The sequence below is a fragment of the Rhipicephalus microplus genome, chromosome 1, assembly GCF_043290135.1.
Source record: "Rhipicephalus microplus isolate Deutch F79 chromosome 1, USDA_Rmic, whole genome shotgun sequence".
NCBI classification, from domain to species: domain Eukaryota; kingdom Metazoa; phylum Arthropoda; class Arachnida; order Ixodida; family Ixodidae; genus Rhipicephalus; species Rhipicephalus microplus.
In genome coordinates, this window is record NC_134700.1 from 198,982,220 (window position 1) to 199,126,398 (window position 144,179).

General features: G+C 46.1%; 5 protein-coding genes across 5 annotated transcripts in view; 4 read left to right on the forward strand and 1 right to left on the reverse strand.

Annotated features, from left to right (window-relative positions):
• The first annotated feature begins 20,291 nt into the window (after positions 1-20,291).
• LOC142766679 (uncharacterized) lies at positions 20,292-27,904 on the forward strand. Its single transcript, XM_075868013.1, has 6 exons — positions 20,292-20,557; positions 22,538-22,670; positions 23,889-23,985; positions 25,723-25,939; positions 26,910-27,046; positions 27,479-27,904. The coding sequence occupies exons 1-6, from the start codon at positions 20,509-20,511 to the stop codon at positions 27,902-27,904; spliced, it is 1,059 nt and encodes a 352-aa protein (XP_075724128.1). The 5' UTR covers positions 20,292-20,508.
• A 2,724-nt stretch (positions 27,905-30,628) lies between these two features.
• On the forward strand, positions 30,629-68,874 carry LOC142803780 (uncharacterized). Its single transcript, XM_075889786.1, has 17 exons — positions 30,629-30,799; positions 30,924-31,017; positions 31,320-31,444; positions 32,025-32,153; positions 32,384-32,481; positions 33,623-33,683; positions 35,349-35,591; positions 38,054-38,216; positions 39,620-39,750; positions 42,435-42,746; positions 45,815-46,084; positions 48,881-48,961; positions 51,044-51,249; positions 62,304-62,468; positions 63,319-63,567; positions 64,902-65,093; positions 68,502-68,874. Exons 1-17 carry the CDS (start codon positions 30,629-30,631, stop codon positions 68,758-68,760), a joined length of 2,949 nt encoding a protein of 982 aa, XP_075745901.1. The 3' UTR covers positions 68,761-68,874.
• Positions 68,875-73,500: 4,626 nt separating this feature from the next.
• cert (ceramide transfer protein) lies at positions 73,501-116,407 on the forward strand. The gene is made up of 12 exons (XM_075889791.1): positions 73,501-73,876; positions 77,960-78,076; positions 82,803-82,992; positions 84,776-84,877; positions 88,381-88,562; positions 92,735-92,833; positions 94,459-94,548; positions 96,199-96,273; positions 98,097-98,322; positions 102,555-102,757; positions 103,600-103,726; positions 115,977-116,407. The coding sequence occupies exons 1-12, from the start codon at positions 73,649-73,651 to the stop codon at positions 116,102-116,104; spliced, it is 1,767 nt and encodes a 588-aa protein (XP_075745906.1). The 5' UTR covers positions 73,501-73,648; the 3' UTR covers positions 116,105-116,407.
• Positions 116,408-124,760: 8,353 nt separating this feature from the next.
• On the reverse strand, positions 124,761-132,871 carry LOC119159695 (uncharacterized). The gene is made up of 5 exons (XM_075889802.1): positions 132,333-132,871; positions 130,083-130,142; positions 129,054-129,545; positions 126,329-126,526; positions 124,761-124,894 (listed from the first exon to the last, which is right to left on the reverse strand). Exons 1-5 carry the CDS (start codon positions 132,708-132,710, stop codon positions 124,808-124,810), a joined length of 1,215 nt encoding a protein of 404 aa, XP_075745917.1. The 5' UTR covers positions 132,711-132,871; the 3' UTR covers positions 124,761-124,807.
• Positions 132,872-133,233: 362 nt separating this feature from the next.
• ATP8B (ATPase phospholipid transporting 8B) overlaps positions 133,234-144,179 on the forward strand; it is a 158,209-nt gene continuing 147,263 nt past the window's right edge. The window contains exon 1 of the mRNA XM_037412526.2: positions 133,234-133,543. The gene's annotated coding sequence lies outside the window, so the exon portion shown is untranslated. The remainder of the gene's footprint in view (positions 133,544-144,179) is intronic.

A 144,179-nucleotide genomic window follows, 5' to 3' on the forward strand; every position in this document is an offset into this window, starting at 1 on the left:
CTTGTCGGAGCTTCTCTGGTGTTCGAAACTTCTTCGACCAATTACGCAATCTACTGAGCCTTTGCTCAGCGTCTTCCATATAGCGCGCCCTTCACTTGTTATTGCACAACCATCCGGCACTCGAACAGTGGCCTAGACAGGTGGCGGCACATTGTGCCCATGCCCACTCGCCCGATTTTTTTTTCCAGCAATTGCACACAGAGTACGAAAATTAGGGGACTCTAAAGCTTCGCATTTAAGAGTTCAATGTTATAGGGATATCTTGCTCCTAGTACGTACTTCAAACACATTATTGCATAAAACTTTTTAAACTTGCCATACACCCAGTACATACCTTAAGAGAATAGGAACAGTAGTCTTTGTGCCTTTTGTGGGGAGTGACCGGCACGAAGCCATTATGGTAATCGCATCTTTTCTGTCACCCTCTGGCGTGGGCGCGGCCAGCAACTACGTCCCTGTAGTTCCTTAAGACCGAAATAAAGCTTGTTGACTGACTGGCTGTCGCCCGCTGGAAATGGGCGCTTGTACCACGCAATTTTACTGCAATATTTCAAATTGCATTGTGAGGCATGTATACAAAACGAGTGTGTTTGTAAAGCATTAGAGCTACTTTCTATTTCCAAGCAGCGCAAATCCATTTCCCTTCATTCACAAGCAGACACGTGGCCTTTTGATAGAACATCCTCTTGCTATACGCAAACGACCCGGGTTCGATTCCCACTCGAACTCAAACGACAGTGGTTCGATCCCAACTCTGAATTATGATTATTTTATCATTTATTTCATTCGCATTGTTCTAGATTTTTCGGTCACGCATAAGATGACATTTTTTTTGCTCCCAACCAATGACACCGACACCGGAGTTTTTGTGGAACTAGCTCTTTAACGCTATCGCGTTAAAATGACACTTGACCGCATCTGCCTGCCTTCTTTCCATCCGCGGTGCATCCCGCCTCGAGGTCTGCCTACGCCTATATACCACCCAATCAACCGGCGCCGCTTCGCAGAAGCTTGCTTGTCCTTTTACAAGTGGCTCGCACCCGCTACGAAAGATTGGCCATTTTCACCGCTGGTTGAAATAAGAAAGAAGTGTAACGTTTAGATGCCGGAAAATTGATTATTCGACTGTCTCAATATTGTCACGGGGTCGTGACGTGTCCGAAGACAGGAGACTTCGTGTCGGGATTTAACTGTTTATTTGGGCGAACCTGTGCCCGGTAAACAAAGTCCAATTACAGCTGCAGTCTCGCACAGATAGCAGTCTCGGACTGATAGCGGCGAACGGAGCGTCGGCCTTCGATCAACAACTGACAAGTGGCGAAGTGCGTCGGCATTTATACTCTTGCCGTCGAATGTTCTAGCGTTATCGCTGGCGGTGGCGTAGGTTCCAGAACAATCTGTACCGTTCGTGCAGTGGGCGTGATCTTATCGAAATGATCTACTACAGTCCGGAACCTTCTCGAAAACTGCAGGCGCGGTTTGCGCTGAGAATCGTGTGGTGTTTTGGGACGATAACAAAAAAAATGTCAGCATATCCACGGAGTGAATGATGGAGAGTGGGGCGAAACATTCGTCCGTCCATGCGTCCGTCTGTGTGACCGTCCATGCGTCTGTTTGTGCGCCCGTCCCTGCGTTCTTTCATGCATCTGCCCCTGCGTCCGTTCATGCGTCTATCCATGCATCTGTTTGTGTGTCCGTTCGTTCATCTATTCAACACTCCAAGTCCCACCATCTCGCATCTTTTTATCATATATTCCCCATATAGAAGCACCGCCATCCAGCGGACATTCCAAGGACTAAACGAGAGGTGGCACACGCACACTTTCTTACGGCCTGCGCTTTGGGTCCACTTCCCACCTTTAACCACCTCGAGTTCATAATATATTCTAGTTCACTGTATTCATGGCACTGCGACCAAACGCTCGCTAAACCTTTCGAAAACCAAGGAGGTTACGCCCAGCGAGTATAACGTAGCAACCTTTCCCTGTCAGATAGGGCTCAATTTACATGCCAATGGCTGCTAATGAGAAATGAGAGACAGGAGAATTCGGCTTTTACTTTCTTACGGCTTGCGCTTCGTATCTACTTCTCATTTTTAACCACCTTGAGTTCATTCATGGTATATACAAGTTCATTGTATTCATGGCACTGCAGCTCAACGCTCGCTAAACCTTTCTAAAGCTAAGGAGGTTACACCCAGCGAGTATAATGTAGCATCCCTTTCTTGTCCGATAGTGCTCAATGTACATGCCAATGGCTGCTAATGGGGATCGCAGCGTGCGCGTTGACTAAAAGCCGAATGCTCATGTCTCTCATTCCCCATTAGCAGCCATTGGCATGTACATTGAGCACTATTTTTTATTGTTAAACAACGCACAGAAGTAATCTCTCACTGGCACCACCTTGGAGGTCAAGTGTTATACCTATTTCGGGTATGTGCCACTGGTGGTTACATACGAGGGACGCCCAAGCCACGCCATATGGAGTTTCACTCCTAAAACTTGGGAAATGGAACGTGGCAATATTATATAAGTACTCCTCGAAGGATGACATGAGCATTGCATAAAATCTGCGGCGCCAGAAGATCGTCATCGTCTTCTTTTCCACCACGGCCGTGGTTTCACGCTTTCGCAAAAGCGCAACTTGCCAACAAAGACAGCAACGTCTCAACACATGGTTGAGAGATCACGTGAGATGTTTGTTTTAGTTTTGTGTCGTCCCTGCGCCCTTCGTTCAACGCCGCGTTTCTATGAGACATCATAAGGCTTTTGCCATCGTAAATCTGGGAAGCCTTCCTGAAACAAAAAAACAAAAGTCTGCAAACAATGTTGTGGTAATTAACATTGCGCGTGTGCTGCTGGTATTGTGCGACCAAATGACCGGGCTATAGATTACGAGATCTCCTGAGAAAGACTGGTTCAAGTCAACATCTGCCGTAGGTGACATTTGCAGACTGACGGCTACATACCCATGAAAACATCTTGAAAATAAAAACCGCTATACAGAAGGCCGAGGGCACGCAAACCAACAAAATATATGGTTGCGGGTTTATACATGTCCAAATCATTCGGCGTGCACACTAAGATCTTACAATCGTGACGCAATAAAACTCACCGTTTCGTGTCCTCGCTCAGAAGCGCAACTTATAAGTAACAACCACGTACTGCATTAGGAGACGCAGTTATGCAAGCTATAAGTATACCATTGTCGCAGCGCTAAGTGTCGGTGAAAAGGCCATGTGACAATTGCCTGACTGCGAAACTGGTAAGGCAACAATATTTAAATCCTCAGTTTGCGCAAGCTCCAACGAGTAAGGAAAGTGAAATGCATTCATGCCGCCATGTCATGCACGTTTCTTTTTTTTTTTGTGGTGCGTGATAAAAGCCGTGGAGGCTCACACGATGGCTGATGCGTCGGGACGTGAAACTTACCAATTTAGCACTGCTGAGACACGACGAATCTCGTACTGCTTATCCTATTGCACATATATCTGCTTATACTATTGCGCGTATAGAGGCCTGCTCCTAATCGTATACACGTTAGTTTCGTACTGTTGGTGTGCCACGCAGCGTATCATTGCTTGTAGGGCCACCAATATGAAAGAGAAAAGCTGTAGTCCATGGTTGTTCTTCTACACTGCCCGCCATCCTATACAAAGTCGTGCCGTTTGTCGACTAACTAGGCAACTTTTATTAGCATCACTTTATCGGTTTTGCCAGCAGAGCTCGAGTAATGATGTCGTGGTGCGCACAGAGAGATAGAGAATAGGCAGTGGAGTTTCTGGCCGGTCGACAGATCTCGAACAGAAAGGGAATAGCGCTGTTCGAAAGTGGCACACGCATCGTTTTACGTTAAAATCCGGTGACGTCCTGCATAATTCTGTTAGCAGCATACTTGAGAAAGCTTGTGGTGGTATGAAAAAGCTCTAAATTCTTTATTCAAGATCCTGTAACACTATGGAAGGTAGCAGTGACAAATTATCGCAGAAACAATGAAAACTTACTCAGCATGAAATTTATTAACTGTTTGGACAAAGATGTTTTATACATCATTTTTATAGTGCTTATAGTCTACTTATTATAAATTCATAATGGTCATATCTGTGTACACGATATTACGATAATTGATTTATTTGAGGCATTTATCGCATTCTTTTGTAGGGAAGGTCCATATCATGTGTAAAAAATTAGGAAAGATCCACATGCCAATATCATAGTCCTTGAACTTATGCAACAGCAAGATGTTGTATACCCGTTTCTAATGAGTGTGCGTTTGTTCGCTATTGAAAACCGCTACTAATTCACATGCTGTTTGTATGCACTAGCCTTAGTGTTCATTACTTCTACAATTTTCACTCTTTGGTAACTTCAGGGTGTTTCCGGCCAATGTTCTTCTGCACTGGCATACTCGGCTTTTGCTTCAAGTCGAATGAACTTACCTCACCGGGGAGGGTAAGACAGCTCGGAACTTAATTGATGCATAAACGTACCCACTCGTCTCAAAAAATTTTCCGGCGCACCGTTTGTCCCTGTTCACCGCCGTGGCCCAGCGGTTGCGGCGATGAGCTTCTGACCTGAAAGGCGAGATGGTTTCATAACAGTGGTGGCAAAAGGTTTGAGGCCAGTGTACTGTTAGTTGTGGTGCATGTTGAAGAACGCGAGGTTGTGAAAGTTATCCGGAGCCTCCTACTAGGGCGCCACTGACAGCCTGAGTCGCGTTGGAACGTTATGTACCGTGAACTAACCTACGTTTTGTGTGAAATAAAGAAAGAAAAGAAAAGAAAGAAAGAAAGAAAGAAAGAAAGAAAGAAAGAAAGAAAGAAAGAAAGAAAGAAAGAAAGAAAGAAAGAAAGAAAGAAAGAAAGAAAGAAAGAAAATGGCAGCATATCCACGGAGTGAATGATGGAGAGTGGGGCGAAGAATTCGTCCGTCCATTCGTTCTTGCTTCCGTCCGTCCATGCGTCCGTCAGTGTGACCGTCCATGCGTCCATAAGACCGTCCATGCGTGCGTCTGTTCGTGCGTCCGTCCCTGCGTTCGTTCATGCAGCCGCCCCTGCATCCGTTCATGCATGCGTCCATCCATGCATCTGTCTATATGTGTCCGTTCGTCCATCTATTCAACACTCCAAGTACTACCATCTCGCAAATTTTCATCATATATTCCCCATATAGAAGCACCGCCATCCAGCGGACATTCCAAAAACTAAACGAGAGGTGGCACATGCACACTTCCGTACGGCTTACGCTTCGGATCCACTTCCCACCTTTAACCACCTCGAGTTCATGGTATATACTAGTTCACTGTATTCATGGCACTGCGGCCGAACGCTCGCTAAACCTTTCGAAAACCAAGGAGGTTACGCCCAGCGAGTATAACGTAGCAAACTTTTTCAGTCAGATAGTGCTCAATGTACATGCCAATGGCTGCTAATGGGAAATGAGAGGCGGAGAATTCGGCTTTTACTTTCTTACGGATTGCGCTTCGTATCTACTTATACTTCGTATCTACTATATACAAATTCATTGTATTCATGGCACTGCGGCTCAACGGGGAGAGACGCAGGGGGCGCCGACCAGTGCGGACGCGAGAAGATCGGCTCCCGTTTCTGTTAATGTTTCCATGCGTGCGTCTGTTCGTGCGTCCGTCCCTGCGTTCGTTCATGCAGCCGCCCCTGCATCCGTTCATGCATGCGTCCATCCATGCATCTGTCTATATGTGTCCGTTCGTCCATCTATTCAACACTCCAAGTACTACCATCTCGCATATTTTCATCATATATTCCCCATATAGAAGCACCGCCATCCAGCGGACATTCCAAAAACTAAACGAGAGGTGGCACATGCACACTTCCGTACGGCTTACGCTTCGGATCCACTTCCCACCTTTAACCACCTCGAGTTCATGGTATATACTAGTTCACTGTATTCATGGCACTGCGGCCGAACGCTCGCTAAACCTTTCGAAAACCAAGGAGGTTACGCCCAGCGAGTATAACGTAGCAACCTTTCCCTGTCAGATAGGGCTCAATTTACATGCCAATGGCTGCTAATGGGAAATGAGAGGCGGAGAATTCGGCTTTTACTTTCTTACGGATTGCGCTTCGTATCTACTTATACTTCGTATCTACTATATACAGATTCATTGTATTCATGGCACTGCGGCTCAACGGGGAGAGACGCAGGGGGCGCCGACCAGTGCGGACGCGAGAAGATCGGCTCCCGTTTCTGTTAATGTTTTCGTTGGGATTTTTGTGCTGCCTGTGCTCGAGCTGCGTTTCATTCGACGCAGTTTCTTCTGTGGATCACGTCGATACCAGACTTTTTTCGGTGAGTGGTCCTTTTGCAGAATTATTGAAACTTTTCTTGTGGCACGCGCCGCGGCTCGGCTAACCCTACCGGGCTAAGCCTAGCGTCGACGGCGAGAGACGGGAGAAAAGGGGCAACATGCCCGAAGTAGCGATGGTGGAAGGAGAGGAAATCTCTCACGAAGAAGCCAATCACCCGGGTTGGACGACAGCGCAGGGCAGGAACAAGAAAGCTCGTGTAGAAACGCCAGTTTCCGCGGGCAACGCATCACATGTGGGCTCGAAGGGAGGCCGCCGCACGGCAGCCCCGCAAGGTGCAACGAAGCGCCTCGCAGCTGCATCGAGGCTCCCCCGGCTGCCGAGGGACCACATACGAATTATCGTCAGGCCGAGGGATGGACTTGACGTCAGAAAAGTAAGCCAAATTAGGCTCGCACAGGCTATTGCCATGGCGGCTGCTCTTGCCCCGGCAGAGACGGAAGGGGACATCGTTTGCCCAAACATCGCCCAGAACATTCTCGTAGTCTCCACATCGGAGCAGAAGAACGCAAACGCCTACGCCGCGATCCAACAGATTCGGATAAGCGAAGGAATGTACCATGTGGCGGCATATGTTGCGGCCCCCGATAACACCTGTAAAGGAGTCATACGAGGAGTGGACACTGACATCAGCGAGGCCCAGCTCCAAACGATGATTGTCAACCAGCGAAATCCGAAGGCCCTAGAAGCCAAAAGGATCAAGAACACCACCACTGTGGTAGTGCTTTTCGACGGCATGAAGGTACCAAACTATGTCATATGCGGCGTCAGCATGCTGCGCTGCACGCTCTACAAGCGCCAAACCGACGTGTGCTACGCGTGTGGAGGACTTGGTCACAGGGCCGATGTTTGCCCCAACCCCAACAAGAGGGTGTGCAGGGGCTGTGGGCTCGTGTCTCCACCCGACGATCACCAGTGCTCGCCGAAATGTGCCCTTTGCGGAGGCCCACATCCGACGGCGGACAGAACGTGCAAAGAACGCTTTCAAGTTCCCTACGTCGTGCGACGGAGAAGACGACGGCGCCGAAAGCGCGTCAAAAAGCCTCAGCAACAGCTGGCCGAAGAGGACCGGTCAAGGGATTCCAGCGTGGCAAGTGCTCCCAGGCAGGGGCGTTCCGTCACGCCGGCTGGCCGCCGGCGCGACCGCTCCAGGGGCCGCGCTCGCACCAAAGGGCGCTCTTGCTCCCGGGCACGATTCCAGGAAGTACCTACCTGGGCGATCGAGCCAAGCTGAAGCCAGCGGCGCCGCCACCAGAGGTAACGCGGGTACCATTGCCAGAGCATAGGGAAGACCCCAGGGTAGCTAAGTTAATCCAAGAGAATGCTTGCCTTAAGGCAGAGATTCAACAGCTGAGGGCTGACCTTGAGTCGTTCCGCAAACATTACTCCTCGCAGGGTGAGAGACAACAGATTCCCGCACCAGGGGACGTGCAGGCGCGCTCGGGGAAACGTAGGGCCTCACCCCCCCAAGGGGAGTGGGATGCTATGGAGACAGAATCCAACAGCAAGGCTCTGGAAAGCATGCAGCAATCGATTAAACAATTGGCTGATAGCATGACTACCCTACTGAAAAGGGTATCGTCTCTTGAAGGTACACAGGCAGCGCTAGCTACGGGTAGCTCGCCTCCGATAGGCCCGAACAGGGCACAGTCGCCTGCAGGCGCGGTAACAGTAAACCCGACAGGAGATTGGCTGTCTCAAAACAGTAATTATGGCGGACAACACTAATGAACTGGTCGTGTGGCAGTGGAACTGTGCCAGTTTCAAAAGGCGCAGGGCTCCACTGCTGCACTTTATTGCTTCTCAGGCGGTCAAACCGCACGTAATTATGTTACAGGAAACTCTCGGTGATGCGCTAACTTTCCCGGGCTATCGAGTCGTCTCGGTGCGCGAGCAAGGGAAGCGCGGTTTGGCAACCTTGGTTGCAAAAAAGTGCTCCTTTCAAGAACACAAACTACAGCTTGGCAACAGCAAGGCTGAGGTCATTATCCTCGAAATAATCCCCAACAGCTGGCTCAAGAACAGCGTATTCCTCCTGAATGTGTACAGCTCGCCATCGGACAAGCGGCAGGCGTTCGCTTCGATCATAGCAAAAGCGGTGGCTCTGGCCAGGGGGGCCCCCATCGTGGTATCGGGAGACTTTAATGCTCCGCACGACGCTTGGGGATACGCCAGGCAGTCCCCCAAAGGCAACAACCTCCTAAAGGCCGCATCTAGCTGTTATCTTGAATTGATTACGGACCCGCAATACCCGACAAGAATTGGCACATCGGTGGTCCGAGACACAACTCCAGACTTGGCGTTCGTCAAGAACGTCGCCGGAGCAGGGTGGCAAAATTTGCAAGAGAATCTAGGTAGCGACCACTTCATAGTGGCTATTACCCTAGCAGTCAATGCAGCTCCCCCCAGGGAGTTTAAAGTAACGGACTGGGATGCCTTTCGTAAATTGCGGAAGGAGGACCAGGATGAATACGACAGCTTAGACAGCCTCTTTGCAAGGCTCAAGGAGGATGCTAATGCTGCGACCAAGGTTGTCAAAACGAACCTGAGGGTTGATCGGATGGATGCACGCCTCGCGCATCTCTTAGAGGCTAAGAATTCCATCCTGTCCCGGTGGAGGACGCAAAGGCTCAATCGCCGACTTCGAAAGAAAATTGCGCAACTTAATCACGAAATCGAAACCTACTCTATTGAGCTCTCCAAACAGCAGTGGAATGAAGTATGTTCTTCAGTTGACAGACAGATGAGAGTGGGGGCCAAATGGAACCTCCTCAAACAATTACTTGATGAGTCGCAGTCGAAGGGAAATCAGCGATTGGCTATTGACAGAATCGTTCACAACCAAAAAGCGAAGGGAGTGTCCGAAAAGGCCCTCCTGAAGAGGTTAGCGGACAGCTATCTTCCGCTGGGCCCTTCCGGCGATGCGGACTATCCACATTACAGGGGTGGAATGGTGGCGGAGCTGGACGCACCTTTCACTGAACCAGAAATCTGTAAGGTCCTCCACGAGCTCAACGGACGCTCTGCACCGGGCCTGGATGGAATCTCAAATAAGCTCTTACGTAACTTGGATGGCAAATCCATCGAGAAGCTTACCGAGGAAGTCAACAGGATCTGGGAGACGGGGCACGTCCCCGAATCCTGGAAGACAGCTTCGGTAGCGCTTATCCCAAAGCCAGGCAAACCTCTGGCTTTGGAGAACATGCGACCCATCTCGCTTACGTCCTGCGTAGGCAAGGTGGCCGAACATGCGATTCACCATCGGATATCCGAGTACATAGAAAGCAGAGAGCTATTTCCACACAATATGGTAGGATTCAGATCTGGACTATCCACACAGGACGTGATGCTCCTTATCAAAAGACAAATAATTGACAACAACACCAGGGATACTAGAGGCATACTAGCTCTAGACCTAGCCAAAGCTTTTGATAATATCTCGCACAAGTTTGTGCTTGAGGCAATTTCGGTTATGGGTCTAGGGCAACGGTTCCACGCATACGTTAGGTCTTTTCTCAGGGATCGCAGGGCTACCATTAGGATCGGTCAAATCCAATCCACGGAATTTACCTTGGGAGCGAGAGGCACCCCACAGGGGGCAGTTATCTCTCCTCTACTCTTCAATATTACCATGAAGGGCCTCTCGGAGCGACTCGCTACGGTGCGCGGGGTTAACCATGCTCTCTACGCGGACGATATCACCATGTGGTGCATGGGAGGGTCCGACGCCGGGGTAGAGCAGGCGCTCCAAGAGGCATTAGACATCACGGAGAACTTTCTAGTCGGTTCGGGCCTGAGCCTGTCATCGGCAAAGTCTGAGTTACTACTATACAGACCCACCCGACAAGGACTGAGGAACCTCACTTCTTTAGAACAGATTTCCATAGCTTTATACACACGGGATGGGCAGAAAATACCCAGGGTGGACTCCATCAGGGTCCTCGGACTCCTACTAGAGTCTAAGGGGGGCAACTCACGAACTATAGCCCGCATCACCTCCAAGACGGAGAACATGCTTAGGCTCATACTCAGGGTCTCGAACCGCAGGGGCGGGCTGAGCGAGAGCAATCTCCTTCGGCTCTATCATGCATTTCTCATGAGCCACATTAATTATGTTGCTTCGGCGTTGCGCTGGTCCAAAAGAGAAGAGGCAAGAATTGATACACTAATGCGCAAAAGCATAAAGAGAGTTCTAGGCTTGCCTATCCACACTAGCACCGAGAAGCTCCTACAATTGGGCATGCATAACTCCCTCTCGGAGGTGATCGAAGCCCAGCAGATGGCTCAGGTCGTGCGACTATCGTCCTCGAGGGCTGGTAGGCGCATCCTGGAATCCATAGGCTGCGGTCCTACGGCGACTAACCAGCGTAATGTAACACTGCCACCCTCGATCAGAGGCACGTTTTCGGTAGCTCCACTTCCAAGAAATGTCCACCCTCAATACAATGTAGGGCGCCGCATAGCTCGGGCCCGTTCCTTATTAAAATCAGTTGCAAACAGACCGCATCTCGCGTCCTTTGTCGATGCAGCCCAGTACGGGCGTTCCGATCGCTTCGCAGTGGTCTCGGTCGATCATAGTGGCACACTCCTATGCTCTGCCTCGGTTAGAAAGGTGTCGGCAATGGTGGCTGAGCAAATCGCCATCGCCATAGCAATGAAGGACCCATCGCGTCCTAATGTCTTTACAGATTCGCGTTCCGCAGCTAGGGCTTTCGCCTCGGGCTCGATCTCGCGTGAGGCAGCGGCCATCCTCGGCTGTGAGGGGGCTGCCGGGTTTCACACCATAACATGGTTCCCGGCCCACATGGGGGCCAACGTACATCCTGATGTCCCCAACGCCAATGAGTTTGCCCATGACCGTGCGCGAGGTATCGCTCACCGCGGCGGTCCCGGCGGATTCGCAGGCGGGGACGCCGGAAGATACAGGGACTCGCTACTCACTTTCCACGAGATCATGACTCATTATCATCTATCTCGGAGGACTTTTCCACTTCCTCATCCTAAACTTACGCGACCGCAATCATCGGCCTACAGGATGCTCCAAACGGGGTCTTTCCCTTCGCGTGGCAGGTTCAGCCATTTTTCGCCCAACATCGAGCCGCATTGTCCGGACTGCGGTGAGGCGTATTGCTCATTACCTCATATGCTCTGGCAATGTCCTGCGTTACGTGACGCAGAGTTCAACAAAGAAGAGGACTGGGAGGAAGCCCTTAACAGCGGCGACCTCTTGGTTCAACTTCGGGCTGTCCAGAGGGCCTGCGAGAGGGCGGAGGGCCACGGTCTTCCAGTTCCTACATGGGAGCGGCCCGCGACTGCTACGGATTCCCCCTAAACGGGGTCGTTACAACGCAGTTCCTCAGGACCTGAATAAAGTTCTTTGTCTGTCTGTCTGCGGCTCAACGCTCGCTAAACCTTTCTAAAGCTAAGGAGGTTACACCCAGCGAGTATAACGTAGTAACCCTTTCTTGTCAGATAGGGCTCAATTTACATGCCAATGGCTGCTAATGAGAAATGAGAGACAGGAGAATTCGGCTTTTACTTTCTTACGGCTTGCGCTTCGTATCTACTTCTCATTTTTAACCACCTTGAGTTCATTCATGGTATATACAAGTTCATTGGATTCATGGCACTGCGGCTCAACGCTCGCTAAACCTTTCTAAAGCTAAGGAGGTTACACCCAGCTGGTATAACGTAGCAACCCTTTCTTGTCATATAGTGCTCAATGTACATGCCAATGGCTGCTAATGGTGATCTCAGCCTGCGCGTTAACTAAAAGCCGAATGTTCCTGTCTCTCATTCCCCATTAGCAGCCATTGACATGTACATTGAGTGCCATTTTTTATTGTTCAACAACGCACAGAAGAAGTCTCTCGCTGGCACCACCTTGGAGGTCAAAATGTTATACTTGTTACATACCACGAGAGACGAACGGGTGCCGCTATAAGGAGCTTCGCCTCTAAAAGAAAGAAAAAAAGAAGAGGAAAGGAGGTACTATCAGGATACATGCACACCTGACCATTACGCGCTTACAAGCGTTGAACTAACCCGGTCGAATTTAAAAAAACAGGATAAATGCCCACGCCACTTTGCTGACCTGCGACGCGTAGGGCCACTATGCGAGGATCCTCTTTTCCGACAACGGACACCCATCTACTTTGATTGACGTACTACGAAGAACGTAGCGTTCGTTGACAAAGTAATCACGAAAACGCTGCATAGATAATCTACCGTTTTCTTGTTGTTGTGAGAGTCACATCAATAGGTGTCCACCCTTCTTCGGTTAAATGGTGTGCTTCAGTAAAAGCTATTCCGAAGCATAGGCGGCACAGTAAAAGTTCTTCATGGCAGCAGTGGTGTCATCTAATTTGCAGCTTCCTCGATGGGTCTAGTTTACGTAGGTGGCCCCTCCACACGCTGGGACCACTTAATCAAGTCTGCGACATTGCCAGTAAAACTAGTGAAGGCTCTTCGCAGCGTCAGTTTACCTCAGTTCTTCACCACGGTTTTGGGTAAGAGTGTGCTCCAATTCGGAAATTCGAAATAGCGAATCAAATAGCCGAACAGTCTGTACTCGAATTGGATAGTGCATATTCGAAATGTTTTTCGAATACTTTCCGAATAATCAGCACCGACTTGAAAACCCTGAATGAACAACACGTTAAAGAGCAAAAGATCTTTTTTTCGTCTTCTTAATTAGTGTATTGCCAAGGTGCATGCAAATCAAGTTTTTACGGGACTATCGAAGCTTTTCTCATCCCCGGATGAAGTGATTTTAGCTTTAGACTCCAATGTCGTCAACGCGAATGTGCCCTCAATCCACCGTCGTCATCATGAGATTAATGATGTCTATTCATAAAATGTTGTTTAACGTCTCTACGTCAATATTATTTTAAAACTCGTGAAAAAGCAACACCTCGATTATATTAACGTAACTGCTGTATTTAACCTACAGTGAATAAATTGGCGCTGTTTTGACTAAGATGCGCAAGGCCGGGTCACGGAAGAGCTGCTTGGCTCTGCCAGTCTTCACGTGATCATAGAGGGTGGTGGCACACTTTGGGCAGGGTATAACCTATTCGTGCCGCTACGTCGGTACAAGCACCTGGATATGTCGACGGCGCCTACTGCTGTTTACAAACAAGAAATATTTCTATACAATTCATGGCGGCGAACTCCTCCGCGCGTTGCAGCTTGTTTTGCTAACCTTCTGTAACTATCGCTTGGCCGGTGACAGAGCGCGTGCTATAGTTCACGATGACGATCATTCTCTGTCTACGACACGCGGAAGGCGCCGACCATGACAGCTCTGCTGTGAAGATATTTCGTATTCTATACGTGTAGTCGTTACGGTGTACTACATGAGCTTACCTCAGTTTACATAACAGAGGTATGTTTTACTTGTTCACTGTAACGACGATATCAGCTTGTTAAGGTTAGATAAGAAGGGGCAGAATTTGAGGCATGCCTTGAAAAATGCTTGTCTTGCAGTTCGAAAACTATTAGGATAGTATCCCATACATATTCGCATTCGATTTAGTATGATCACTATTCGACTTGTATCGATTCCTTTCAAAATTTTAGTGTTCGCAAAGCAATAGTATTGGGGCTTATCTGAGCGTCCTCGTAGGCGTACCGGGCAGAGAATTCAACGACAGGATGCGAGATACAATTTATTGATGATCCGGGTGCATATGATAATCAATCTGCTCAGAAGGGTGCCCTGTGCTCTCTATACTACCGGCCTGACCACATGCAGGCGTTGGAGCGCGTCAGCGTGTGACCTTTTGTCGACGCGCCCTCTCGCTATGAAGAGAGTGGGCACACAGCTTCGCGTAGCCACATACCCGCTCTCCAATAGTCGGGTATATTGTACCTATAATCGTCGAACATTTTTTTTCTAACCGCACAAAGTTGGGTGTCGTCTATCTCGAACACTAAAGGCCCTCCTATATAAGGGGAGTATACTCGTCTCTCGAAATCGTTGGCTGCTTGTTCTAAACACGCCCACAGCGATTATACGGATCCAATAAACGAAAAAGCGGTGTCTATATCGTAGGTTAAACTTTATTCAGGTTCTGAATATCAACCCTAAGGTGGACGCAGGCAGCTCCCATGTTCGATCATTAATGTCTAACCTTACCGACGCATCGTGGGAGTTTTGGATAGCCTGTACTTGGTCTTAAATAACTCCACTAAGAAGGACTCCAGCCACCAGTTTCTTTCCTTGTCGCAGTCTGTGAAAGCCACAGGACACTTCCAAAGCATAGTGTGCCCAGCAATGATGCATTACACTTTTCACAATCGATTTGGACCTCTTTGTCTGCATATATGTTAATAGTAATGTTTTGATTCGAGTGAGTTCTTGTCTCTAACAATCAACGGTCATTGTTACACGCATATAAAAATGGCCATTGTTACACGCACAGGGTCTGCTTCTTTATGGCATGGTTTGAGCATGCGCCTAAAACCGAATCCAGACTAGGCGATGCGCAAGGTGTCCGATTACGCTATCGCGTTCTACTCTTGATTGCAGAACTCAAGCGTCCTCCAGGTATTTACGTCTCATAATTATGATATTATTATGAGGGACGCCGTACAGTGGGAACACCTGGGATTCCTTAACGCGCCCATAAGCACACGAGCCTCTGGCATTTCACCTACAGCTGGATGCGGCTACCGCGGCCGGGATTCGAAACCGTGACCTTTGGGTCAACCCCTTTCATTGCAGCGAAATGTAATGATTGGTAACGATATAAGCGCAGGCAGTACCAAAGCGTTTCTCGAGGCGGAGAAGATGGCGCACAGGATCCACCCCAAGTAAAATTCCAACTGTGCGTTCGGCCATGCCCCGCCGCGGTGGTCTAGTGGCTAAGGTACTCGGCTGCTGACCCACTGGTCGCGGGATCGAATCCCGCCTGCGACGGCTGCATTTCCGATGGAGGCGGGAATGCTCGAGGCCCGACTGCCCCGATTTGAGTGCACGTTAAAGAACCCCGGCAGGCCAAAATTTCTGCAGCCCTCCACGTCTCTCATAATCATATGGTGGTTTATGGGCGTCAAACCCCATATATCAAATCAAATCAATCAGCATTCGGCCACAATCGCCATACATTTATTAGGTAATGAACTCGTCAACTAAACGTGTGAGCCACCATTTGCTTATCGGCTTGTTCTCACGGGCTTGACACAGGAGGTGCAACGAGAAGTGCTTGAGTCGCTCTTTTTCTTGCCATGATGATGCTTTGCGCGCTCCTTCGGCAGTGGTACCAGAGTGTCGCACATGGCGCAGCTTCAGGCTATGGACTGAAGGAGCCGCTAACACAGGACGAGTGTTTTCACAACCAGTTATCGAAGTCGCAGGGGAGGCGCTCGGTACCAATAATGAAGAACACCATCAAAGCGGCTTTAATGACCAGCATCATCATGATACTCCCGCCGCCAATGAAGATGAGCCCAGCTGGCCCACTGTGTCTCCGAATCAGCTGGAGGAGAGCATAGTGGCGGTTCCACGAGTGTTCCATAACTGAGAACGAGTTGACGCTCATTGGTGTAGCAGACGCTTCCGGTCGCCCGCATGAGGACCACCAGCGAATCGCATCGCATATAGTGCTTGTCCTTTATTGTACGTTGCAAAGAAAGCAGTCAACGTCACTGCGAAGCCAAGCCCTGAGCCGACCCCGGCTTTCTCTAATCCGAGACGCGTGACAAACGGTAAAGTAGCAATACACGCAACGGCAGAAAATGCAAAGCTCAGGCTGGCCACGACGTCTCCTGTCTGAATGCTATCCTCTACGGCGAACGTGTCGTAACCGAAGCTCACAGCTGTCGCAATTGAACAGAGCAAGACCGCGCGAGTATTCAGTTAAACGCTAATGAGATCGTTGCTGTCAGCCGCGTCCCATTGACGTGCCCGGAGGTCTGCAATCTGACGCGCCATAAGCTCTTGGCAAGCTTCCACCTTGAACTTGTTCATTTGGGCAGCACGCAAAGCGGCTCGCTCGGCCTCCTTGACATTGCTGGTCGCCAAAAGCCAGTTTGGTTATTTGCTAATGGTTTAGTAAAGCACCAGAAACAGACACATTAGAATCATGAGTATCAGCTGCATGACAATCTACCTTGTCCTGGCGAGGACAAAACACAGCATTGACATCACGACGACGTATGCCGGAAACTTCTGCGTCGTCGGCACATCGGCAACAAATGCAAGCGCAGGCGGAACCAAAGCTCTTGTCGAGGTGGAGAAGACGGCACGCACAATATTGAAGAGCTGCAAGTCGTTCGAAATGGCACAGGCTACTGCTGATATGAGGACCACGGGAATGATGATGAAGAGCGCCGTCCGACGACCGATTCTGTCCGCATACGATAGGTATACGGCTAACAGGATTATGCTGCCAGCCGCGTACACAGCCCTCGCAAAGTCGATGAGCCAGTGCCGGTCGCACACCGAGCCCCAGGCATGGCCGCCTGGATCGGGCGCGCACGGTGGTATTCTAGGCGGCCGTGCCCCAGGTGCTGACGATGTTGTCCCCGTATTGTGCGGAATCGTACTCCCACAACGAACATTGTACGACGAATGCCTCGGCACCTCTACCTGGCGGGTCGCGAATCGTGCAGTGGCTGTACTCGCCATTCTTGTCCACTGGTATGCAAAAGTGCTTCCACTCGTCGATGCCAAGGTTCGCGAAGAAATCAGGCCATCTGCACCAGTGGTTCATGACAGCAGCCGTGAGAAGGAAAATTTTGCAGTGGAGGAAGTGGTTCCCAATGACGATGGCTGCGCCTAATATGTGCAGCAGCTGGAAGCCATATCACAGAAGGTCATACCTTCGCCGTACGGAAGCTGCGTCTCCCACGGCCCCGGCGACTCTGCAGATCTTGTGGCTACTGCCATTTCAATCATCATAGTTAGCGTAAATGCGCTGTTTGCTGTCAATGGTTGGTGTGGTACTGGAGAAATGGGTTAACCCTCCAAGGGGGGTCGGCCACGAATCATGCGGCAGTAGATAGACGGATGGATAAAAAAACTTTAAAGCTTTATTAATGTCCTTCGGAAGAACTTCTAGCACGTATCTCCTACATCTTAACGCAAAGATCAAGTGTCTCTGCTGGGTGCCATTGCATATGGCTCTTCTTCAAGCTTTGGGTTACTAATAGCAAACTCGCACTTGGAGAGCATGCTGCCTTCACCGCCCCTGGAGAGCCCTTATGTACCCGCTTCCGTGGCGGGTGCACGGAGGCTTCCTCCGCGTAAAGCTTTGTACCGCCAAAGCACGTGTTCTCAGTTGGCTGCATCCGCGCAGAATGAGCATGCTGTATCCGTGGGTGAAAATTCGGGGGCATGGTCTGCTTATATTTTCGTGGGATGTAAAGTACTGCCTCCACCCCAGGTAAAAGTATTTCGCATTTCGTTACGCGTGTTGGGAGGGTCCGTTTCAACAAAACGAAAATATTAGTGGGATAAGTTTGGTTACTGCAGGAAACATAGAAAGGTTATATTCTTTTAAGAAATAGGCGTCAAATCGAAATATCAAAATAAAATAATAAAAAATAAAAGATACATTAGAATGACGGTCTCTTTTATTCGTTTATAGACTTAAACATGGTATCGCATGTGTGCCTGTCGCAGTGACCTGATGCCGATGCCCCCACGGAAAGTGTTGCGAACACTGAATTCTGAGTACGAAGTTTTTGAACAGGAGTTTTCAGGAATACTTGGCTTTGATTTTAACATCTTTGCTTTTTTGTGGAGAAATGCTCAACGCTTGCTGCTCGATTACAGTCATGACACTGAAGGTGCGGGATCTGACAGTGGTAATCACCAACACGCTCTTGGAGTGAACGAACACGGCAGACGCGCTCGGAAAAAACAAACAACACATATTTATTTAACCACTTTTTGATCAACAATATCGTCAGCTAAATTATTATAAACTCAACTGTGATCCACACGATAAACAACCTTACACATAATTGCACAACACTCAACAACATAACAAACGCAAGGCGGCATCACCAGCGCCTGAATCACTGCAGTGGCCCCCGGCAGATGGCCCGCGGTGCCATGCACTGGGGCACACCGCGAGAGCCAACCGTTCGCGCCAAATGCCACCGGAAAAAGAGACCAGCTTATTTCTTGCACGCCGCCACCAAAGCGTGCCGCCAGGCGTCGCCGCCAGCACTATCGTTTTCTAACCATGATGTTGATTGTGGTGATCAACGCTCGCGAACTCAACGCCACCTACCGCGTAATAATGGTGACCCCTGAAAACGGCTTCGGCGCGAGACACGTGCTCCACGCGGCGCAAACAACGTTACAGGGGATGTCAGCTTCCTTTTCTCACAAAGGGAAGCGCTGAAACCAGACCTGCACAAATAAAAACGTATTTCGAACTGCAGACGCTTTTGAAGAAGAAGAAGAAGAAGAAGAAGAAGAAGAAGAAGAAGAAGAAGAAGAAGAAGAAGAAGAAGAAGAAGAAGAAGAAGAAGAAGAAGAAGAAGAAGAAGAAGAAGAAGAAGAAGAAGAAGAAGAAGAAGAAGAAGAAGAAGAAGAAGAAGAAGAAGAAGAAGAAGAAGAAGAAGAAGAAGAACCACTTTGCGGGAGATTGGCCAAGGAATGATTATATTTAGACAGTGGATCACATATTACTTTTAAATGTAATGAATTTTAAAATGGCAAAAGGAAATCAAATTTTACTAATTGAGAGATTTGCAATCAAAACCGCCTTATTTGAATAAGAATCTATGTACAGCAGAACAGATATTCCGATGACAATGACCCAATGAGGAGGCCCAAAGACAGAATATTAAGAATAATGAAATACAATCTAATTCGATTAAAAGCTGTTTTAAGAATGTTTTTCCTCAGTGACTTGAAGCGACTACTCGATAAAAAATAATGTTCGATTGTTTCAACCTTGTCACAGAATGAGCAAAGAGGGGAGGAGCCAGACATGTAGTAATTTAGTTTTGGAACTATACAGCGTAATTTCGTAAAAATAACTTTTTCTTAGCGTGTTGAACAAAACCTCCCCTCGCCAAGGGAACAAAAGGTGGCGATATTCGTTTAGGTGAGTGACTAACGTTTTACCAAAGTCTTCAATTCAATATTTTTTAGTATCTTCTTCTTTATCTTGTTGTCCTATTCAAAGAACGTGCGCACCAGCTAGAAACCACATGCGAGGGTTGATTCTTTGCCAATGAATTAGTGATACGCCAAAGTTTCAAATATTCTTCCACGTGTGCTATATCAATCTGAGAAAACAAAAAAAGGAACTTGAATGTGGGATGATCATAATGCTAAAATAACTTTATTTTAGTCTGGGAGCCCCAAAATTTACAGAGTTACAAGCTGAAAGCTACAAAACTGAAAAAGGTCGCCTACTGGTCTTTTTCTTTCTTCTCTCCTTAAAAGAAGAGGTAGAGAGGTTATGGCCCATCCTTGTGTGCGCTTTTGCACGAGCATCCAGGCATCGTAAAGAACCATTCTTGGATACTAACCACCGTATTCACAAACGCTCTTTAACTCGACTTTCGCCCTTCACTTGACAGAGTTGAGCACTGCGCCACCTCTAGGCTGAAAATGATGCTGCGCTGCTCGAGGATTGCATCACCTTATGGCTGATATGCAGTTACTTGCCGTGCCTAGGGAGGGCGCTTCCATCGGCTTTCTCAAGTGAAGGTGAAGCGTTGAGTGAAGGGACGTTCTAGAATACGGGGGTAAGATACCTCACTTACTTCTCAAGTAGCTGGCAAGAGGTCCGGTACAACTTCTAATAAGCAAGTCTTGTGGTGTCTAAAGACTTACTTTGGAACAAATACAACTGAGAACTATGAGTATTTTTATCATACTGCTACCTTTCGGTAAAATGAATTTAGTGTTGTGACGACGCTCCCAATGTTTTTCCTTTGCCTGGCGGATCGCCCTAGAGTTCGGTATTCTCGATTTTTCTTAATATTCGCAATGTTCATGGCAATGGAGATGACTCGCACCTCTTCCCATTTCAAGCCGAAAAATTCAGGGCCTACATTGTCCGTCTCGCGGGCGCATGCCAGGGAGCAAGAGGAAGACGAAGACAGGCGTGTTGTGATGGCCGCCCAGCGGGTTGAATGGACCGCAGCCCGACGGGAATGAAGCCCGGCCGTCGGGTCCAGTTGTGGGAAATATGAAGCTTCACTTGCTCTGCTGCTTACTACTCGTGCTGTGCCGAGCGGGTAAGCCTCACCTTCACGCGTTTCCCGCATGCATTCCGCTTCTAGCTGTTGTGGTGGCCTTGGTCCCCGTGGTGTTTCTACGGGTCTTGTGAAGGGTACTTGCGGATAGAGGCTTTGCATTTGGTGTCAGAATTTTACAGACCACTAGGTTTGATGTCTCTAAGCTTACCGGCAATGCGTTACTATTTTTGGTTGTTCTGCAGAGTACACGTTGTTTGCGCATTTTAGAATAAAGCGGAAAACTAAAGTCAGGGCTGCCCGCGGAAGCAGCGAACCGATTCATCTTTTTCTTGAGACTCGAGGTCTCTGAATTAGAAACGCTGGGAGCTTCTCTTACGCACGTGCACACAGCGAAAAAGTTTCGCTTGTTTGTCTAGTCGTGGGGTCATGTTTGTACGATCCTCTTGAGTGTTCTTGGTCTGCTTATTAAGAGCTGCAGACTTATGTAGAGTCAATCTATGGCCACTCTTCAATGTCACCTCAGACAAAGGGCTTAAATGGACAGCAGTATTTTGCATTTTTGCATTGGCTCGCACCGAGCTTAAAATCATTACTTCTGCTGCGAGCAGCACAATTGCCCTGACCATAAAAGATTAATCATGTTCAAAAAATACGATGCCGTCTGCGTTGTTTTTCTATTATTTTTACTGCACCTATCACAGGACGGTTGCTTAAACCCACTAGCAATGCATTCGGCCACGAGTACTCATTAATAGACGTGTCCAATTAGCACCCGGTAGTTTAGATTCGTAATATCTTACGTGTGTAACATCATTTCTGGGCCATCGTATTGCAGTCTCCATTGGACCTTTCGGCAATGATTCCACATTTCTTTCAGCTAATGAGGGAATGTGAGAAATGATCATCGAACATGAATGGTGCTTTTTTTGTAGCTACCAAAGTATTGTGTGTAACAAATCTGTTTATAGCAGCTATTTACTATACACACGGCTCGCAACCTTTGCGTGAAGGTACTGCATGAACGAAACGATTGAGCATGCAGATAAAGAAATAAATAGTGAGGATTACGTCGTGCAGTCAGTATTGGCTGTCCGACCTAGCACGTTTCTTGTGAAACACTGTAGTAGCTGACGAAGCTTCATTATTTTAAAAAATGGCCCATGTTTGGCTGCACTGCCCAAGCTTTAGTTCAGAATGGGAACACTACAACCTACCTCGTAATCTGACTTTTGCGGCCGTGTGTTGGGACAATGTATTACGCCATAGTCATGTTGAGTAATACTTTCCCCTAAATTTCTCTTGTTCTTCGAGTAAAGAACATTCCTCGTACTGTACGTGCCCTCGCAGTCAGCAAAAGCCAGAAACAGCGCCCACCTCACGAGGACAGACAAGGAAACGTGAAGCACAAGTTTTATTATCCGGACACTGCGGGTTACTGGTTACTTCTCCGTCTTTGCTCAGCGTGTGTGCTTATAAGGCATCGCCGCTTTTGTGGCATCTTTTGTTCTTCAGATACCAAGTATATCTACCGTAATGGTGGAATGAAACTTCAGCTGTCCGTAACTCTTTCCATCCGAGACGAATCTTCCCAGCTAAGCAACAGAGTGATGCACGCATTGTGCCAGGAAGGGCCAGCAGCCAGTAGTGCAGTTTTATTATCGGAATAACAGTGATTACTACAAAGACCCTGTCACCGATTTCGGCCACCGTTCTACAGTTCAGCAAGCACTTGACGGCGCGCTGGGACGATGTTGTGACATTCCCCCGTGGGCAACCCAAGGCCGGGTCACGCGTAACGCTGGCGGACGCTCAATAAAGTGGTACCCATTCATTCATTCCTTCGTCATCTGCTGTCCTTCGTGTTCCCTCGTCTGTCCTCGTGAACGGCGTGCTATATCTGCCTTGCCATGACCGACCAACCTACTCGATGTGTGTCCGTGCAATCAGAGAGACTAGCTACAGGCTAGCGCAAGTAGATCTTCTTAAGTACTGTCCGCTTCATTCTGCGCCCTGTCGCAGGCTGCGCGACAGAAGGGACCTCCAACCTCTTCTCTGGCCCCGAGGTGCGCTTCCTGGTGCTTGACGATGTGCCCCAATCCAGAGCACCGCAAATGCTCGAGCAGAGGATTCATCCTGGAAGAAGGCGTGGCTCGTAAGTGTATACACTCTCTGTTCTTCTTTGTATACACTACTTTGCGGATAGGTTTCGGTGCCGCATTGTTGGGCGGCAACCCTGCCGTTTTATATTGTTAACGTGTGCGTACGTACGCGCAAGCGCATGAAAACGGTTCAGTTGGTGCAATGGACATTTCGTTAGCTTATCAGTTTACATGACAACGTGCATAAGAAAACATTCATGTAACAGCCCAACGTAGCGGCTGCCATGTCTGACGTAAAATCACCTGTAAAAGTGCGCAGGTGTACATTACAGGCTGTTTGGTTGGCACAGACCTGAACTCACTACATCTTTTTCTCAGTTTATGCTTTGAAAAACGCGAGTTTTGCCGAAGTTCTACTTAAAGGTAGGTAGAGCATTGTCCCGCTGTTTTTTCTTTATTGCGTGAGCCTTTACATACCTACCCCTCGAGCAAACCTGTGTGCTTGAGTTACGTAATAGAAATCGCTGAAAAGGAATTCATCTGAAAAACCAAGTTCATTGTAGGGGAATAGCGTTGGCGGCAGTGGGCTTCGAAACTGCAACTTTGAGATCAGAAGCCGAGAGCTTTACCCACTTGGCTAAATACCAGCGCTAGCCGGGGGCGACCGTGCCTGCAACTTATGAATATTCTGTACTGATAAAGTTAAAGTAATATTTTGACTATCTATTTATCATCCCGCTACTTGGAATTTGATTAAGCAGTGTCATGAGATTGAAAAATAGGAAGACATGTAATAGTTTCATATGGCGGATACTTGAAAGAACAACAAGGATTCTCCTAAAAAGCGAGAAACCTGGAAACCAGTGACGGTATAAAGACTGATAGATGTAGCGTTAACATGGCAGCTAGGCGGTAGGGCTGATTAACTGCTATATTGGATGTCATATTTTATACTGAAAAGCATCAACGAGTTTTGGTACGCCTTCGGTGGCTAACCAGTGACCTTTGGCTGTTGGTCATTAGATAATGGGTATCATTCGAGGAGAACAATTATTGAGTGTGCAACAGAGCCTTCAGAATTCAGCCAGTGAGGGCGCCGAATGCTTTCTATAGGCATAGCTATTTATGTAATTTAGGTAACTAGCATCGGGTAATAAACGCGCAACAGTACGCCCTCCCCTCTATACTGCGTTTCTCATGGCGCTTATACTCGGATGCTATACCGCATGATTGTTATCTCCATTATGGTTGCTTTTGTTTTTGTTTTTCAGTTACGCCTACGATCCCCTGTTTTCAAACGAGGACGCAGATGGTAACGTCTTCGGCGGAAGCGAATTTCTCGAAGATGACAGGCGCTTTCGAAACCACGTGAGTTTGAAAAGCTGGTTCTTTCATAGGATTTACTGGGGGCTTTCTTTTTGCTTTCCGTGTTGGCGGTGTTTTTTGCCGCAGCTTTAAAAGGCGGCAGATTAAATTTCTATTGTTTCTGCTTTGGTATCTGAGGTAGTAATATAAGTTCGCAAGATTATTTTTGATCTCGCTTCATTTATGGTGTTGCCAGTTCCCCAATTTCATGTCGTGATGCAGCGCAGTTTTTGCAGTTATACAGCGGGTATTTTATTAGACAGTAGAGATATATTATAAATATGATAATACAGTCAAGCACCTGTCGTGTTCGCACCTGATCTCCACGTCAACGCTTCACCTCGCCTATGGCTACGTTGAAAAAAAGTCACACTTTCGCCAAAAGAATGAAGCAATGAACACGATAGCAAAACAAAAGTTGTAATGTTATACGAAGAAAGGATAGCAGTTAACTCTTTTGGATCCGATATCGCGTAACTCGACAAAATGCTGAAGTCAAAGAATACGCCCCTCCAGGGAAAGAAGCGGTTTTTGTGCAGTCCTATGACGTTGAAAGTACAGCCCGTAAAAAGGTATACGAGCTGTTTGTTGATGGCTGCCTAGATATAGCGCGCGCTAGTTATCGTGACCATGCCCTTATGATCAAAGTTCAGTGAGAAGCCCCCCTCCCTGGCGTCCCTTCATGCTCCTTCAAGATGGAGGAAGGGGATTTCCTCCATGCTTGAGGAGCAATCGTCGGCAGGCTTCAGACGAGGGTGTTGTTATCGCAAGTGCCCCCAGGGGAACGCACATCGGCCTGTTCGTTTCGTCTCTGCTTGAGCGGCGTTAGTCGCCCTTTTTCACAGGGGTAGAGTGTACGATTCGTAGGGTGATTTCATCGACGCCACCTGACGGCGACGTCTGAGGAAGTCGACAAAGCTCGTCGGGAGTGTCCGTGTAATTGCTAATAAAATAAAAGTTTATTACATTTTTGAGTAATATATTTGGGGTAGGTTATACAGAAAAATTGTAGGACGTGTAAGTACGTGATATGTACTTTTCATATAGATCCCCGAAACACCCATACCTTGAGATATTGATAGTCGAGACGGGCGGTCCCGATGCAGGCAATGCCGAAATCTTGCCGAGCGTGTTAAAAATGCGGCCGCTCAGTTACGTCCGACCGGAACTTCCTGAGACGAACTTCGAAAGAAAGGGTAGTCGCGGAAGAAGCTGATAAAAAAATGGCAAGTCCTGAGCAATGCGGAAAATGCGGTCCAGTGGAATTTTCTATTATGTTTTTGTTCTCTGGTCTAGATTGGGCTGTTGTATACTATAAAGAATGGTATGAGCAACTTTGTGCATTGCAAGTCAACTTCGTTGCCACAGACTTCAAGTTCAGCGTCTTGTAATGTTGTTTCATGTACTTTGATTCCTGTATATCTCTCTTTAACAATCTTTATTTGAGGATGATCAGATAATTATTTATGAACTTCATGAGACAATACATCGCATTTCCTACGAGGTAAAGCTTAAGCAGGGGGTAGTCCCCGACTAGATCTTGTGCTGATAAGGGTAGAAAACGGCAACCATGCACGCTCGTCGAAGTAATTGTGGCATGAAGTAGCGGTATATGAAAAATACCACTCGTTTGTCTTTGTATCCATCGTTCAGCGTTCAGTTTCTCGCTGGCTGCGAACCTTACCAGTGCAGACCACGAACTCTGAAATGAAGTGAAATCGAAACTATGCGTGGTCCCAGGCTGATCCATGGAGGAACAGCAGGACTGGTGGCTGGGAGCTGGAGGACGTGCTAGCCAGGCCCCAGTCCCGACTTTTGGCTCGAAACAACACCTTATGGAGAGGAGGGAGAAGAGGAGGAGGAGTAAGACGAGGAGGAGGAGGAGAACGAAGAAGAGAACGTGGAGGAAGTTTGGGAGCCCGGAGACGGCCCTTCAGCTCTCTCCTGGACGAGTTCGGTGAGTGCGTGCTACGCACCGTGGTGACTTAGTGGTTATCGCATCGCACTGCTGAACACTGGGTCTCAGGTTCGATTCCCAATGGTAGCGGCCTCTTTTCTGTGGGCGCGAAATAAAAAAAAAATACCAGCGCACTTAGGCTTCGGCACACGTCAAAGACACCAACGTGCATAGCCATCCAACGTTAGAGGTTGCCCCCCCCTCCTCCCACTCTTCTCGACTCCCTGAGGCCCTCACGGTCAGAATGCAGTGTCAAGACATGACATTGACCCCGCCCCCCTTTTTGTTATTTTTATGTGAATCTGTGAGACACGCCGCTAACTACAGCGTTTCGCACAGTATCATCGTAGTTTTGCCACACAAAAGCCCTAGAGTTTGTTTTTTGATAGCACCTCGACGTGGCTGAGATTATCCCTGCAGTCACGACCAAGTCATATGTTCAGCCTTCAAAGGTTTCTCGACCGTCTCGCTAGCAAAGTGTGCGCTTTTTTAGCTCGTGGCGTTTGTTCGGGCCGAGTAAGTGGTCACAGGTCAAAATGTTCATGACGAACCTAAATGTATAATGTGGTGGAAGGAAACAAGGACTGATAAAGAAGTCCACGGGAGTGCCGCTAGACTTCAGCTTAACATTTTTACTCGAGACACGCGACATACAAAGGGAAAAACAACAAACATCTTAACTGACAGTGCCGTCACAATTCTGTCGTCAATGCAAGCTTCACTTCAAATGTCACGGGTCCAGAGTGAAATTCTCAGCTGGTCTAGAGGTCATCCTGTGGGCTTCTTTTTATGTCCTTGTTTTCTTCCGCTACGTTATGTATTTAAGTCAAAACCAACTACATCGAATTTCAGCTTTAGTTGATGCCAAGCGAAATCCAAGTAAAGAAAGCATGGATGAACGGCACTGTGCCGCATCTACAAATATAGCCTGCCTGTGCCGCGTAACTGTGATGTTCCTGTTGATCGGCAGACCCGGCCCTGACTCCCCGAGCTGTTGCAAATGAAAGTGGGCTTGTCCGGCTGGGCGTGCACCGCATCTGGTACCCAGGAGGCCAGGTGCCCATCGAGGTCAAACTCAAGCCGAGGGACGACTCGCGGTCATACGTGGTGAGCTATAGTCTTCCGTCTCTATCGCGACACACAGAGTGACAAAACAGAACTCTGCAGTATCCTTGCTTCAATTCGTGCTACGGTGGTATTCAAGACCTTAAAGCCTGTTTTGTTATAATCTCATAAAGCAGCATGACCATGTGGAGTTTTATGTGAACCCAATGTGATCACCCGATGTTTCTCTTTTTCGGCGTTGTGTGCAAAGTTTTCTTTAATACATTCATTTTATCCAGTCACGCAGTTCCATTTCCTTCAACATTTCTCCTCGAATAGTGCATTTTTCATCACTGTAGCATAAAAAAACAATGACCACTATAATATGTCACATGAGATGAAATGCTAGAGACCTGTAAAGATAACGAGATCGAGTTGTCTTCGGCCAATGCATTAGGGATGATGTGGCCTTCTTTTACTCCTCTATACGTGCAGGTGGTTATCGCGAAGACGGTACCGGACTTGAAAAACCTGTTGAAAGCAGGCGCGGGGGATGCACGTGCCGGAGGCCGGCAGGAGACTGGCGGTCGCGGTTCCGTGGCGGTGCCACGAACCCAGTCCATGTACACGTACCGTGTGCCGGCAGCGTACCTGCCCAAGGAGCCACGGCACCTGTTTGTCACGGTGATCATGCTGTCTCCGGGACCCGGGGTCGACTTACGGCTATACCGGCGCTACAAGCTGATCGCCATCATCGGGGACTGCCGATTCCTCGACGAAGAGGAGTACGACAAGTCACCCAACTGCAAGGTGCAAAAGAACGGGAACGGATTAACGAGTCGTTTCTTTGTTAGACACAAGCCAATGCAGGCAGCGTACAGTGAAGTCGAAGGAGGCACAAACTTTCCTAAAACTAACTAAGGAGTATCTCTGGCGCTGTGATCGTTCAGCGACCATGGGAATGATGGGCAGCATACGGATTGGCGGAAACTTTGCGTTTGCGGGCCTCGAACGTACTTGTAGCTTTGTATATTGCATTGTTTTGGTTTTGTTTTGAATAAAAAACAGACCGTTTTGAACTTCGTTACCAGTTTAGACTTGGCGAGCCTAAAAGGTTAAGGTGATGAAGCGTAACTGCTGAACCATTGCTGATTGACCTCTCATGACAAAGCAGTTCCAAGCCACGTGATGCCTGGGGGAGCCGAAAATACGAAGATGAGACAAATCCGTGTACTACGCACAATTCCCTTGCTCGCTGAAACACCATGGGTAGCAGCTCCCATAGATATTAGCGCCAGAGATCCCTCTAGGGTATTTATAAGAAACTCTATGGCACAGAAGGCACGACGCTACCATAGATTAGCTAATTTAGTAACATTGTAGTGGGCATGTATTTATTTCGTGTCATCTATTTCGTTCTTTTTCTACTTTGTTACTATCTGCTTCTTCATCTACTTACTAACTGTTCAGAAACGCTGCTGTGTTAACGGTATTTTTTGCTATTTTTATGTCGTTGTGTGATGAATGCGAATTGTGGTCTCGCCACAGTTCCTCGCCAGGTGACTCATAATGTCACTGACCACCTCCAGCATCCCAAAATCATGTATGGCCAACCAACCAAGCAAATAAATAAATATTATTTGGTGTTCAAAACTGTAGCGTATAGTATTTATAACATCTATGTAAAATAATGAAAGTGTAAGAACAAGTGTAACTAAGGCTCCTAATTAGGTGTTCAGCAATTTTGTGGATTCTTGAAACAGGTTCCAGGGGCCTCACCACAATCAGTCAGAAATATTTCTTTTTGCTGCCCAATGTGTGATGAAGTTGTAAAACCATTTGCCATTGTCAGGCTTCATTGCAAAATAGTAGGCAGAGTTCAGCTGAAGTTTGATCATATGCGAACCGGCTCAACTTAAATCAGCTTATTACTAATGGGGGAAAATAGGTAAATCAAAGAAATATACAGAGAACATCAGCACTTGCGAGATAGTGGTGACGCGAGTCAGTACTATTTTTAAAAGAAAAAGTTTACCCACCATGGTGTCTCAGTCAATGAGGTGTTGCGCCTTGAACCACGGGAACATGGGTTCCAATTCCGGCAGGTGCAGCTGTACCTTGATGGGGGAAAAATACAAAAACACTTGCTAAAACACCCCTTACAGAAACCATGTTCATCACTAGTATAATGAAATGCCCCACTATCGAGTGTCTTATAACTAATACATTTACACGAGTGTAAATTGACGCAATTAAAGTCGACCCCTGTTCAATCGCAAGGCAAAAATAAAAACAAGAAAATAGCATGTGAGCACTCTTCATAAAGCAAATTTATCTACGTAGTCACTCGGCTGACAAGACGTGGTCACTCGTCATAACAATTGAGCCCTCTTTGTCTTCATGCCCACCTTCTGGTAGCATTGAAATACTTTTTCGACATTTGCGTGTATGATCCGAAGACGTGGTCTCCTAGTATTTGCGTGACAATCTCGCCTGCCGCTCCAAAAAATCAATCACTGTGCAAAACTTGCTTCGCAGCAAGACTTTAACGCTATGCAAAAAAGCTAGTTTCATGGTAACACACCGGGATTATTTTTGAAAATCTTTTCGCGATTGATGCTGAGGTTGCAGATGGCATTCCAGAAAATCCAGCATATCTTACAGAAGAGCCGGAACGAAAACGTTATCTTGTAACCATGCCACAGCGTCTTCGATTTCTGGTTCGTAGCGCCGTCACTGGTGGTACTAGTTTTGTTTAGATTGTAAATCTACCCTCCCCGATGTCCCAACGTCATATTTCAAACGTAGATGAGGTGAATCGACCTACAATCAAGTAAATGCGACAGCTACATTGCATTTTCGTAAAAACCTGTAGCAGACGAGATAGAAGCAAACTGAATGTCATCAAGCAATGATGAGAGGAAGTGAGTGACCATGCTCACTCTCCATCTCTTTGCTGCTGGTTCTTTCAGCGTCTGACGACGGTGCACAGCACTATGCACCACTATTGCTTATGTGGGAAACGCCACTTGTAGTGGTGTAACGTATGCGAGCACTCCTCCGGTAGTGCGTCACGTAGAACGCGCCAAATGTACCTGATGACAGTGACTCAGGTGTTGCAGTGTGCACGTGAGGCTTGAAAAGACGAGGGCTAGCGGGTCTTTCAATGGGACTTTGCTTGAACACCGGCAACGAATTGGCCACAAATTGTTTTGAGAAGGAGGTTTGTCAAGTGAAGAAATGTTCGTGGTCATGGCAGTAGCACGCCAATGCAGCACTGCGTATTGTAGTCAGGAGTCTCATCTTCCAAGAAACTTCGCAGTAATACAGGACACAACAAAAAAATAGGATAACGCGCAAGGATTCTTGGCTACGTTGTGAATTATTGGTAGTGGCATCTTATCGTCACTGGTTCCTATTTATGGTTACCATCAGTTTCCGAGTAATCACTTGTGAAAAAGTGCACTCGTCTCTCTACAATTTGTGTACTGTCCTGCTGTGCGGTTTGATAGATGATGGTTCCTTATCAACCTGACCAGTGTTCAAAGCTATTTACGTAGGTATATAATCTGCACTGCTCGTGTGACGCCGAGACCACCGAGACGACCAAAATGTGCATGAGTGTTCCCGCGTGCGCAGAGTTCCATGGTGGCGGGCCGAACCGAGGTGTTGTGCGTGTGCAAGGTCGACGTGAGCACCACCCAGAAGCGTGCCGTTTCGATCGTGCCATTGGTTACCACACCAACCACAACCAAGGTTCAGCTGCGCGAGAAGTTCAAGCCAAGCAAGACGTTAGAGAGGAGGCTCTTCCAGCTGGTACGCATACGTTGTGTCGCTAAACTGACCGGCGTGCCTCAGGCTTTTTCATGGCTCTTCTGATGTCGAAATACTCTTCTGATGCCGTCTTGTGTCCACGTGTTCCTGTTTTGTTTTGTGACAGCCAACATTGACACCTGTCAAGAACTGCACCCTGGCACAGAGGACATACTTCCACCGGCTGCTCCAGAGGGAATACCCATTGGACAACATCACCAGTAAGCGCGGCACATCACATGCACGTGGGGGCGCTGCGAACATATTCGTTTGTCCGTTGGTCTGAGTTTTTGCCTCGACGAGACTCTTAGAATCAGCTGATGACCAGGTTCAGGTCAGAGTTCATGGTAAGGCGTAAGTTATGATGGACAGCTTAAACCCATGCTGAAAAAGCTACCTGATTTGTGGGATTGGTGGGCTAAGATTAGAACGGCAGGGAATTGAAGCTCGATGCAGGATTTGGCATATCCGCCGGGGATTCCAGTGCGAGTGCATTCAGCAGTCTATCATTGCTTTTGTGCAGCTGCCGAGTTGCTGGCCGTGCAAATCGTGCAGGCAGAGAACGTGCTCAACAACCAGACGTTGTACTGGACCTGCAACGCCTTCGCGCCCATCGACGAGGACCGCGTGATTCTCGAGAAGGCGAAGGTATACGTGCTTTCGGACTGGGCAATCTGCTGATGCGATGTAGTGCACGGCGGCCCTTTGTTATCAGAACGCGTATATAATGTGCCCATAGGTGTGAGCAGGGTTTTTCGTTAGGTAGAGTAACGTTTAATCTGAGAGTCACCTTCCACTCTTCCAATGATCAAGTCCAAAAGAGAACAAGCTTTGCAATTGGTGCAAAAACAGAAACGCAGTGGGTGCGGTTTCTCACATTGGCTCTCCTTTACGATTCTGCTTTTTGGCATAACGGAGCGAAGTAAACAAGTTTTGGAAAGCACCATCAAGGGTATCGTGTCGCCATCACGGTAAAAAAACCTACATGGCCATACCCTTAATTTTAGCGATGACGGGACAAGGTCAATTGAGGTAAGGTATGCGGTGGACTTGGAGTACCCATTAAATGATTGAGAACGCTTGGTGACACGAGTCGTGACGGACCAGTAATCTCGTAGCCATCGCATCTAAACAACCAGGGATCAGTTCATGAACAACTCATGTGTGACAACCTGTACGTCCGACTGATGGTTGATCGGGGGCAAAAAGCGACTCTTCTTATCCATAGCTCAGGTCTCTCTCAATCCGGCGGCTGGAAGAGATCCTGTCCAAGCACTACCAAGCCTGTCCCCTGGTGGCTGCGGGAACCGTTCTCGCCATGCAGGGACCCGCCATTGAGGTGGACTACAGAGTGCATGTGAGTGGGCAGCGCATGCTGCAATGCTCGTTGCTCTCCTGTTCTTCTTTATACTTAGGTTTAAGAAACATTACTTTTCTATTTTTCTAAGGTTTTTTGTAGACAGTGCAGCATGTTAACACATTTGTTCTTCTAGGAAGACTATCGTCACGGGAGACAATTATACATTTTTATATCTGCATTATCCAGGCGCACGTGACTGATTACTATCACCCTGATCTTCTGCGTAGGAGGCAGCTGTGGACACCTTGCGCAAGAGCGTCCGAGTGCTGACCCGTCTGCCAGCCAAAACAAGGCGTGGAATGCAGGAACTGCCTTCAATTATAAGGTCTGTTGACGTGGTTTGGGTAGCCAGTGTCAGTGAGACACTTACTATCTTCTTTTTTTAAACAACTGTAACTTTAGTTACTACCCCGCCGGTGGGCTGGTGCGTATTGATGTGTCCCAAAGCAGCATGTGGCTTACATGCAAATTTGAATTGGCAAAGTAGAGTGCACGTTGCGAAAAGCCTGGAAGGCATGCTGCTTACATCGCCTACTCGTGAAAGTGTTTGGAAAAGTTGGAAAACACTGTCCCAATGCCTCATGAAGGCACCGTGCAGCGATTGCTTCAACTGGTATTTGAAATAAAATGGCCGAAACAATGAGCTTAAAGTATCTCTTCTCAAAATCTGGAGAGGAAAGTTGGGCGGACCTTGTTTTAACAAGAGAACACTACGTTCAGTTGCGCCTCTTGTGAACCTTCATAGCACTCTGTTCCGTTTCTATAAAGCTTACTTCACCGCAAGCACCAGCCATTCTTTCTTGCTTGTTTGACAGTCCTTACTTTTGCTGTCGAAACTATCTAGCACAGCTGTTCTTTCATAATATGTGCCTACTTTCCAAAAGGTATATGACATAAACAAAAGGTATTTCCGTGCATTAATATCAGCAATTACACTGAAGGATAAGCGGGGCAATTTCACACTGAATTGTAGATGCATTTATTTGTCAAGGTATTATGCCAATTTACAAAAACGTGTGATGATTGGAAACTATTTTTTTTGAAAACCAGAAAAAGAGGAAATTATCTGGCATTTTTATTGGTAGGTTCTATGAATCTGAAAAGGGGAAAAATTCAGAAGCTATTGTGACCAATTGACCGAACTTTAACGCCTTAGTAACACTACTTGCGGCCTTCAACACCACGTAGTTCTTTTTTTTTTACTATGAAGGACTAAATAATATATGAATGACTTACCGCTACACCAAGTGTGACGGGTGATCTGTGAAAGTTTTTTTTTCCAGACAGAAAAGTGAAATGTCTTTGTCCCACCGTCGCACAAAGGGTTACATGATATGCCTATTTTTCTAGCTTCTGCTTCTTCTAGCTCGGAGTATGGTTATGGTTACTGTTAAGCTACTCTCAACGGCAAGCCTTCCTAACTCTGCTGCACTTTCACCTTAGGATCTCGTAAATGTGTTCTGCAGGTCTGTTCTGAAAGGCGAGTCCCTTATACTGGCTCACAGAGGAAGCGTTGAAACCCGTGAGGTAAGCGTTCCCAGTTGAAATTTCAGGTTGCACCGCTCTTTGACCTCGGTGACCACTGAGATGTGTGCAAGCTGTTGTGTCTGTGAAACGCTCGCTTTGAGCGCAGTTCGCGAAACGTTCACAGGCCAACGAGCTTGGCAGTCCGAGGGGACTTCATGTAACCTGAAATTTCCTGGTCGTTTTTGCGATTTCAGGTTCCTTGAAGCGCTCCTGGACTTGCCAGCCCGGACGGCCCGATCTATGTGCGCATGGCTCGAGGTAAAGATGCACGCCCTTCAAATTCAACGAAAAGGGAAGAACATCACTGGTGCAATATTTGAGTTATTTTGATGCAACATGCATCGCGCCTACCCGCATGTCTTTTCACGCATGACATGAATGAGCACACCATGAGGTACAATAGCTGTTTACAATACTCTGCTGCGTGGCCTTTCGGCAAGGGCACTTGATTACAAAAGCTCTCCATTTTCTCACTTTGACGGCCGCCAGCGACCTGGTTGTACTTATTAATTACCCAAGATCAATTCCTTTTGTCTAGAATACTACTACTACTACTACTGCTACTACTACTACTACTACAAATATTATTATTATTATTATTATTATTATTATTATTATTATTATTATTATTATTATTATTATTATTATTATTATTATTATTATTATTATTATTATTATTATTATTATTATTATTATTATTATTATTATTATTATTATTATTATATTGCTATTGTTACTACTTAATATAATATAATTCTAGTCTACTACTATTAGTAGTAGTAAGGGTGCTAGTAGTAGTAGTAGTAGTAGTAGTAGTAGTAGTGCTGCAACCATGTTGTTCACTACTAAGTACTACGTCTATTCCAGCAGTCATTACTGCTGTACTGCATTTGGTTAACTTATTTACCCTAATGTTTCTTGGAGAGGGGAGAAGAAAACGTAGAGCAAAATCGCGAAATTATGCAGTGCACTATTCAATGTACACATAAACGTAGATATATTGTTCTCTGTAACAGATAACATCACATTGAATTACAAACAAACTATTGCAGAATATTAGCAGCGAGAATCATTTAATTAGTTCCCCGTTTATTCGGCCCATAGTTATTGTTGGATAAGCATAAAAAGGAAGCTGGCGCTAGGTACGTTAGCATATAATATATAATAGGTAGAGTTTACCAGAACAGACGAATTAACGAAAATTGCGACAGAAATGTTTTAGGAGCAGAATAATTTATCACGGCATGTGCTTCATCCAAGCATTGTGGAGCGTTATTGCAAAAATGTCATGGTTGGTAGTTTCGGCAATGTGTACCCTGTAAGCATGTTGTCATGGCTGCTGAATGAATACACAAATACCGTAAAAGAGGGGTCCTCATCAAAAGCTGTTCAACTTTGTTGCCGCGATCAAATCGAGAGTATACTTGTATTACAGGAATTATTGGCTGAGATCTGTAGTTAGTTCTGTTTTGACATATTTTTTGGAGATGTCACTTGACTGAAGACTTCTTTTTTTCTCATACGGTGACTACACTCAGACCGATGCGTTTAAGTTGCACCATACATAACTGACCACGGGTGTTTCGTTGAGCCCTTGTGAGCTCTTTTGCCGCTCTCCTTATGGAAGACGTTGTGCTGAGACATCGATGTCGTGACGCATTGCAGCAAGTGTGCAACCTGTCGAGCGAGGCTATGGAGGTGATGGACGACACCGTGGACCTGGTGGTGCAAACTCAACAGGGCGCTGGCGCCGACAGGGCCGTCTACATGGCCAACGGCATCTCGCTGTGGTATTCGCGCGTCGACGTTGGCCAGATGCGACGCAAGAGCATGCTCTACGTCAAGCCGAGGATCATGCTCTCCTACGACAAGGCCATCTACGCCTACTCCAAGTCCCTCTCCGTCGTAGTGAGTCGTTTTCCCTCGTTACTGCTGTGTGTGTGTGTGTGTGTGTGTGTGTGTGTGTGTGTGTGTGTGTGTGTGCGTGCGTGTGTGTGTGCGTGTGTGTGTGTGTGTGGGTGGGTGCGTGCGTGTGTGTGTGTGCGTGTGTGTGCATGCGTGCTTGTGGGTGCGTGTGTGCGTGCGTGCGTGCGTGTGTGTATGCGTGTGTGTGTGCATGTGTGCGTGTGTGTGTGTGTGCGTGCGTGCGTGCGTGCGCGTGTATGTGTGCGTGCGTGCGTGCGTGTGTGTGTTTGTGTGTGTGTGTGCGTGTGTGTGTGCGTGCGTGCGTGAGTGCGCGCCGTGCGTGTGTGTGTGTGTGTGTGTGCGCGTGTGTGTGTGTCTGTGTGTGTGTGTGTGTGTGTGTGTGTGTGCGTGTGTGTATGTGTGTGTGTGTGTGTGTGTGTGTGTGTGTGCGTGCGTGCGTGCGTGCGTGCGCGTGGACCGAAATAGATTAATGAAGTCTGCTCCCATACCCATTATTCACTCACTGGTCGGCACTATGTCACGGAGTGTGCTGGTTATAAGTTTTGAAAGTGAATGGGTCAGTATATAAGTAAACGAATTGATAAGAAAGATCATTCATCTCGGTTGGCGAATAAGTTGTAACGCATAATTTGCCTTTTTAACATTTCGCTCTGTCTTGATAACTGCGAAGCTGTTTTTAAGCTAGGGTTCAGACTATGGCCGGCGACCGCTGACAACTCGGCCCAGCTGTGCAAAGTGAAGTCGAAACATACCATAGCCACGAATAGTATATAGTATAACATAGTACAGCACAGTACAGTGCAGCACAGTTTGGTACACTATAGTACACTGTAGTACAATATAGTACACTGTAGTACAATAGTACACTGTAGTGTACACAGTACAGTACAGTACAGTACAGTACAGTACAGTACAGTACGCTATAGTGCAGTCCAAACTAGTTCTGCGGAGACCCGCAAGGTGGTGAAAGGGTTAAGAAATAAAAAAATAGACAACCACCCGATTGTCGAAAAACTGTTTTCCCTTTCTTAGTGTAATATAGTAGTGTAGTATAGCAAGGGCTGGAAAATCAAAGTGAGGAGGAGGAGAATTGGAATGTTGAAGCGGCCAAAGCACTTTACTCGAAGTTAAAGTGCGCAGGATTAAGTATCGGCAGCCACAATCAGCAACGGCGTACTATAATGGCAAAGCAGGGCAGTTGATTATTGAAATTCTCACAAATGTAGTTCAAATCGCGTAGGCGGAAGCATCATCGGGAAATCAGTAATTCTTCCCCTTGCGAAAACAACATTTGCAAGCAAAACCACTGCAACAAGAAGAAAGGGACACGTGCTGCACTGCGGAAAGCACAATGGTAGTCAATCCAGCCTTCCTTTAAATTAGAAAGATACCACTTGCTCGTTGGAACTATTTTTTTTTTCTGTATCGCGCGATCAATCTGGTCCGCAGCTGTCGTTTTTCTCGCCCCATGACTGTTCTTTCACGCTTCGCTATTTTTAAAAAATGGCTTCATGCAGTGAAAGGACGAGAAGACGGAATAAAACAGTGAGAAATGCAAATTATCAATATGGCACTCGTATATGTCGAAGACGTCTTGTCTACATCTAGCGAGATCTTTTACACTATACACTTCCTTATCGTGATGATTCACTGTGAGTGGGTGTAGGAAAGAAGCGCAACTTTAAGGACTTGTTTCTCTTTGTTAAACCCATTATTAATGAGAACTAACAAGCAATGATGCCGATGAAAGCATAGGGAATGCTATTTGAAGTATAACTGTAACGTAAATGTGAAGAAAAAGAACTGGACGAAAAGATAACTTGCCACTGGCAGGGGCCGAACCTAAGACCTTCGAATAACGCGTGTGATGCTTTATACCCCAAATATGGTATAGTTTGATAAATACACAAATGTCAATCATTATGTAGACGCGACATCATGGCGCACATATTAAAGGGCACTGCAGAAAGCACCGCGGCAGTTAACAGCACAGACTTGCACAAGGTTATCGCCCTCTCATATTCCCCGGTTAGAAAACAAGCTTTGCATTTCATTCAGAAGTGCAAATGAAGCGTTGTGATGCAGCCCCCAGTGTTGGATCCCCGGCATTTCGGGGATAAATACGGGATTTACACTGTTCTTCGAAGGCAACAACAGGAGCGCTCGGCCTCTATCTGTCGTCAAAAGCTTGCATTTTCACAATCCTGCACAATAAGCAGGGACGGGACAGCTGCGACAGAGAAAGACGGGATGAAGACTTCGCGCTCCACATCGGTAATCCAGGGGACGGGGGACGTCCATCAGTGCGCACGCCTGTAGTTGACAGTGCGACTCGTATCAGTACTTTTCTTTGTATTGCTTCTTACCTAATAGAGGAAGAGTGAAACGACGTGTTCAGTCATCACTGTGCACTCATTCGTACTCCGGGTGCCGATGTCATTCAGGTGACAGTGTATCAGAAGAACCCGTTCCACTGTGCCATGACCATTGGCCCGATCACCACGGACCTGGTGAGACCTTACATCAGGGACGAAGCGACCGGAATGCGCATACGTGGTACCACCGACAGAAGGCGTACCATGAAGGTGGCGCTCCAACCTGAGCCAGGTAAGTAAAATCCGTTGACTTAAGAGATAGAGCATAGTTCGATCTATAGGTACTTGCATATCACGTGAACTGAAATCTCCGGTATGCGTAACCAAAGGGGGAGAGTGATTGAAACCCATCCGAAGTTTTCTATGTTGCACGTTCATGGCACATGCGTAGATGCACGCGCGAATACTAAAAAGTGGTTGAGTCCCATCCCTGGTGGCTTCTCCCGGAAAAATTTCTAGCCACACACGTATAGGTATGCATATGGTAGCAATGCTGTGCCAACCTAACTATTGTTGTTTCAGTGCCTTAAATACACCTACAGACACCAAGGCAATACGGCATGCTTTATTGTAGCGTCATGATCTTATCATTGTTTTTACATCATCCACTGTTTTCGCATTGCAGCTGCATGCTGTACAATAGCGTAGTAGAGAGACATGCTCGTCTAAACCATCCTAATATGAGCATTAACTTGTCGCCTCCAAAGTTCCAGAACTGTCCCCTTTTGCGCAGAGTCGGGCGCTATCGAAGCCATAGTTTCCTCGAACAATCAGAAAAAAAAAGAAAAATTCTTGAAAAAGGGATGTAACTGGGGCCAACTGTTCGAGAAACGTTGGTTCCAGTGACATTCTACTTCCTGGCCGTGACGACCACATTTCGATGGGAGAGAAAAGCAAGGAAGACCTGCGTACTTAGATTTATGACCACTATAAGGAACTTCAGGCAGTCGAAATTTTTGGAGCCTTCCACAACGACGTCTCTCGTAATCATATCGTGTTTCTGGTACGTATGCCAGAAACACGATGTCAATTATTAGTATTGTTAGCAACACATCCTGTCCGAGATTTTTCATCTCTTCAAGCATCCATGTTCTCTAAAAAGCTTTCCCAGACGTTCTCCCGAACCACTCTTTTCGGACATTGAATAATACGTTATTCGTGTGACGCTACGAGGCGTGAAAGGATTGCACTGCAACGCATGAACGTTCCACAAGCAAGTGCTCGTGATGTCAAGCTTACCAAGGATTCTTTGATTTGTCTTTTCTCTTTTTGTTAGATGCTGCTCAAGTATATATTGCGCGGTTCTAGCAAATAAATCTTCTTGTAAGTCAGTGCCGCTGTCTGTCTCCTTCTTTTCTTGTCCCTCGTTATTGGCGCTGTTTTTTATGTGAATCATGTCGTACCAACTCGCCCAAGTAACCACGTTACTTACCAAGGATCCCGTAAAAGTTTCCTCTAAACATTTTAAGACTTGCCCATGCCTTTACGACTTTCTCAGCGATTCCTATTAGTGCTTTTCACTTTTCATTGCTGCAGAGGAAAATGCTGTACTACAGAATCTTGGTTTCTTGTTTGTCTACGCTGACTCTTAGCCGAATTTGGCCTCAGAGACGTTCATTCTTCATCGACACGCAGTGACACATGGTGAAGATACGATGGCGAAGCTCACAGCTAGCACCATGATGATCGTCAAGTTCAAGCTACCCAAGAGCGATGGTGCCATCGTGGTCAAGATACATCCCGAATTCATCAAGTACTTCTTCATGGTACGGATTCTCAGTCACACTTTCGACTGTTCACAGTCCGCCTTTTTGAAGTTCGAACGACACTTAATTTAACCCCTGGTGGCAATAACCATCCCTGTTCATTGTCACTCACACACAGTCCTCCTTTCCTGAACAAAGTCTGAAACCACATACGCTTCTTTTTAAGGTACTGGACATTATTTTATCATGAGCAGCTCACGAACTTAATTTCATTTCTTCATCTTCTATTTTTCATTTTCTCCTGTTGCACCGAGTGGATTACTGCAGTGCTAAGAACTTCGTAGTGGCGTGCTCACTAATTTGCACCGTGCGTTGATCAAAGGAAACTGGGTGGGTCGCATTGGCCCGTTCCCAATTCATCGACATTGGTCGTTAGGGGCATGCAGAAAACAGACGCACGCGCGCGTCTCCCGTGTAGCCAGGCCCCAATCTGCCCACTCATGCAGGGAGGGAAACACGTGCGTTGCGTTCTATTTTGAGCAGTCCCGTCCAAAACTGCTTTGTTTCTCCGCCAGGCTGCGCGATCTGGTGCTGCAGTCGCACTGGAAGACTCCGTTGCATGTTATCAAAAATTACTACATAATAATGAATACATTGAAATAAATCTCGTGTGCAAAAAACCTATACATTGAGGGTCTTAATCGTGATATATTTGCCGGCTATCCTATGCAGCGTCATCATTATACCCCCCAACCAGCACAGACTGGAATCACCCTCCTGCCTCCGTCACTCTAATTACTAGAAAGTTTGAGAATTTGGCACCACGAGTTCCCAAGCTGTGTTGGGTATGCTGCTCTGGCGTTCGGAGTATGAGCAGAGTTAGAAAATTGGATCAAACACAAGCTTGGCGAGGTCAAACGCATATAGGGTGCCACACGAGGCGAAATTAAAATAATGCGAGCGGCGGGCCATATTGCGTCGTGGCCAACGCTGCATCTGCGTCGTCTCGTTGGCAACCCAAGACTTCTGGGAACATTTTGGATTTTATGTCATCGTGAGCACAAAAGTATTTCGGGTCCTGCTCATGTGCTCTGGCAGCTCACTAAATTCTTGGTCCCCCAGCTCTCTGTAGCCCCAATTCTCAAGTTCATTACTGACACTCACATCAGAAGGGCCATTTACAATACGGCATTTTGTTCACTTGTGTTCTGTTATTGAATATTATTGCCCACTTTTATATGTAGTAACCGCTCCTTTCTGCAGTTCCCTCGGTTTATAAAATTATTTGTAATAAATAAATAAATACATAAATAAATAAATAAATACTTGGGGATTTCACTGTTCGTTAACGCTCACCTTAATCGATACATACGGGCGTCTAGCCTTCACACGTTTATCAAAGTGCAACCGTCGTGGCCAGAATTCAATCCTGTGACCGTCGGTTCAACCACGGAGTACCATAAGCACTAGACCGCCACAGTGGGCGGTGACCCTTCTCTTATGTCATACGTTTACAGCGCCGTGACACGGTCAACATTTTGGTGGCGGTGGTGAAAAACATTTTTTTTCATACTATTTACAAGTAAGAGAGATAGCAGCGGCCTTAAGGAACGACCCTGTATGAACTCTAGGAGGAGTCCCTAGTCCGGGACACCTGTGGCTTCCGCGGCGGCACGCGCCCTAGATACGAAGGCTCTTTGTCCCTCCAAGGTCCAGAAGTCGAGCTGGGCAGCCTCCCAGCTCTCTCGGGTAGGGGGTAAAGGGGAAGTGATCGGGGGGACCACTGGGTTATATGGGAATGCCCACACCACGTGGAAAGTATCCGCAAGCGGATGATCACAATGTAAGCATTCCTCCGAGAAAGCCCAAGTACTGCCGGGCACAATACTGTGTTGGTGTAGAGGCGTAACAGCCAGCGCTCGTCCGCCTTATTTAGGTCCGTCGCCGGTGGCAGAAATCGGAGCCTGTTCGATCTGTACATGGCTGTAATTTCGCGAAAGGAGGTGACCGGATTAGGTTCTGAATCGTCAGGCGATGGAGGACGAGGAGGTTCCCGGTAATCAAGTGAGCGGGCTGAGGCATCGGCAGCCTCGTTACCAACTAGTACTGCATGAGCTGGCGTCCAGATCATTAAACGTATGTCTAGATAACAACACCCCTTCAGGATTCAAGCGGCGCGACTGGTGATGCGACCTTTTGTAAGATTTTGATACGCACTCTGCGAATCGGTAATGATGATTTTATATGCGGGGTCCGCTGTGGCGAGAGCTATAGCGTCCTTGCAAGGCTGTAACCCGCGCAGTTCACCTGCCCTCGTGACTATCCCTAGCCATGTTTTGGGGCAGAGGCTGAATAACCAACACACTACGCCAGTCCTCGGGGATCGTGGTCCGCTATTCTGCCTGATAAGTGTAGGATATATGGAGGCGGTGTAAGAGACATCTCCCAGCGTGCGACTTGGTAAGGCGCAGGTACTGGTTGTTAAGATGGGCCTCTTTGAGTTCCCCGTACGTGTTTCTCATACCTAAATCTGCAATGCGTTTGTTAGACGTCGAGATCGGGAGGTCTAGGGCGCGCTTGTATAACTTGAGGAAAATGCATTCGAGCGTGTTTACATCACATTGGCGCAAACGTAGATAGGATGTCGAATACAGAATCCGACTGGTCACGAAAGCGTTGGCGAGTGTAGTGACGCCGATTGAAATTTCGATAGCTTTGACTTTTTTATCGTCGTGGCAACGCAGGCGTTCGTGCACACGGGCTCGGAGCCCAGCACCCGGGACCTGACCCAGGGCCAGATGTACGTATTGCATCCCCTCGCCAGCTTCGTGGTGCTCATGCCCGAGGAGTACAAGGCGCGCGAGGGTGACGAGATGTACGTGACGTTCGTGCCGCTCGTCGAGCGATCGGTCAAGGCGCTCAACTTCAAGGACGTCAAGTACCCGTTCTGGCACAGAAGCGACATGAGCATCTGGTACTCGGTGTCTGCTATGCACTGGTACTGCGTCAACAAGAGCCCCGATGGCACAAGCATTGGATCAAACGACGGCTGCGTGGTAAGGGCTAAACATGCAGCTTACATCGTCTGTCCTTATATGCGAAATAGCTTCGTCCCCCTTGTTGTGTACCTTTGTGGCCAACCGCTGCCCCAACATAGAAATAAAGCGAGTACCAGAATAAGGGAAAAGCTGTGAGAACATTATGAATAATCGATAAGATAACATCAAAACAATTACGGGCTACAATGAACACTGACACATGACAGACGCGTACACTGTGGCAAAGTGATTCTAAGAGAGAAAGGAAGAGAAAAGTGAGCCCCGTAGCTGTCTGCATCACAGTGTGACACCTTAACAGTAGCTCACAGGGGATGGGGTGAGGAGGAATTAAAGGATAGGAGTAAAGGTATAGAGAAAGAGAGATGCACTAGGCCAGCGAGCGAGGACATATCGAGGGGATGGGAGAGATAGGAAAGATGGAAACACGGTCACAGGAGTCCGAGGACCACTTGCGAGAGCTCTTGTCGGCGTCAGGAGACAGTGTAGGGCAAGTCCAGTCGGCCAGAGGTAGCTGACGTCGGAGATCGCGAGGGCACGTAATCCAGCGAGCGGCTCAGTGATCTTTCCTTGTATTGTTTCAAGGTTGGGCCAGCCATTATTCATTAGTATGAACCAGCTACACCAGCAACGAATTTTATTACGCAGAAGGTTATATCATAGAACGAGATTTTAACATCTTTCTCGTACAGGGAGGCTTTTTCTACGCCGTAAAGCACAAGTATTAAAGGGGCCCCACAAAACTTTTTCAGCGTCGTCAGGAAACTCCGCCGACCGGCAGTCAAGGCTCCGGAAACCGCGCAATCAAATGCTCTTGCTCATCGTGCGACCTGAGAATTTACAATTAATTATCAAAGTCAGCGAGAAATCATTCCCACTTCCCTCGACAAATGATACAATACACCCAAGTGAACTCGACATTCACACAAATTCACGGACATTTGTTGATTTGAGCATCGTGAACTGAATAGACCTTATGCGAGATTTCTGCCATCTGTCGGTCGTTGTGTGCGTAGCCGCCATGTTAAGGGCTCAGAACGGCGCAGTACGTGCAGTTCGCGCATGTTCGCGTGTGTTTACGTAGACATATACGTAAGGCGTATCGACGTGAGGCGCGTATTGGCTGATAATCGCAATGTCAACCTATTCTCGAGTTTCTTGCCACACACAAAGATGAACTCTGAATGCTGAAGAGAAGAAGGCAAACCATAAACTTTGTTCTGTGTTGCTTTTTTTTTCAAGCGAATGACGTTCACAGCATGTGCTCCAGCTACTGCTCCCGAAGCACGTGCTTGGCTGCTTGCATTCTATTTTCTAAGCAAGTAAGACGTGCAATACCATTTGTATTCCTGTTCCCACAAGTTGCTGTATGCCGAGGCAAAGCAGTTTTTGCAACGTTTTCGCTGGCAACCGTTTACCATGCAAGTGAAGGCGACTCGTACGTTTCACGCTAAAGGCACCTTCACGCAACGAACTTTATCGCATATATTGCTGAATGTGTTTTGTTTGTTATTATTTTTGGTTACGGCGCCCGCTGAATTACAAGCGAGTGTGCGTCACCTGTTCATTCTGAGAAGAGAGCAACGCGGCTAAAGTATCCTTGTTTCATGCTGTTTCCTTCTCTCGACTGGCGTGTTACAGGCTGCCGTTTAATGGGACGAGTTGCGCATGACTGCGCACGTTGTTCAAGCATTCTATCTGCTAGGCACACTCAACGAAATGCAGGCATGCGCAATTTGCCGCGACAAAGCTCGTTGCGTGAAGGTGACATCTGCGTAAAGCGTAGTAGTCGCCTTCACTTGGTAAACGGCTGCTAGCGAAAGTATTACGTATACGTATACGCACACACGCGCGGACTATGCTTACTGCTAGTAGTACTGCGCCGCACAGAGTCTATAATATGGCGGTATCCTCAAAACGGTTGACAGATGGCAGAACTTTTGCTTGAGGTTTATAGTTACAGCTACCACCGCGAGAGGCCGCAACGTGCCCGCGCGCGCTCTCAAGATCACACCGAAAGTAAGTCGGGCGTTCAAAAAAAAAAAACGCTCGAAAGTCATTACGCGCACGTGACGTAACTTCTTTCCCCCGTGCCATCACTTCCTGCTTTGTTTCCAGGCAAAAGGAGAGAGAAAGCAATTACTGCGTGAGACAAATGTCTAACTCAGCTTTTGCTTCGGGAATTCTAAAAGTTTTTGACAAAGTCGATAAGTGAGGCTATAAACTTCTTCAGTGAAGCCATGTGATGGTTTCTTTAAAAAGTGCTGCAGGGCCCCTTTAGGTTCATTTTCATAGATGCGCGTGTGCCGAATTAAATCGTTGATTTGTCGCGAGTGAAACGTTGGTTTGTCGCGATTATCATGACTACGATCGCTGTGATGATGATGTGATGTCAATAAAAATGACGACTGTGTTTGAATAATGTTAGTAGTGTGTCAAAACGCAGAAGATGGGAGTACCTCTCAGCACGCTCAACTTCATCAGCCGACCCGTGTACGAGAAAAAGTGGCGCAGAGGGAGGCAGTGCATTTCCAACTGCTGCGTGCTTTCCCCGCCCCTTTTCCCTGTAGTTTTTTTTTTTTGTGTGCGTATTTGTCTGCATTGAGTGAAGGTAGGGCCATAGCAATATTAAGTTGGTGGCGATCTCATATAGCTGACGTTCCCGTATGTAACAGCATATCGAGAACAAGAAGCTAGAGAAGCCGCAGTCGCTGCCATAAGTGAACGTATAATGAGAAAGGTTTCAAGAAGTTCAGGTAGTTCTACTTCTCCGCGAGACGCTTCAAATGTCAGAATAAACTTTTATAATTGCTCTTCGATTTCACAAACTCACTTTAGTGGTTTCTTCAGCTGTCTCGTTCAATTAGGATATTGTAGACAACACGCCATGCACTGCGGTGGGTAGCCCTGATGGTATCTCAGTTATCCCGCCTTATCTATGCTCTTCGCTAATTTCTTACTTCATGCGTACAGCCAGGTGGAACTAGGGAAAAAATTTTGACCACCTCATATGTAGAAGACGGTGCTTTCTGAAGTATATGCGTTTTAATTCGTATCCTTTGGTGCAGTTCTCGAACGTGAGCCGGCTGGGCGAGATCATCTGCGAGTGCCACCAGAACGCGACGGCCATCGCGGGCACTTCGACCAAGGTGGAGTTCACGACGCACCTCAAACCACTGGAGAACGTGTCCTCGGAGACCGGTGGTCCGGGAGAGAAGGAGGAGCCCAACTTCTACTTCCTCCAGTACCTCATCCCAATCTTGCTGGCCGCTCTGTGGGTCAACTTTGTCGTGCTCTTCTACTGGACCATGAAGATAGCCGAGATAGACGAGCAGACGGTACGCAAAGCCAGGACCCCAACTGCACTTACCCTATCGTCATCAGCATCACTAGCATCATCATCGTTTTCAGCCTAGTTGTGTCATTGGTTCGATCCCGGTAGCGGCTGTCACATTTCGGTGGAGGTGATAAGGTGTAGGCTAGTATACTAGGCAATGATAGAGTACATCAAAAAGCATCAGATGGTCGAAATTTTCTGAGCACTATAGCACGATGTGCTATTGTGCTTCATAATCGTATCGTAGTATTGGTACGTAAAACCCCATATACGTGTTTATTTTTTTTCAGCCTTTTTAGCTTCACTGTGGGAAGAAGGCTTCTCCCAGTGATGTCAAGTATAACCTGTCCTGTGAAGTTTAATTCCATTTTATTCCTGTAAACTTCTTCATTTCAACACTTCATCTCACTTGTTGCCTTCTTCAACTATATTTGTCATCCATTCGTAACGATCGCGTTGCTATAACTATGCCCTAATGACCGTAAAGTGTCATTTATTGCATTGCCGGACGCCTGCAAGGCAGATTACTTGGCCACGAACTCGGAGTCCTCTGCCAAGCCACTTCGTTCGCTCGTCCAATTTATAATATACATTACTAATCAAGCCTAACATAAACCGCTTTGTATGATTTTAATGGCGATGCTCCTTATGGTCTAGGGTCATCCATACCTCCGGTGTATCCAGCTCAGCATACCGACAGACAGACAGACACAGACAGACAGACAGACAGACAGACAGACAGACAGACAGACAGACAGACAGACAGACAGACAGACAGACAGACAGACAGACAGACAGACAGACAGACAGACAGACAGGCAGGCGGACAGGCGGACAGGCGGACAGGCGGACGGACGGACGGACGGACGGGTGGATGGGTGGACGGACGGACGGACGGACGGGTGGATGGGTGGATGGGTGGACGGACGCTCGGATGCTTCGCCCCGCTCATCATCATTCACTTCATGGATATGCCATGATTTTTCATCCTTCTGTGTTCAAACCGTAGCTGCAGCGGGGAACAAACTCGAGAGAAACCGCGTGTATACGCACGCAGAGAAACGAGCAGCGTGAAAATATTTTGTATTCATCCATTGGCCGCGGAGAGCACCATCAGCAGGCGGCGCCCATCTCTGAGGTGTTGCGAATGCCTAAAAGCTGTAGACAATTCTTGAACAATAGCTCGCGCTTGAAAAACAACCCTTTGTCAAAGTGAAAGAGACGGTGGCCGGAAATCGTTAACTATTGGCTTGTACGATTCACTGGTATGTCGCCTTAAAGCGATCAGAAAATACTTCATCGGTTGGCCTATCAAAAGACGTGTCACATGTCTCTCCCCTTTCCTTCCTCCCTTCCCGTTGAAAGGCTGGACCAGGGCACCTGTAAGAATGGATAAACACAGTTTAGTCCCCCTATTTCTTTTCTTTTATTTTTTTAATGCGACAATGGCCATAAGTAACATATAGTCTGTATAGCCAAAAACGTGTACTGTTCATAAACTTGCGGGTATAGAGGGTGTCTAAGGTAACTTTAGCCAGAGTTTTAAAATATGCCGGAACACGTAATTACGACGCGACCAAACGCATGTTGCTCAACGTTGCCTCGAGTTAGTCAGAGTACTTTTTTTGTTTTCTCAAATATTGTTTAATTCGATATGTTTAATTAACCAACTTTTCAAGAAACGAAGATAGATAAAACATTTCAATGAGAAAGTTGTAGGTCGGTTTGCAAAACGTCCGATTAAACAGTTTTGAACTTTATATCTCTTACATATTATAGTGTTTTTCTGCTGATTACAAATGCCCGCGAAATACAAAAGAATATCACACGACGAACCCGCTCGTGCGCCAGTGTGCGCAATTATTCCAGTGCTCCCTAAAGTTCCGCGTACGAACGACCATAGCTTTTGCCCCATTGTGCTGTCTCGACAAGGCCACAACGATGGTGGTGGCTTTACGATGAACACGTTTTGCTATCGGTCACAAACATGATAACCACCGTGAGTGCTTATCGCTGTCATGAACCGGTGCGAGGGAAGTGTGTCGTTCGTACGCGGAACGTTAGGGAGCACTAAAATCATCGTGCGCACTGACGCGCTAGTTGGTTTGTCACGTGGTATTTTTTTTATTGCGTGGGCATTTGTCATTAGCCGAAAAACCCTACTACTTAACAGATATAAAGCTCAAAACTTTCTATTTGGACGTTTTGCAAGCCGATCTACAACTTTCTCATTGAAATATTTTGTTCCTTCAAAAGTTCAAAAGTTAGTTAATTAAACAGATTTAATTAAACAATATCCGAGATCACAAAATTTGTCTAACTCCAGGCATCTGTGAGCAACATGCATTTGGCCGCGTCGTAGCTACGTGTTCTGGCATATTTTTAAACCCTGGTTAAAGTTACGTGGGACACCCTGTATATTCTACGCAGTCTAAGCTGTCACTTGATGGTGCTTAGCGCATCATGCTTATTCGGTGTGACGTGTGTAGTAAGCATTTACATCGAGTGCAATATCTGGATAACCAAACAGTCACTGTCACTGTGTGTGACGAAGCTTCGTGCACATTCAGGAAAAAAAAACTGCTGACTATTTATAAAAGCGCACACACCTTCACCGCAAGCGGATGATCAGCGTAACCCGACAAAACTCAAGCTTCTTTATTTTTTTTTTTTTGTCTCAGCGTATTCGCATCTAACAACTGGCACTTAGAGTTAAGCATATAAGGTGAGTGTTCTGTCCTCTGCTTTATGTCTGGCGTGTATATATAAGAAAAGCGTTTGATTTGGCGCCTTGCAGGGAGCAACGGCCATCGCACCAGAAAACAAACCCAGTAACAAGGAAGTCTACGTCCTGATATTCCAGACGAGTTATGTACAGGTGAGCACGCGTATTGCTGTCCAGCCTTTGCAGGTCTTTTTATAGCTCCTGAAAAAGTCAGAGAGCGCATAGCCAACCGCTGACATAACACTGTCAGTCATTTTGAGTTGTAGTCGTGTAGTCAGCTGTTGCTGCCTTATTTCTACGTGAACTCACAGACGCATTTCATATTGAGGCGAACGCAATGCTTGGAAAAGGCGGGCTATTTTTTGTGCCTTCTAAATTCAACAAAAGAAAGAAAGTTCCTGGTGTTCTTTATGTTCTATTTCTCAAAATTCTTGCGTCATAAAATATTCTTCGCAGCATGATTGATTATTTAAGCAAAATGTAATAGTAAGTATGACGTGAGACATAAGATAGTCAAGGATACGTTCAGACTTCGTATAATAATACTGAAAATTTGCATCTTATGTAAACGTTCTGGGACGCTTCGTTTCGATGCCATCGTATCATAAACTGCGGCGAGCAAGCCTGAACGGAAAATTACACAACATTCAGATAAAATCAATGGCAAAGTGTACTTCAGTACAGATAATCATTCCAGCGAGAGGTATGTACATCTAAGGTTTCAATATTCTTTTTTTTCATATGTACTGACTCTACAATTTCACGAATTATATTGTAATTTTAGAGAGTTTTAGTACTGCGGAATGGTGCTACGTACGCATCACGCAAGCGCCTTGCGTTATGTGGCGTCGTTTGCCACAGATCGGCTTTTAGTATGCCGTAGTAGCCGCGTACGTAACGAGAGTGAAGCGTGTTGCGGCATCTGGTAGATCAAAATAGAAGCACGTGTTGTTGACAGCCAATGTGAGCCAATCCAAGTGTTATGGCCAGATTATGGCCATATTTTAAGCCACAGAGCGGGTCGGTGCTTGCCTTTGATGCCGCCATTTTTCGAAACGAAGTCTCGCGCTGTCGCGAACTTGTTCGAGAGCCGCGCGATCACCTCATACGTACGCACGCACGCATCTCATGCGTGCGTACGTAGCGGCTGCGTACGTAACGCCATACGTGCGCGTTGTGGTCTGCGCATGCGCACTACGCAGAACGTGGCGTCCTTACGTACGCAACGCCGCCACGTACGCAGCGTACGCAATACTAAAACTCTCTTTTCTCTGGAAAAGAAAGACGCGTACAGGCTTTGAAAAACGAATCGACACGACATTTGCAGTATTGGCCGACTAATACTCGAGTGCAATGTGGACTATAGCGATGCGTTCACGTTCCCGGACAGCTTTGTTGAGGCAGTGACCACTCGGCCCGCAGTTTGAACATTTCCCACAATTTGAGCATGTTCACCATCGAAAATCAGGGGCGTAGGCAGAATAGTTTTTTTCGGGGAGCGAGGAGCCGGTTAGGCAGGTGTGGTGGAGTACATTTCTTTCTGGGTATGTCATGGCAAAAACAAACGAATCGGGGAGAGGGTCGCACGGGCCCGATGCGCCACCCGCTGTCTACGCCACTGTCGTAAATTGTCAATTTTCATATGCTATGTGTTGCTCCATATGAACGTATACCTTAGTGCAAATATTTCTTCGGACACATATGCAATTTTATTGCGATAACATTTGTATGGACAGTGTAGGTTCACGCGGCGAGCTAGCGTCGACCCACTCGTCTTACCTTCTACGCACGAGCTAAAAGCTTGCGAAGGCTGCTGACCGGGCCGGCTCAAGCAGAGATGAAAGGAATTGGCCGGCTCTGTCAGGCGAATGAGCATGAAGTAACGCCGATTGCGTGGAAAGGGAAGTGCGTTGTTCGGTCAGCAGCTGCGAATTTTGATGTAAAAAGCGCGGTCACGGAAGCTATCCCGACTGGTAAAAGTATAGACGGCTAATGACCATTGTAAGTACATGCTGTGTTCTCACTGCTTGCTTCGTGTTGGGGCGAGAGACAGCACAAAAACAGCTTCGCTCACTGGAGATCGGCGTTTCATAGAGTTACGCCATAGACCAAGCCTTATCGGAGTTGAGCCACTATTACTTCGCACAACATTTCCAATTTGATGATAAGCATTCCTTGCTTCGCTCCGGCAGCCAAACTGTGCGTATCATAGCAACCTCGTGTCGTGCCACACAGTACGCCGAGACGACGGCCAAGATCCAGGTGGAGCTGCACGGCACCGAAGGCACGTCGGGCAAGTTCACGCTGCGCGACCCCCGCTGTAACCCGTACTTCCTGCTGGCCGGAAGCACAAACGGCCTGCTGCTGACCACCGCCCAGACTCTGGGCAACATCATCGTGCTCAGCATCTTCTCCGACAGCGAGGGAACCAGGCCGAGCTGGTCAGTACGCGTGCGAGACCGACTGGTTGATAACTATTATCTAATCTGTCCCCCGTTGGCATGTTTCATGTGATCGAATGTAGTTGTCTGCGATCTGACAACACAGAACTGAGTTAGACACAAAAGCCCGGGGAGAAAGAGATCAATACGGGCAGGGGCGTAGCCAGAATGACATGATACCCCGCACTAGAGTGCGAGGCACTTTAGGGCTGGCTATGTGCACATTAGGGTCCGTGGCTGTCAAATGCGGTCGTCGTCCCTTGTCAATTGGCGTAACGCAGGCAAATCTACGTGTAAAATAGCCATGCATTGCAAAGGGTTGGGAAAGGGAGGAGCAAAAGAATATGTTGTCATCGTATGCTGTCATTCCCTTCGGCGTCAGGCACGTAAAACAATGTGTAGCATAGACAGGTATAGCAAAAAGGTGGGAAAAGAAAGCGACGAGGAGTGATGCTGGGGCGAGAAGAATGCCTACCACAAAGACAGACATGGGAACCTCTGCTAAGAACACATTCCCTACGCTCTAGTATGTATGTCGGCATACACCGGCCTTCATATAGGGTATATAAGTCTACATTTATGTGCATATGTTTATATCTTGATATGTATATGTTTATATGTATACATATCTATAGAAAACATATAGAAAAACGTTATGTCAACATAAAACATGATTGAGAAATGCACAGGAAAAGATGACGAAAATCAAGTCACACAGCACAGTACCCACCTTTGACTTGTTTTTCGTTATCTTTTCCTACACGTTCATTTGTTTGTCGTGCTTTTTGTGCCGACACACATACGTGGGCTCTACTTACATGAATAACGCGGTTCTAAGACAGCGCTAGTTAGTCTCAGTTCACTTTCCTTTGTCCGTTCAGCGCTGGTTGTAGAAGGTATTTGCCAACTATCCCAATCTCGAACATTGCGTCATGTATGGTTTTAGGCAGGCAGGACGAAGTATAGCATAACAAGGGGTGGGAAAGGACAATGATGTCTAGAGAAGGCTGCAGCCAATGTTTGTTTTCGCAAGGGTAGGGGGGGGGGGGAGGGGTGCAATCGCAATTGCAGAAGGACTTGAAAAAGCCTTGCGTTTGTTATTCTCGCGAATACTTCCCCGTCATCCGAATTTCGGGCAGGGGCCGTCTTGTAGCCGTGAGAAGGACGGAAAGCAGAAAAGGGGGTGAGTAGACATAAAATAACCATCTATGACGTCGGGCAGGCCGAGGGCAGTATATTATAGCCAAGCATATCAAGAGGGCGAGAAAAGGAATTCAGGGCGCGGGGTACATAAAGGAGAAAGGGAGAGAGTAGGGCAAAGCATAGTCACGCGTGGCGTTAGGCAAGCAGATCCATGTATATATCGATGCCGTGTATGGCATTGGGTTGGAAATGGAATGCGAGGGTGAGAAGGAATGAAGTGTGCTGTCATCGCATGCATCTCATGTCGTTGGTATACGATAACGCAGGCAAAATTATCTATAGAATAGGCTGGGGTGCGAAATATAACTGAGAGGAATGGAGAGGGTAGAGTACTGGATGTAAAAGCGAAATGAGGTTGACGTGGAATGATGTGAGAGACAGGATGAGTGAACGAAGGAGAGAAGGTGGCACTGCATTGCAAATGGATCTAGGGAGCCTACATGAACGGCCGTTCATGTAGGCTCCCTAGATCCTACATCCCTAAATCCCTAAATCCCTAAATGGATTTTTCCTATCGCACTATGGAGACCTAGCAGGACGCATGCATGGTTGGAACGCCAGGACTCACTTGCCCGTGAACGCGAGCGGCGCTGAAGGCACGCAGATTCTTCAGCGACGCTCACAGGCTGCGTTTGTTCCTGCCTACTTCTACTGTGGCGAATGGTCAGGTGCAGTTCCACTTTACCAGTTTACATAATGATGTCTTGCCAACTAGTCCCTCAGGTGAAACTCTGCCCCGCCTCGGTGCCCTGATGGTTATGACGCTCGACTGCTAACACGAAGGTCGTGGGATCGAATCCCGGCTGTGGCGGCTGCATTTTCGATGATGAAGGCGAAAATGCTTGAGGCCGGTGTACTTAGATTTAGACGCCAATGTGGTCGAAATTTCCGGAGCCGTCCACGTTTAGTGCAACTGCATACTTTTTTTCACCATTCGGGAACTCTTTCAATATCTGAAAAGTTTACTAACCTACGAAACATGCAACCTACGTAACCTACGAAACATGCACCTGTCGCTTTAAAGAAGCAGAAATTTGTGTTGAGAAAAACCTGTTTGAAGGGGGGGGGTCAAAAAAGGGGGTAACGATTTAGAGTACAGGGTACTCTACTGTGGGAGAGCTTTATGCCGTCCCGTGGGCATCGTACTTTCGTGCAATGTACTGCTTACAGGAAGCGACGAACACTATAGAGTGCTTCAAATACACAATAATGCAAACATTTGTTTGGGCATACAAATTAGAACAGCCTTCAGTATCAATCTGGCAAGATGTCTTGCTTTTGGCAAAACATTTTATCCACACATAATAATTTTGCAAAACTTTCTAATACTAGAAGTAAATACCGCGTAAAGCACGAGTTCTTCAAGCAAAGTGCGACCAGGGGACAGTTACAGAAAAAGAAACGAAAGAAATACGTGATTAAAATGAGAGCGATTTACTTGCACTGACACATTCGTAGGTCGTGACGTGGTCGTGACATAACACATTTTGGTTTTTCTGTAGCCGGCACATACGCCCAGTGTGAGAAACGCTCGTACACCAGGATCGACCAGTATAACATGATACAGAGCTGTTTGGACACGGAGGAAGGGAAAAAATCACGGCATATTTACGAAGTGAATGATGATGAGAAGGGCGAAGCGTCCGTCCGTGCGACCGTCCGTCAGTCAGTCAGTCAGTCCGTCCATCCGTCCCTTCATGTGGCCGTCCATGCGTCCATTCGCGCGTCCGCCCGACGGACGCACGAATGGACGCACGGACCAGAATTTTTTTTTTCGGAGTGGTTCACACCAACCCGAAGAGGGTGGGGCGGAAGGGGGGCCCCACAGATATCAGCTTTTTTCAGTGACGTGACTATCGGCGGTGGTTTGAGAATATTGTGTACCTGTATATCAAAGTCATGAGACCCCCCCACCCCCTATGCATATGCTTGTTAAGAGAGTAAGTATATTTAACGTGATCGCGCTAAAATATAGCAAATCACAGGTACAGTGGCTGTTTTGACCAGCAGTCTCTCGTCACACCTTTGAATGGACTAGTCTTCTAAACACATCATTGCGATGACCCATGCGATCCTGGTAGACATCGTTAATCGTTACTCTCTGTTAAGCGCATATGGCATAGTCCTCGTTTGGTTGAAGTGCGTTTCACAAGTCAAGGATGGCTCCACTCACAACGTGTAATGAGAGGTATACGCAACATGTGTTTGTACATTCTTGATTAGATTTCGGCTTTGCTTACTTGGCTGAGCGAATTTCTTAAGGTCGATGTTTGTGACTGCATACCTATGGGAATAATTTTTATGTGAAGCTCCATACATCAAGCAGTCTTGTCGCAGTGATAGCTTCTAGTCAACATTTTTTTTAGTTTATTGCACGCATTCAAGAATACTTGCGATACGCAATAAGTCATCTTTTTTTTAAGTTATACTGCACGTTGCCACCACGATTTGACATGCGTAATTTTTCGGGCAGACTTTCTCGCAACCGTGGTTGACATTACAGCTTCACTGTGACTTTTGATGGCAATGGTCGAGACTGTAGAGGCCGAGGAAGTGGCCATAGCTTTGGCCATCAGCCAAAAGGGGATCAGGGTGGTCATCAGCGACTCCAAAAACGCTGTGAGAAATTACGAATCGGGAAGGGTGACGGAGACTGCCGTCCGTATATTAAACATGGTAGGAGTACCCAAAGAGCAGATTCTGCTTGTCTGGGCTCCAGCTCACCAAGGACTTAGAGGGAACGAGGAGGCTCATTCCGTCGCCCGAGGTCTCACCTACCGGTCGACCCCTGGAACCTCCCAAGTTACCGAAAAAGAAGCGAGTATATGCGCACATACCATGAAATCGTCGCACAGTACAGGCTGAATCGGCAAGTGTACCCGAGAGCGGACAACTCACTAAGTAAGAAAAACGAGATTTTGTGGCGAAAGTTACAGACCGGGGTTTTTCCAAACCCCGCACTTTACAGCAAGTGGCACCCCGCAGTTTTCCAGTCCCAGTGTAAATTTTGTGATGAGGTAGCGAATTTGGTCCACATGGTGTGGACATGTCCAAGTCAAAACGATGGTTCTCGCACTGTAGAATCCTGGGAGGCCCTGCTCTGCAGCCCAGATCCCAACGTCCAGCGCGACATCATCAGTCAAGCCCTTGCTGCTGCCGCGTCCCAAGGGATTCCGGCCGACAGCTAGGGGCAACGGGCCATGCCTGAGCAATTGACTGACCTTTTAATAAAGTTTTTTCTCTCTCTCTCTTGATGGCAATGAAGTACTCCTATCATACAAGTTTTATTGTGCAATCTGCGAGGGCAAGGTGATCGTTGTTTAGAAATGTTCACCTGGCCTCAATAAAAAAAAAATTGGCAGCATATCCATGGAGTGAATGATGGAGAGTCGGGCAAAGTATTCGTCCGTCCATGCGTCCGTCTGTGTGACCATCCGTGCGTCCATCCACCCGTCCGTGCGTGCGTCTGTTCGTGCGTCCGTCCCTGCGTTCATCCATGCATCCGCCCCTGCGTCCGTTCATGCGTCCATCCATGCATCTGTCTGTGTGTCCGTTCGTACATCTATTCAACACTCCAAGTACCACCATCTCGCATCTTTTCATCATATATTCCCCATGTAGAACATTCCAAGGACTAAACGAGAGGTGGCACACGCACACTTTCTTACGACTTGCGCTTCGGGTCCACTTCCCACCTTTAACCACCTCGAGTTCATGGTATATACTAGTTCACTGTATTCATAGCGCTGCGGCCCAACACTCGCTAAACGTTTCTACAACCAAGGAGGTTACGCCCAGCGAATATAATGTAGCAACCTTTTCCTGTCAGATAGTGCTCAATGTACATGCCAATGGCTGCTAATGGGAAATGAGAGACAGGAGAATTCGGCTTTTACTTTTTTACGGTTTGCGCTTCGTATCTACCTCCCACTTTTAACCACCTCGAGTTCATAATGGTATATACTAGTACATTGTATTCATGGCAGTGCGGCTCAACGCTCGCTAAACCTTTCTAAAACTAAACAGGTTACACCCAGCGAGTATAACGTAGCAACCTTTTCTTGTCAGATAAGGCTCAATGTACATGTCAATGGCGGCTAATGGTGATCGCAGCGTACGCGTTAACTAAAAGCCGAATGCTCCGGTCTCTTATTCCCCATTAGCAGCTATTGTCATGTACATTGAGCACTATTTTTTTATTGTTCAACAGCGCAAAGTAGAAATCTCTCACCGGCACCACCTTGGAGGTCAAAATGTTATACTTGTTACATACTACAACTGCTACGAGGGACGAACAGGTGTTGCTTTAAGGAGCTTCACCCCTAAAATGGACCTGGTACCAGACTACGCTTTACTCACATAAAAATAGCTTGTTCGCATCGTGCATTTACTAGGAAGCTTAAAGGCCCAAGAAAGCGTATATTGTTATTTTTAGATGCGGAGCATCTTATACTCGAGGCTTGTAGTGCGGCGCCGTCCGCAAGCTTCCTCCTCCTTCTTCCACCATCTGTGCATCCCTTCCTTCTCTACACACCGCGCGCGCTTCACTCCAACATCTGTGCACCCTTCCTCCTCTACACACCGCGTGCGCTTCTCCTCTTCACGGACATTCGCTAGCTGTATAATGTAGCGCGCATGCGCCGTCACGCTTCGAGAACATCGGCAGCTGACGCGCGCGCATGCGCCGTCGCGCTTCTCGAACATCGGCAGCTGACGCGCGCGCATGCGCCGTTGCGCTTCTCCCCCTTCTCGAACATTCGACAGCTGACAGTGCATGCGCCGTCGCGCTGTATATATACTCAAGGTCGGCGCTCGCTCGCTCAGTTGCCGCTCGTCGGTTGGTTTGTACGGCGCGTCGACGTCCAAGGTCGCGGTGAAATGAATTCCAACGAATCCACAAACACAATGATCGACGTCCTTTCGACCAGCGCCGCCCTTTCGCATACGTGTGTACGTGTTCACTCATTTAACACCCCCTCCTACAACCACGTTAACCAATTAAGCCATCGACCCAAGTAAGTCGCAATTTAACACCCCATTTCACAACCACGTTAACCAATTTAGCCATCGACCCAAGTAAGTCGCACTTTAACACCCCGTTAACCAATTATATGCTCCGCATCCTCCTCAGTGTTCCCCCGAGGGAAGCTGCGGGCAATTTTTTTTTGTAGCTTCCGCTTTTCTGCCCCCTGAAAAGATAGCACTGCTGCAACGTGTCTTCCGTTGTTTGCAAGCGTCCAGCCGTCATTTCCGCTTACGTCAACAGATTCGGAACTGTACAGATTTCACCGCGCAGATTAGATATGCCGTATATACATGGTTCTAACTAGTACGTGCATTCATGTTTGCAGCAGCACTGAAGCCGGTGCGAAGAAGAGCGGCGTTGTTCCTCACAATATCTCGAGTTATTGGTTCACTATAGTGATGAAGGAATGAGCTCTGGTGTTGTGCCGAGCATAGTGCACGACAATAAATTTCTCAGATCGCGTCAACTCTGGCGAGAACTGACGGATAGCAGGACGCACAAAAGCACGGACGCCCGTTTCGCTCAACTCATCATTCACTCCGTGGATATGCTGTAACAGCGTTTTTATTGCATGCATTGCAATGCAACTGGTTATACTACGACGACTACGACGACATTGGACATACGACCCACGGCGTAAGGAGCTTCGCTCCTAAAAAAAAGCGTAACATATTCACGAGGTGACTGATGATGAGTGGGGTGAAGCTCTACGCAGGGAGGTTGATCGCGCCAGTCGATCATCAAACTAATGACGTGAAAAACACTGTGTGGTATACCAATCAACTTTTATTGTTGTTAGAGAAGACGGGCGGCTTGTGGCGTCCCTTAAATACAACGTACGGATGAATGCATGAACGGACGAATGGACGGACGCACAGCTGGACAGTTGTATGGACGCACGGGCGGACGGTAAGACGAATGCACGGACGGGCACACGGATGGACGGACGTGTGCCCGTCCGGACGGGCGGACAGACAGACAGACAGACAGACAGACAGACAGACAGACAGACAGACAGACAGACAGACAGACAGACAGACAGACAGACAGACAGACAGACAGACAGACAGACAGACAGACAGACGTATGGACGGATGGATGGATGGACGAATGAATGGACGATCGAATGCACGGACGGATGCAAGGACGGACGTATGGACGAACGCATGGACGGAAGCATGGACGGAAGCATGGACGGACTGGTGGACGCATCACCCCACTCATCATTCACTCCGTGGACATACTGCGACACCGTTTTTATTGACATGCAATGCAATTTGATTACCTACTACGAAGACACGGCGCTTCGCCTCTGAAAACGGTTCCCAGCTGTAGTTCTGCACCGCCTGAATACGACTCGTGGGCCGAAATAACTCCTGAAAACCTATCGGAGCACGATGCATGCGCGGAAACCGTCATTGCTGACAAGAACATTGGTCGTTACATGCTTGACGGATCAAGACGCTAGGAGTTGCAAAACGAGACGGCATTTGATAATGACGGCCTGGAAACCAGGCGCTAACGGCAACTTTCTCTCAGTAAGCGCAAACTCAAGTTACAACCTCACAGTGAAGAAATATTCTCTTGGCTGCTGTATTCCAAATATCAGGAGGGAGACATGTGTGCTTTTTGAAAAATAAATTTCAGGCAAGGGGACTCACCAAGTTCATGGTGTCTTGGTCCTCTCTCCGTTCACACGTTCGAAGAACGCGCTCGAAAATTTCAGAAGCCACAACTATAATGTGACTTCCGCAAGACCACAGCCTATACGCGACAAATTTTCTAGAATAACTCAAAGGCGAGTCACTCGCTGAAAAGCTGGAGTCATCAGCGCTGGCGCGAAAGGAATTAATCAGAAAAAAATCTGATCTGCATAATTGACACTGATCTTCTATGGGCGACAAGATGATTATAAGAGACTATTATGAGAACAATATACCTATAAGAGACGCCGTAGTGGGGCGCTCCGGAAATTTCACCATGTTGGGTGTTTAACGTGCCCCTAAATCAAAGTGCACTGGCCTCGACCATTTTCGCCTACATCAAAAATATGACAGGCATTCTATTCTGCGACCTATTTTGCGGGTCAGCAATGGAGTACCATAACCACTGGACCACCCTGGCGGGCAGTAAAAAAGACGGTTTTTGTAAAATCACTATGCGACACTTTTTGTACAGTTGTAAGGGCGTTAGTTCGCCCAGCCGCGGTGGTCTAGTGGCTAAGGTACTCGGCTGCTGACCCACATGTCGCGGGATCAAATCCCGGCTGCGGCATTTCCAATGGAGGCGGAAATACTGTAGGCCCATGTGCTCACATTTAATGGGGTGCACGTTAAAGGACCCCACGTGGTCAAAATTTCCGGCGCCCTCCACGACGGCGTCTCTCATAATCATAACCTATCATCGTAATCTCTCATAATCATAATCAATTGAAACGCCCGTACCATAGGGTGTTTCCAGGGGCCTAAACATCCTAATCATTGCAAAAAAGGTAAAATCTACCAGTCAGGGAACATGCATTTACAAATTACATTAGCACAGAAGATGCACGCATGCCGCACATGCAAAACGGTACAAGAACCAAATGTATTGTAAAAAAAAAACAATACCGCGTGGACGGACCACTCACGCTTTTTTTTTGTTTTTAGGGGCGAAGCTCCATGTGGACTAAGGCAGTGCGTCCCTCTAGCGTAGCCAGCACAAAATATCCACAGGCAGATGGACAGACAGACGGACGCTTCGCCCTACTCATCATCATTCACTCCGTGGATATGCTGATTGTTTTTTTAATTGCGAAGTACACTCGCTCTTTTTTCTTTATTGCATTCTTGACAACAGGTCAAGATAGGCTAACAATCACACATAAGACCCGTTTCATGTGTGTTAATGCATCAAAGGTAGCACATCTTCAACGCAGTAGGTAGTCTTACGAAAATCTCACACTTTGATAACAGCTTCCCCGAAACACTCGTGAGCAGATGGAACTCTTACGTCACAGTGTCTGTACGGTAATATACTACGCCATACCGAATGAAGACCATGTAAGAAGGAACTTTCACAGCGGGAAAAAAATGAATGTTATGTGTAGTAAGAGGTAAATCAACTTTGAAGTCCTCTGTAAAGTGTCCCAAAAAGAAAATTGCATTGTTACAATCAATAAATACTTGTTCAATGATCCAGGTTTGTTACACAGCAGACAGCTGCTTCCCCGTGGTACATACAGCTTTTTCTTTTCAAGCCACGTTTTCACTGGCAAGGTTCCCGTATGAAGCTTGAAGAAAAAAGTTTTTACGTTGGATGGTATTGGCATGTACGTCTTGCCCGTATCATTCTATCTTTCATTGCTGGTAGAAATACATCTTGCGCTTTGGACTTCCTCGGGCTCAGACTCGCCAAAATATTCTTCACTCTGGCTCACACAGACTCAGACTCACGGCTCGATCCGACTCTGAGTGAGTCTGAGTGAGTCCATCCATGAGTTCGTCAGCCTAGAATTAGCTTCTTCGACCGTGTTGTCAATGCTCTTTAACACCAATATCTCACGTAATTGGTGCTCTTCTTGGTGCCATCTGACATAGTACCCTCGAAAACGAGTTCTGAGTGCTCGCAAACCAGTAAGGTTATTTTTCCTTAAAGATATGACAGCATAGCATATATTTATCCACAACTTTCATGAAAGAGTGTGTGGGGGGAGTTTAAGGGAACCCCCTACGTAATAATAGATGCTACAATTATGTACGAACGACACTGCTTTGAAATAACTGTTAGAACACGAGAGTATACACGTGAATCCAAGTAGGGCTGATAGTAATACTGAAGTAAATAGAACCTTGGGTCGGCAAAAGAAAGTGGAACTCGCTCAACTCACTCAAGAAATGCTTTTTGAGCTTTGGACTTACTCGGAACCAGACTGTCCGAAACTTTCCTGAGACGAACTCACTCGGTCTCACAGTGACGAAAATTACCTTCAACCGAACTCACTCGGACTGAAACTCACGAAAATATTACTCAGGCTCACTCAGACTCATGGCTCGATCCGAGTCTGAATGAGTCCGAGCGGGCCGACTCTTTAGTGAGTTTGACGACCTGTGCTAATGACTGCATCTTTCTTCTCCTTTTCTGCCTTATTCCCACGGACAAAGGCTGTTACGTCCATGGCATGCCATATTGAAATGTCATCGACCTTATGTACATCAATTGTCTTCTCGCTCAAGCAAAAGTTGGGGGCTCTTCGGAACTCTCTAAAAGCCCTTGAGGTTTCCCCAAGGCCTGAAAGTATTAGCAAACCTGACATAAGGCTAACGAGAAGCCAGAGAGAATGCTACGCGTTACGGGACAATTAGGTACCATCCCGCATTCCGCTCTCATCGAAGCGCGGCCACCGTGGCTGAGGCTCCAAGATTATACCAAGATCTCATCCACGACGGAACGCCAAAGTGACCGTAACCCGGTGTAAATTATCTACGATCTGATGATACAGCCTTGTGCAGTTCTTTTCTGCAAAGGTATGATGGATTCATTGAGTGATAGATCGATTGACTCATTCATTCATTCATTGAGTGAGTGAGTGAGTGAGTGAGTGAGTGAGGTTATGTAATGTGCTGTAGTCTTAAAACTAGACGATTGCGCGCTGCATTGGCTGCTTGATTTTACGTTGTGACAAAGTCATCGGATCACTAATCCATCTCTCGGGCCCCGCTAGGCTGCAGTCCGTCCACACTATCTTCTATGGTAAATAAAGACAATTGCTAATTGAAACGCTCACACGTGCAAAAGTAATAGTGCTTGCGAGTGAACATAAAACTATACGTAACTTCGAGCGCAGGCACTTGAAGAAGGTCGACGTGTTTCACGAGGGTACTACGGAGAAGTTCCTCTTCGTGGTGGACAAGTGGCTCCGGTTCCAGGATCAGGACCACGCCGACATCTTGCCTTTTGTTGAGGGCCACGGAAAAAAGATGTCCATCATGTTCCAGCTCACCTTCCCTAGGTACGACTCGAAATTATAAGATACTACACAGTGCTTTACGACACCGCAAGAGCCAGTTACGGCCTCAGAGCACCAAGAAAACGTCTGACATCTTTCCTGGCGAGTGCAATGGTTGATTTTCAAACATGCTAGCCATGTTTCCGGTTTAATCTGAAAGTGTTTATATATTGACTAATTTACATGTGCAGCTACTTGTTTAGATCATCATCATCATTATTATCATCATCAGCAGCAGCCTGGCTACGTCCACTGCAGGACAGAGGCCTCTCCCATGTTCCGCCAGTTAACTCGGTCCTGTGCTTGCTACTGCCAATTTATACCCGCAAACTTCTTAATCTCATCTGCCCACCTAACCTTCTGTCTCCCCCTAACCCACTTGCCTTCTCTGGAAATCCAGTCAGTTACCCTTAATGACCAGCGGTTATCCTGTCTACTCGCTTCATACCGGGCCATGTCCATTTCCTCTTCTTGATTTCAACTATGATATCCTTAACCCCAGTTTGTTCCCTAATCCACTCTGCTCTCTTCTTGTCTCTTAAGGTTACACCTACCATTTTTCTTTCTATTGTTCGCTGCGTCGTCCTCAATTTAAGCTGAACCCTCTTTGTAAGTCTCCAGGTTTCTGCTCCGTAGCTAAGTGCCGGCAAGATAAAGCTGTTATATACCTTCCTCTTGAGGGATAGTGGCTGTTTAGATGCTTATGCTCAAATAGTCTCAACAATATAATCACTGCCTAAAATGAGGTTGCAATACAGAAAAAATAATCATAACAATAATAATAATGGAGGTTTTGCACGCCAAAACCACGATATGCGAGTGGATGAGGAATCATTTTTTTTTTTGGGCGCAGGGTGTTTCGGCTGTGCCACCTGCTGGTGAGCGTGTTTGCGTGGCCCAGCGGCAGTCGCTACACGCGCCTTCAGCGGCTGGTCACCATTCTGTTCCTGGGCGTGCTCACCATGTTCATGGCCATGGTGCTGCGGGGCTTCCACCCGACGCAGGGCGAGGAGGAACCCGGATTCGCGAAGGAGGCTGAGCGCGGCTGCATCATCGCAGCTGTCGTCTTCCTTGCCGGCGTCATCCTGCAGATTCTGTTCACGTGAGTGTTTCGTTCTTAGGCTCTTCTCGAAATGACTGATTGTTGCTTCAAGACCAGGGTGACCAGATAAAAATTCGAGCTACTATGTCGACAGGCCCCAGTTACTTTAATAGCATTCCTAGAATTCATTCCCAAGAAACGAATAAAAACCAGCTGCAAGCACGAAGCACCGAGAAAGAGTACGACGGGACAGGCTGGCACCTGCAACTGGTCGAAAGCATGCTTGAAAGGCGAACTTGTACTCACCGGCAAACAGCTTTCGCGTGTCTAAAGCAGCCATGCGTCACATTATACTAATTCTTAGCGAGCTACCATGGTGCCTATAGAAAGCTCATCTCTTTACTAGACAGGTTCATCGACGTGTCATTACCGTGGTTGTTTTTCCATTTCCTAATGTAAAACCCTTCCTACATTTCCCTTTGGGTTTTTGTCTTCCCCCGGCCTTAACTTCTAATATTGTCAAGCACACAATTTCACCCGCACCGCCTGCAATGCCTTGACGGATTAGCACCGTCAGGAAGAGGGGCCTTGTTTGGCCTATGTATGCTACAATAAAAGAGTATGATTGATGATTGATTTGTGGGGTTTGACGTCCCAAAACCACCATATGATTATGAGAGGCGCCGTAGTGGAGGGCTCCGGAAATTTCGACCACCTGGGGTTCTTTAACGTGCACCCAAATCTGAGCACACGGGCCTACAACATTTCCGCCACCATCGGAAATGCAGCCGCCGCAGCCGGGATTCGATCCCGTGACCTGCGGGTCAGCAGCCGAGTACCTTAGCCACTAGACCACCGCGGAGGGGCTAAAAGAGTATGATAAATGACTTGTATAGTGCAAGGCACATGGAGACATGATTGGTGCCGCGCATGCCCCTTCCCGTGTTGATCTAGGTGGCTGCACAAACTACTAAACTTCCGCGGAGACGAGAAAGCCATGCAAAGTCCATGTTTTGTTTTGTTTAATGTGACGCATGGCTGGTTCACGCATGTTCAAGGTGGTTGCTGATGAGTATAAGTTGGTGTTTCAGGTATGATTTTGAACACTTGTAAGTGCCAACCTGTCCCATCGTTTGCGTTCTCTTTGCTTCGTGTTTCGCTCTGATCTTTATCCAGTTTGACATGTCACCAATTCGTCCAGTTCATCCATCGCCTTGCTATCATTTGGTGAATGAGACAGGAACAGCCCGTAAATGGGCAAGTGCAGCCAAAATTTGCGTTATGATATGTCTCGAAAACCTAAAGGGTCATGTGACCACGAGAACAAGCTGAATTTTCCCGAGACACGGCACGTTGCTCCAGGATCGTAAGTTCCAAGCTCTTTATCACCGCAGGTTCTCGAAGCAGTTACCACCGGAGAAGGTGCGGCTTGCCTCCCGTGACACTCACGCCGAGGCGACCAAGACGGCTCGAATAACGACCACCAAAAGGTACACCTACTACACCCGCAACCCGCAGATCGAGATCACCTACCAAATGCCCGAGTACCGCGACGAAAGCACCGCCGCCGTCTCCAAGGACGCCAGGTGAGCGGAGAAGCTGCCTCTCGGCACGTTATTGTCAAACATCGATTTAACGAAGCTGCATCTGGGAGGGGCCGTTTCTGACTCTAGACTAATCGTCGAATGGCTTCATTAAAGAGGCTTACTCTCTAACGAATCGACTGTCGCAAAAATATTTATAATCCGTCGTGTGTGAGCGGAGTTACAGGGCTTTGTCGCACGCCGCAAGCTCACTCTTCTTCCGCGCTAGAGAACGCGCTGAAAGCTGGTGGAAGGAGGCTGACAAGGGGACGAAAAAATTTGTTCCTCAGAGAGGACTTGAGCCACATTTTATGGGCATGCCCGCAGGCCCCCATGAGAGGCGAATTTCCAGACGGGAGTGGATGGGATGCCGCGCTCCTCAGCTCTGACTCTCAATTACAAGCCCGCTTAATACGGCAGGCCGAAGACGCCGCCAGGGCCATCGGGATCATGGCCGTCGTCTAGGTTTGGTCCTCCCTTCTCCTCTCGCACCTGAAAGGGGAAGAGGACCTTTCTGCTAATTAAATAAAGTTTGTTCATCATCATCATCATCATCATCATCATCAGCGCGCGCCATGACTTACCTTAAATACTTTTTTTTTCTTTTTCTTCGAACGCGCGGCTTAGTTTCAGTCTGATCGCTAGCGCGCGCGATCACGTGGCGGCACAACGCGGTGGCCTCGATAACTATGCTGGTCACGATACTGAAATAAGACAATGACCGTAGACTTCGGATCCACGGCGCTAGGTTTATGGTATGATTTGTCGACATAAGAAGGAGCGATTGCTAGCTGAGTTTGAGGAATATAGTTATAAATTCCAGCCCACGTACTGCGTTATATGTTTGGCTCGCGCGTTATCGGGAGCGTAGTGCTGAAAAAGTGCTGCAGGGCCTCTTTAGGAGAATTCATCGCTACAATGTAGTCAGGTCATATCTGTGACCTGCAGATCGCAGATCACGCACGGAGTTTTGAAAAACAAGCGCACTGGCCCTCGCCCGGTGCTATGCGTGTTCAACTCTGTCCCGAACATTATATGCGTTCTTCAATACAAGATTCACCACACCCCTTCCATCCCTTGTCGATTGGCTGAATTCAAGAGAAACCAAGAGTCACATGGACACATATTTGAACATAAAGCGATAACATGTTTTGAATGCGAAGCATTTCTTAGCGAACTTCGGCGACTTTGAGCGTATCTATCTATCTATCTATCTATCTATCTATCTATCTATCTATCTATCTATCTATCTATCTATCTATCTATCTATCTAGCGGCTTATGACATTTAGCTCTCCTGGCCGTTTCGATAATGGTATCGCTACCAAACTTAGTATGCCATAACATGAATAAATGACGAACATAAGTGACTGGTCATAACATGAAAATTATGACATGTATGTCATGAATATCATGATTTACGTTTCATTGCCCTGCTGCTCTTGCCGTTGTTTTGTTCACATGCCAAGTTGTAAAACTGGTTTGGTATGCCATGACTGCAGGCAACAGAAGCGACAGACCCTGTCTGTCATGACATGCGTGTGACATGCGTGACATGCGTCTGATGTAACATGACATGACAACATGCCGCGCTCATGATGCACTCAAGGCCTTTCCGCTAGCTTTGGATATACCAAATAAGGGATTACGGGACATGAATGGATGATGAAGGTATGTGACTGCATGCATGGTGCGAACATGATAATCATGAGATGCGTGTCATGTAACAACATTTCTACATGCCACGCTCATGACGCGCTCACGGCCGTTTCGATATTCTCACATATACCAAAATTGGTATTACGGGACGCCAAGGGATGACAGGGGTATGTGACTGGGGAAAACATGATAATCATTAGGTACATGTCTTGTGACAACATGACTACATGCCACGCTTATGATGCGCTCGCGGCCGTCTCAAAAATGCCGAATTTGGCATTATGGGCGTGAATGCATGTCATAGGTGAATGACACATCCAAACATGATAATCATGACATGCGTGACGTGTTACATCATGACTACATGTAAGACTCATGATGCGCTCGCGGCCTTTTCGCTAGCTTCATATATGTCAAATTTGGTATTACGTCAGGTGAAAGGATGACGAAGGTATGTGACTGGTGTAGACACGATAATCATCAGATGCGTGTCACGTAAAAACATGATTACATGCCACTCTCAAGCCGCCAATACACTTCGACGTGACCCGGCGCGCGTGCGCGCCGGCGTTCATTTCGTCGCGTCAAGCCGGCGATGCCACGCAAGGCGCCGATCTGCCTGCCATATACTCGCAGGTGCGCGCCGCGCTGCGTTGCTTTGACGCATGCGCGTTTGAGTGCGCCCGGCGTTCCTCGTTCACGGAAAGAGGGAAACGCAGTGTTGTCTGGGTAATGCATCGGCGCGAAATGCAGCATGTCGCATTTCGCGCCGGTTGCCGTCGAACCGCGCCGACGGACGCTGGTCGCGTCGGTCGCACCTGGCGTCAGGCTATAGAGTGCTCGCGTTTTGCTAACGTAGCGTCGCTGTGCCCAGCGTGCGTGCGCGTCAACGCTACATTGTAGTATATCGGACCCTTCATGATGCGCTCGCGGCCGTTTCGTTTGCTCCATATATACCAAATTTGGTATTGAGTGGCGTCAATTGATGATGAAGGTATATGACTGGTGCAAGCATGATCATTATGACACGCGTGTTATGTAAGAACATGACAATATACCACGCTCATGATGTGCTCGCGGCCGTTTCACTAGCTGCACATATACCGAATTTGGTATCACGTGACGTGAATAGATAACGAAGGTAAATGACAGGTCCAAGTATGATAATCATGATATGCATGTCATGTAAAACATGACGACATGCTACGCTTATAGCCCGCTCGCGACCCTTTGGCTAGCTGCACATATATAAAGTTTAGTACGAGGTGTCGAGTAGACGACGAAGGTAAATGACACGTCCAAATATGATAATCGTTGCATGGAAGTCATGTACGACACAATTTATCTCTTTCCGTAACGTTGTGCTGATTTTAGAGTGACATATCAACCTTCCCCATTCGTGCTTCGCATATCATTCATTCCCACTATACGTCGGATTTGCCAATTTTTTGTATAAAGCGAGTACTGTTTGGGTCCACGGATTTCTGGTAGTGAAGTTGGGAAGTAGACCACTCTTATAGAATGCAACATCAGGAATCCTCGGTGCCAAGTCTGCCCTATATCTTCACTGAGTTGGACATTTCCAGTTACTGCCTAGGGTGCAGGGCTATATGGACATTGTAGGGGAAGTTAGGGGGCGGGTAAATTACGCCTCCCACTGCCACCCTCACCCCCCTTTGTGCATACCTATAATGGCGACAGCGAACTGAACGATTGGGGCTAACGTTTTAGTCCCAACACTGTATGGTCGCAGGTCATTGTCGCTGGCTGATGAACGCGTCGAGGAGGGCGTCCTACCGACGCCCTTTCTTTACATTGGGCTGCTGGTGGCCCTGGTGCTGTCCGTCGTGCTGTCGGGTTTCATGGTGCCCATCGGCCTGAAGTACACTTACAACGCGAACGTCTCCTGGTTCAAGTCGCTCATCATCGCCATTCTGCTAAACAACATCGTCATCGACGTCATCAAGTCAGTCGGCGTGGCCGGCTACGTGGCCAGTAGGAAGAAGAAGTAGCTCCACTTCATACCTTCGTTCACCACTGCCCATCTATATATTGTCTCTTAAGTGCTTTACTTTGTCTCATGTGTGTACTTGTGTACTTCGTGCTAATAAAGTAAACTACTACTTTTTTTGCGATGCGTACTGTTGTTTGCAAAGCCTCCAAACACTGTGTTAGTTTGTAAAACAATTTAACGTTTTTTTGATATTTGAAACCATCATCATGAACTCTAGCAGCAGCCAGACTACACCCACTACAGGACAATGGCCTTTCCCATGTTCCGTCAGTCAACTCGGTCCTGTGCTTGCTGCTACCGCTTACAACCACAAATTTCCCAATCTCATCTGCCCACCTAACTTTGTCTTCCTTTCTACCGCTTGCCTTCCCTTGGAATCCAGTTTGTGATCCTTAATGACCAGCGGTTATCTTGCCTTCGAGTTGCGTGCCCTGCCCATGACAATTTCTCCTTGATTTCGACTACGATATCTTTATTCCCGGTTCTTTCCCTGAGCCAGCCTGCTCTCTTGTTGTCCCTTAAAGTTACACCTATCATTCCATTGCTCGCTGCGTCGTTCTCAACTTAAGTTGACCCTTCTTTGTAATCCTCCAGGTTTCTGCTCCGTAGGTAAGTACCGGTAAGATGCAGTTGTTGTATACCTTCCTCTTGAATGATAGTGAGATCTACCACTCATAATTTGAGAGTGCTTGCCAAATGTGCTCCACCCCATTCTTATTTTTTTAGTTACTTCATCTTGCGGTTTGGTCCCGCGGTTACTCCCTAAGTAGACGTACTCTTGTACAACTTAACTTCAGCAGGACTGCTTCCTATGTCGAAGCACAGTAACTGTTCTGTTCCGAAGTTGTAATATGTTACTTTCGTTTTCTGCAGATTAATTTTAAGACCTACCTTTCTGCTCACCTTGTCTGACTCTCTAATCACGAGTTGCAATTCGTCCCATACGTTATTCAGCAATGCAATGTCGTCGGCGAAGCGCAGGTTACTAAGGTACTCGCCTTGAAACCATGTTCCTTATTTTACTATTTTTTTCGAGGTATTTGTATGAAACCGTACATGGTTTGACTCATAGAAACTCTGAAGTGCCGGTATGCAATTGTACCCCACAAACTCCACCGTACTTTCAGGTCATCGCGGACCAGTGAATGTTCTTGAAGCTTGCTAAATTATTCATTGTTCTGTAATACAGTCAACCCTGTTGAGTTTTGTACATCATAAACGTAACGCAAAAAAAATAACGGACATAGAAAAGGAGCACGTGCACGAACGTTATGTGTCGATGTTTTTTGTGCTCCCTTATTCATATTATCGTACCAACTCGCCCAACAAGACCCCTTTCTGAATTTCGTACAGTGGATACCGAACGTAACGATCTTTGCCTTGAAATATGGTCCTTTGATGTTTAAAGACTTTTCTAGAACTGAGGAAATTCACTCGCACTATATGGCGAGATACCATCTGTCTAGCAGTTATCTTTTTGTGTCATACTGTTTCCGTGAAACATGTTGGCTCTAGTAGACATGTAGCCAGAGGGGGTGCCCTAGGTGCCCGAGGAACCTCCCCCCCCCCCTTCCACTCCCGCGAAAAATTATGGAGGGCGTGTTTTCCAAAAATACGTAGTGGAAATACAGACGTGTTTTTCTGAAATAGTCGGTCTTCAGCAAGTGCCCCCTCCCCCCCTCCCGAATAATATTCCTGGCTATGGGCTTGGGCTCCAGGTACCGTAGCCTGTGATCATTTGCTGAAAAGCGCCGGGGCCATAGTCAAATATGCAGGCATTTCGAGGACATGCTTTCCAGAAATGGCGTTTATTAAGGCGAAAGCCTTAGATGCAAAATTGACCATCGGCGTCCCGCAATGTCAACACGAGTGATTCGAAAATTCATCGCGTAATTTTGTCACCGCATAGCGTCATTGCATGCCAGAGCATCAAACTTGTGGCGTAACATGTTGTCGTCATGACGTGACGTCGTCGCTTGGGCAAAGGTGAGCCGAACAAGGAGGCATTGCGAAACCAGTAAAGCTGCAGAAAGTTCGCAGGCAGTGCCTCCGATCACGGAGGCAATGCGAAGTCACGTTACATGCGGAAAGCTTTCGATGGCCAGCTTGATGGGGAAGGGGAGGATCAATATACATCAATTGAAAAGACACGGAAGAAAACTGCTTTCGCCTTCGAGTCATATTAGCCGTAAAAGCCAACTCCGGTGATTTTTTCGCCATATCACGATAATGGTACTTTTATGTTACTGAAACACTCTTGTCCCGAGCCCCATACCCAGCAAATTCGAAAGTAATTTTTAATTAGCGAAAAACCGCAACACCGAAACCCGAGTGAGTGCGCTTCTACATGTTACGTATTCCTTTGCCCGAACTAGTTTCATTGCGCATAACGCCCGCCAGATGACACTATACTTGTCCGCACCGTGCGCAGCGATCGGCTAAAACACTCCCGCTGTTATGGTGAACATGTGGCGAATCGTGTGCGGTTCACAACGCAACACCACTTGCCACCTATCGGACGCCCACCAACACGTAAAAGAGAATCGCACGCTCAACCAAGGAAGTGCCGGCCAAACCCGCACAATCCATAGCAGTGAAGCAGACGCTATAGTGGCACATTAGTTCCGTCACTTCTGCCATACAAAAATCACCGTCACACACACAGAATGTTGCCATTAATTATGGCAAGCAAGGTGAGTGTTTGAAGGCAAGCTATAAAATTAATTTTAAAATGATCTGCGAGACTCTCAAGCGTGAAGTTTGACATGAGTGGCGCAAACGTCCGAATGAGCCTACCCAGTGAATTTCATTGAGATCCATCATTGACATCCACCGTGTAACCATGGACTGAATTCACTGGAAGAGCTTATTGCTTCACGAATTCAACGCCGCAAAAGTTTTTAAAATCCGTCCAGCGCGAGTGGAGTTACAAACAGGAGCTCCGACACGGGGGGGGGGGGAGGGGGGCTGTCACCCCCACAGGTTAAAAACCAGAGGGTACATGCCTCCCCACTAACAGCTGCTACGACGCCCATCCCTCTCCCTCCTTTTCTCGCCTTAGCAAAAACAGAGATATGTATTAACGTCTCTCTCTCTCTTTATATATATATATATATATATATATATATATATATATATATATATATATATATATATATATATATATATATATATATATATATATATATATAAAACCGCCGGAAGTTAAGCAGGGAGGGATGACAGGGACAGAAAAACGACAGGGACACAGAAAATGATTTTGCGCCCCCTACCTTCTTCGTGAGTTGTGTAGCCACGGTAGCTACGCAACTCACGATCATATCAATCCAGTGGTGGAATGGGGGGGGGGGATTCAATTATATTATGATGTTCGCGCATGCGTTTTTATGTGTGGGTGTATAGGGACATAGGTACACAAGCTAAACTAGACACTTTCGGGGGGGGGGGGGGGGGTATCTGAACCCCTTTGCTGCACAGGTGTTTTATTTATTCATATTTCGAACCAGAATTTAAACGCAATAAGATGGAGTGCGTTGAACCCCAACACGTATTTTTGTTTCTTCTGTTCGTCGCTCTGATTTTTTCACCATGCTCGCTTTGTATAAGATAACAATAATATCTGGGTTTTACGGTCCCCAAACCACCATATGATTATGAAAGATGCCGTAGTGGAGGAGTCGGAAATTTTGACTGTCTGCTGTTCTTTAACGTGCACCTAAATTTATAACGTACACGGGGCCTCAGCATTTACGCCTCCGGGATTCGGTCCCGCGACCTGCGGGTCCGTAGTAGGGCACCGTATTCACTAGACCTTGATGGCGGGTGTTCTCTAGTAATAAAAATTAAGAGCACTTCAGCTCTGGTGTTCATGGAAATAAATGGGCATTGCGTGAATATAATTCCCCTGAAAGCATATGATCCCTTCAGCTTAAACCTGCGCCAAAACGAGGTCCATGTCATGAATTCGGCACGAGTAGAGATTTAGAGACTCTGTTCTGATTACGGGTACTCGTAAATTCTCGACCAAATGCTTGAAAGAAGCAGTTTCACCTGCTCCACAGCATCTGCACTTGATTTAGTTCACGATACTGTATACCCTGGGCGTGATTATTATCTAAGACCGAACTCCAGCCGAGAAGACCTTGCCGTTACACCAAGGACAAAACGCGTGCGGACTTGAACCGAGAGGACGGCCGGCGGAAAGGGGAGAAATAAGTCAATATCGACGATCAAGGAAAATGACTCCGTGTATACTCGAGGCATTGGTACACCTACGCTGAGGTTTCGTGCGGATAGAGATCTACGCGCCCTTATGCGCAGCTTGTGCGACGCACAGAGCTAACACAGCTTCTGTTAAACACACTGCTCGGCTTCCTATGCAAAAACAAATGGCTTGGAGGCAGCATAGAGGTGAGAGAATGTCGGTGCCTGTTATAGACACGTGCCGCGGTGTTATTTGGGCTGGTATACTGCAGATATCAGCCTTCATTACACATACGATGGAGCCAAAGAAGGTGAAATGTTTCAGGCAGTTATGAACGTCATTTTTTCACGCCTGTATCGAACGCAACAGCGGTGAGCAGTTCGAACGTACTACGGGTGTTTGAAATTTGCCGCCATAGCGGTCTGACTTGGAGTTTACGGCCTTGAATTGCAAGAAAGTCTGGCAACTCTGACCGCAACTTTGTTGCTTTTGTGTGTTTTAGTTTTTTATTTGTTTAACCGAAAGTGTAAGATGGCGACCGATACAGGCGATATGAGTGTGCGAGGCATGTAAGGCAAGGCAGAGACAGTCGTCTCGTTGCGGAGACCCTGTTTGGATTGACTTTTCAGTGCCGTCGCCCTCGCTGCCAACTGCGCGACTGACCGCCATTACAGTTTCAAGCATGATGGACGACCACAGCATTAATTTAAGCGATGACGAGGACGATTTCGAGCATCCGACCAGTCCCCACGAACTGCAAGGAACTCTGTGCAAATGGACTAACTACATCCACGGCTGGCAGGACAGATTCATCGTGCTCAAGGATGGCACCCTGTCCTACTACAAGTCCGAGAATGACACTGCTTTTGGGTGTCGTGGCGCGATCAGCATTTACAAGGCTACGGTCAAGGTGGGTTGCAGCGAGTTTTAGGCCTAATTGCCCCCGATTTTCTTCCGTTCTGTCGCCGATGCGGTGCCGATAGGGTCCTGAGTAGTTTTTATTTCGTGGTCCGAGATGCCGCAGCACGGAAGTTTAACGCCGCTGCGGATGTGATTATCGGATCCTGTTCCGTTTCGCTCGGTGACGCCCTTAACGTGCGTCAGCCACTTGTTTTCGAAGCAAGCAGGCCGTTTCGGTCGTTTATACCTAATCTAATTTTAACACCTTCGAGATCCCTCCGTGATTCGTGTATTCGTAGCGTGTTTTCGGTGGTATCGTGCAATACCGGCATGAGTCACTGCGTCGTGGAAGCGCTCGCGGGAGGCGTTGACGTGTTTATATTGCAACATAGAGCTCGGATAATGCAAACAAGCAAGATTTTCGGTGCGTCGTTCTCTGGTGGACACAGGTCCTTGATTTCTCGCACTTTGCGCATTATTTCTTAAATGTTGCGTTGCGGCCGGACATCTTACGGAGTTGCGCTGTTGAGCCCGAGTTGCGTGACAAAAGTGTCATCTTGCTCGGCAACGCCCCCCTGCCATCGCTCCTGCGTTTCATGAACTGCGGAGGAAACCAGGCGAGTGTTTGTCGTGAATCTTGTGTTTTCCTTTATTTACCGGGATCGGCGTCCTGCTTAGAGGAAACCGGTACTCGAACAAGAAGTCGCGACGCATTAAAAAAAAAAAAGTGCAGAAGACGTAATCTTCTTCTGAATCTCGCCAACAGCTGCATGAAAAAAATAAAAAAAACGAAAATAAGGCAACGCAGCAGTCGAGACATGTACCCCTTCCCCCTCTCCGCGTCTGCGACATGTGACTGCAGTGCCAAACTAAAAACGTTCAGTGTATGCTGACCGCGACATACTTTTTTTTGTTCAGTTACTGAGTCGAGGTAATCTCGGAACAAGCCCCGTGCAAGGCCGTCCTTGCCCAGGCTTGTTTGTTGTTTCAATACCAACACCGAGTGCCGCCCGCCCAAGTAAAAATAGGGAGTTTTAAAATAGCGTACGCTAAGTTTGCGGGCTCTGCGGTCACCCGCTCACTTAACGGGAGCCCGCAAGCGGTTAGCGTACGACGCATGCGCAGTGGCGCGAAACGCTAACGCAAAGCCTTGCGTACGCTATTTAAAAACTCCGGACTAACACGATCATAGCTATGACGCTTCAATGTTCAACCAGAATTCTTGTTACAAGAAAATATCACGCGTGTACGTGATTCTGTATCTTCTCCTCCTCAGTTCAGCTGTCAGCAAAAAAATGGTCGCCATTTGCAGATATCAACAATGCAGTGATTGTTGACCTTCATGTTTTAGTGTGTTATTTGTGAAATTCCATATTTGTCGTATTTGAAAGTTCCAAAACGGGAAATTCCTTGTGTGCACACTTCATCAGAAGATGCCAGCCTGCAAGTTAAGTTTGTGTGCTGTTTTGCTTGGAGCCACAGAAGTAAATATCTGAGCCTTTTAAGTGAGCTAGTGCAGTACACAATGCATTGCATGCTGTATATCTTTCTCTCTTGAGAAGCAACACTTTGGTGTACGAGACTCTGCAGAAATGATAAAAAAATTTTGTGGGAAGCTCGGACAGGAATCGGCAACAGTGCTCCAGCACAGTTTGAACTGAGCTGGCTGCAGTAGAAATGTTGACAAACGCACTATTGTTTGGTCATCTCATTGTCTGGACACACTTGTCATGCGGGCAAATATAGCATTGCACTGCTGAGCTGTGGATCAGTTTGTATCCACAGTGTCCACATTTTTATGCGGCAAAATGCTGAGGATGCTAGTTTACTTATATAGAGGAAAGTGTGCAAGATTAACATAAAAGTACCTTATCGTGGTGTGCTTCAAATTTAGATCGTGTTTTTGCATTCAAAACCTCGAAATTTCACTTTTTTAGTGTATTTTTAGCGTATAGTTACTTCATTTGGGCAAGTTGATTGAGCATATAAATGGGCTTACCAGATCTGTAAAAAAAAAGATATGCATTTTACTGCAATATTTTCAAATAAAATAAATTGACTGGCACTGCATGATGTCATGCTCGATTTTTCTTTCTCGCATCAATTGAGCTAATTTACAAAGTTGTGCTACCATTCCTATGAAACACACAAAAAATAGAAACGTTTAAACTCTGGCATTTCAGGCATGTAGCTAAAGAAATTACCTATTTTGCTGCTGCTGCACTTCAAAGGACAGCACGAGCTAGTAATGAAAATTTTAGAGTACAAGTTCATTTTTTTGTACCCTGTTTATGCTTGAATTAGCAGATTTGTTTTAAATTGTAGTATGTTATCTGAACTATGCATCCGTGTAAGCAGACTTACTTAAAACATTCTTAGGTTGATCACATTGATGTGCAGTAACTACGTGCAGTCTGTTGCTCCAGGGTGCCTTGATTTGCAAGTTACAAGATTGACAGGCATCGGAGCCGGAAGAAAAAACAAAAGAGCGTTGCTGTGATGTAGAATGTTGACGTGTTGTGACATTTCCACTAGAATCTGTCGCTAGGCAGCTATTTTTAGAAGGAGCCTATGTGATAGAGCGAGAAGCGAGATATCTCTTCAAAAGCGAGATATCTCTTAAAAGGCTTCACTTTGCGTGAGATATCTCTTCAAAGGCTTCACTGTTGCTGCATTGTTGACGACGCCGAGTGCAGGTCTCAATCAAGGAGCAAGCAGTGGCCAATGTTACTTGACACTGCGTGGAAAATTTTGTGTGGGAACTATGACAAGCAATGATTCTTTTACTTTTTATAGTACTAAAAATAATGTCTTTGAATGCTTCAAAAGAGACATTTATTTGTTACACTGTCTACTGTGCACCTGTCGAGGATCATAGAAATGTGGGAAACGTTTCATGTGCAAAATCTATGGCACCATTTTGAAAGTCGTCGTAGTGGGTGACTGCAAAATATTTTCACCCATGGTGTCCTTTATAATACAGCTGAACCTAAGTTTGCATTTCAATTTCTCCCGTTGTGGTTTAACGAACTAAATACCAGTTTTTTTTTTTTGCTGACCACATTGACTGGCAAAAAAAATGATTGTGCTCCTGGTGCAAACCATCACAATCATTCCCACTTTGTTTCACAATTGCTTACACATGATTGTGGAATCGTCACTCAGTCACTCATACAGGCGCACATCCTCATGAACTTTCAAAAAGCGTGCCTTAGACCCATACGTAAGTGGCACCCCCATCAAGAGATTCACCGACGACAGCTTTAAACTGCTAAATTGATAATACAGTAACATATAAATGCATTTTTGCTATTTCGATACTTTTTAGGTCATTTTTTGTTGCAAATGAGCACCAAAAGCTTAACTTTCTTTAGGACAGCCCTACGTGAGTGGCGCCACCGCTTTAGTTCCGACGACAGCCGCTTCCCATGTGTTTGCCGATAATCCGGGAAGCAAGGAAAATCTAGGAGGCTGTCGTCCAAGAATTGAAAATAGTGATTTCGTTATTTGATCGTAATGCAAGGGTTGACTTTGGGTAACTAAAGCTTTGGTTACATTCGAGTTTGTATGGTAATCACTTTTTAATCTTTCAAGTATTCAAGCAGTCATGGGATTCACCATGCAGCTGTGGAACCAACTTATGCAAGGCTGTTGATGTAAAAATGAGGAGCAGAACACCTGTAATGATTTGTATTGTGTCTTTGTAAGTCAATATATGCAAGAGTTTTGGTAAGCATGTGTACACACATTGAAAAAAAAAAGGAACGGATATAAATGCTAATAATTTTCATTGTTATCATCACTTGCAATAGCACCATATTACCACTTTTATTAGCTTCTGATGTCAAATCAGTTATTCATAAAGGGCATCTGCTAAATGAAAACATTTAAATAATTTGGAAGTGCGGAATGCAGAGGCTTGTGTATGTAAATTGTACTGCTTTGCATTTACGTATTCTGTGATTCCCCGTAACTGAGAAATATGCAAACAAATCTTTCTTTGCAAGCGTAGGTCATAGGTTAATTGGGAATATTACGAGATATCAATTAACGAGTTCCACATTGTAAAGCCTTGTGCACTTACTTTCCGCAGCCACACGAGTTTGACGAGTGCCGTTTCGACGTCAGCGTTAACGACTGCGTGTGGTACCTGCGAGCAGACGGACCGGAGGAGAGAAATCTGTGGGTCGAGGCTTTGGATGCCTACAAGGTGAGTTAATAATATCAATATCGCTGTTTTTGGCATTGTGATTGATCTAACAGTTAACAGGTCAATAATATTGTTTGGGGGATATTGATTTGCTTTTACCTATTTTACATTTCATGGGTATTTCCTGCATGAACACTTCGGCTAAACACTGTGGTCAGTCTCTTTAGTCGTATAGTATGTATCTCCTAAGTTTTGGAGAACCTTTATGGAAATGTTTACAGCACTTCAAGTAATATCCATGGATTCATGACTTTGTTTCTGTAGACTTACAAAAACTGTCCTAAGAATCTTTTCTATTGTTTCATATGCAGCATCATGGAAACATGAAGAAAACTTGAAATTAGATCTTTTTGGAAGGTGTCATCCTGTTTCACTTATTCCTTCCATGAGGGATGTGATCAAGCTTTTCTCCCTTGTACACTTGGTAGTGACTGTGGGGTGCCAGTTGCTACACCTTGGAGGACCTCATTGACAAGTACACATGAAACAAATGGACAAGTCTCATGTTTGTTTCATGTCTCTATGTCTGTATCCCTGGTTGAGCCATCTAATCAGCACAACTCGCACCATACGTGACATTAACGTTACCCTAGTTGCCACCATCAAAGAATTCTGAAGTCATTTAAATCACTTCAGAACTTGTAAGAGCATGTTGAGCGCTAGATTTGGGTGCACGTTAAAGAACCCCAGGTGGTCAAAATTTCCAGAGCCCTCCACTACGGCGTCTCTCATAATCAAATGGTGGTTTTGGGACGTTAAACCCCACAAATCAATCAGCATGTTAAAAGCAATACAGATTGCAGTGAAAAGTCACGCTGTTCATATATTGAACTTAACAATGTCTTCCAAATGCTCCTAAATTCTTCATGGTGTTTATGAATTTGTGCCTATTCTATGGTTTTAATCATGGTGGGTCTAATTTTACAAAACTGATCTCACGGTCGCAAACACAGCTTGAAGGTGCCCTGCAACACTGTTGAACTAGGTGAGCAAACACTCCGAATCGGTGGTTGAAACTCCCGTGAACATATGGGCCACATATGGCATTGCATGCGGCAAGGAAGCGGCAGTTGCATTTCAGACAGCCGAAAATTGCCCGCTCTTCTCTTAGCGAATTCTCGGATAGACTGGTACGACTACATGATAGACGGAGTGGCTTGATCATTGGCTCATTTAGGCATTTGTGGGCTGCACATACGTGTGCCACGCTCTGTAGTGCTAGAATCACACACTACAGAATTATGCTAGTGCACTTGCGATTACCTCGAAAATGAGCCAATGAATTCAAATAAAAATAAAGAAAAGTGCTCAAAGGCATGAGCTGTAGATTTTCTTTTGGGATGAAAGGAGAGAGCATTTAAAGGGACCCTGGAATGGTTTTCTCGATAGTGTACAAACACATTGGGCTGGTAAACAAAGTCCCAAAGGTCATTTACAAACCATCTTGAGCTTTCCGAGTTATTACTATGTTTTAAAGAGGCGAATCACTGTAGATCGCTGCGATTCGGCCAAATGCGTTTTCAATCTCCCATTCACAGGGAAACATGCTCTGCCCGCTTGACGTCACCGTAGCTGCTAATCTGACTGACTTCACAGTCCCCGTGAAGGCGGAGCTTAGCCCAGAGTGCTCGGAGGAAGAGTTGAGGTAGTTGAGGGTGAAAGGCAGAGCGGAGGAGGAAGATACCTATTTATTCTTCGTAGCTTCGTTAATGAGGGGTGTTTTGATTGAATTATGGTGCCAATTATTTGTTGCAGTAGGGGTCTAATCAAAAACATACTAATGTGAAAAAATTGTTTCAGGGACCCTTTAAAGGAGTGTTGACACAATTTTGAGTTATCGCAAAAGGGACGTTTTTCGTTGCCTTGGTATGTAGTATTAACTAACGCCCTCCACGTACTGGAGTCAGAAAACATGTATAAAATATTTTTACTTTGATTTTAAAGTTTTCGTCACTATGCATCTGTGAGCCAGCCCTACTGCTCTGGTTATTATCCCGACAGGTTGACACAGTTCTACTGAGTTTGCGAACTCGGCATACTGCATGGAGCCTAAGTTGCCAAAATCGCTGGACAACAATTCAGTTGTTGTTTATGTGCATCATGCTGCAGATTACAGATCTGCCGCTAGTACGTTGGAAGTTGCTGTCTCCCCATGATGCCCACTGCACTGACAAGCTGCCCCATTTTGCTGAAACTAAAAGCCTTTCTTTGTTGTTGTTTTCTGTAATATTAGCAGTATTAAAATGTACTCAATGCACTTTCAGGCACCAGAATATGCTTTCCAGGTTCTTAACACCAGTGCTTTTATAAGAGCAACACTCAAAAAGTGTGTCAATTCGCGTCAGTACTCCTTTAAAGTTTCCAACAAATCTATGCAATGTTACTTATTTAAAGGTGAACATATTCGACAGAGATCTATCTGGCTGGGTGAAAGTTCATACGAATAAAATAAACACTCGAACCACTATTAGTCAAAGTTTCTTATGTTTAAGTTGGAACCTATAAACTGACCCAACGTTTCGGGAGCGATAAGGTTCCTTCTTCAGGGGCGACTGTTCGGCTGGCTTCGAAGCTAGCGAAAATTCTAGATGGTGTCCCCCTCTTCATCGTTTTTCTTCTCACTGTTCTAGTTGCTGTGGTGTTTCCTCCACTGGTTCCATAGATGGTGCACGTACAGAAAAACCTCATTGACATGTTCCCGCTTAATGCGATTTTCTGGCTCCTATGCTCGAATTGCAAAAACTAGAAATGCCTCCATAACGCTATGTGTTAATACGTTCTGCTTAATACATTGCCGGAATATACGATTATTCGGCAGCAATGTTCGGCATTGCACCAAACTGCAGTCATATTATTTGTTCTACGGGCAGAAATTATCGTTCAGGTGTGGGGGAAAAAAAACGCTCTCGCGTGCTTGTGAAGCACCAAGTGACAGAGTGCTGCCGTGCGGGGACGGCAGTTTCTTTAGTGCACTTAATTGTCACCCCTTCATCTTTGTGTTTTCTCCAAATCATACTCAATTGTCCCCTCCATGCTTTCTTCGGATGCCCAGTCGCCCTCTCTCATCACTCCTGCAGCTGTCTGTGGACCACACACAGACCCGTCTGAGCTGCCAGTCTTCAAACGTTTTTCAAGAAAAGCCTTTTATTTTCTGTAGCACAGTGGTTTTCTTTCTGAGCTGGCTGCTTGGCACAAGTTGGGTGAGCACTGCAAAGCCTTCATCCGTAGCACAGTACGTGAAAATGCGATTGTCCCACGCAAAAACAGCCGAGAAAGCTCTACAGAGCTAACCATCGCTTCGGCATGAGATGCACGTGCTGCCTTCGCTACACCTGCCTCCTACACAACGCACCGCTAGAGCTGCCTCCCCTCCCGACCACGTCTCACGCGCTGCTGGCATCTGCCAGCATGTTTTTCCTTCAGAAGATTCCTTCAGAAGGCCACGCACATTTAAGTAAATTAGCCACACACCTTTCAGCGGAAAAGATGCGAATGCAATGCACCTATTTCCTCTTGCTAATCCCCATGTCATAAGCGCGGGAAGCCTGCCTCACTGTGTTATCAGGTTGTCTGCAACTCTGCAGGGTAACCTCCACCAGAAACGAGCACCGCCCAATGAGAGCCATCGTCGGGGCCTCAATGATTGTCGCTACTTGATGGAGAAAAAAAATTTTGGGATATTCAAGCCAGGCCCTGTGTGAGGCTGCACGTTAACGATTCCTGACAGTTGCAATTCAGCATGGCGGTGGAAAAGCGCAAGCACTTGTCGATTAAGGTGAAGCTGAATATCCTTTGGCAGCGGCTGGCATCATAGGATATAGAGCGCAGCGAATGTGCGTCTGATGACCACATAGATGCAGCATTCCTCTCTGCAGGCGCCAATGCACCCTTTGCTGGGTTCGTCTCGCTAGACGACAATGTCCCGACTTGCGAGCCTCAAAGTGTCGAGAGATTGTCACGAAGGTGGTGTGTGACGACGCATCGAAGGAGGTGGAGGACGAGGCATTGAACGCTTACAAAGCTTCATCATCATCATCAGCCTGACTACGTCCACTGCAGGACAAAGGCCCCTTCCATGTTCCGCCAGTCAACTTAGCTTAGCAACATAGCTTAGTAAAGCTTATTTAGCATAAAAATGATGAAAATGCAGACAAGGGTCGACAATGTGTGCAAAAGGAGCTTTTCTTGTCCAAGGGCAAGAGACAGCAGCAGAAAATTACTGTTTTCAAAAAAAAATATTTTTTTTTTTTGCCCTTACACCTCTGTATATATAGACTTGTCAGCCTCAATTTTTGCTGGATTCGAATCGTACATTTTCCCGGATCATACGTTTATCATCTGCATTTTTTTTAAACGTATCAACAAAGATCAGCTGTGTTTTGCATTTTTTGTTGAATATAAATGTGAATCATTGCTTATTTGGCAATAGGTCTTGTATGCTTTGAAGGCAACCATTTACATTTTTTAATGTGCTCTTCCTCCCCCCCCCCCTCTTTTGTTCATGTGCACAATTTTTTCACAAGTTTTATATTCACAGGCTGGCACATGTGTAAGAAGGATGTTTTATATGGCATGCATCTTTCTGCTTGGGCTTCCTTTGTCTGTAGTAAGGCATTGATAGATATGCATGATGTGACAATTTGACAGTCAGATATTCTTGATAGATACCTTCATTTGCTTGCTAGGCATGCGAATTTCATTCTCATAATCTTGTCCACACGTTCAGGTTGACTCTGCATATGGAAGTGAGAACAGCCTACGACGCCACGGCTCAGCACTCTCCCTGGGCTCAACTAGTGTGTCTTCCTTGAAGAAAGGCCGAGGTCTTCGAGAGAAGCTGCTCGAGATGGAGACATTTCGAGACATTCTGTGTCGTCAAGTTGACACCCTTCAAGCACACTTCGACGCCTGCGCTGGTAAAAACCTTACCATCATTCCTTTTTCTTAAAGCCTATTCAAACATGTGCTGGCACTTTGCGCTCAAACATTGTGCAAAAATCAGTCCCACTCTCAGAATGTTGAATGGTTAGTTTATTTGCATAACATGTGAAATCTTGATAGCAGTTCAATGTGACTCCATTCCAAAAACAGGGCTGCACCCTTTAGGGTGCTACAACTGTTCTTGAACGCACTTGCAATAAACCCCTCTATTATGGGCATTCGCTTGGTTCAGTGTCTCAGATCCGGTGTTTCCACAAACCAATGTCTTGCTCAGCTTTTCACTAATGCTTCACAGCAATGCACATCCTGTATGTTATGTTGAAGCAAAAAGGACAATATTTTGTGTTAACTACCTCATTGATGGATGCTCACTGAATGCTGGTCTGGTCTCCTTGTTGATATTGGAGCAGCCTTTCATGTTTATACTTTGATAAGGATATACACTAATGACTTAAAGTACACTTGCTGTTGCACTGCTCTAAAACAATTTTGTTTCAGCTCGAAACCTGCTTTGAAACACGGTTCCTTCTGCTCCTGAATAAACTTCTTTCTTGTTCTAGAAATTTTCTAACGTCCCATACTGGGTGGTGATCGGGGGTAATTCATTTTCACTCATGGTGACAAGTATTTTGTTAAATTTGTCAGATGCTCTGTATACCTGTGAAGATATGCCTCGGAGTGTGTTCGCTGTTGAGGTGGCATAAGCTCGTAATGACGTTTTTTGCCTTTGAGTAAAGTTAAGTGTGAGGATTCTGTATCTTAAGTTTAAAACTCTTTTAGTATCGTATTTACTCGTGTAATGAACCCACTCGCTAAATAAACCCACCCCCCACCTTGGTCCCTGAAAAAAGAAAAAAAACTAATGCATCTATTTATTCTATTTCGGTATGATAGCCAGTGCCATTGACAATCAAATCAATGTGAAATCAAGTCACTATATCGCAAAATAATGATGCAATAAAAGTTACAGCAGAGTTTAACAACCATACTAAACAGTTGCGAGCAGAGCAAGCTCGGAAAACGTCAATCAAGATTTAAAAGTCGCGCCTTTGAAGGCACAGCGTCATCTATAGAATGCAGGGAAAAGCTCTTTGCTTATAGCGCCATGCAAGTGCAGCGGCAAGAAAACAAAGCAAAAACACAAAGCACATGGCCTCCGAGACCGCGAGCGCGCAGCATAGATACACGCCACGTGCCCACCCTCTGCCATGTAAAGCACAGCCGCGCAGGTGACAAGTTGCGCAACCGCGACGTTTGTGCACAGTTATCCAACGCTGCGTTTTTGCTCTAGAGTTTGTCATAGTTAACTTAGTTGGACACCTGCTGCACAGGGCGCGTTCGGCTGGTAAGCAATCAACACGGCTGGTTTTAAACTTCACGTTGGTCGATCATGGGCTCGAGCACAGGAGATGACCGGCTGGACGACGCTTTGGCATCGATCCGTGCACATTTGTTACGAGAGAAAACATGAAAAGCTTCGGGCTGAGAAAAGGATTCGCCGCGCATTTCGCGGTTCAAGACAAGCAAAACCGTCATGCGAAGTTTTCGCTTGTATAACTCCCGTGACTTTTTTTTCCTGTGTAATGAACACTCTCCCCAAATTGGCATCAACTTTTTGGGGAAAAAAAAAGTGGGTTCATTACGCAAGTTAGAACAATATTTCTCCGCCATTGCTTTCTGAAGAAATCTGCATTTTGTTGATGCGAGGAGAGCAACTGCTTCCAGAAAGTGAAGTGTGCCAAAATCTTTTTGGAGCAGCCGAAGAACAGAATGGCCATGCTGGCAGCCCGACGATGAAAGATGGACTAGGCGAAGACGCAGCGTCAAAAACACAGGAGATCTTGGCGCCTCGATGTAAAGGTGAGCTTCTGTGGTGTTTACATGAAGCAAGGTGTTCTTTAGCTTGTCTTAAGATGCAAGTTAAGATAAAGCCACTAAGCCTCTGCACAATTTTCTAGGCCTGGGACCAATGCACTGTTGAGGAAGGTTGCCAGGCAGCAGCTGCTGTATTTCAGTGCTGTTTATCTGCTTCCGTTCTATGCATGGCGATTCCATACATGGCGAGTTGCTAATCTGGTAATCTGCAGGTTGTGGCAACATTCTGCTATAACTGCTCTTTATGGCCCATTTTATTCCTATTCGCCTTATTCATTTTGAGGTATGAAAATATGGCTACGTGTTGAAAACATCAGCTGTTAGCTTAATAGAATCTGTGCCTCAGCTAACGCATAATTATGGGTCTAGTGCAAAGGAAAAGTATGCTACCATTAAGAGTAATCCTGCTGCTAGCATATTAAATTTTGACATCGATTACAGCAGCATTGCCTTGGAAACATCTGGCAAAGCATGTTGCCACTAAACATAGGAGACCCATTGTCTTGTTTGAGTCATGCTATGCTAGTGTCAGTAGTACATGTTCCTGTGTCATTTGCTTTTCATAAATCCATTTTTATCCAGGTATAATACTACACAATAGTATGCACAGAACTTGCAAAGTCTCAGTGCTTTTCGAACACTGAAGGGAGCCTGCATAAAATTTTGAAAATCTTCATGGCGTGATGTTTCCCATGGTCTGAAGATTAGATTTCTTGAATGTCTATTGTACGTCGGTGAAAAATGTCGAGCTCACTCGGGCACACTGAAAAAATATATCTTATGCTTCGTACTCACTCGTACTCAAACTGGCCAAAATTTTCCTGGTCCGGACTCGCCATAAAATTACTCACTCGAACTCGTTCAGAATCCAGGCTCGATCTTAAGTCTGAGTGAGTTGACTCATGGGCTTGCTGACCTCTCATTTCTATACAGGCATAAAGAGAAATTTGAAGATTGAGTTTGTGCCCAAACATTCAGCCTGCACGAAATTCTACAGTAGTTTTGTTGGAGAGATTCATGCCTAGTATGATAGAAACATTAAATGAAAAAAAAAATGTTTTTAGTAATTAGCGGCACATGTTACTTGAAAGCACCTGGCATTATTTTTTCATGGTGGCAGCACCAACCTTTCCTTATGTTCATGTCATCATCATTCATAAGCTCTGTTCGCTGCTAAACTTAGTTTTCCTGCAAGTTCTGGAAACTCGCATTCACATAAAGTTTGCTAGCGTGCATTTTTTTGGCAGAAGCTTTTGACTACAATTAAAGCATACATTAAGAGCTCTCTCACATTGCAAGTTAGTGTGACTGCCGCTATCCATTATGCAAGGCACCTTTTTTTTTAACTTATTGCTTTTCTGAGGCCCAGTTCTGTTCTTGCACGCTACGGTGCCTATTGTCTGGTTGCTGTACATTGTCTTTTGAGCTGAAATGCCCCATTTTTCCTATTATGCTCTTTTATAAGTTACTGTAGTCTTCCATAAAATTTCGGTTTCATCACCTTCATAGTCAAAAACTTTATTTCATCACATATATGCCTTAGCTGGCATACAGCAGTTTTTGGTCAGGTACCCCTCATGCAAAGCCATGGGGTGCCCTCGGGCAAATAGTGTTCCAAACTCGCCGCCTTGGCTACCAGTGGCACACACTGGCTAGCATTTCCGTGGATTAAATATTCAACAAAGTGGACAAGGGAGTGCTCTTCATCGAAGCTTAATTGGTTGAGCATTGGATGTGTAATACGAAGGTTGCGGGTGCAGATCTCACTAACTCTAATAGTGATAGTTTGACCACTTTTATTTCCTTTGTTTTATACCATTGTTATCACACTACAGTTGAGCACCAAAAATAGTGCCCCCTATGCTTTCCTGTAACTGGTTTCACTAGTTTAGATGGTTGTGTCGTCTTACAGGTCAGCCTTCTATTTTTTTTTTTTGCCTTATATCAGTAAATATTATACCAAACGTTATGGGATTTCTGATGGTTCATAACTTATTGGGAACTGTTCTGCGTTTGCGCACAGTTCTCTCTATGAAACATGGACAGCTAAGGGTCACCAGTGCAGGCCAGTCTAGTGTTGTTCCCTTATTTTCTTCGCAAGGGTATTGTATCTTATCATGCTGGTGAATCAAAGTCCGAATGCTAGTGCTTTGTTGGCACGGCCTTGTCGTTGCTCTCTCTTGATAACTTGTGTTTTGCATGAAAATAACTTGGTGATATGTTATCTTTTGGTCTGTACAAAAGGGAGCATTTCATTTTTTTTTTCCCTCAGTGGATATATGCAAGCCTTATCAAAAAATGTGTGTGACATGTTGCTTTTTTAAGTAGTTTGTAGCGTCGTTCAGTTGTAACAGGCTGTAGCATGTAAAGAATGTGTAGGGAGGCTGATGCAGCACACTTAGAGTAAATCCGTTAGTTTGTCATGTAGTGAAGACGAAATGCAGAGAAGCTTTCAGGTAGGAAATGGGAGATTGCGTTGTAAATAAGCCATTTATTTGAGTTCCACCCATGCGTGAATTAAACTGTTTTAGATTTAAAGCAGAAGTATCACTTATTTATGCTTTTAGTATTATTACAACAATAGTCCCGGACAAACTCTAGCCTAATCATATTGTCAAATGTATTCATGGCAGTCATTTTATGCCTGGGCCACTTCAGGATACAATTTCAAACACACTTTGAATTGAATCCGACATTATAACTACATTTTTGTCCATCTTGGCTTTCTGGGTGCTTTGGTCATACAGTAATGCTGAACACGGTTGGGAACAGATGTGAAAAAGCTTGAGAAGAGATGGGGTTCGTGTTCGAAGTTTTTATTGTCACTTTTATAGCTGAAGTAAAAGCCATAGAACAAAGGCGTGGAACTCTCTTTTCAGGTAGCCAATGGCAAAATTTAAGAGCACTGCATTCACGCTGCTAAACACAAATTTCTTTCAGCTTTTACAGTGGCTGCATTTTTTACTCTAGGCCATGATATTAGAGCATGCTGTTCCTGAATTTTTGTGCAAATTTTTTTTCATACACTTTTCGTACCAAAGCAAAAATGTTAATTTTCTTTCATAAAAGCTGAGAACGTTCAAGCATCTTGCATGACCTGTTTGCCTATGGTGACCCTTTGTAGTTGTGATGTTTTCACTAAAAGTAATTGTGGCACAAGGTTCATAAAGGAGGTCATTCCTACTCGGCATCAATTGAGTGCGTTACAAAGACTACAATTTAACACTGTGGCAGTTTATTCAAGTCGAAACTGAATTTTGACAGTATTCCAACATTTGTTGTTCTGGTCAAGATGAAGCTGTGATGCACCTCGTTAATTTGTCTATAAAATTATAAAAAACAAAGCTCAATCAGAGGTTCAGTAGTCATTTCATTATTGCCTAAGCGTTTGAAACAGGAAACCTTGCCAAATTTTATGCCTGGCTGTGCCAAATTCCTCCCAACGTCACCGGTGCATCAGTGAAGTGACCGATGATGTCGACATGCAGAGGGTGGTGACCGGTGTCGCGAGCGACGGTCACCCGCAGTCCCGGGAATGCTTCCACCTGTCGACTTTCGGGGTGAAGCCATTACGTTCAAGGCCACCACTGCGGGCATCCTAGCAACTCTGTCACACTGCATCGACCTGATGGCACAACGAGAAGAAGCCTGGAAACGAAAGCTCGAACGTGTGAGTGCTTTTTCATCTACCGCACATGCTGATGTGCTTCGTGCTCTTAGTTGTAAAAGCTTTAGCAAAAAAGGGCTTTTAATTGAAAGACACTTTAGGTAAGTCTCCGTAGGCAGGGTTCATAGCAGTCCTTGAAACCCTTGAAAACCCTTGAATTTTGAAATGGCATTTTCAAGGCCTTGAAAACCCTTAAATTTGTTTGATGTCCTTAGAAGTCCTTGAATTTCGTCAATTGAAATTTGTTCAGCCATACTTTAGTGGATTTCTTTGCGTTCCTGGCCACGGTGGGCTCTCAAGCCAACAAACAATCCAATCCAATCTGTTTTTTAGCCGTATTGCAGTGTTGTAATACATTGTAGTTGTGGTAGCGCTTGTGTGGTTACAGCAGCGACGACGAAGCTAAGCCTGGCTTTTTTTGTAGAGACTGTGCAAGTGTGTAAGGATATTCGCAGTCGCGTCGCGTATGGGGGAACTATGCTGGCCAAGCTCAAATTCCAGCCGTCTTGGCTTGGCCAAGATGGCTACATTGCTCTTTATAGGGAGTGGATTGTACAGGATACGTCAAACTCGTATTAGGCAAAGTCTTCTCTCATGAGGGAAGAGATTCGACATGTCATCAAGGGTGTAGTCGGCCCTTTTAAGTCACATGAACAGTGCGAAACACATTGAGAACACAAATGCGACTACAGTCCATGGTAACTTCAATGCATTCATAATGCCAACCGTACAAATAAAATAGAGTACACATTTTTAGGCTGTAATAAGTGGTATTGTCATTTTCTGTGGCTTCAAGTGTTATTTTAGGTCCTTGAAAAGTATTTGTTAGGTCCATGAAAGTTCTTAAAAGCCTTGAATTTCGTGTCACTCAGGTCCTATGAACCCTGGTAGGCCATTACACCTACATTTCAGTCTGTCTGATGAAGCTGCTAGGAAGTTAAATTTTTCTTTTTGGAATTTTATGCTTCAAAAGTTTTTGTAAATGGCACTATGTTGCTCAGGCAAGCAGCGTTCTGTTGCTTAAATGAACTCGTAAATGATGTGTAGGTGTGGGGAAGCTGGGCAGCACTCACCTTATCACTTGAAATTGTGATATGTGTTGTGTATGATAAGCAGGGTGTGTACAGGTCCTTGAAACCGTTGAAAATCCTAGAATTGCTTTCTTTCCTTGAAAATCCTCGAATTCCTTGATAAATGTTGCCCAATATTGATTGTGGAAAATTTTGTTGTATCGTATGTCAGAGTTCATTTGGCAAATTTTCCTTTTTAGGAACAATACTATGTTGTGAGCGCACATGTCCTCAGAACCTGATTGTGAGCAAAGCACATGTATTGGTGTTCTTCATATCTTGCCTATTTGTTTTGTTTCCGTGCCTCTCTCTCTGCCTTCGCCTACTTTCATTTTCTGAACATACTCGGGCTAGACTCTGCCTCCAGCACTTTTTTTCTTCTTCATACTTGTCTTCCTGTCATGCGATCAGTGTGGGAAGTAAAGCTGCTGATGTTCATTCGATGTTTGCCTTTGTAAATATGCAGCTCAATGATTTTATGCCCATGTAGCCTGTGTTTTAAAAAATGGTGTGAGGGAGACTGATTCCTAATTAATGCTGCTGATCGAGCTGCTGATGCTTAGTTATGTTGGCCTTACATAGTGAATTGTTGGATAAGTGATGGATCATATTGACAAGAGCTCACTTTGCATCTATGTCTGCATCAGAGTTCAAATATAGGAGAGGCTTGATGACTCTAGGCTTTCAAAAAAGAGGAAATCAAATAGTCAGCATGAAAAAAATCTAAATTTTGAAACGTCAGTTGTCATTTCAAATGCATCAGCAGATCAATAGTACTCAGTACAGCATCCCTATTGTAGCGATGTTGAAGAGTCTGTTGAAGACTGCAAAAGGTAAAACAGCAGGAGTACTGGAGAATATTATCTACATTACCTAGGTAATTCAAGAGGTGTCCCAGGAGCAGCATTGATCCTGTAAACGTTTGGACGTCAGCAGTATAGTATAATATACTCAGGACTGGACATTTCTTATCTAATTTTTGTGTTCTATCTTGATAAAACTAACAATAGTGCTTGAAAATATTGTTCTAGCGTTAATTTTTAACTCGGGGTACTTCCCTGCGTCCTTGAAAAACCTTTCCGAAGGACTTGAAAGCCCTTGGAAACACTTGAATTTTAACTTTTGGAACCTGTATGAGTCTGAATCAGGTGCCGAATTCACATCCGAACCAGTACAAAGTGTCTGGTATTCATCATGGCATGACTGCATCAGCATTCAAGCAATCTTTGGTAATCACCCAGCTTGACGGACTGGCCGTTATCTTAGCATAAATGAATTATTCCAATGTTTCTGTACAAGTGCTAGAACATGTGCTGTGAAAATCACTAATTGAAACATTAGTAGTGAATGTAATAAATAAAAGTTAAGTAACCTTTATTAATTACACAGTTTAATTAACTAGGAAAGATATCATGGCTTGCTGCATAATGCTCTAAAGAAAACTGTGTCTATTCATCATGCCTAGAGCTATTTTCGAGTTTTTTTTGTTGTTGTTGTTTTATGGCCTGCAAGTCAGCTGAAGCACCTTGCATTGTCCCTGTTATGCCACCATGGTAAAAGCTCTTACTTTTGCAATTGGCTGCCTGTTTGCTACAGCTTGAGCTTCTTCGTTTTTTTCCTCCTCTGTTCTCAACTGTCAACATGTCCTGGGGGAGGGGAGGCCTGTTATCATAGTTGGCCTCTCTTGTTTCACGGCTTGCAAAAAGGGAAGGGAGTGGGGTAAGAGTGTGCCCTGCCCCTCTGGGCCTGATATGCAACCTTGTCTGGTCGGGCAAGCAATCTGATCTTTGCCGGTTGGTGGCAGATGGCACCGCAGTGCTGTCGCGCTCGCTTCTCCACCAAGTTGACGAAATTCTGTTCCTGCTTGTGTGTTTGCCAGATTGGCTGCTACCCGCAAGATGCAGAAGAGGTTCGCTCATGCCCTACAGCTTCTCTTCTTTTCTCTCGCTCTTTTCTTGGTGTGATTTATTAGTTTTTGCCACTCGTGCATGCACATCACGTGTGTAGAGTTGTATCTTTCTGTTTGGTCTGACAGCCAGGCGTATATTCTGTGCTGTTTTTTTTTTCCCCCATTTATCTGTTTCAGCAGAGATCTTGGCACGCTCTCTTTTCTTTTTTTCCTTGTTTTTGCTTTTTGTTATCTAGTGCAGCCCGATAAGCTACAGCTGAGACGGCAATGTACGCCTATTAGTACTGATTAGGTATTTAGGGACGTACGCGGGGCTGCTACCACTGCTTGTAAGGGACACATGCTTTAGAAATTGAAGAAAAGAACATTGTGATGGAATCTTTGCAAAATTATTATTTGCTTAGGTAAGTGCAAAAAGGAAGACCTCCAAGTTCTTGTCTACTAAATTTTTCAGAGCAAGATTTTTTCGTTGACAAGCTTCTAGTGTTGTTTTTTCGAAGGAGCTTTGACATTTTCCTCGGGGATACTTTCTGCTCTGTAAAATCAGTTCGTATGCAGTAGGTAGTTTGCAGATAAAGAATAGTCACTGACATCTAGCATGTACAACTGCTTATCTGCAGCTACTTATGTTGAAATTCGGTGTTGCAATGGGTCAGTAGAGTGAGCAGCTACAAAAGACCTACCAACCTCGCCGTTCCTGTACGTGTGTCGACACCACAGAGCTGTGCTGCCATTGTCCATGATAATTGATAGTGCTTGTCCGAGTTAGGCTTATGAATTTTAGATTCGTAAAGTCTAAGTGACATTCGTTCTCTTCACTGATTCTGTTCTTTAATTCTTGGCTCAGATATTACAATACCATGTTTGTGTCTCATTTTTTACTCTTTCAAATAAGCCTAACAGTTAACCAGGATGCGCATTGTGCAAGTGCTTTTAGTAAGATGTTGAATTCGCTGGCATGCCACATTCCCACAGTATGCTTAGACGATACCTTGAAACTTTCATGAATGGCGGAAGCTGTAACTACGTGTTAGTAACTGTGGAAGGATATCCAAAACAATTTAGTGCAAGAGATACTAGTCGACCCATTTGAGTTCACAGCGGGATCTAATTTCTCCTGTTCAAAGTAATGTGCCAAGACTTCGGATGTAGTTTTTGTGTCACCTAAGGAACATTGCGCCGGGCTGGAAACGCAGGAGGTGGACAAGCGCAAAAAGATGGAGGAAGCCTACAAGCAAGCCATGTCCGAAGCGAGGTCACAGCCTCCAGCTGTGCTTGGAGGACCTGACTATGAGGTGAGATGCATTTCACCCATTCGTTTATTGATTCACATCAATACAACTAAGTCACCAAGCCTCATATGCAGTCATTGTTTTCAATCCATGCCTGCTTTGATGTACCTGGCTTTAAGGAAACCTAGAAAGGACTGCATGTGCTATGAAAGGAAGCATTGTCATACATTCGGCGCAAGAGAGACATAAATCGCGAGTGTCATGATAGCGGCAGCTGTATTGAACACGGCTTGACATACAATGCTTGTTCTTGGTTCTTGGACCCATGCATGTGGAGTTATTTCATCTACAAAAAACCATTTATGTGCTGGTTCATTCTTATGTGCCCCCTACCCTTTGGCATGTACTTGCTTCTGCTACTGTCATTGACCAATTACTTCAAGTGACCATTGTAGTGTGCATTCTGTCCTTTTTGTACAGTTCTGTGCAGTAAAAATGTATGTTGCCCTTATAAAAAAAAAAAAAAAACGGAGGATGTTACTTTTTCATTAGGCCTGTATCATGCATTGTTTCTTCGTGGTCCCCAATAAACATAATGAGGTTTCCCTGTACAGATAAATAAGTTTTAGCATATTTGGACATTTACTGTCGGGCTTATAAAACTCTTAATGCTGAGAGGTTTACAGGGATTCTCCTGATCTCTTTACTAGAATCACACTTTTGTTATGGTTAACAAGAAGCCTTGCCGTTGGGCACTTTAACCTCATGAAACACTTTAATATGAGACAATATTGTGTAGCCTGTGAGGTGTCCTAAACGCAGTTCAAGTGTTCATATTGCTTGAAGGGCTTAAATTTAACGCATACCAACAATAACCTGTATTGTTGCATGCAGCAAAAGAAAATTTAAACTTTGGTCAGAGCCGTAGCCATATTCCAAAATCGGTACATTTTGAACAATCTGCTTTTTTTATATGCAACGTATATTTTGAAGCTGACAGCTGGAGAAGACATTTCATGTGCCCTAAATTTCAGGGAACTCTAAAATTCTTTTGTTTTTTTTTTTCGTAGTTCTGGTAACTCCTTCTGATGACATTGAAGGCGCAAGAGAAGTGGCCAGCGAAAATGTTAACAAGCAAAATAATTTCGTGCCTGGAGAGCGCATCTGTTCAAAGCAAGTGGAGGGGGCGTGCGGATAAGGCAGCGACAGCAAGGAACAAAGGCCTGATACTCGAGACCACACACATTCCCTTACCGCACATGGTGGGATTCCCAGTGTGTGCAACCCAACACCGCGAGAGCTTCCGCTGCTCCATTCACTAGGCGAGAGCCTAGGCGGCTTGCTTAGTACCTGCTTCGGCTGCCTCTAGAATAGGAATCGTATCATCGGGGCTGATGATATATATATATACGTATATATGCGTACTGTCTTTCTTTTGCATTGTTTCTTATCTGGGTCGTTTCTTATTACCACTGAAAGAGTCTCAAGCAAAGATCTTGCGAAAGAGTTACTTGATGTGCTGGCTATCTGCAGAAACAATGGCTTGTTGAGTTGTAGCTCTTACGTATGAGGCATTGAATTGAAACACGTGCATTGAGATTAGAAATTTTTTTAGCAAGGTATTAGAAACAGGTTCAGATATTTTATTGTTACTTTCACCAACTTGTCTTTTTCTTTGGTTTGTGCAGGAGGGGCCACACAGCATGATTAATGAAGACGAGTTCTTTGACGCCATAGATGCTGCACTGGACAGAAGTGAGCAGCAGGAGGAGGAACGGGTAAGATGACCTTGTAGACTATCCCCTGCGAATCGCTTACGCGTGCTATAATTGCTGTGCTTCTCCTTTGATCGAAAATCGTGGTGGTGATTATGTCAATCACTATCATTAAGGTCAATGGTTTTGACCACTGTTCCTTGCTTGACATTGTAAATTCTATTACCGTAAACTCTCAGTTAATGGAAATACGTTAAACGGAACTGCTGCTTAAATGAAACAACTGTCTCCAGTGCAGTTGCTCTCGTACCTGAATTCTGCACCCCTGTTCGGCACTAAGTAAGCAGAACTCCTGTTAAAAAGAACACATCTTCTGAGTTCCTTCGGGTTCCGTTTAGTGAGAATCTGCTGTATTTAGTTTTAATTATACCCTCTCCCCCCCTCCTGTAAGAATACTTATTCTGGGATTGAATGTCACGGAAATCGGTTTTCTTTTTTCGAACATTTTAAACCAGTTATGTATGAGGGCATGAAACTGATCTTGAAGGTTCTTTTCTTCTTGTCTGAAAATCACTTTTTTTTCCACTTTTGCTTTGCTTTCTGAAAATGACTCTTATTATTTGGGATCGTTCGCAATTGTTGCAGGCTCTAAGTGAATTGGATTAATAGCCCAGTCTCCTGAAGGAATATGATGGCACTTAGGCCCAAATTCGCAATGAAACCTTACACTTGCAAGTTTTTCTTATAGTTTTTCATGCTTTTGAAACGTTTGGACACAAAAAAGTATTGCAAAGGATAACAAGATTGGTTTAGGTTGGTTGAGATAGCGATAAAAAAAAGACCTAATACTGAGGTAAGTTTGTGGATATGTATGTTGAGCTGTACAATGATGATTCGGAGACAGTATATAATTGTTTGACTGTCTAAGTCACTGCCAGAGTATAAATGCTTGTTGCATACTGCAGTGAGAGCAATATTTCACCAAGACATTCACATGAGCATCATGTGAAAATTGAGAGTGCTTACCACGCTTGTAAGGGCCCATTTTCATCAAACAGCTTGCTTTATGCATAACATTTCATAGCCCATCAAGCTGTCTGTAGTGATAATACTCAAGTGATAGGCCACACATGCTTTCTTGCTTCAACCTAATGTTGTAAATTAAATGAGGAACTTCTACTATCACATGAGATAGACACTGTTAACATTATGTCTGGCATGTAAATCTAAACCACCTCTTACTACCATTTCACCCTTGCAGGACATCTGATGAACGTTTGACATTTCACTGCAAAACACTATTGTGTCTTCTATCGTTGTTTCTAGTTTTATATGTTTCGTTTGCTGTACTGATCTGCCTTGTTGAAGTCTGTCGTAGCAGGCTCACCAACTTAATTTCATTGTCGAGCAATAAAAAGCTTGTCGGAGTCACAGCTGTCTCCCTTGAAGCTTCATTCGTCAGACAGGACCCATTTATCTCTGGCATGAAAGAATGCTCATTTCATAGCATTTTCGTGTTGTACTAGTCTTGTTGTGTGTTCTGCACAGTGATTGCAGTGACCTTTCCTTTTCTATTGCATCTGTGCCTGTTCTTTTATATGTAGTCATTGTACACGAGCTTACTTCTTTCTTTTTTGCTACATTATGAAGACCTTGTTCTTCCCCGTGGCTTGGATAGTTGCTCAAATAATGTTTTTTTTTTTTTTCTTGAAGCGTCAAATAAAGAACAGGGTACGAGAAATGCTGCGACCGGCCTCTGCAGCATCTCAGCATCCACTCTGGAATGAGGTTGGTGAACTTGTGTAGTTTTTCTTTTTATTCTGGTTTACGGCCTTTCCTGTCGAGAAGACGAGTCTTTGTTTTTGTTTGAATTGTTCGGAGTGCTGTCATTCACTTCGAATGAATTGAATCGCGCTTTTTTTTTCTTTTTTTGCTGCTTGTTTCTTGCCTCAATTTGCGGAGCGCTTGTACTTGACCTTATTTCTGTTGTCTGCAAGCGTTGGCCTAGTTCATCACAGTGTAAACAGAGTGACGGGTTCTTTTTTTTTTTTTTCGAAACCCTCTTTTCATTAATCGAGAGCCTTTTTTGGCTGTGCGCGCACTCTACAGAGGATTGCTGCAAAGATCAGTTGTAATGATTAGTTCATTGTTGCTGTAGCAGTTATCATGACGAAGAAGCTTAGGAGGACCATTAGGTACACAACGCCAGCATTGGTAAGCTGCACCGCACTGCTGACTTCTCTGTGTATAGCGCGTCTCTCTGGTTAACTCTGCAACATTTTTTTTCCTTGTCTTTGTTTGATGCAATGTCATTCTGTTCAATTAGAGCTTGATATGTAGTTGCCATGCCTTTTATCCAGACATGGAAATGAGTGCCAGTCAACCATATTACGTAGCCCATTAGCATCCCCATTTGCAAGGACTGTTGACATGAGAGGTGTCTTTTATTCTGAAACACATAATCAAGCAATGCTGTTTTAATATTGATTAGTTCATTTCTGAATGAAGCAAAAAAAATAGAAGCTGCACGGAATCTATCTGAAATTAAGAGCAAGCATGTGTGTAGCATTTTATATGTATAATCATTTACAACTAGACAGTCAGGATAACAGATGCTTATTTTAAACACGAGGAAGGCCTTTCACTTGCGTGTTTCCAACCATTCGTTTTTCCGGAAGGATCTGCTGCAATTCATGAAGTGCTGAGGGCTTCAAATCCTCGTACATTTCTAGTTGAGTCTGGTTTGATAGACTTCTAGACATGACTGTAGTGTAGTAAGAGTTGCTCGTGCAATGATGCTGCAAGTCTTGATTGCCTGGCTGAACCCGGTCATTGTTGTGTCCCACCATTGCCATTCAAAAAGGCTTTTTAAAGGAACAGAGGGGTCGTTGTATGTCCTGTGTCACTTGCACGAATTGCTAGCTCAGTGGAAGAGCAATTCACCAGATGCGCGTAGAGTAACTTCAAAAGATGTAGATGCGTGTATTTAGATTCATATGCATGGTAGAGAACCCCAGGTGGTCGAACTTTCGGAAACACTCGGCTCCGGCTTTCCTCATCTTGTAGTGTTGGTGCCTAAGACTCAAACAGTTATGAAAGATGGGATTTGTGGTTTGTCCGGCAAACACGTGTAGTGTCACGTTTATTTAGGTGGTTGAATGTGATGCCACTGAACTGAACGTCATTTTAAACAATTATGAACTTTGTCGGATTGGCTAAATAATAAAAAATCAGAGTTTTATACCTAAGGCAATTTATATTTGTTTATGCCAACCAACAAGATCCCTCTGTAGGCCTACATTCTGTTGAATAGACTACAGATTATGATTTTGTCTTTGCCAAATCACTGGCTTTCAATGTAAGGATTTTTGGTGAACTACAAAAACGTGCTCCGTAAGTTCGCTTATAAACTGGTGCATCTGGACAACAGCCACTGCTCACCGAATTAGGGTTTCTCTAGGGCATTATGCTTTGTAAACTTATTGTTGCATGTGTAGTATTAGCAGTCACCTACGGAAAACGAAAAGAGAGGGCACAGTATGGCTGTGTCACAATATCAGTATGACTCTGTCAGCTATGTGTCGAATGTAACTCTGTAAATTCTTGTGCAGGTGGAGGAGATTACAATGGAACAGCTGCGCTACGCCAAGATGGGTGTTGGTGAAGGCGGTTGGCAACTGTTCGCCGAAGACGGGGAAATGAAGATGTACCGGAGAGAAGTGGAAGAGGGTGGTATCGTGTGCGACCCCCTCAAGGCTGTGCATATTGTCCGCGGTGTCACAGGCCGCGAGGTCTGCCACTACTTCTACAGCCCGGAAGTGCGCTTTGACTGGGAGAGTGAGTTCACTTCATTTTGGCAGTTTATCTTTGGTGCTTTCGTATCTGGCTTTAAGTGTGTCTTTCCTTTTAGGAGGTGCAGTGTCTGTCTATAAATAACCACCAAAGAGTTCACTGCAGTTAAACCTGGATGTAACGAAATTGGAAAAGTTTGCGAGCTTGCACAAAGAAAGGCTGCGACCTGTAGTTTGCTCTGCTTGCCGCCTCGACAATCGTGCCCTTTGAACTCCAGCGTGCAATGTGGCAACACCTGATAGAACAACGCCGTTTCATCGGCGTTGTACAAGTCCGCCGCCGCCTCATAGCGGTCCAATATGCCAGGCAACTTCTCGGCCACTAACGAGGCAGAGGTATCGCTGTCAGCAGATGCGGACTCGCCGCTAATCACTCAACCGACGACGCGTTTCCAGCTCTTGAACCCCTGCAGCCAGCTTGCCTTGAAATCGTCATGGCCAAGAATACACGCAATATCCTTCGCTTTCTGCTGCATAATTGCGCCACTTATGGGTACGTCTCGTGCCTGTGTGTCCAGAAATGAGGTGCAGAGAGCCTTGTCCACTTCGGCGTACGTTGACTTCTTCAGTCTTTCCTTCTCTGCACCCGTGCTCGCCTCCACTGTCTTGCGGATTCTGTCTTTCGCACTCAATATCGTCGACAGGCAGCTGCCTGGGATATTAAATCGCGCAGCAATGTCCTTCTTTTTCTCACCTGTGGAAACCGCATTTACAATCGCAAACTTTTCTTCAAAAGACAAAACCTTGCGTTTTCGCGGCACGGACCTCGTTTTCAAAACGAAGGCAGCTGAGAGGCCTAACAAGAGACTAGGAAATGCCTGGAATGCCTGACGCTCCCGGCTCGCACCCGACCCGTCTCATCGCTTCGTTCAACCGTTCGGCACACTAACCCCATCAGACGATGCAACTCGCAAGCAAAAGCTGCATAGTGTGGTCTTTGAGATGGTGCACCGCATTACCATCTCAAAGGCTTCACAAAGAAGAAACTCCGTTCCCCGCTACACAACGCAACCTATTCTAGCGATGCTTGTATCATCATCGCGACACGCACTTGCCTGCTGCATTTACATGCGTTTACCCGCAGGTGCCCTGTTGTTTTATTAATTTTTGTATTATAGAACATATGCATTGTACATACAATATTTTAGCAATGTTACAACTCAAAATAAGAAATGATCAATGCCAGAAATGTGTTACATATAGGTCAATTACCACAACACCTTTGGGATTGAAAAAAAATCGTTAAATCCAAGAATTCGTTACAATCAGGTTTGTTACATTCAGGTTGGTTACATCCAGGTTTAACGGTACAGGGTGTGCTAAGCTTGCTTCTCAATGCTGTACGTATCCGAACAAGCGCTGCACTAAACAGAGAGCCGCAGTCCCGACTTGGAAGGAGCCCAAAATAAGGAAAAAAGAAAAGCTTTAGAAATGATCTAGACATTTATTCTAAGAGCTTGCGCAAATAGATCTTGATTCTGAGCACAGAAATGCCATCGAACAATGCTGCCGAATAATTTCTTTTTTACAGCCATTACAAAGCCCTGGAGGACACTGATACTGTGTTCATAATTTTGTTTCTGAACTGAACCTGCGATAGCAACAGCAGTGCAGATTAGACAGGCCTAAGCCAGCTTGCACGGCCCGTGCTTACGTCGAATTAGGGAGGTCTTTGCCAAACACCTGTAGAAATGTTGTACGTTTTAAAGACTTCACTTGTACAATGCAGCTTGACGCAGGTCCTGCCTCATATGACTGAATGTAATAATACTTTTTTAATATAAAACTTATGTGCCCCCAACACTTACAGGTAGAGAGACTAAAGCAGTTTACATTCATATAATTGGAAATTCATTATCCTGGCATTTCATTTTCTTAAGTGGTTCAGTTTTCACAGCTTTAAAATTCTTCACTGCTTTCTCCTTTCTTAACCTTTGCATTTCCCCGTTTATGTTAGCACCTCTAGTGGTTCTGTTCTGTGCTGGTGTGATAACGTGGGACAACGCCGGTCAACTCAACTTTATCCTTCTGTACATTCCCTTCTAATAAAGGGTTCAAGGGACCTTAAAAAGACTAATTTAATTCATAGCTGAGGCTGACCACCAATCACAAATACTCATTCTCGCACAACTGTTGACCATACTACTTTATAGTTTAATACCTTGTTGTAGTTGTTTACAGTTAAACCTGCTTATAGTGAACCTCCACATCACGGATTCCTCGATATAACAGTTTTTCTATTTCCTGCCATGGCTCCCTAGAAGCTCATGTATTTGTGACCTCTATGTAACAAAGCAACAGCGGGAGACAACCTTGATATAACGAATTTGCCCCACGGAAAACCTAGGAATTTTGCTCCGCATTTCGTCATTTTGGTGCGAGCAAGCATCTTCGGTGGCTGCCCTGCTGCCGACCAAGCGCGATGCGGCGGCGGCAAGCCATGCGGGCCGCGTCAGCGTGAAGCGGGTAGGCGGGCCTACACCCCACGAGCCTGCATGGAGTGCACCTCCCACCCCCCTTCTCTATTAAAAAAAAAATACTTTTGTGCGTTGGCAGTGCCATGTGTTCAGGTAGTGTCACATATGTGAGGCCGTGCTGCATATGGAGGGCGCTTTACCGAATAGTTTTTCGCGGTATCAGTGTCTGTGTCCGTGTCGTTCGCTCTTCGTTTTCGACGCCGCGCGTGTCTGCATAGTTTCACTGCGTGCTCATAGTGTGGCCCCCGACGACATTCAGCCTTGCTTGCTTTCTTTTTCTTTTTATTGCGATAGCAGCTATATGGACAGTCTTGACTGTATTTTTGCTGCCGCCGCCATTCATCATACATGTATATGTACCTATATATGAAAACTCAAGAAAAAAAAGCCACCCGCGCTAGGCACCCAGCTCGTCGGGGAGCGCCCACACGCGCTCTTCTCCCACGTGTATTTTGCACCGCGAATGGTGGGGAGTTAGAAGCGTGTGCATAGGCGCTTATACTTCGGTGGGGAGAATCGCGCGCCTTTGACTTTGACCGGAACATTTGCCTTTAGTTGCCGTGTACACAAAGATCACTTTGCTCGCTGGACAGGCGCCGTTTGTGAAAAGGGTAAGCTTTTTAAACACAGCGCAGTAACAACTGAGGCATTTGTTAATTCGCACTCATTACATTTCGTGCCTCGTTTTTTGTTTAAACAACTTGTTAAGGGTCGAGTGGTAAATGTTTTTAGTTTGCTGTCGTCCTGTGTATGTTGTTTTCATACATCATTTGTGTGTGAGCAGCGCGCTGCACATTTTGATCTGCTTGCCATTCTAAGCGTTACATTCCAAGTTGTTGTTATGGCATTCATTTCTCTGCCCTTGCGGCAAAACTGTAACTTTTCTTGATTTCAAACAACCGTGTCCTCACCATCGAGGGGATGTCGGATTAGGCGCTGATGGAAACTCTCCTAGGCCACGGCAAAGACAGATCTTAGGAGGTAGATTTGTCACGCGCTTCCGTTTTGCGCCGCGCCACGAGTTCGGAGGCTGGTAGCTTTTGCAATTAGCCAATTAGTTCTTGCAACACGGCAGCGCATTCAATGCAATGCAATTATCGCAATAGCAAACAATTGTAATGTTATAAGAAGTAAGGCTAGCAGTCAACTCTTTTGGATCCGATATCGCGGAACTCCTACAAAAAAAAAAAAAAATGCTGGTGTGAGCATATGGCAGCTCTAGAGAGAAGTGCTCTTTTCACACAGTCCCCCCCACCCCTACCCTCCCTGCGTTGTTTCATGCTCGTTCAAGACTGGTTGGTTTACTTTCTGTTTGAGCACTCGACGGCATTTCTAATAACACGCCGGAGATGTTATGCACTTTTCAGGCAATAGGGATGGGCCGACTCATTTGATTTCTGCTTCAGCAACGCTCACGCACTTTCACCCGCCCGTGAAAGTTAGGATGCGCGGGGGCATATCTATTATTGATTTGGACTTGTTACGGAACGTGGCGGCGATAGTAAAAACCCGCCACGAGTGTCCATATAATTGGTATCGCAACTATAACGCAGCTTTTTACTGTAAAATAAGTGTTTTGGTTAGCTTTGCCTTCAGTCCCCCTTTTGTTTAACTTGCTCCTTTATTTTTCAAATGTCCGTACCAAACCGGCATATTACAAAATCCTCTTTATAACGAATTTTTCTGGAAATTTATTTCGTTATATCCAGGTTTAACTGTACATTGTTCCCTTTACCTGCAGCAACCCTGGAGAGCATGGAAGTGCTTGAGGTGCTAGAGCCCATGACTGTCATAGTACACCAGATCCACAAGCGGGTGTGGCCAGCCACCCAGCGAGATGCCCTCTTCTGGTCGCACATGGCACGGGCACCCAACGAAGAGGACCCCGATGCCCATGACGTCTGGATCGTCTGCAACAACTCGTGCGACACTCCTAACGTGCCTGTACGTACGAGAAGGTTTAAAAAAAAAGTGGGAGGGCTCATCCACATACGATAGAGAAACAGAAAACTTTTGTTGAAATGTTCAACAGTTCAATCTACCATGAGATGTTGATTGTAAAAGTTTAACTTGAATCGAAGAAGCTTAATTTGTTAGTCTACCCTGTTTTATGGAGTTTACGAAGTGATAGCAGGCGTTCTGCAAATGTGCTATGTTTAACATGCACGAAGCCATATACCAAGCCATCGGTAGTGTAGAGGTAGCACCAAACAAATCAGTGTCTTGATGCGAATCAACCTAATTCAGATGTCTCGTAAATACACTTTGAGACAGTCGAAAGAGAAGGCAAGAAATTTACAAGCGCCAGTGAATCCGTTCTGTAAGCTCGAAGGTGCCAGTAGTAAGGCTTGAGTATATAAGCGATCTCTTGTATTCAACATTCGTAGGAAGGCAATTTGTGACAAGGTTAATGAAATAAATGATTTGAGCAATGTAGCTACCAGTAATTATGTGCCACATCTTTCTTTGAATGCCACCTCAACTGCTCAGCAACTGCTAACTGGTGTTTGGCAATGGTACCTGCACATAACATCACATTGACTTGACAGTACTGACTTCTAAAACACTCATCGTTACTTGTATCACCTGCTGGCTCTATGAAAATCTGTGCTTATTGTTTAGTGTCGCTGCAGTTCTCAATCGCTCTGCTCAACTGGTTAACTAACTTGCAGTCTTGCAATAGTTGTTGCACTAACTGTGCATTGATCATGATAATTAGAGGCTCAGCTATCCGAATCACTGACAAGATTTGTGGTGGTTAACAAGTGCATTTTGTTCGTTTGCAGCTTGGCAAGTGCGTACGTGTTCGGCTGACTGTGTGCCTGATGTGCCAGACATTCGTGGACCCACCACAGCCAAACACCGACATCACTCGAGACAACCTCTCGTGCAAAATCACCTATTGCTCCACCAGTAAGTGGGCATCCGCATATACTGCCTTTCGTAAACATCAGTCCCAACAACTGTACAAAAGAATTTATCTAGACCAGGTGAAAGTTCATCATTTGCTTTATTTTGGCTAGTCACCACATGCCACAAAAAAAAAAACCGTACCAGCATGTTTATTCTCTACGTAGTCTTCCATATGTCCCATCATAAATACGAATTTCTTAAAGAGCTTGTTGCAATGCTGTAATTTTTGTGAAATTACAGTCTAACCCCGCTACAACGAATGCCGCTTCAACGAAACTTCCGCTACAACGAACAATTCTTGGTTCTCCATCAGCAGTTCATAGGAGTCAATGCATAAATATTCTTGCCACAATGAACACTTTTTCTCCTGCCGTTCTGCTTCAACAAAATTTTACAATGCGATTCCAGTCTCTGATATTTAATGCTGTGCAGTAAACACAATCTTGAACATTTTGATACCTACAGTCGCCGACCGTTTATTCGAACTCAACGGGAACCGCCAAAACGGCCGAATAATCGGAAGTCCGAAAAAACAGGATTCACTCGAAAAAAAAGCACTTTTATAGGCCCTATCGCCCGAAAAAACTGTCATGTCTGCACACACGCACGCTTTCGAGACTATTTGCTTGGAAATAGAAAATTCAGACACCAGACTGAGGTAGGCCGCCTTCTACGTGGCGAATTATATCCGCTTTCTTCGTCATTCTGAGCGTCTTGTAGCTCCCACGTTGGCCACGTTTCTTCACTCCCGATGGCGCAGCAATGGGTGGCGTTGTAGCCATTTCAGCACGCCACGAAACACGCAAGAAAGCGAGAACACGGACAACAAGACGAATCAGGCCTAGTCGCAAAAGGAGCTGACTGACACTGCTGACAAATGCCACAACGAACAGACTCGTAGGCTTGGCCGCTCGACTGGCTAAAAAAAAAAAAAGCGTCGCCAAACATAGCCTTCGAGATCGGCAATGGCGATTTCTGCGTGCATTTTGACACTGGCCAGACATCCATCCATAGCTAGTGCAGCATATCAGTGCTGGAAACCTAGCAAACATATTGTTAACGTCGCTCTCAGCGTGTAATGGCGTACGGCGACGCATCCAATCGGTCAAACAAAGTCCGAATAACCGAATGGCGCACAGTGGGGCGTCCGAATTTTCGGTCGTGAGTTTACATTAGGATCAATGAGGGGTGTGGCGGTGCCATGAAGATGTCCGAATAAACAGGCATGTTCGAATTTTCGGCGTCCGAATAAACAGTCGGCAACTGTATTTAGAACGTCAAAATACGTCTACGTTGTCTAAAACGCTATTGGCACCACAATAAACCGCCACCATATTTACCGTATTTACTTGTGTAATGAATGCACTCGCATAATAAACGCACCCCCAACTTCAGTCATTAAAAGTGTCTTTTTTTTTTTTTCGTCGCGTATTAAACGCACCCTTTACATTCATCCGCTGTAGTCCCACTAACCGACACCTGCCGCCTCCTCACCCGTTGGATTTCTTCAATTTTTTTTTTATTTTGTCGACCCTCCTCGGCCACCTTGGCTCGCTCCCTCCCCCACTTCGGGTACCGTATTGTTTTTCTTTCTATCTGTGCCTGGCACATCCCCCCTCCCTTTATTTTTAATCTGTGCATCACAGCGGGGTTCACGATTGGTGTGAGCGTAGAAACGTCGCAGCTGATAAGCACACAGTGAGCGAAGGTCACGCAACTGCCCGCACCAACCAACGGTGGTTTCATGCGAATACGAAAAAGCCCAACCTCGTGCATGCGATTTTCCAGCGACGACGACAGGATTCGCTGTCGCGAAAGGTCATTCGTCGCTATCGCGTGGCAGGTTTCTGGAAAACGAGAAAAAATTGCTTGTTGCCCAGAAAAGATCGTGACGATTTCAACAACATGGTAGCATCCTCGATTCTTGCTTCACTTGTTCTGTGCGCGTACAGGAACTTTTCATGTAGAAGCGAGGCGGTGCCCGTATTTTGTCGTTAATCTTGTTATCGACGGTTTGTTTTGATGCTTTGGGGGTAGCTTGCTGCAATGTTGGTTACTTGCTACAATGTTAACGACGTCGTAGCGTCATAGAGCATGCTTTTGGGCGCCCCCTCGAGATCACAGCAGATACCACTGTTGCGGTTAAACGATTGCAAGAAAAGATAGCCGCAAAATGGTTTTATGGTGTGCGCGGGCAACCCCGGTACAGCTTGCAGAAGATAGCTCCATCAACCACCGAAGATGAGTAAAGTGCAACAAAGAAGCTGTTTCCAAACGGTGTACGGGTATGTCAATTGCGCAAAGCAAAGTGACCTAACTTTGTTTTGCATTACCGCATTTTTCGCTCTTCCAGAAAAAGCTTTCATAAAATTTACCCCGCGAAATAAGCGCACCCCCCAACTGTGCTCCAATTTTCCGAGAAAAGAAAGTTCGTTCAGTACGCGAGTAAATACGGTACTTAGCTTGGAGGTTGCCATTGCTTGATAGCGATGGCAATGAGGCTGTCCTGCTTTTGTCACTGTCTTGTTTCTGAGCCGCAGACAGTCCAAAGCTTAAGCTTAGTTTTTTACATGCTGCTGCTGGGTGCAGTCGTGGAACACAGGTCACAGGTCGAGGAACACAGGTCGAGTTTTTTTCATGTCATCTTTACTCATTTGTTTGGTCCATTCGTTAAAGGGGTACTGGCACCTTTTACTCTACCAAACAAATCTTCTGTATACAGGGATGGCTCCTATCAAGGGTGAATCTCAGAAAATGCTGATAAGATATTTCATTTTGATATTAAGGGGAGACGCGGGTCGAAAAGTCGCGTTTTTTTTCCAAATTTCACCTTTTCTGTTTTTTGTTGCTTTATCATCTTTATACATTATATTTTGACATCTGAAAATATCACAGCGAAATAAGCATCAGAAGTCAGTGAAAAACGCGTCTGAGTGAGCGGCAGTGACGCGCGGCATCACGAAATTTACACAAAACGGGCTGCTGTTCGCGTGCTCGCGGGGCCGCGAAGAGAGCTGTCCGCCATATTGCGGCCGCTGGCTCGTGTAGAGTTGTCCTTACTCTCCACGATCCCGGTTCTTGAAGTCTCGTACTTTCACGAAAAATCTAAAAAAAAGCAACAAAAACAGTCTTTTCCCGCCGTTTCAAACCGCGCGCCACTAACGCAGGGCCGCCATTGGCTGACAGCACCCGTGTTTTCTTGCCGTAGTTCGCTTCACTGTTTTCCGGAGTTATTTTTCGCTGTTTTCGTGCGATGGCAAGCCCGAAAAAGGCCGTTGCCGACCATCGGAAATACAGAAGTAAGAACAAGTTCAGAGGGAAGCGGCGGAGGACGTACAAGAAAGCCACCGCCAACGAAAATGTCCGCGACGGGCCAGCGGCCGGTAGGCCTAACATCGACCACGGCAACGTCGACCATGGCAACTGCGACGACGAGATCAACGCTGCAGTGAATTTTGTGAGTGCATCGCAGAAAAAGATCGCGTTATTCGAAAACGACGTCAGGCCGAATGCCGATCGTGCCGAAAGCGTAGTGCTGTGCGAGTTGGGTGCATTGACGGCCGTCGTCGCAGGCGCGGCATGCCCCGTTTGTCACGAGAGTAAACTCGCAGTTCGGGCACCGAATAAAAAGCGGAAAGGCCTTTCGGCGTTTCTGGAGCTACACTGCGAGAATGCGGAGTGCTCGGAGAGCATCCTTTCGTCCGCGTACTCGTCGAAGCGGGTCGCGTCAGATGGCGGCCGCGGTGCAAGCAGAAGCTACGACAGCGGGAGTTCGCGTGACGCCTTTGCCGTGAACCTGAAAGTGGTGCTTGCAGCGCGTGCCGTCGGTATCGGGCATGAGCAACTTTCACGATTTTGTGCAGTAGTTGGATTGCCAAACCCTATGCACCATAAGACCTTCCATGCTATCGGCAAAAAGATTCACAGTGCGGCAGTGAAGGCTGTCTGTGAAAACATGCAAAGGGCACGCAGCGTCACCAAAGAGGTGGCTGGTAACAGTGACGTGCCAGTCATGTTTGACGGCACATGGCAAAAAAGAGGCCACAAAAGCCACAATGGTGTGGGAACTGTAGTGTCCTTGGACACTGGTTTGTGCCTGGACTATGAAGTGCTTTCCAACTTCTGCCTGGCGTGCAGTTTGCATAACGACATGGGAGGCGATGAAGAAACATGGCAGGCGTTTCATCATCCCGTTTGTGAGAAGAATTGCGACTGTTCTTCGCATGCCATGGAGGCCGAAGCTGCAGTGCGCATTTGGCAGAGGACTGTGGACTATGAGACACCCCTGCGGTTCACCATCTTCCTAAGCGATGGAGACAGCAAGGCCTACAACGGGGTCTGTGATGCCAACGTGTACCCTGACACTCCAATTGAAAAAGAGGAGTGCACCAACCACGTGGCGAAACGTCTGGGCACCGGCCTGCGGAAGCTGCCAACGCCACTTCCACGAGGGGAGAAGCTGAAGGAGACCACCATCCAGAAGCTTCAAACTTACTTTCAGGTGGCCATTGTGAACAATCGGGGAAATGTCCACAAGATGTACACTGCCATATGGGCCTCATGTTTGCACTCGTGCTCAACAGACGGTGCTGGAAGTCACAAGTTCTGTCCTGCAGGCCCAGACTCGTGGTGCAAGCACCGACGTGCTGAGGCGCAGGGCCAGCCTGCACCGTGCCACACCCCCCTCCTGACCAAGGCCCAGGGTTTGGCAGTCCTCCCAATCTACAAGCGTCTCACAGATGCGAAGCTGCTTGCCCGGTGCCTCCACGGCAAGACACAGAACGCGGCCGAGTCCCTGAACAGCAAAATATGGCTGCTGTGTCCAAAGACCCGGTTTGCTTCCCGGACTGCTGTGGAAACAGCCACAGCCATTGCAGTCCTGCGGTTCAACCGGGGCCACGCGAGCTTTGAAAAGGTGCTGGAAGAGCTTGGGGTGCTTCCTTCGGAGGCCCTGGTTACCCTCAGCGACCGCCGAGACAGCATGCGCATGCACAAGATGAATGTGCGTCAGACCGCTGAGGCGAGGGCACACCGTCGCAGTGCAGCCAAGAGGGCTCGGGTGGAAGAGTCCTGCCGCACCAGCCGGGAAGGGAAAACCTACGGTGCTGGAGAGTTTTAGACAACTGATATTCCCTCTGGACATGTGTGTATGTGTTCAGCACAAGTTTCGTGCTACTGCGTTTTTCATTTTTGTAAATACAGACTTTCAAACTTTCAAACGCGTTTTTCTCATTTCGCAATTTTGGCCAATTTGCATTTTTTGCGGGAAGTGTTTCGGGCACTTAGAATGGTCATACGACGACGAAATTTGGCACACACATTGAGGAGAGTGCGTAGGGTGCCGATATCTACTTGAATCAGCACAACCTATCAGCTGTAAATATCTATTAATAAATTTAATGGTGGTCGAGTGGAAAAAAAAGGGTACTTTGCTACACAGATGTTTTTTTCATAGTTTCAAAGTTGGAGCACAATTTCTAGCTAGATATCGGCACTCTATGGCTAATAGGGAGCAAAAGGAGCCATTGAACAACTCTCTGCATGAACATTTAGTATGCGCGAAAGTTCCCGGAAAACTTATCAAGTTTCACCATTACTTGAAACACAACTCCCAAACTATTGCACTTATGTAAAAACTGATTACAGATTTGGAATCAGGAGGAAAAACTGCATCAGTGGTCCAATTTCTGAAGCTCTAAGTTGAATAACAAAAAAAAAGTGCTTTCGAGGAGCGTCTCCCCTTAAAGTCGGTTTTCTCGCAGCGCTCCTACCGACATCAACAATATTTCGACGTCGGAGTACAGTACTAATTTTGATGACATCACGCAGCAGTTGGTTGGCTGTGATGACGTCAAGCACAAAAACGCATCAAAATAACAGCTTGTACGTCGCATTCTCGATCATCTGCTCACACCGTGCGGTCGTGTAGCCAGTCATTCAGCGTTCCTGTGAAGCGAGTAAACAGCGTCTGAAATAGTGTGAGTGCATGCTTGTACAAAATATGCGCTTATCAGAGGGTGAAGGAATCATTTCATTTCGGTTTTGTCGTCACGGCACCGATATTTTGCCCCGTGAACTCTTGTGCCAGTGAAGCGGGGAGCCATAGGTGCAAGTTCCACCGATTTCCGTCTGATACGGTGCTGAGACGACAAGCGTGGGTCGACTTGGAGTGCTGCAGCCATCTGTGCAGACTTATCCGCTCTTTTTGTTTTGTTATTGTCATGTTACCAACCACGGCCCTGGCCTCATCACTTCCATATGTGTCATCGAAGTCAGTGTTGTCGGGCATGAGTATGCTGTGTACATCAGTTGAATTTTATGTGCCTTAGCGTAAATGTTGTCCTCCTTCTGTGGGGCTCCTCATATTGCGAATGTTTTGCACACAACCAGAGCAAAGGTCAGTGACATAGGCTGCTATGGCTAAAGAAATGAATCAAGTTGAACATATTTACTTTTATTTGCCTGCATCTATGTTCATTAATATTCGGTGTACTTAAAGCCACGATACTTCTGAGACGGGAAATTTCAACGCACAGCAGAGACGATGCAGCTGGGCAGGACCACTCGCTTTCTTTTTCCTAGGCGAAGCCAGACCCATCAATGACGCCTGTTCGATCTTCAATCAAGGCGTAGTATGCGATTTCGAGTGCGTGAATGTCGAGGCACCCATGATGGAACGTCGGGTGCGCTGTGACTCATCCGGCACTAGGGCGCTGACTTTAGCAATTTCTTGGCAGCACACCAACTTCGTCTCCATCGGGTGGCAACCCCCACAGAGGCACCTACTCAGTTTATGATATAATGTTCACGGTTTGCGACAAACAAAAAGTTGTCATCCCTCATGCGCAGTGCGGCTGCATACAAAAGCAGCAGGACAAAGCATGCATACATGCGGTGTCAAATCTGCGCCGAGTACCAACAATTTAAAGCAACTCGCACCGTTAAAAAGTAACACGAACGCTACTGACATCGAACAAACGCTCGGAAGATGCCCTGCAAGAGAAAACAGAAAGCGGAAAGTACCACGAACGCTACTCACATCTGACGAACGCTCGGAAGATGCGCGTGCAAGAGCAAGCAAAAATACTACTGAATTTTCATCATTCAACGTTTCTGATGCGCAAGCCCTCTTGCATGACGCTTTCGCTATCAGGCTCTTCTGACGAACCTGCAAGAGGGTTGAATACGAAATGGTTAGCGGGGTCTTCAAGCAGGCATCCTTCTCTCTGCCGAAATCGTTGCTGTCGTTTGAGCCGGTAGACAAATATTTGTCCATCGTTGGCTGCGTGACAGTTGCCACGCGTGATACGCACAGCAGACGACAATGGAGCAATGCATGCACAATGATACGTCACGAAAACGTGCGCATGCACATCCTACCTTTTGCATGCACATCCTACCGTGACATCAGGGTACAGTAGGAACCGAAACTAGCTTTTAAAGACATGCTGTAATTAATTTTTCAAGGCGCACTCTCGTTTCCCGACACATTTTATGGGCTCTTGGAGGCCTAGTCTATCATTTGACAAAAGAAAACAAAAACTGAAAAAATTCATGTCAGTACCCCTTTAAGGTTTTGTGGGTGTTAACGCCTTGTCTTTGGGATCTGGATTTGCATTACACGTCCCAGTCAACAAGCAAGAATTCTTTCGTTTTAGCACAGGCGACTTTTGTGGGGATCTCCAGTACATAATGGTCGCTCCCGAATTCCATTCCTGTATTTACCCACTCGATGTTCTCCATGTTTTTGTTGAATGTTAAGTCTGGTGTAGTGTTTCTGCAGACTGAGTTGCCAATTCTAGTTGGACATGCTTTGTAGGTTATAAGCGTTAGGTCGAGTTCGTTTGCATGTTTCCACAGATCTCTTCCCTTGGGCTGCGTTGTAATGTAGCCCCATAGCTGATGTCATGCGTTGAAGTCACTGGCAATAATTAGTGGGCTGCTACCAGCGATCTTGGTTGTTTTTTCAAACAGTTTTTGGAAGTGTGACTTATGTTTAGGGTTGCTGTAAACGTTAAGAATAAAGAGGCTCTTAGTCCTTTCATTCTTCCATGTTGGTATGACGATCTCTACCAAGAGGTGCTCCAAGTCTTTTGTGCCGAGTTCTAGGTCATGTGTAATATATGTGTGTTTCTTTTTGACTATGATTGTACAGGCCCCTGCCAATAGATTAGGACTTTATTGCTTTGTAGCCTGTGAGTGTAACGTGACTGTTGCCGGTTTCTTGCAGTGCTATTATATCTGGCTTGCAAACTGATGTGCGCAAGTATTGTTTGAGAGTTATTGTAGCTCGGACAATTCCATTGCCAGATTTTGAACTCTTTTTCAGTGTGCGCCATAGTGGGTACTGGTGTTCCCTGCTTCAGGGGTGAGGATGGCTGGTCGGAGCAGGGAGCGCCCGCGTTGTTCTCGAGTGTCTATAGCAATGGTAATCATTTCTAGGATCTTGATCCTTTGCTCGAAGGCTCTGAGGCCCTCCTTAGGGTCATTAAGTATCGCTTGAATTTGTCCTTTAGCACTGGTGAGTTGTGTGATGCTCTCCATGATCGTTTTCACGTTTTCTCAGAACATTGACGACGATTGTTCCATTTCCTCTACCTGTGCATCACTGCTCTTTAGTCTACCCATCTACTGCCCTTCACTTTGCTGAAACAACTGCGTCTCCTGCAGGGGCAGGGATGGGTATTTCCTTATCGATGTTTTCCGATTGCTTTTTCTCACTAAGTAGCTTCCGGATTTCGGTCAATTCTCTTAGCATATTTTGATTCATTGCCCTGAGCTCTGCATTCTCACTTTTAAGTCTTTCTAACTCATGATTATGCTCTGGAACGTGCTCACGGGATCTGGTACTCACGTGAACGTCCTGCTCCTCCGTCTTCCTTGAAGATTCAGTTATGCTTCCTGAATACGGTTGAGCTTCATCAGTCTGGATTCTCTTTTCACAGACTATGTCTGCCCAGGGGAGTCCTTGGTTAGGTGGCTGAATGTGTACCGATGCACCTTTCGACCTAGATCGGGACTTGGATCTAGCACGGTGAAGTCCTTTCGATGGGGGTCGCCTCCTAGATAGAGACTTGGCTTGGGGCCTTGTCTTCGCCGATCCCTTGTCGTCCTCTAGCTTTGCCGATGTGTGCGGGTTGCAGGCTGGTTGTAGTGGGCGACTTCTTGATCTTGACTTTCTGCTGAGGGCTGATTTTGGTACTGGCGAATCTTCATCTGGGCTTGAGTGGTTCCGAGTTCTTTGTAGTCTTCTTTTGTGTCTGACAACATATTGAACATGGAATCGGCTTCTACATGCTCTGTCAGCAGTCGGGTGGGGCTCTCCGCACAATGTGTATTTAGGTGTACACATGTGTGTCATTTGGGTTCTCTGCGCCGCAGCCTCTGCACATGCCGTTTCCATGTGGGGGGCATACGTCTGCTCTGTGGCCCAATCTCCCGTATGCATAGCAGCGATCCGCCTGCCTGCAGTATAGCCAGCATTTCATCCGACTGGGACAACATTTGACATAATCCGGCACTTTAAGCCCATCGAAGAGAACGATGACCGAGCTCGTGGATTTTATTCTTCTGACGTCCAATACACTTAGGTTTCTTGAGTGCATTATGAGATCTCAAAGCTGATCCAGACTCTGTTATGGGTCAATGCCTCTAATCACACCCTTGGATGTGTTGTTAGGTGCGGCCATGTATGCACTGACTTCATACACGGCTTTGCCAATGGCTATGGCTTCTATCCTGGCATATGCTTTCGCATTTCTTTCATCAGGCGTGCTGGCGATCAATATATTTTGCATAATGTTCGAGCAGGTAATGTCATCTGCCATGTCATTTGCGGCAAGACCCTTCACTGCTGCTATAACCTTGGAAGTTTTAAAGTCGCCCACCTTTTTGATGTCCAAGCGTCCTCTTGGTCTGATGATAATCTTAATGTAATCTTCCGATAGCCACGGTAGTCGAGAAGCTTTCACGAGTTGCTTCTTGAGGCTGACTTCACTTCTACGGCCTCCATGCAGGGCGGAGTTGTTTGGCAGGTTGATGCGTTGTATGCTTGATTTTCCAATCTTTTTCTTGTGAATGGCAGAAGTCCATCCAGCCTCTTCACTGCAGTCCTCTGGTGGGATATCTTCACCTTCAAGGGTGACTTCCATAGCGCTGGCCATGTTGCAGGGCGCACCGCACTTCCACGCCTCACACAGTTAGGCCCACGCCGGGCGGCATTAGGCCTACCAAGCCACTGGTGTGGTTGGGAACAAAAGTCCTCGTGATTCACAAAATATTCCACCCACCGATGAGATGTCGGTATCCAGATGACCCTTCAACTTCGGAAATCCACTAGGGCCAGAATTCTTGTTCAATAGGCCGAATTTACAGTCGAAATCATTTCAAGAAGCGGCCATGTCAGGAACGCTGTTTGTGAGCCGACCCGCAGCAGCCACGCCACTTTTTCTTCTGCTGTTCTACTCCCATCTTTGAAGGGCCCGTAAACCACCAACCAACTTTGATGATACGATTACGGTTGTTCTGAATTTCACGAAAATACTAATTTTAAGGTCGTTTAGGACGAACTACGTTATATGAAGTGGACGTAATTTGGTGTTACACAAACGGTTTTCCCAGCCACTGTGGATAATACGAGTGCGCAGTTGATCACTTCATGCGAACAGCACAACGCGGCTAGTCTATGGGAGAAAGTACTGTGGGAAAAGTGTTCCCACTTGGCCTCAAAGGGAACGGATGTGGCAAAATTCTTGAAATTCTTATTTTTCACTGTGCTACGTGCAGTGTATTGCATTCTGCTTGTGTCACGTGTTACTTCCGTATGCTTTTCTGTTCAAGGGGGGGATGATGTGGTATATAGGTTTCAGTTCCGATTTCGGAACCGGTTGGCTAACTCCTGGAGGGCACTGTACAAATGTATGTATCTTGATGCATGTGTACATAAAAAGAGTTTCTGTCCGGGTCTCGCTTGTGTCACTTTTTTCATCCTTCCCGGCTCGCACTTCAGGTGCTGGACCTCGTGTTCTTCGTGCATAGCGTCCAAAGCATGATACAACTGGTGACTAAGTGGCCGGAAAACCATGGCGTGAGGCCGACACGAAAAAAATCATTCAGGGACCAATTTTTCCCCCACACACTAGCGGGTCTCTTTCCGCTTCATGGATTTTGTTGCACTAGCTCAAACCACGTGATGTAAAGAACCGTATGCAAATCAACATCGTGGAAAAGTAGGGGGGGTCTTTTGGTGGTTGCTCGCATTGTCGCAGTTCCAAACTACCCAGGCAGCATCACAAATCCCACGATTTCGACAAGCATGCAATCATCGAGAGCCTGGTTTTGATTACGGTCTCCGAGAATATTAGAACTAGAAGAAGGTGTAGCAGCAGCGAGTCCGCATGCCCCAACGTGTCTCGCTTTCGCACAGCCGACCGAACCTGCAAGTGTGTCCAATTTTGTCATTTCTGCTGGCATATCTCCCAAAGCAACGTTTGAAAGGGTGCAAACCATTTCTTTTCAGTGCTTTGCATGTGTATCTTGAACTCTGTACGAATTTTAATGCTCAGGAAGCGGGCAAAATAGATTGAATAGTCAAAGTGGTGAATGTAGAGGCGGCATGTACGATGGGCAGAATGAATGTGAGCATTTCAAAGTGCGCGACATGGTTTGCTGGTTGCTCTGGTATTTTCATTTTCGCTTCACTTCTCAAGTGTGAATGCTCCAGGACCGATTTTTACATGCTGTCTTCACGGCGCGGTTTTCCGGCCACTTACGTGGCCTAGTGAGTGAATTTACTGCGAGTTTTGCCGTTTTCACTCCCTTTGAAAGTATGAGCGCATCTTAAGTGCCAGAAGCATGAGTGAGGAAACAATTGCACAGTTTTGTTTCTTTCAGGCGGCTTTCTTGAAAGACGGGGGAGGCAGAAAAGTTCAAAACATCATCATGGACTTTTTTTTTTTCCAGCAAGAGGTAGTTGATCTCAATATGATAAGTTTTAACATGTTTTGGTTTGTATGAATTCGGGATGATACGAATATTTGGTGTTCTCTCTACAGATTTATATGAACGAGATTCCACTGTATTGCCTTTCTATAGAACTTTTGCGTGATCTTGATCAGATTCAATATATCCGAATCCTAATAAAGTGGGAGCTCTGAAACTCTCGCAATAGTTGGTGAAAGTGCAGTTCTTTACATCAATAGCATTTCAGCAGTCATTAAGTTTATGTACTCTCTCATGCCTTTCTACACAGTCAATCCTGGTGGCTGGGCACCCGCATCAGTTCTACGTGCTGTTTACAAGCGGGAGTACCCCAAGTTCCTCAAGCGGTTCACGCAGTATGTCAAGGACCAGACAGAGTCCAAGGAGATCATGTTTTGAGGCTGCCCTTTCGCACGTCCTGCCAGAGCCTGCATCTTCACTTTGGTGCAAAGCAAGGTTTCTTTTTAAAAGGAGTGCAGGTGACCAAAGCAGTCCTTCTTCACCAATCCGAGACAACGAGGGTGACAGACAAAAAAGACTTGCAGTGAAATAAGTGATAGCATACAGAAGTGTCGTACAACAGCAGACTTGAGAAAATGTGGAAAACACACAATTGATGCAGATGTTTACAGGAAAACAAAGGCCAAAGGGAGCCAAAAATTTTAGGAAGGAATGAAAAAAAAAAAATGCGTAACTTCTGAAGTGATCGGGTTGTAGCGAGGTGTCAGCCACGCCCTTAAAAAAAAGTTTAAGCACTCGAATTGGTGTAGTGGGTGTTATAAGGTGTGTCGGAGTAACCAACTGCATTTCTTATGGGTGCCCACGGTAATGTTAGTGCAGATATTAATGTGTGGATATGCTAGGCTTTGGTACTGTAAGAAAGTCGAAAACATGTATCTTAAAAAAAAAAAACAGGGTTTCAATCTATAGTGGCAAAAGCTATAACTCCACTTTATACAAAAAAAGCACTGCGAGAGCCAGAGCCTGAGATGCAAATAAAGAAAAAGCATTTATAGCTTTCTTGTTCTATTTTTTGATCCGCCGTTGTACATTGCAGTTAAATTCAGGTCGTTACATTTCCTCGGTTGTATTACGTTGAAAATACAACTTCAAACGTTGGGGACGTGAAGTTGGGGAGGAGGGAGAGTATGGAGGAACCACCCCTCTGGAAGTTCACAACGACCCACTTCAAAGTTTGCACTTGTTCCAAGTCGCGCAAAGTGCTGGGCCCTTAAATTTAGTTGTCACTGCATTATTGTTTCCTTCCTTCTTTTCTTTCCCCTTCTCCCGTGAGATTCATAAGGTTAGCGTTTATTGTACTGCAAGCGAGAGCAAGCATTTCAAAAACATGGTAATTTTTTTACAGCCAAATAACACTGCCGTTTCCTCATTAGTAAATGCGAATGAAAAAGAGCATTAGTGGTGAAAGGCTTTCGTATTCCACCGAGCAATGTTCAGGCATAAGCTGAGACAATATTGCGCAATCGGGGAGGAAAAAATGGGGCTTGTGCTCGGTTTTTTAATGGTGCCAACATACCCGTCGGCACAAGTGTTGTTCATCTTTGTGATCTTTGCACTTCATTCTAATCAACAGTCAGGTCAAATGAGAGAGTCGCATCGCTCCTCGACTTTTGCTGAAACATGCAGCATATTCCTGGGTGGAGCTGATTTTCGTGGAAGTGAATGGCTGCAAAAGAGCGCAACATTCGATGCAGAGTTGCGCGAGGCAACCGTCAAGGGAGCCAGTATGTTTGAGTGTGACTATGGGACGTCATTTTTGGCTCTTTGCAGCGTTCTGTCAGTTGAGCTGTCTACCAGAAGTATTCCAAGCCAGTTTTTTAAGTGTTGCCACAGGAGCCGCAGGCATTGCCACCAAGATTGTCTTGTAGAGGCAGTGGACCCCGTTCATTAATATTGCAGTTTTCTTTTTAACACATGCAAACATGTTAAGGAGGTGATTGGTGCTACGGCAGTACACTTGCAGCCGGTCTGTGGTGCAATGAAAAAAAAATGATAAGTTACGTAATGCCTCGCCTTAACTTCTTTTCGTCTACACCAAGTCTGTGTTATTTTTTGTCATGTCGTTTACTCCTCTTTATATCGGTTGTGTGCTGGCACAGATGCACCGTTCCTTTCGCGGTTTCTCAATTTTCATGACCCATTTTTAAAAACTGCAGCATCTAGTCACCACTATTTCATCTGTAGCATGATTTTAAGTAATGTACTCAAAACAAATCAAAGTGGTTTACACATTTTATCATAGTTTTTTTTTTAGCAAAGTACTGGCCCTAAAGCAGCCACCTCTAGGTTCTCGTGTGGTCCTTTTTTTTTTCTTGCTTATTGCATAAACAGTGCACGTATGTGTTTCATTCTTCAAGCTGCTGCTTGCATTGCAAAAACGAGCAAAATGAGTACATGTTCACGCGAACTGTTCTGTTTTGTCTGTGTTTCAGTAGTTAGGTGGCCTTCGTTTTTTACCTCGAGAAGTTGACTCTTGAGTTTGTTGCATACTCGTGTGATGTCTCCTTTACAAAAGCAAGTTGGAAGTCTGTGCAAATCGCAATGCACGAAAATGCAAGGGGGATATGGGAGTCCTTTTTATATAGTATACATCTTTCGTGGCCCGCAGAGTTTAACGTAATTTTGTAATTTGAGCGAGCTGAAAACTGTGCTTCGAAGTGCTTACTGTGCTGCGGCTGACGCGTAGTGTTGTTCTGTTAGGGTTTTGAACAGCGGTGTGTTGGTGGAACTGTTGAACAGGACATTGGTGAATGCTCTCCTTGTTATCTCTTTCTAAGAGGGCTGTCGCGTATGTGCCAGCGTCGGCTGCCTGCCTGCCTAACAGTTCTCCTGCCATGGCATCTCTTCCTGTTGTCTTGCTTGTGCATGAGAGTGCGATGCTTTTTTGTACATAATATATATAAATATATATATAATTAAATATATATATATATGCGGGTTTGTATTACATGCACAGCTATTAAAATGTGTTTTGATGTCACTTGTGCTCATTTGTGGTCTTTTTTCTAAGTAGGGGAGTCGGTTTCATAAACTTTGGTACGCTATAGCATTGTGAGACCCAGCGCACAATATATTGCATACTCATTCTTAGCAGCAGCACCACACTGCAACTTCTGAATTTGCAATGCCCGTGTGTATTTCAAAGCAGTGTGCTGCCATCTGGCCGAGAATGATGGAAATCAACCGAACGACTAGTCTGGTGGGCACGTTTGAAAATGCCGTTCATACAATCTAGCACGTTCGGCTCAACCCGGCCGATTAAGTTGCCCTTATTTATTTACCGCTGTGCTTGCACAGCACAGCGGTTTCATAATAAAATGATTCTGGAATGTGCATGGATCATTTTGTGCACAGTTGCTCTGGAGGCAAGCGCATAACTTCTTTACGACTTCGGTGTAGTGTTTTGTGTACATTGTATGACACACTGAGACTCTGAGTGCTGCTGGTATGGAGTCGCGAGCGCGTGTTTGTCACACTCGCTTGCATACAGGTTCTCTGTTTGCATAGCTACATAGCAAATTATTTTTTCTTCTTTTTCCAGTATGTGCCCTACAGCGTGCGTAAATGTTCTACTGACGCAAATTTTCTTCTGAAAGAATACTTCTATATTATCTCTTCTGTGTTCCTAATTTTCTTTGCATTACTGCTTCACAAAACTGTTTCATACATCGTATGAAACTGCATCAAACAGTTTCGTGAAGGGCTGAAACGCTTTGTGTGCTGCTAGTAAACATTTTCTTGTTGGTTCCTTGCAATTTCTGAACACACTAGTTTTTTTTATAGAGTCCTAGTGTGCAGTATATTGCTCAAAAATGCATAAGAAGTGTCGTACGTCAATTAATTTTTTTACCGCGATAACGTCATTTATCTAAAATAATCTGTTTTCATGATAAATATGGGAAAAAAAAATCGCCGCCATATCTGCAAAGTGAGTGGTGTTGAAGGAGCTTGCTCGGAGATGAACTGGATGTTTCTTGGCAAGACCATTTCTGGAGGAAGGCTTGTTAACAAGGCGGCGCATTATGTATACGTCAAAGGCAGCGCTGTTGGCACATTTTGCAGCTGGCACTGCACAGTGTTGACCACGTTGAGCAGCACGTTAATCACCTGCTTCTTTTATGCTAGATTGGCCACTGCTGTGAGTCAAATGCCAAACGCTCGTAAATGGCAGAAGTGGAGCTATCAGGCGTTCTTCAACGGGATTGAGAGCAGGCAGGTGAGGGTGCTTGAAAGGATATCGGTACCCGTGCGTAACCCTCATCGTAGGTACTTGTCACGTGCTGTTGTGCCTGACGAGAACGAAGTGGACGTAGTCGCAAGGATCTCCTCGCCCTGCCTGCCTGATGTTTTTTTCTCTCCTCCTGGCTCGTAGGCGGTGCGCATTTGCACATGGCCAGACCGAACACCATTGACACCCTCCTCTTTTCCTCTCATCTTCCTCTCTTTTCCCCACTACCCATCCCCCACGTGGCGTTGTTCAGGTGACCTCCAGAGAGAGAAAGAGTAACGACGCCACACTTTACTCTTCACTTCTCTTTCTTTCTAAGTCACTTCGAGGAGGCGAGCGTGCGGGCCAACCGAAACTGATGCCTTGGATGGCGGCATGCCATCTAGTGAGCGTTGTTGGAATCACCGAAGAGGTGACCTTGAGCGGCGGCCGCAAAAGTGTACACACTGGCAACACTTGTCAATGCTGGCAGCCGCCGTTCGACAATCCGCGAGCAAAAGGAGCAAGCTCCTGAAATTCCTAACCCGGGTTTCACAAGGATAGTAGTGTGTCATAAGCATGCACCACATGGGGCTGTCGTCTTGAAAACGGCCAATTATTTCCAAGGCTTCGTAACTCTATTATGTGTACCGTAAGAGAAAGGAATCGCTTTGACGTCTCGTGCTGATAATTTTTGCAATAGTTCGCTCATAAATTGAGTGCTTCAAAAATTTTTCGAATCCATCAAGTAGAAGTGGAGTTGCAGGGATTCGTGGCACGCTTCAAGTGCTTCCTCCTCCCGTTCGTCCTGAGTGTGCTGAAAGCTACACAGGGTAGTATGAGAAAGGGCAAAAAAGCTGCGCCAGCATGTTTGATAAGCTTGAGCACCAAGTTCTTTTTTTTTTTTAATGCATTGGCTTACTTTCAGCTTGATAAGCACACAAGTGTACTTCCATGGTGCGTAATTCTAGCGCTATTGAGCATGGCATCGGTACCTAGTGGCGCCCCATGATGGCCGCAGTAACTATGCAGCACATGAATGCTCAAATTAGCCAATGGCTGTGTCATTCCATTTGCGACATAGTATGGCCAGCCTACAGCACAATTTGGCAAGAAAAGAGTGAGCAAATTCTAGCCAACTTCAAAACGTAGTAAATTCTTCTGCCAGATACACTATCTGTTACGTTTTAGTTTTATGTTAACCAGAGCACTGACTACTGATCTGTGGTACTTTCAAACCATGGTCTAAATGTGTTCGATGCCTCCTGAATGCTGTACCATTTTTACCATGAACAGCTGAATCCGCCAGATTAGTTGCTACACTGATCGATGGTTTCTTTTGCTGGTATTCTGTGGCATACCTGGCGTTGATTCGAAGCTAAATATAGCAAGATGTGCATGGGCTGTGGTTTCATGGTGCTAGGGCCAGGCTGAGCACTACCAAGAGGGCCAGCCCGAGCCAGCGAACTTCCAGTTGGCTGCCCAAGCTCTGCCCGATTTGTGGCAAATCTATGTATGTCTCTGGCTGTGTGCAGCACAACACAAGCAAGAGAACTGATTTATTGTGACAAATGAATGTTCTGTATCCACTAATACTAGAACACTAGCACTAGAACAACTCTTGCTCTTGTCAATAACTAGCTTAGAAGTCCAAAGTTGTGTACTGCAAGTCTGCTGCTACTGTTGTGAAGAAAACACATGAAACCTGTGTAACGACTTATTTACATTACTGTTTTGGACTAGCTTTATGAAGACAAAAGGTCTGGCCATCTTGTATTGAATGCTGCCAATTGCCATCACAAGTACATACTGTACAGTATTAGGCAGGAAGGCTGGTCACCTTACAGTTATCTGTAACTTTAAAGTACACGCAGTATGCCTGTTGCATATATAATCTCCTATATTTCATTTTTTGCTGGTACCTGCCATCCACATGTGTGCTGTTTATTTTAATTCTGTATTGCAACTGAAAAAAAAAAAATTGCATGGCACAAGAAAATCGTCCAGAAAGTGACACAAAATGGCTTTTAAAAAAACTGTGACTTCGATAAAGAAAACTGATGTTGAAATACGAAAAGGTACACATTTTTTTTTGCCCCTAAGCATCAAATGTAAATTTATGAGCTAGTTTTTTTTTTTGTTAGACAATATTAATGAGAACAAAGGCATAACATATTTATATAATTATCACGAAAGGCGCATCACATCAAACAAGTTAACTCGTGCATAAAGCCTAACAAAAATAGGTGGAATGGTTCACTCTTACAAATCCGTGGGGCGACCGGAACGGTGGCCAGTTGCTTTAGGGTGAAGGCAAGCTTGCTCTTCTAGGCTTGAGCACGACCACAGGAAGTGTCATGTCCACTTCAGTTACACGAGTGTCATAAAGGGGGGCACGTGGTTCTATACAATGCACGGTAGTGATGCGGCCAGTGGGCAGTCCCTGGTGGTGTAAGTGCCACCACAACACGAAATCTCTGAAGTGCCTCCGCCTCTAAGCAAGTAAGCCCAACAGAAAGGTGGGAACCACTTGATGGTATCATGTGGTCAGTCTCTCTTAGTGAGCCTTCATGAATGACTTTGTATTTCTATACATAACATAATACGGCTGTGAGCATAGGTCGGCGAACTCGCTCGCGAGTCGACTCATTCGGACTCGGATCGAGCCGTCAGTCAGAGTCTGAGTGAGCCCAGATGAGTAATGTTTCGGAAAGGTCGAGTCTGAGCGAGTCCGGTGAAAGAAAATTTTCGTAAGTGTTAGTTCCAGGGAGCTGGCCTCTTGAAAACTTTGGTGAGTCTGAGCGAGTCCAAATGGCAAGGTATATTTCTTGAGCAAATCTCAGTGAGTTTCACTTGTTTTTCCACTTATTTTTACCGACCTATTTACTCGTATTCAGCATTGCTATCAGCCTTACGTGGATTCTTGTTTACACTCACGTCTATTGACACGCATTCCAAAGCAGTGTCATTCACTCACCACTTCATTATTCATTTATAAGAGATGCGAATAAAATAGCAAGGTGCCTTGACCGCACCCTGCCAACTCTTCCAGTGGCTTCCTTCATAAAAAAAATATTATGCTGTCATCCGTTTCAAGAAAAATGACCTTACTGATTTGCGAGCACTTGTAGCTTGCATTCGAGGGTAATATATCAAAAGGCTCCAAGAAAAGCACCGATTACTAATTCTAGACCAACAGACTCGTCGGTCAACTTGCTTGGACACACTCAGACTCGTATCAAGCCTCGAGTCTGAGCGAGTCTGTGTGAGTAATGCTTAGGTGAGCATGAGTCCGAGTGAGTCTGGTTGAAAAAAGTTTTCGTGAGTGTGAGTGGGCCCCAAGCTCACAATATACTTCACGAGCAAGTCTGAGTGAACTCAACAAGTTCTGCCGACCTATGGCTGCAAGCAATGCTGTTAGCTGTGCACTGGTGCAAGATGGGTGGGAGCCAAACTTAGCTCCGATGTTGGATTGGCACAAACACTGAAATATGGAGCTTGTCAGCCCGAGCATGGCTAGCCTGGACGAAAGTTGCAGGAGCCCCTAAACCATCTCTATTAAGTTCACATTTTTAGTAAACATGCACACCGAATTCGGAATGCCGTCGTGATCTACAATGGCAAACGTAGATGTACCACGAATTAAAAAAAAATATGCTTTGCCCTCTCCGGGCCTTTCAGTATCTCCACTGTTAACTGTGACATCGCCACTCGTGTTTAGTCGTGTCGGGAACACAAAGCGTGTTTGCTTTCATGCACCCGCGCTCGCTACTCGTCTTCCACGCACACGACGAGACGGAGCCGACGAATGGAGCACGGTGATAAAAAGAGTGAAACCAGCGCGGGCTTCTTTTGGATCGTGAAACGCGTGTAACTCTGCTATTATGGCACCGTTTCTAAAAATGCTTGCGGTTACGTGCTTGTTGAAGACTCGTGCATTACTGCTGCACCACAACGAAATCTCGACCTCTGTGTGGTTCGGGGGCCCTTCAAGGTGGATCTGTTTTTGTGTGCAATGCATTTTGTCTAGGCATGTGCGAATAATACAGTATTCAAATTCGTATCGACACAAAAACTTTAAATTATTTGAAATTTCGATGTATTCCCAAATAAACAAATAGGAGCACCTGCAAAGGTGGTTTCACTGCGGCGCAGGAGTGCTATGCCGAGAAAACATTAAATAAAAAAAGATTGCAATGTGGAGATGCTCCACGTCAAGGTTAGATGAACCTATCACTCTTACAAAGATTTATCACTAAGTTTAGAATGTGTTATACAAGCTTATATGCTCTAAGTATTATAAATTTCAGAACTTAATGTATTTTATTAGTCGTCACTTCCGTCTTACTCAAATTTGAATCCTACTATTCAAAGTGGCTTTCACATCGCTTCAAAGCAATATGAAATTTGCAGTTGCACTGTTCCACTTTTAAATAAAACTATTGTGCAGGTTAGTTGGGTCATGACAAATATGCTTTTTTTATATTATGTGACATATGGGATGCATATTCAGTTTGAAATTACTTGACCTAATCTCTCTTCGCTTCAAATTCGCCTCGAACCTAAGATTTACTATTTAAAACATCCACAATTTTGTTAATGGAAGCTGCCTGGTGGTCTTCTTTCTTCGCCCTGAAATCATATGCACATTTGGTTCACCATTCGAGACGAAACGCTGCCACTGGCCTGTTTATGCATCAAGCACCTTTCTGAACACTTCAGTGCATGGTGAAATCGCACAAGACACTTAGTGTTGTCACAGAACATCCCAGATGAAATCTTCGAAATGGGAGAAAACAAAGAAAGTAAACAATTGGCAAACAAGGATGAAAAAAATGCTACGCAGCTTTTATTGAAGCACCAGGTGCGCGACATTAAAAACCATACTTTGCTTGAGTCTGGCGCTTAGTCATACGGTTTTGTGCCCAGGTGTTTTTCAACTCCTGTTCTCGTGCCTTGGCCTAAGAAAAAGAAAAAAAGGGGTGCTTTGTGAAACATCTATAGTGATATGTGACACTAAAAAGCATTGAAATGGTTATATGCATTACTGAAACACCAATTCTGTTTACAATTGTGCCTTCATTTTAATGCCTCAGAAGTAAAGGGATCACTAAGTAAGTTTCAACAACAAAAAAACTGAAAACTATAAATAAATGCAAAGTAGAAAAATATCACTTTTAAGAGCACAAGGTGGCAACCGCAAACTAAAACGGAGCTCATTGTCTAGAGTCCCCTATAAACTGTCGCCTAGCTGCTTGCCATTCCATTTCGCGTGGGAAGTTCACTAAAGCCACATGCTCAAAATAATGACTCTCATGATGAAAGAAATCGCTTTAAAAAGAACATACCTTTGCCCCGTAGATATGCCTTGACTTACTAACTATATGTTTAATATGCATTTTTTGGCAACTTCTTGAGATTATACATCATTTTTAGGTACTTCTGATAGCCGGATCAGGATGAAATTTTGCCCCTATATTCCTTAACATGTGAAAACTGCAAGTATCTCCTTCAAAACTTGATATTGCCTGTGTAATTATTACACAGCAATTAGTATGGGCTGAGAATTTTAGGAATTCTCACATTACAATTTTCCTTGTCCATTAAAATGTCTTATATACACTTTCTTGATGATTATTTGCATTCAGTTAATGAGGAGCAATATGAGCCATTAATGACTCTGAACCATAAAAGTTTAATGGCATGAAAAGTTTGTCCAAAACGAATTAGATCTTACACACTGTCATGGCACAAAACGAAAACTGTGAAACTTACTACAAAACTGATTGCAAATTAGAAATCAGTATAAAAGTCCATATATACATCAAAGAATTTCATTGGCATAACCTACAGATTCACGAATCTTTTTTTTTTTTAGAATTTTGCATCTCCCCTTAAAACAAGACTCAAATATGCAGTATAAAAACAAATACAAATGCTGCCATTATGACAGGGATGGTACTAAGCAGGAAAAAGAGAAACTGTGACCGCCTTTTTCCGGAGTTACCGCCTGCCCCCTTTGCCACACTGAGTGCATAAAACAACACAATGCATTAGTTTATTGCCCCTCTGAAGGAACTCGCTCATTATGCATGCCCTTTTGCCCGCAAAAAAAAAAAAAGATGCTTTGTGCTGCCCCTGCACTGTAAAGCATGCGTCTGAACAAAATTCACCTGGGGGCACCATCTAACACCCTAATTAGGTGCCAGCTACCAACTTCTTTTATGCACGAGGGTATGCGTGCATATTGATATGGTAGTAATGGGAGCTGGTCCTGCACACAGTAATTGCTTGGCTGGAGTGTTCACTAAATGTTTTTTTTTTTCTCGGGCTTGGCAGTCGCACTACATCACAGATTCGAATCAACAACAGCTTCACAAAGTATGCGCACTCACTTGCTGTGCCAAGTAGGTGATCTGGTGCTTGCGACGATGCTGCTGGCTTGTGTTGAAGTCGCTCGTGTTGCTCGGGCTCGAGTACGTAGGCTGTTCAGTGAGACCCCGAATGAGTATCTGAGTCTTGTCGATCTGGTTGTCCGCGCACACGTCGATGATGTTGATCTCCTCTTGGCGCTTGCCACGAAGTCTCACCAACTGCAGCAAGGCAAGAAAGAACGTCAGTCAGGGCCCTCAAACTCTCGCTGGTGCTCTTCCATTAAGCGCAAGACTCTTAGTTCATATTCTGCATAATTTATTGGCCTTTTACTGAACGTGAGTGCTGCAACGATTGAAACAATAGTCACTGCTTTAACACAGCCTCACTTAGAGCCTTTTTTACCAGCACATATGTATATGTCATAATAGTCGAGAGTTTGACGAAATATCGTCTAATGAGATAAAGGCATTCTTAAAGAGCAGGTCCCTGACCGATGTCAGAACAAAGTAAAATGACGTTTCCAGATCTAATCTGGTTCACAAATCTTGTGATTTAAAAATAAGAAATCCTTATGGATCCTGAAACGTCATTTTGTTTTGTTTGGCATTGGTCAATGACCTGTTTTTCAACAATACATATATAGAAGTATAGACTGGTATAAAGCAACACAATATTTGTGCATGATGCACGTTCACAGGCTGTATGCTGCCTTCTCTCAAATTCGTACACATAAACACTGCATGCGAAATGACATTTTTAAATGCTCAAGCATGAGCCTGATGTACTTAAATATTCAGCTCGTAGGGGTGTTCAAGTTGACATTGTTCTCATGTAAACATTAACAGAGTATCCAGTAGAGTAGACATTGAAAGAAAATCGCTATGCACGCAGACAATGTCCCGAGCAATTTTCGATACAAGGAAATGAGATAATGGTGCAAGTTTCTTGCACCTTTATTCTAGATATTTAAATGTCTCTCTAAGTATGTAAGATATGCCAGACTTATTGAAGCACAGCGTGAAAGTTACCATCTTCGTGTGTGGAAGCATTTAAAGACAAAATCGTTATCAGTCAACCTGCTTTAATGGACCCTTTCTGAAGGTCATGCATATTTTTTCTATACAGAATGTGGAGAACCAGTTATGTTACGCAGTTGAATTTTTCAAAACTACATGCCCGATTATAAGACATGCTGCAGTGGAAGATCTTGTGGAGTAATTTTTACCACCTGAAGTTCCTTATAGAGTCTATTGGTTTTCATTAAGGTTGTGTCTGACAAAACAAGCGAAAAAGAGCAATTAAGAAATCGCCATTCTTTCGTTCATTAATTCTGGCAGACTTGTGCATTGTAGTTACGTGATGGTTTACTAGTCCGCTATTTCAAAAACATCCACTGCCACATAATGCGAGCAGGCAGAAAAACAGTGTTCCACGCTCGGTCCCACGGCTACGAGTGACACTGGCTAACAAGCTGGTTTACAAGCACAGAAATATTCGATCAAGTAGATGCTGATAAGAGGTAGACTGCCACTGTAAGCTAAATTAGTAGAGTGTCTATCTGATGGTTGCGGGTTGAGTCCCTAGGGGTGGCAAGGCATTTTTTTCTTTCACTTTACTTTATTTACATCTTGATCATAATTACTAAAATTAAAAAAAAAGCTATGAATAACATCCCCTATACTTTTCTTTTGATTGCCTGTTCATTTTCATGAAAAGTCTTTCTGACACACTTTACCTAAGCGTATATGATGAGCTTGTGCGAATGTTTGAATGCTTCGACTATTCGAATGAGTAACACAGCATTTGAATTCGCTTCAAATCAAACTTAAATTATTGAAAATTTCGAATTACTCAAGACAAATGAACAGATGCACATTAATCCGCATGCTACACCTTGTAAAAGTGGTTTCGCTGCGGTAAAGGAGTGGTGAGCCGTGAAAGCACTTATTTAGAGTATAATACTTTGCACAAAGCCTTCCATAAAAGTGGTTTCACTGCAGTGAAAGAACCCTGGGCCGTGAAAGCACCTAATCAATGTATAATAATTTGCACGTAACTTTTTTGTAAAAGTTGTTTCACTTCAGTGAAGGAGTGTTAAGCCGTGAAAATACCTATATGAACGTATAATTTGCACGTAATTTTAGTTTCCCTGCAGTAAAGTGGCGCTGAACAGGGAAAACACATATCTAGGAGAAATCTGCACTGCCGCCGAGCCTCTCTTCAAGATTCAATGAAGATATTGCCCTCACACCGATTCATTCTTTTTCCATTTTAAAAGCGTGTGATACCAACTTATATATCCTTAGTAATGTAAATCTTAAAAATTTAGATACTTTACAGGGTATCACTGGCGTTCTATCGAAAGTCAAATCGTGCTGCTATTCGAAATAGTGCTCACTTGTTTCAATTTAAAAAAAAAAATATTATGCAGGTTAGTTCGGTCATAACTAATATGCTCCTTTTTCTTTATAACGTGGCATATATACAGTATTTGAATTCGATACGAAATTATTCGACCAAGATCACAATTTGCTTTGAACCTAAAATTCACTATTCACACAAGCCTCGTATTTGCACATTGCAGACCTTGGAAATTCATTTGGAAATGCAAGCTCAAGCTCAGCAATAGAACATCGTAGGCAACGAGCCACCATGGAAAGTGCAGAGTGCTGATTTGTATTCACATGCGTTGGTACCACATAGATATCAGCTCATCAAAGAAACAAGGTAATGGTTTAAACTCACAGCTCCATCGTCAAGCTCAACATCATACACAGACGTCCCTGGTTCTTCGGGTTCCGCATAGACTATCTTTCCCTTGCGACGTGGCGCAGGTTGTTGCACGTCAGGCCCAGGCTCAACATTGACACTCGGCTGTGGCTCTGACTCGGGCTCGCCATACGAAGAACTCGCGAGTGACCCAGCAGGTGCAGCAGACGATACGCTGGCTGCATCGTGAAGCTCAGCGTCAATGTTCACTTTAGGCAATGGTGGCTCACTGAACGTGAAAAAATTCGATGAATCTTCCGTAGAATCTGGGTCATCGTTATCGTCTTGCTCCCATGGGTACGATGTAGCCGGCTGTGGTGCGGATGCTGCCTGAGCCTTTGGCACCGGCTGTTTTGAAACTGGTTTTCGAGGAGGTGGCGGCCGTGCCACCACCTGTGGCGTCAGCTGCTTTGTTGTTAGGGAGCCGTGCTTTGGTGCCGGCAACATGCCTATGAGACCAGAACCAGTCTGTAAAGAAATAGAAGAAAAGATGGACTCATTCAAAGTGTTGAAGGGACACTAAAGAGATAAACGACCTTTATCACATACCCTTTCACAATCTCAAGATCACCACTTTCCATGAGAAGATGCTTGGCAAGCGAGAAAACACTCAAAAAGATATGTGGGTGCTGACATCACCTCAATATTCCCGCACCATATGCCATGACGTCATAAATTTTGACAACATCTACTAGTTCCTACATAGTTTTGGGTGAATAAATATAGAGTACATTGTCCTCTGAGGAGGCACATAGACTGAATATATAAAGTTTGAAAAAATATTGATGTTATATATATATATATATATATATATATATATATGATAAAATTAGTGGCATTCAAAGCACCAGAGTGAAAATTCGCAATCTTAACTGCTTCATGGTCCCTTTAATGTGCACCATAACACTAGATAAATAGCTCAGTTTTTCGTAAGACTTCCATGCAAGTTTTTCTTGCCATGCACAGATCACCGAAACAAGCATGCAGCAGCCGATAATGAATTACCTGAGCAGGTCGGAACTTTTTTTTCTTGTTTTCCTCTTCCTCTTCTTCTTCATCATCAAACTATCAATAAAGAGGAGTCACATACTGAGTGCACTGTGGAAAAAGTACAAAGCAATGCTTTGTGTCTGCAATGCAATAAATTCATCATTACTAATAAAAACTTTCTTCGAACAAGATGCAATCAGAAAAAAAAAAGCAAAGAGTGTGCACTGTAGATGACGGTTGCAACGAAGTTGCTGTATTTGGTACTTTGCACATTCCTAACTACCATGTGCACGTTGTACTAAAAAAGAAAAAAATTGTAGCGCATGTCACAATGAAAAAAGTTCCAATACATAAACCTTCATAGAAGTCACCTTATTTGAAACTTATCGGTTTTGAGTGGAGTACGATCTACGTAAAGATTTAAAGAAAATTGAGCCAGCTATGCTTCCCGGACACTGATGAAACAGTGAAGTTAGGCGGTGTGCAGTGGGGTTGAAGGAGGTAAAACGAAGTGGGAATGAAGCAGCATCAAGAGAGTGAATGAAGTGGTGGGAGTGGTGGTTGAAGTGGCAGAAGGAGTGACACACATGCGTTGTGAGATTTACCCACTTTCTGCGGGTAAATCCAACTATGGTTCAAGATCATTTTCAGAGATAAAAACCTCGACCAAGAACACTTTTGCTGACAAAAAACAAAAGTATGCGAGCTGTAACTTTGCCACTGAATAATAATCGTCATCTAGCTTGCTTGCATTCCCTTCCTTAATGCTGTGTGCCCGATAATTTCATGTAAAGAATGTTAGGTATGTCACGACTCACAAACACACACTGCTTATGACAAAAAGTACCAGGCACGCAGTGGAGAAGGATCGATGACAAGTACTATGTATCTTTTCATATTTTTTTGTTGTTTTTTTATATATTGTCAATATTTGCTTGGCAATTGTAACACGAACTCAATCACATTTTTATGTAATCAATTAGATAAAACCATTTGCTTAACCAGCAAGAGAAGTGTTTAATACGAGATTCAGCTTTTAGCAGTTCCTGCTTTTTTTTGTCCCATAATGCAATACTGCTCCTGTAGCCATTGAATGCAGCAGCCTCATGAATGAGTCTTCTACGATCAAACCCGAGCATTCTGCCATCTTTTTCACGCCGAGAGCAAGTTATGCGGCCTGTTTCATTGGCATTTATTTGGAATCTTGTCATGGTTTCGTTTTTATGTTTTCATTCGACAACTCCTGATTATTGTTGTCAAATATCGCCATTCGTGCCCCAGCATTCGCATCATCAGTGAAAGCTTGTTGCATCATTGAAGGACGTGATGCAGAGAATGCGTACATGCATTACCCCTAGGCTACATAAGTGGCCGTGCATGCTTACGAAAAAAACACTGCAAGGTGCCATGTAGCTGAAACTACTCCTTTGTCTCTGTTTTTCCGAGTGGCTAATCCATAAGGAGGAAGTTAATTCATTTTTCAAAGACCCGCTTGAGTAGCTTAATAGTTAGGAGAGGGCTCTTGTTCACTACAGTCTCAGGTATGATACATACTAGCACCAAACTGCTAGTCTCCATTAAATGTGAGCCGTTCAATTTGATGCAAGATGTCAAAAACAACTTTTTCAAGTGATTATGTTTATGTGACTTATCTTCCATAGAATTGGAAGTCACATAAACATAATCGATTATATTATAGTAATTCATCAGTGTCTTTCATGAGGCAGTAACTGATAGCTGTAATGAATTGCATTTTTGACTGAAGTAGTTGTAATCAGCTCGATTTTTTGTCTTTTTTCGGTAATGTGAACAAGTCTTGTCAAGGTAAATGTACTATTTCAAAGGCGATACGTAAAAAATGGCAGTGACTAAAATGCAAGCATATGCGACTTTCGAAGTACACGTTACACACTGTTTAAGCCAACGTGCCTGACTCCAGCAGTAACTCTACGCACAGCTTTGCATCTAACAGGTCTTAGGTATATTTTACTCCACGAGCGTCACTGAACTCCAAAAGCATGACCATGAAGGAGATGGTAAGTAACAGTTTCAATTCAGTTGATAACACAAGCTCAGCAAAGTGCCGCAGAGCGTTCTTTCATGATACCCGCGAAAGCATTTCAACATAGCATAGCATACTCTAAACAAGGTAAAAGTGGACCCAAGACAAGAGTCTTTCGCGCCTTTAAACTGCTGTTCCTCAGTTTGTAAAGCTGATCTGCCCGTAGGTTGAAATCACTAAATCAAATCAAACAATGCAAATACCTCGTTTAAAGAGGGTATGAGAATCTGTGCTCGCTTAGACTTTGAGGACTTGTTCGCTTGTTTCACGACTACGTCTTGCAACGACGGATCGTGCAGCGTTGATGCGCTGTGTTTAGGAGGAGGTAACCTCGAAAACAACTTTTGTGGATTTCCAGGGTCCCCGGTGTTTGCGACAGCAGGTCCATGTTGAGGTGCTGCTTTTTCATTATCTTCAAACTCTTCATCTTCTTCAGTCGCGGCATCGCGCACATCCTCGACAATCTTTTCACCAAGTTCCTTGTCCAATTTTCTGGCAGAATCGTGCACACTGTCGAAGCCTGCGTTTTCACTGCTATCGTCTTCCGAGTCTTCGCTGTCAGCATACGCAACAAGAGACATCTCTACAACTTTTCCCCGTCTCTAGCGCGGTCGACGAGCAAACAACAAAATGAACACTATCGAGGCGTGGCGCTCACATGTGGCGTTAAACTGTCTGCGCACAGGCAGTGGTCTTCATGCGTTACGTAAAACAGTCGCTCTGATCGTCACACGAAAAACAACCTCCTGAATGCCTCCGTTGCGAGTGGACTGCGCCATATTGAAAGTTGCGATTATCATAAAAAAAAAAACGATTTGACTTGGCTCACTTCATCTACCAATGTGGCTGACTTCAGTTTCGGTATTGTTTTGTGTTGGAGCCATGACTAGTTTAGCTCACTATACAGCCACGTAAAAGTGCGCGAAATGTTGTTACTGAGTTGTTGAACAAGACAGTTTAAGAATTTAAAAGTAATACGTGCTTTTTTTTTGTTTATATTACATGAGCCAGAATAGATACGCCTTTGCAACCTTGTTTTGGTTTCGTTTTATTTTGTTTTTGTTTTTTGCGACGCGTGCTGCCAGCTGCCGGCATCCGAGAAAAGTATCCAAATTTCCACGAAAATTCGCTCGAAACACCCGCTTCGGCTCGTGTCTCCGGAACCGCCATGTCGAACTGTGTGGGCATTTCTCCCTTCGAGTGGTTGAATTACACGCGCTGGCCGTTTTTACAGTGACGTGCGCGCGAGCTGGATCGGCGAACGGCGGCGACTGCGAGTGGTGTCACCTGAAGGCGACGCTCATCAGGTCCCGCAAACGGCGTTTGCCCTTTCGCCTGATTATTCCCATCGGAGCGACCACCGCACCGTGTTTCCTTGGCAACTCTCCGGCCGCACTCGCAACGCTCACAACAGGTAGGATATCGTTACGCTACTATAACGCAGCTCGTTTGGCGCGTCTTTACGGGCCACGGAGCGGCCGCAAGCGCTGTCACGGATCACCGAGCGGGTTCCGGCGCCGGGCAGCGCTGGCGCATAGCGTGCTCCGTACGACTGGCCCGCGCTGGCAGCAAGTGGAAACGGCTGCGATCGGCGTGCCGGCATTCGTGTTGGGCACGGGTGATTCGAGGAAGGTGCTGACACTTGTTGGGGGCAGCCTCACCGCCGCACAACCCACGGACTGGTCGAACGGGCCTGTTTTCCGGGTCGTGTAAACAGACTCGGGTCTCTCTCCACATCGATCGCATCGAAGCTCTCCCTACGCAGGGAAAAACCGCGGCCTGCCTGACTGACGTATATAAATATATAATAGTCCGAGACCATCTGAGCGGCAGCAAGAAGCAGTGCGAGCACTGGAACAGCGCCAGATCGCGCCGGCGTTTTCTCGGGAGTAGAATACGCCGCCCCGCCCATCCGTTTGTGCGAATGAATCGATCTCTTTTTTAGGGTGGCCGCATTGTTTAATGTGAAATGTCCGACGTGACCCAAATCGTAAGACCCGCGCTTCCCGGGCGATGCTGCGCCGGCAGCAGTCATAGTTCGTGGGCTACCGCCAACTGCTGCTTTCGTTCACTTTGCGTGTGGGATTGAGCAGATCCCTCCTGTCGGGACACACCTTCGTGAGTACTAACATACACTGCTTTTACAAGCACCCGTGGCGCGGTCAATCCGTTTCGCTCAACAGATGGCTCGAACTCTCTAAACTGACACCATGCGTATTGTAGTTTCGTACTGCGCCATGAGTGTGCGCGATCGTGCTCGAGGAAAAACATCCGTCGGGGCAGCAAGGCCGAGGCGGCCGCCTCCAACGCGTTGACCGGCCTTTTTTTTTTTTTCCGCTTGACTTTTGTCCCACGCTCTCCGACATTGGGGCAGATGTTGCCCGCTTGTTTTGTTGCGGCACTTTGCGCTTTCCGGCACGTCTTGCCTCGTGCGGCGAAGAGATACAAAATGGGCGTGTTCGTCCCGAGGAAGCCACGCCGTTCCCCAGTAGAATCCGTGCGAAACTTGTCGGCACGCGGCCTACTCGACTGTGGCACGTCGCAGCTGCCCGATTGTCGATTAGCAGTTAATCCGATGACTAGATTATTACAACTCTTTGTTGTTATGTCTTATGTCTGTGTGAGACGTTCGGATGTAGTTGCGACCCTGACAGCAGACCGTCGCTAGTTGCGCAACGCGGTTCTTCTCCGCGTCATCTCTAGAGTTGCTCGGCTGCTTAGTCATCGGCCGCTTACGTGTTCAACACGCGCGCCTTCTTTAAATGTATGCGCGACGTTTGACCCCTCCGGGTAACAAATAATGTCCGCAGACAACGTCTAAAGCGTGCCGCTGCTTGAATGAACAGTGAGTGTTCCTATTCCTTGTGCTCAACAGGACGGCCAAAGAAGGATAATATCTGGGGCTTTACGTCTCAAAACTACGATATGATTACGAGCGACGCCGAAGTGGAGGACTGCGGAGATTTTCGACCATCTGGTGTTCCTTAAACGTGCGCTGACGTCAACTACGCCTCCACCGAAAGGCGTCTGGGATCGAACTCGCGACCTTCGGGTCAGCAGCAGAGTACCTTAACCACTGATTCAGCGTGGTGAACCAAGACGGAAGAAGAAAAGCCCAAGGGAACGTGTACAGTAACTTGAGAGACAACTGCTCGCGCGAGCCTCTTCGAGGTCGAAGTTCGCCATCACGATTCGCTCTTTTGAAAGCTCAAGCTATGGATGGAAGCCAATTGTGATTGATGGAATTCGGTTTGGGCCTAAAAGCTCACGCGAATACGCGGCGGCATGCAAAATCCTTCACTAGCCCCGATATGTTGTCTTCACTTTTCTGTCGTCACTTGGCTTAGGTCTAGAACAGCTTCCCAAGCTACGCGCATATAGATGGATCGTTAAACGCTGGTTTACTCGCATATAACACAAGTGCCAGTGATATGTTCATCGTGTAGCAACTACGTAACGCGGGAACACCGTTTCGAACACGTCGCGCTCTCGGTTTCGCTCGTAATCGTGATTAACGAGCTAACGCATTTCCGGCAACGGGCCGCAGTTCGGACTCCCGAGAGCCGCAGTGAAAAATCAATCGAATGCGCGAAGTCGAATGGTTTTGCCCGAAGCCGTCTGCAGGAGAGAAACGACTTTGCGAGACGTTCGCCACTGGCAAAAAGTCGATCGCCTTTTTGGGACATTGGTGGGAGAGAATGAAGCATGCAGCTACGCGCTCTGACGGATAGCTTCTTCGCTGACAGTTGACGGCTGCTGGGAGGAGTCGTCGCGCTCGATACGTCATTGTTGAGCGACCCGAAAGTCTATTGCCAAACCCAGAATGGTTCGTGCTCATAGATGTGCGAACGAAGCGAAAGGATGCCCCCCCCCCCCTATGGTCATCCAAGACAAGAGTGGGGGCGCAAAGCCAGCCCATACACTGACACAATAGGTGAGAGGGCAATGCGAGGAACCTTCGCCTCGGGAGGGCAAAATAGACTTTAAGCGGGTAGAATTAACTAGAAGGAGGTTATCTGATTGGTGGCTAAAGTCAAGGCACGAGTGAAAATTAAACCCTTCACTGCAAAGTACGAATCCTCAACCTCACTATTTAAGGGAAAAAATATAAATCTAGTTTATGGTTCATTAGGGATTACGGCTTGGTGGCGCTAGCCTCCGCCCGATCTAAAGGGTAAGCCATATCCATCCATCCAGCTTTCCATGAAGGCGAACTCGATGCAACTCGTCAGTGTGCTCACTGCGCGGGAATCGGATTTTCTTCAGGCATCGTATAGCGTTCATACCGTGTGGACAAACTACAGTTTCGGTCCCGCAGTACAGCGATGAGTTTGCCAGTCACGAATCGAGCTGCACACGAATGCCCGTTTACGTGGATCGGCACGATTTAGCGTGACAACGAGTTGCGGATCTCCGCAGAGTATGTCTTGCTCTGCCTGCGACTGACAATTAAAATTTAAAGCAGATCCTACCCCTATAAAACGGGGGTGGAATCCTTCCGGACCCCAATGAAAGTTTTTCATCCATCCATCTATTTGGGATCCCTTCCGCGATTGGGAAAATGGAGCCAAGCGAAGCCTGAAGTGTGCATGCCCGTCCTTTATGCGTACATTTCTTTGTTTGTTTCTTCTTTTCTTTTGTCAGTGTTTATTTTTCTCTTTCTATCCTCGGCGAAATCGAAACGACTCTGATCGGCTGCCGGTACGCGAGTCACGTTCGGGCGCTGACGCCGTAGCGTGAAGTCAATCGTTCACATCCAGACAAGAAATGACATGTTCCAACTTGATATTGCAAGTGACTTCGATAAAAGATCAGGTTGTCATATCAGAAACGGCTCATCGCCGACAAGTCCATCATCGAGAGATAATAAGTCATTTGAAAGCGGCGCATACGAATACGTGTGCAACCAGCACACCTCCGAGGGCCGCACTTCTGTACCACGCCGATGCCGTGTTTTTTCGTATGACAACGCCCCCCATGGGGGAAAAAAATATACGAATGCTTCGTTTTCTTTATCGATCTGCGGGACGGCTTTAAGCTCTCCCATAGTAGAGTACCCTGTACTTTAAATCGTTACCCCCTTTTTCTACCCCCCCCCCAATGCTTTGGTGCCTTTTAGGGTACCATTAAGGTTGTACAAATTCGGGACGGCTTAAAGCTCTCCCATAGTAGAGTACCCTGTGCTCTAAATCGTTACCACCTTTTTCTAACCCCCCCCCCCCCCCCCAATGCTACCAGGCTGCCTGGTAGCGTCTCAGGTGAGGTTTTTTTGGGGGACGGCTTTAAGCTCTCCCATAGTAGAGTACCCTGTGCTCTAAATCGTTACCCCCTTTTTCTAACCCCCCCCCCCCCCCCCAATGCTACCAGGCTGCCTGGTAGCGTCTCGGGTGAGGTTTTTTTGGGGACGGCTTTAAGCTCTTCCATAGTAGAGCACCCTGTGCTCTAAATCGTTACCACCTGTTTCTAACCCCCCCCCCCCCCCCCCAATGATTTCATGCTCAGGCCCACGGGACGGCTTTCCGCTCTCCCATCGTAGAGTACATCGTACTCTAAATCGTCAACAACTTTTTCTGCACACATTGTGTATCAGTGTGAGGCCCAAGGGAGGGCCTAGTACTCTCCCATAGTAGAGTACCAGGTACTCTAAATCGTTCACCAATTTTTTCTCAACACAGATGGATAGGCTCCTTTAATCATATAGCCCACCGAAGTGGGTAGGTTCACCGTGGCAATGTTGCTACTCTGCTGACCAGCCTTGCCACTCTTATCTCAGTTTACGAGAAGCGAAAGTGACCTCGTTGCCCCGCCGAGCATTATTTATGTTATTAATTGTAGTTACAAGCGGTGATGTCCGCTGGATACTTGTACGGAGCGCGCCAACACGATGGGTACAGTTGAGGAGGATTATAGCAATAGCGACAATTGTTGGGGTTTAACGTTCCAAAACCACGATATAATTTATGGAGAGAGCGAAAGAGAGGGAGGGCAGATTGCTGGGCTGGGCTCTCACCTGTAGGAGCTAACGGAGAGACCGTGTCTCCGGACAGGTTCCTTGGTCGGGCTCCGAAAATTTTGACCACCTAGTGTTGTTCAACGTCTTTTGCCTCCATCGAAATGCAGTCACCGTTGCCAAGATTCGACCGTGCTGTACTTCGGGTCAGAAGTCAAGCAGAGCACGACTGTATTCCAGGGCGCGTTCGACTACCGTAGTGGGTCCCTGCTTAAGAGAACCGACAAAACACATACCGAGGGATGGGAAGCGCAGACGGATATGGCTACTAGTTATAGGTGGACCGACGAAATTAAGAAGTTGGGGTAAAATGGAATCGGCTTGCACAGAATAAAGTTTATTGGAGATCAATTGGTGAGGCCTATTCGTTTTGCAGTCTATAGAGATGATACTCACTGGTGATGATGATAGTAATGGTGACGGCAACCCGCACATGTGCTCTTAGCCGAGTCCTCCAAATTCGTTTCATGTTCTTCAATCCTTTCCCATTTGTTTGTTATCTTTACGTGCTCCTTTAACAGCGGAGCAGTTCGTGCCTGCGCAGTCTACATGTCTGTCCGGTGTCACGTGACCAGAGGGTGGGGCTGAATAAATAAAGTGACGATGATTTTAAATGACTGATGCTCAAAATGATGATGATGACGATGGTGCTCGATATGAAACTAAGCTGCCGTATTCTGCTCTCACATAGAGTTCCGCGCTTGCAGCTTCGTAGTTCTGTGGTTTTTTCACTTCCGAGAACTGGCCGAGACCTCTTATGTAATTATCCTTGTGGGTAAATTCCGTCTCGAGGTCACGTGACCTAACACTTCGCCTTTCACTTGTAGCACACTGTCGCACCCGCTTGTTAATTGGACTCTCTGTATACCTCGTACATATAAAATGCTATACATCTTCATATAGCATTCGATACTTTTTGTCGCCCGTACAGCCGCCCTCGTTCGCTGTGTGTACCGGCGTGCCATCGCACCGGCCCCGTGACGTGATGTAGACGTCCACGTCGCGTGCTCCGCCGCTGGATGTGTCGGGCCATGCGCATCCGGCCGGTCAACTTGATCCTCGCGGTCTGCGTCGCGTTTTCTCCGTCTCCCATGTACCTTGCCATTTCGTAGGCTGCGGCAGCATTGCCACGTAACAGCGCCGCAGGTGGGACTGCCGGCACGCATCCCTTGCCCTACGAAAGAAAAACGTTTCGCTTTACCGCATACGTCGTAACGATTTTGTTAAACGAAGGAACTGGCTGTCTGCCATCTATGTAAAGTATAGACGTCAGTGCTACGCTGCAGCTGGCCTCCGTTTCCCGCAGTGTCAGGTAAGGTATTTCATATCGACCGTGTGTCCCGAGTAGCATGCTGTACGTAACTTCGTCGGGGCGTTGCATGCTGCTCCACATAATAGAGAGTTTTAGTACTGCGGAAAAGTGCTACGTACGCATCACGCAAGCGCCTTGCGTTACGTGGCGTCGTTTGCCACTAATCGCCTTTTAGTACGCCGTAGTACCCGCGTACGTAACGAGCGTGAAGCGTGTTGGGCCATGCTATGCCAGCGAGTCCTCGTCAAACGTCCGTGCCTCTGAAAAAGGCAATCTGGGTCAAGGCCAGCCCGCAGTCCGCCAGACGCGACCAACTCAACGGCGTAAACACGCGCGTTGCATCTCTGGCCCACGTGCAGTGAGTCAGCAGCACACGTGACAGCGAGCCGGCGTCTTCGTGCCTGGGGGTCTGACGTGGCCCAGCGGCGACCCCATTGGAGGAATCTGCCCTGACGACCAGCGGCGCTTCTGATTGGACATTTTGGTTGGACCCAGTGGAAATAAAAGAAGCCCGGCGGCGCGTCGCGATCGGCGGTCCTATGGAGAGGAGTCCCCGTGTCGGAGAGCCGACATGTGTGTGAGTCGGCGGTTTTAGGCGAAAAGCTGACCTATGTGTTAGAGAGGAGAGCTCGGCTCTTCGAGTCTCTGTCGGCCCCAGTGCCGAAATTGTAACGCTTCTGTATATATGCTGTACATAAACCTTGTTTAACTCACCGTCGTCTCGTCCGCTCGTCTTATCAGCTCTGCGCAGAAGCAGTCGCGAGCTGAGAAACATACGCTACCAAACGGCTGGTGACCTTCCCGGCGGAGTTGAAAGCAGGGGCGCCTGTGGGACCGGGTTGGCGTCGCCGTCTTTCGCAACAGTGGAGGTCAGCGGTGGGATTTCGGAGGTGGTTTCGCAACAGTGGTGGCAGCGGTGGGATTTCGGAGGTGGCTTCGCAACAGTGGTGGCTTCGGCGGGATCGGCCCGTCGTTCGCAACAGTGGTTGGCAGCTGCGGGATCGGCCGGCGTCAGCGACATCGATGCGGTGAGTGCCTGATGTTTTTCCCTCAGTTCACCAGACTACTCTAGCTCAGGTTGTAGTAGTTTAGAGAAGGGCTGTGTGAAGCATTGAAGTGAGCTTTGATCGTTTCAAGCCAAGTCGAAGTGCTTTGAAACCAAAGTTAATGCAGAGGGGGTAAACACGGGAGTGTGAAAAATTGCTTGCGCGTCTTGCTAGTAGGCTTATAGTGGGTACGGCAAGTAGATTCTTAACAGGGGCAAACAGCAAGAGGCTAGTGTGAACGATGGAGAACCTTAAAGTGAAGGAACTCATCGAAATTTGTGAGGAACTCGGCATTACTTTGGGCCGTGCGAAACGAAAGCAAGCGATCCTTGAGATCATGAAGGATGAGGGAGTGTCGGCGGAGGAAGTCGATGAGGCCTGGGCGGATATCAAAGCACGCCGCGAGGAGGCTGAAAGGCGAGAAGCTCGTGAGGAGGCTGAAAGGCGAGAACGCCGCGAGGAGGCCGAGAGACAAGAGCGCCTAGAGTTGAAACGACTAGAATTGGCAATCCTACAGTGTTCGCAGGCGCCTAGCGTAGCTTCTCCGACGACTCAGGTCAGCGGTTTTAGAATTCGGGACCAACTGCCACCGTTCGTAGTAGGCGAGGACATGGCGAAGTATCTCGTCAAGTTTGAGCACGTCTGTGAGCGAAACGCTTTGGAGCGGTCTCTTTGGGCGCGGAACCTGTTAGCTCTTCTTCCCGGCGAAGTGTCCGACGCGATAACTTGCTTGTCGAGGGAAGCGTTTGAGAGCTATGACGAGGTTAAAGAAGTGCTCTTAAGACGTTATAAGTTGTCACCCGAGGCTTTCAGGCAAAGGTTCCGGTATGCTGAAAAGGGGAATGAGTCACACGTTGACTTCGCGTTTCGTCTTAGAGCTGATTTAATCGAATGGCTCAAGGGCGAAGGTGTTTATGACGACCGCGATAAAGTGGTGGAAGGCGTTGCATTGGAGCAATTCTACCGCTGCATCGAAGATAATGTCAGACTTTGGCTGCAGGACAGACTTGGGGAAGTACAGCTAAACAAGGCAGCAGAGTTAGCTGAGGAGTATTATACTCGCCGAAAGTTGCACAGCAGGGCAGTGCGCGTTGAAAAGGATGAAAGAAAAGAGGGCTTTTCAAAGAAACCTGATCAACGGAAACCCGCTCCGCACCGTAATTTCAAGAAGGACCCGTCTCTTACGAAGGATAGTGTAGGGGAAGGGCAAACAGAAGCGGAGAAATCGAGTGAGGTTTCTACCACACAGGCATTTGAATCGGAAAACAAACGGAAGCCGCTAATCTGCTACAACTGCAAAAAGGAAGGGCACATCGCGAGAAACTGTCAGGAAAAGTTTGCCTTCGCAACAATCCGAGAATCAGAAAAAAACATGCGGTTGTTGGAGCCGTATCTCCAAGAAATTAGGGTGAATGAGAAAACGTGCCGAGCACTTGAGAGACTCACCGGCAACCATGGACGTTGTCCATCCTTCATTGGTGTCTCCGGATGACTTTACAGGAGAATGCGCGTGGATCAGGCAAGTCGCCGAGGAGCAGAGTGTTCGCTTACCAATCGCCACGGTTGTCATTGAAGGCCCGTTCGGTGAGCTTCGCACCGAAGCGGCTGTGTCTGCCGCGCTAAATGATCGTTTTCCTTATCTTTTCTCCAACAACTCCGAGCAGCTTCTCAAAGAGCAGGGCAAATCGTTCTTCCCCAACTTAGCGTGCATGGCCCTCACGCGATCGCAAGCGCGGAAGCTTGACCTTGTTCCATGCGGTGAACTCTCAAGTGACCTTGTCGGCGGGTCGACGGAACCCCAGCGAGGAAATTTTCCGCGTGAGTCATGTGAGCAGTCGCGCGAGCGGCCCGTCGCCGAACCGACCGGCGCGGTTTCCTTAGAAAGGGGAGACGACATGGCGCCATTGAGTCAGAGCGAGAGGGTTGCAACGCTCTCGCCTGTAGCGGAAAGTTGGAGCGAGCTGCCGAGAGTTGATCGAGAGACGCTCATTCGAGAGCAGCGTGAGGATCTCTCGATTGAAGCGCTAGTGGAAAGCCAAATTGAAGCGCTAGTGGAAAGCCACAAAAACGCGGCACAAGTGCTGTCGAAGGAGCACTACGAGAAACCTGTGAAGAAGCGCGCTTTTGAAGTTGATAATCAGGTAATGCTGCTGCAGCCGTTCAAAAAGATCAAGCTTGAGGTTGATTGGGAAGGGCCCGCCAAAGTATTATTGAAGCCTTGCGATACAAATTATGAAGTGAAATTAGGAAGGCGGCCGGACAAAATTTACAACTTGATGAAACCCAATGTTCAACATCAAGCGGTCGTAAATCAGCTGTTGAATGCTTCAGAGGAAGAGGGAGCAGAAATTTGGAGTTCTAGTGATGTAATCAAAGGGGGATCGAAAGTAATCTGGGAACAGTTGAACCTAGAGCCTAGCTTAAGTGAAGGAGGACCTGAGAAAGAGGACCTGAGAAAGATTGGTTCCGAATTTGGAGACGTGTTTTCGGACCGCCCCGGAAACACGAGGGTGATCGAACACGACATCGAGCTAAGCGGTGAGGAGTCAATCCGTAGCAAGCCGTATCGTTGTTCCCCTGTGCAACGTCGCAAGTGTGAGCCGCTCTTGGTGCCGCATAGGTATCGTCGCCTAAAAATGGCCAGTTACTAAGGTGGAGCATGTTGCTCCACAGCGCAACTTTGACGTGCGCTAAAAAAAAGGGGGAAAGCTAAACGCTAATGCAGGTGCATTGAGCAGTGCGTTCTAGCTAGTACCTTCTCAACCTTTCGGTTTCTGGCTGGTGATTCGGGGCAAAATTTTGACCTCATCACGACCTGGGCTGAGCGCTCTCGTTCAATGTGATCTCAAGGGGCCAACTTTATGTGGTATTCTAATTCGTTACGTTGTACGTGGAAAAAAAAATGAGTTGTCATTTTAAGGGTCTTTTGTCCCACATGTGCCTCTTGATGTAGAGGGAACGAAATTCCGATAGACACTTAGCTAGGTATATGTTGAACTATACGTTGTCTGGTGTTCTGTCGGGTGACCGAGGGCACTTGCTTGTGTCGTGTGTTGTCTGTTGTCGATCCGTTCTTAGCAAGTTGCAGAACCATCGTCAAGTGCTGAAACCGAAGATGGTCAGAAGAGACGAGCGAAGTTGGCCAGCAAGTTGTGGCGACAAGCCAGTGGAGCGGGGATCCGTCGTCAAAAATGGGATGTGTTCCCAGAACAGTCTGGAGCTGCATTCTCCCCATGGCCCTGGAGGCGAACCTGGAGGGACCTGGCGAACGAGCGCACCTGACATCCGAGCCCCGTGGAAGCAGCTCGTCTTTCCGGTGCATTGTCTGGCGGCGGGGGTGCTGTTATGCCAGCGAGTCCTCGTCAAACGTCCGTGCCTCTGAAAAAGGCAATCTGGGTCAAGGCCAGCCCGCAGTCCGCCAGACGCGAACAACTCAACGGCGTAAACACGCGCGTTGCATCTCTGGCCCACGTGCAGTGAGTCAGCAGCACACGTGACAGCGAGCCGGCGTCTTCGTGCCTGGGGGTCTGACGTGGCCCAGCGGCGACCCCATTGGAGGAATCTGCCCTGACGACCAGCGGCGCTTCTGATTGGACATTTTGGTTGGACCCAGTGGAAATAAAAGAAGCCCGGCGGCGCGTCGCGATCGGCGGTCCTATGGAGAGGAGTCCCCGTGTCGGAG

What these genes read in the sequence shown, in the direction of transcription:
- LOC142766679 (XM_075868013.1), top strand. Translation starts at nt 20,509, where the DNA reads ATGAAGCTTCACTTGCTCTGCTGCTTACTACTCGTGCTGTGCCGAGCG. An exon ending in ACTCGTGCTGTGCCGAGCGG is followed by an intron (nt 20,558 to 22,537) that starts GTAAGCCTCACC and finishes GCCCTGTCGCAG; the next exon opens with GCTGCGCGACAGAAGGGACC. An exon ending in CCTGGAAGAAGGCGTGGCTC is followed by an intron (nt 22,671 to 23,888) that starts GTAAGTGTATAC and finishes TTTGTTTTTCAG; the next exon opens with TTACGCCTACGATCCCCTGT.
- LOC142803780 (XM_075889786.1), top strand. Translation starts at nt 30,629, where the DNA reads ATGGTGGCGGGCCGAACCGAGGTGTTGTGCGTGTGCAAGGTCGACGTG. An exon ending in AGAGGAGGCTCTTCCAGCTG is followed by an intron (nt 30,800 to 30,923) that starts GTACGCATACGT and finishes GTTTTGTGACAG; the next exon opens with CCAACATTGACACCTGTCAA. An exon ending in TTCCAGCTCACCTTCCCTAG is followed by an intron (nt 62,469 to 63,318) that starts GTACGACTCGAA and finishes TTTTGGGCGCAG; the next exon opens with GGTGTTTCGGCTGTGCCACC.
- cert (XM_075889791.1), top strand. Translation starts at nt 73,649, where the DNA reads ATGATGGACGACCACAGCATTAATTTAAGCGATGACGAGGACGATTTC. An exon ending in GGAAACGAAAGCTCGAACGT is followed by an intron (nt 88,563 to 92,734) that starts GTGAGTGCTTTT and finishes CTGGAAACGCAG; the next exon opens with GAGGTGGACAAGCGCAAAAA. An exon ending in AATCACCTATTGCTCCACCA is followed by an intron (nt 103,727 to 115,976) that starts GTAAGTGGGCAT and finishes CTTTCTACACAG; the next exon opens with TCAATCCTGGTGGCTGGGCA.
- LOC119159695 (XM_075889802.1), bottom strand. Translation starts at nt 132,710, where the DNA reads ATGTCTCTTGTTGCGTATGCTGACAGCGAAGACTCGGAAGACGATAGC. An exon ending in TCATACCCTCTTTAAACGAG is followed by an intron (nt 130,143 to 132,332) that starts GTATTTGCATTG and finishes CTTTATTGATAG; the next exon opens with TTTGATGATGAAGAAGAAGA. An exon ending in TTGAGCTTGACGATGGAGCT is followed by an intron (nt 126,527 to 129,053) that starts GTGAGTTTAAAC and finishes GCCTTGCTGCAG; the next exon opens with TTGGTGAGACTTCGTGGCAA.